The sequence below is a fragment of the Leopardus geoffroyi genome, chromosome B4, assembly GCF_018350155.1.
Source record: "Leopardus geoffroyi isolate Oge1 chromosome B4, O.geoffroyi_Oge1_pat1.0, whole genome shotgun sequence".
Lineage (NCBI taxonomy): Eukaryota > Metazoa > Chordata > Mammalia > Carnivora > Felidae > Leopardus > Leopardus geoffroyi.
In genome coordinates this window covers 79133432-79254034 of record NC_059341.1, presented here as the reverse complement: position 1 = coordinate 79254034, position 120603 = coordinate 79133432, and the positions used below count along the sequence as shown (strand labels likewise).

The 120603-nt window shown below is 53.5% G+C and overlaps 6 protein-coding genes, 2 long non-coding RNA genes and 1 pseudogene across 11 annotated transcripts; 6 read left to right on the top strand and 3 right to left on the bottom strand.

Annotated features, from left to right (window-relative positions):
- The first annotated feature begins 10339 nt into the window (after window positions 1–10339).
- On the top strand, window positions 10340–17208 carry LOC123592122 (keratin, type II microfibrillar, component 7C). Its single transcript, XM_045467076.1, has 9 exons — window positions 10340–10800; window positions 12067–12275; window positions 13344–13404; window positions 13777–13872; window positions 14460–14624; window positions 14905–15030; window positions 15276–15496; window positions 16177–16208; window positions 16689–17208. Exons 1-9 carry the CDS (start codon window positions 10417–10419, stop codon window positions 16874–16876), a joined length of 1482 nt encoding a protein of 493 aa, XP_045323032.1. The 5' UTR covers window positions 10340–10416; the 3' UTR covers window positions 16877–17208.
- Window positions 17209–23876: 6668 nt separating this feature from the next.
- Window positions 23877–31011, bottom strand: LOC123592123 (keratin, type II cuticular Hb6). Its single transcript, XM_045467077.1, has 9 exons — window positions 30574–31011; window positions 29622–29830; window positions 28770–28830; window positions 27920–28015; window positions 27508–27672; window positions 27115–27240; window positions 26641–26861; window positions 24755–24786; window positions 23877–24623 (listed from the first exon to the last, which is right to left on the bottom strand). The coding sequence occupies exons 1-9, from the start codon at window positions 30940–30942 to the stop codon at window positions 24463–24465; spliced, it is 1440 nt and encodes a 479-aa protein (XP_045323033.1). The 5' UTR covers window positions 30943–31011; the 3' UTR covers window positions 23877–24462.
- Window positions 31012–40247: 9236 nt separating this feature from the next.
- LOC123592118 (keratin, type II cuticular Hb1) lies at window positions 40248–46017 on the top strand. Its single transcript, XM_045467073.1, has 9 exons — window positions 40248–40665; window positions 41409–41617; window positions 42409–42469; window positions 43223–43318; window positions 43567–43731; window positions 43999–44124; window positions 44370–44590; window positions 44855–44886; window positions 45416–46017. Exons 1-9 carry the CDS (start codon window positions 40297–40299, stop codon window positions 45658–45660), a joined length of 1524 nt encoding a protein of 507 aa, XP_045323029.1. The 5' UTR covers window positions 40248–40296; the 3' UTR covers window positions 45661–46017.
- Window positions 46018–50987: 4970 nt separating this feature from the next.
- Window positions 50988–56231, bottom strand: LOC123592126 (keratin, type II microfibrillar, component 7C-like). Of its 3 annotated transcripts, none has more exons than XM_045467081.1 (5): window positions 56108–56231; window positions 54784–54909; window positions 52990–53210; window positions 51999–52030; window positions 50988–51481 (listed from the first exon to the last, which is right to left on the bottom strand). In XM_045467081.1, exons 1-5 carry the CDS (start codon window positions 56108–56110, stop codon window positions 51318–51320), a joined length of 546 nt encoding a protein of 181 aa, XP_045323037.1. In that variant the 5' UTR covers window positions 56111–56231; the 3' UTR covers window positions 50988–51317. The 3 variants fall into 3 exon arrangements, with proteins under 3 accessions (XP_045323037.1, XP_045323038.1, XP_045323039.1); XM_045467082.1 differs by having other exon boundaries at window positions 54805–54909; XM_045467083.1 differs by having other exon boundaries at window positions 50988–51134; window positions 56108–56230.
- Window positions 56232–56297: 66 nt separating this feature from the next.
- Window positions 56298–63012, top strand: LOC123592127. Its single transcript, XR_006709596.1, has 3 exons — window positions 56298–56613; window positions 59961–60134; window positions 62806–63012. It is a non-coding gene; the product is annotated as an uncharacterized LOC123592127 (long non-coding RNA).
- Window positions 63013–68266: 5254 nt separating this feature from the next.
- On the top strand, window positions 68267–76004 carry LOC123592117 (keratin, type II cuticular Hb1-like). Its single transcript, XM_045467072.1, has 9 exons — window positions 68267–69000; window positions 71367–71575; window positions 72208–72268; window positions 73222–73317; window positions 73567–73731; window positions 74015–74140; window positions 74386–74606; window positions 74757–74788; window positions 75274–76004. Exons 1-9 carry the CDS (start codon window positions 68440–68442, stop codon window positions 75447–75449), a joined length of 1647 nt encoding a protein of 548 aa, XP_045323028.1. The 5' UTR covers window positions 68267–68439; the 3' UTR covers window positions 75450–76004.
- Window positions 76005–77267: 1263 nt separating this feature from the next.
- On the bottom strand, window positions 77268–91473 carry KRT7 (keratin 7). 2 transcript variants are annotated; one of them, XM_045467079.1, is made up of 9 exons: window positions 91022–91472; window positions 89354–89565; window positions 86976–87036; window positions 85677–85772; window positions 83804–83968; window positions 82704–82829; window positions 80648–80868; window positions 78002–78036; window positions 77268–77610 (listed from the first exon to the last, which is right to left on the bottom strand). In XM_045467079.1, the coding sequence occupies exons 1-9, from the start codon at window positions 91349–91351 to the stop codon at window positions 77444–77446; spliced, it is 1413 nt and encodes a 470-aa protein (XP_045323035.1). In that variant the 5' UTR covers window positions 91352–91472; the 3' UTR covers window positions 77268–77443. The 2 variants fall into 2 exon arrangements, with proteins under 2 accessions (XP_045323035.1, XP_045323036.1); XM_045467080.1 differs by lacking the exons at window positions 77268–77610; window positions 78002–78036 and adding an exon at window positions 79659–79716 and having other exon boundaries at window positions 91022–91473.
- Window positions 91352–94272, top strand: LOC123592128. The gene is made up of 2 exons (XR_006709597.1): window positions 91352–91465; window positions 93311–94272. It is a non-coding gene; the product is annotated as an uncharacterized LOC123592128 (long non-coding RNA).
- Window positions 94273–97020: 2748 nt separating this feature from the next.
- LOC123592125 lies at window positions 97021–98046 on the top strand (annotated as a pseudogene).
- Window positions 98047–120603: the final 22557 nt, after the last annotated feature.

Here is a 120603-nt window from a genome sequence, read left to right as displayed (position 1 = left end):
CCGCGTCGGGCTCTGGGCTGATGGCTCAGAGCCTGGAGCCTGTTTCCAATTCTGTGTCTCCCTCTCTCTCTCTGCCCCTCCCCCGTTCATGCTCTCTCTCTGTCCCAAAAATAAATAAACGTTGAAAAAAAAAATTTTTTTTTAATAAAAAAAATAAATAAATAAACAAACCTAAAAAAGAATTTTTTTAATAAAAAAATAAAAACAAAAGAACTGCTCCTGCTGGGTGATAACAAAAGCTAACTGATTTTTAGTCCATTTTATTGTTGTTTTGAAATTCTCTACCAGAAAAAAAAAAAAAAACGCACCCCTATGGCCTCCAGCCAGGGTGGACCGGTCTCACGGCACCCCCACTCCATCCCATATATCACCGAATGTCTCAAATACGGTAAGAGTTTATTCCTTGTTCACAGAACACTGCTGAGGGCGGAGATTTGTGGGTAGGGTGGCTTCCCCCAACATAGTTATTCAGGGACCAAGTTTCTCATAAACGTTTGTGATTCCCCACCTCGCCCAGCATACGTAGCGCGAGCCTGTGGGTGTAGGATGCGGGGTGAATCGCCAGAGGAACACTGGGGATCTTCTATTATGGGCCCTGAAGGTACTACATACACGGTCTTTCCATTTTGTCTCCAGCTTAAGGACGCTTGGATTTCTTGCCGATATCACCAACATTATGAGAGTGCCCCCCCCGCCCTAAAAAAAATCCAGAAGGGAGGATCTCAACTTGAATCTTCTGCTATGTTCGCTCCTAAAGGAGAGTTGGCGATTCCTGGCCGGATTCTTCAGCTGGAACACCAGCAGGGTTGGGAGTGTGGGAAGCCCCTGAAAACCGAGAACGTGGCCGTGGATTGAGCCCTGTTCACAGCCCGCCCAGGCTGCCCTGCCTGGCATCCGTCTCCAGCAACAAGCCTTTCCCTAGCATCTGAATGTGTCTGGCAAGCGGATGTTCTGTGGTTTGGGGGGTAGGGGAGCAGGGTGGCCCCTGAATACCCATCTACCCCCTCGTCTGCCAGTCCTTGGTCTTAGCACATCCACTGATCCATTCATTCAGCAGTTGCTTATCAAGTGTCTGGTGGTGATGTGTTGGGCTCGATGCTGGTGACCTCAAGCCGGGCAAAAGCCAGTCCTTGCCCAGTCCAGTGGCCCACAGCCTACTGGTCACAGTGGGAAGTCAAGCATCTATAGTACGGTGTGGTAATAGATACTGAGCTCCTTTTAAAGGAAACACCCCTGAACCAAGCCTTGAGTTGCCCAAAGCCAGGGGACAGTGTGTGAGAAAGTATGGAAGGACATTCAGCTGGCTGAGTGTGGCAGGAGGGCAGGGCGTCCCCTGTGGAGTGATGAGGGGGGGCGGCAGGAGGGAGCTCAGGCAGGACCCAGGAGTTGACGCTCACCCTGCCAGCGGCAGAGAATTTCAACTCTCGGTGGCAGGCGGGTTGGGCTGGACAGTGAGGAATGGGTAGGTGGGTGGGAGGAAGGTGACTGCATGTACAATGGGATCAACTAAGAAGGAGGGTGAAGGGCTGCTTGTGGGAACATGATAAGAGGCAGAAAATCCAGCTAGCAAGCTATCATGTGAACAAAATGAGAAATAACACGGCCTGAAAGAAGACCGCGTTGGAGGGAGTGCAGAGGACACGGAAAGGACCACAAGATATCAGAAGAGTGTGGCAGTTTATTGGATGTGGGAGAAGCAAAAAAAAAAAAAAGACGGAATGGCAAAGAGCAAGTGACCTGCCCATCCCTGAGCCGCAGCACCCCCGTCAGCCCTGCAGCAAGACGCCCCGATCACAGCCCTGCCTGAGCGTGTGGAGAAAATCAGATGAGACGGCCTCACAGTGCCCTCAGCACAGCGGTCAGTCGGTGGTCACTTGTGCTGTCCTTTCCCCCTTGGGGACCCAAGCCAGTGTGTACTAGAAAATAGCACAGACAGGGGCGTCTGGGTGGCTCAGTCAGTTAAGAGTCCGACTTAGGCTCAGGTTGTGACCTCATGGTTTGTGGGTTCGAGCCCCGCGTCTGGCTCTGTGCTGACAGCCCAGAGCCTGGAGCCTGCTTCGGATTCTGTGTCTCCCTCTCTCTCTGCCCCTTCCCTACTCATGTTCTGTCTCTCTCTCTCTCAAAAATGAATAAACATTAAAAAAAATTTTTTTTTAAAGAAAATAGCACAGACAGTGGGATGTACCAGCATGAGGACAAACTATCCTGCACGTCACACTAGCTCCCGTGTGCAGGTCACATTAAATGTGGGTGTGAAACGTCACACTCAGTGAAACGCTACCCCAAGGAGCAGGGTCTCTGTTCGGCAGGCGGCTGTGAAAATGAAGCAGGACCTATCAAGGACACAGTGGCAGCCTCACAGCCAGGAGGCAGCCTTCCGCTTCCGTCTCCGCCTTGAGCTGGCGGTGGGGCCTGAGGACAGCCCCTTCCCCTCTCTCCGGGCCATTTCCCAGTAAAAGGAGGGGCTGAGCCATGGTCCCTATAACCCCAAACCGCTGAGTCAGCTTCACATCACGTCCGATGCACTTTACTGCAGCAGGAAAGTCGGTAACAGACTTTAGAAATATTTCCATACACACAGAAGTTTGGGGTCAAACTTCCAGGATTTGAAATTTTACTAAGAGTAACATCTCTTTCCCTCGCAATTCCAGATCAGCAGAAGGTCCTTGCCCGTGGGTTAGATCCCTGCTTCTAAGACGCTTCCAAGCTAAGTGCGAGAAGAGGACAGACAGCCCGGTGCAGAGCAAGAGTGTGGGACAGGACGAGAAGGACAGGGACGCAGTCACATCCCGGGCAGGTGGGAGATAGGAGCTGATGCCTGGGACGTGGGTCATCAGGAAAGCATGTGCATCACCAAGGAAGATGGTGGGGGGCCTGGGGAGAAGAGCTTTAAGTCTCCTACACCTGACGGGGGAGGGAGACACACACAGGCTCTTCTGATTTCCAGGGTGAAGCGGCCGCTAAGAAGCTACGAGGCACATGTCCAGTAAATTAAGATATTCGGAGCCTTATTCTGAGAGGGATGGAGAGCCAGCGGATTTCTCCTGTGGTCCCAGAACGGCAGCCGAGTCCCAACGCTGAGCACAAAAGGACATTAGTCCCCCACATTCTAAGAAGCTACACACGGACCCGGCCACCACCCCTCACGGTCACCAGCTTACCAGGTGGAGAGTGGAGACGGAAGGGTCAGGCCTTGTCAGCGCCCAGTAGCATGGAAGGCAAGGTGTGGCCACAGGTCACAAGGCAGCACAGCGTCGGGGGACCTCACTGAAAGCCACCCTTGAGCAACAGGCATGTGGGGCCACCACCCACATGGCGGCCATGGAGCCTCCCGCCCCCACCAGCTGTCACCGAGGCAGAGCCCTGTGTGACAGTACCTCCTGCGACACAACACATGTTTGGAAATCTCGAAAAAGAAGGAGGCCATGAAAAGACTGTGCCCCATGAACCAAGCCATTAGAGCCATAACAGGCTGGCCGGGTGTTGCGGGGGGGGAGGGGCAGGTGGTTTAGGGGCGGGGAGAGAGAGGAGGTTGGAGCAGAGCTTAAAACTGAAATTGTGGGGGGGCGCCTGGGTGGCTCAGTCGGTTAAGCGTCCGACTTCAGCTCAGGTCATGATCTCGCCGTCCATGAGTTCGAGCCCCGCATCAGGCTCTGGGCTGATGGCTCAGAGCCTGGAGCCTGCTTCTGATTCTGTGTCTCCCTCTCTCTCTGCCCCTCCCCCGTTCATGCTCTGTCTCTCTAGGTCTCAAAAATAAATAAACGTTAAAAAAATTTTGAAAAAAAACTGAAATTGTGCCATGACTTTAAAATGTCTTAAATTCTGGAATAAGATGAGTCTCATCATAGGAAGCGGTTGCAGACTATGAAATCTAGCCAAGACGTCTGTTCCAGGAACCGTAGCTGTGTACTAAACCACCCCAAAACTCAGCAGCTTTAACAACCAACATTTGTTGGGGTGCCTGGGTGGCTCGGTTGGTTAAGCGTCCGACTTTTCCTCAGGTCATGATCTCACAGTTCGTGAGTTCAAGCCTTGCGTCGGGCTCTGTGCCGACAGCTTGGAGCCTGGAGCCTGCTTTGGATTCTGTGTCTCCTTCTCTCTGTCTCTCCCCATTGCACACACACACACTCTCTCTCTCTCAAAATTTAAAAAAGTTTGTTTTACTCACGCATCTGCAGCCTGGGCAGTGCTCGGCAGGGACAGCTCACTTTTCTGTCCCAGAGAGCTCCCGCACCCTCAGGCGGCACCTACAGACGCACAGTGTCCAGGGCAGCGGCCAGCCCTGCCCTCTGCTGCTCAGACCACACAAGAGGGAGAGCGACCGGTCACAGCCCCCTCGCTGCTTCTAGGGGGCCAGTGCTGGCCAAGACACTCCCAGGGGTGTCAGGGCTCCGGGGGCCTGAGACCCAGCCCTGTGAGGAGTGTTGAGGAAGAGGAGGCTGGTTTGGAGTAGGGGGAAGAGCGGAGGGCACACATGAGGCAACTGAACCGACAGGCCCTGAGTGAGGACAGGGCTGATGTCATGGGGTGCCCAAAGAGGACAATCAGTGGGCTGAAGTGACAGGGGGCTCAGCTTTGGGCCCTACTTAAAACCCACTCCCAGGGCTTTCCAACCTGCTCCATGGGACAGGGAAGCAGCTACTTGGCTTGGGGTGGGGGGACGGGGGGTGGAGGGCACAGTGGGACATCGCCCCCTGCAGGGTTCCCCGAGTCCAACAGCTCAGAAGCCTTGCCAAGAAGGAGGACTTTCAGGAGACAAACAGGAAGAAAACTTGGCCCAGAAACACTTATAATTAGCCCTTTCCTGTCTTCTCCCTGGAGCCCATCCAGCTGCATCACACCTGCATGACGTGCGGTCCATTTCACAAACCAAAACCCTGAGCTCTGAGGCTCAGAGAAGCCCACGGGGCTGTGTGAGTCACCCACCCCACTGCTGCAGAAGCACCTTAGAAGAGACGCGTCTGGACTGCCAGGACTGCCACACTGTTCCACTAGAGGGCGCCCTACCCCGGCGGCAGAAGCCACCCAAAGCCCCTTTCCTCCGGGAAGCCTTCCCAGGTTAATGAGCACAAAGTGTGGCTTCCCCAGCTCTTCTTCCCTGCCTGGATTTTTCACGCTTCCAGCAGCTTCCCTGCAAGTACTCAGCACGCCATGGTGCACCCTCCCTGGCGGCCGGCAGCCACCACCCCCGTGTGTTAACTTCCTAACAGATCTGTGTGCCAGGCTTCCCTCCCCCAGTTTATCCTATGCCTTGACAGTCTTAACTCGCTCAAAATCTGCTTCCAAGACACACGTGCCCGGGCACCAAAGGCCGAGCAGAAAGCATCTGACGGTTCCTCAGCCCAGTCCCCAGGCTGGCACAGCAAAGCCATCTCCTAGGCCCTCCCCCACTTTCTTTATCTTATCTTCAGTTGCGCTTTTGGACCTCTTGGGCAGAGGGGTAAGGCTGTGGCATGCTCCTGCTCTCAGCACGGCGTCCTTGCCGGCCCACAGAAGCCCCTCTCGGTTTTGTTCACCTCTTCCCTTCGTTCTGTACCCACCCCACCCCCTCCGTCCCTCTCCACATCATAGGCAATGCGTGTGATGCCCTCACATACACGCTCACGACTGGAAAGGAAGCAGCAGCGCATTCGGATTCGGAGTGTGTCTGTTTGATCTACCGGAGCAGAATGGTTTTGACATGTTCTAACTCAACCCTGTGTGGTCTGTAAGTACGTCCACTTCTAACTGGCTTAATCTGCCTTTACCCGCTGTCCCCTGTCACTGTCCAGTCTATCATCCAGCTTGGCCCAGCTTCCTTCTGCTGCACACAAGGCCACTGCTCCTCTCGTCTTATTATTTCTGTAGTTTATCAGTTGATTTTGTTTGGTTTTCTCTTTTTTTTTTTTTTTTAATTGTTTTAATGTTTATTTATTTTTGAGAGACAGAGAGACAGAGACAGAACGCAAGCAGGGGAGGGGCAGAGAGAGAGGGAGACACAGAATCCGAAGCAGGCTCCAGGCTCCGAGCTGTCAGCACAGAGCCCGGCGCGGGGCTCGAACCCACAAACCGTGAGATCATGACCTGAGCCGAAGTCAGACGCTTAACCCACTGAGCCACCCAGGCGCCCCTTGTTTTCCCTGTAGCTGTGCAAACAATGCCAGTTCTCCTCTCACGCTGACACATATTTACTTTCTTGGCCAGGAACTCCCGTACGTTAAGCACGGCCTTGAGAGGAGGCATTCTTGCCCTGCCCCCAGTCTTACGGGAGTGTGCCTGAAGTTCATCCTTCAGCGTGACACCCTCCAAGCTCTCCCCGTATTCATCCGCTGCCCTGACCTTTCCCATAGCCTCCTTGGTTGCACCAGCTCACGGAGAGCTCCTCCCTGGGCCGCTGAGACAAGACACACTCTGTCAATCGACCATCCTTCGTGCACTGTCCCGAAAAACTACTCTAAGTACTGTCCACCTAACTTGTGCCTGCTTACAAACCTACCTGACCGAGCAGTCAGCTCCTTAGGACAGGGATGTATATTAAACTCCTCTTTCTACCCTCAGGTACGTAGTACGTGTTTAATAAACACCTGTGGAGCACATAAGGGTGCCACGCTTCGTCAGCTCCAGCTCACGGGCCGGTGTGTTGTGAGTTCAAGGCCAGAAGACAAACCTGGAGGCAGCGAGGTCGGAGAACCAAGGCACAGGAGATCCCCCACGCCGGGTAGGAGGCGGGTGCACGCTCCGCCCCAGTGTCCCGTGTGCCGTCACACGCACCACTTCGTTGCGACTTCACAAGGCCCGGGAGGTCCATATTCCTAAAGAAATTGGCGGCTACGTGCATGAAGATATACCTTACACATGTTCATCACAGTGATGTTTATCAAAACTCCATTAAGGGGAGGGGCGCCTGGGTGGCTCAGTCGGTGGAGCGCCCGACTTCGGCTCAGGTCATGATCTCGCAGTCTGTGGGTTCGAGCCCCGCATCAGGCTCACTGCTGCCAGCACGGAGCCTGCTTCAGATCCTCTGTCCCCCTCGCTCTCTGCCCCTCCCCTGCTCATGTTCCCCCACTCTCTCTCTCTCTCTCAAAAATAAATAAAACAGGGGCGCCTGGGTGGCGCAGTCGGTTAAGCGTCCGACTTCAGCCAGGTCACGATCTTGCGGTCCGTGAGTTCGAGCCCCGCATCAGGCTCTGGGCTGATGGCTCAGAGCCTGGAGCCTGTTTCGGATTCTGTGTCTCCCTCTCTCTGCCCCTCCCCCGTTCATGCTCTGTCTCTCTCTGTCCCAAAAATAAATAAACGTTGAAAAAAAAATTTTTTTTAATAAATAAATAAATAAATAAAACATTTTTTTAAAAAATCCATTAAGAAGATACAAAAATGAAAAGGCCCGCTGATATGAAGGCAACAAGAACAGAACCAGTGGGCCAGACAGGCAGGTGACCACCAGAAAACCCCAGTTATAAATAAGGACAAGCGGTTCTTACAATCCCAGGGAGGGAGGGAGGGAGGGAGGGAGGGAGGCCGGAATCAAAGGCCCAGAAGGACAGGGCAAGCAGTCACTCCGGGCAGCAGGGACCAGTCAGCCCCCAGGCCGACCCAGGCCAGCTGTGTGGGGAGCAGGCTCAGGGCACAGGCCTGGGTGACCCAACCAGCCTGGGGCTCGACCAGAGCCTTTATAGCCCACGGTTAGGGCCTGGAGCCCAGGTGGACGGAAGCAACCTGCTGGGCTGCTGTCCCTTTGTCGGCTTCCTGTCTAAGTCTGTTTTCAAGGGCTCACCCAGTTCGCAATTCTCTTTGTTCTCAGCCATTTACAAATAGGTGCTCTGATTAAAGCTTTCTGATGTGGCCGTGACTGCCTTGTAAAGCTGTTGGGCTGTTTTCTGCTTACCAAGAATGGTACTTCACAGCCGGTAGAGACTATGCCTTGCAAGGGCCTGCTTAACCAAGACCAGTCACCTTGTTAGTATGGGGTGAAGGTGCGGGTGGCGCCTCCCACCTCCAGGCACCCATTTAATCCCTCCCAGCCGGGCATGGATCTCCGTTCATATTTTACCAATAAGGAAACTGGGGAACCATTACTTGCCCGGGGTCACAAAGCTAGTCAGCGGTAGAGCCGGGCTTCAAACCATGCCTTTCTATCTCCAGAGTCCACACTGCCATCATCTCCAGTCAGGACAGGGGTGTGGGCTCACTCATGGCTCCCCCAGCCCAAGGAAGTGGGTGTGTCTACACAGAGACCCTCAGTGAAGCGTGCAACTCGACACCAGCCCAGTGGGTTGTAACAGATGGCATGGGTCAGAGCGCAGAGGTGCAATCACCAGCACGGCAACAGAGAGTGCTTCCTGCGAGATTCAGCGCCTTGCATCCCTCAGCGTTTTACCAAGAATTAAATCCCATGTAATCCTTGGGCATGCACTTCCAGTTGAGAAAGAGGAGCGAAAGAGCTGGTCCTTCCTCGGATGTCTGGTAGATGTGTAACCCAGCCAACACTCAGCATGAAAGTACCCACCAGCCACGCCTCCCACAGAAGCACTCCAAAATCCCACCACCGGCCACTCAGCTCCTCCCCAGGCCTTGCCTTCTTGGGTGTCTCACCCCAGAAGCCCCTACCCCACAGCCCATACCCGCAGAGCTCCCACTCCACACGCGAGAGTCTACGAAAACTTTTCCATAGGGCCCAAGAGGAGGGGCTGGAAGTAGGATACATTAAGATGTTACCCTGCCCCTGACGGATTTCCATAGCACCATCACCTGCCTTCCCAGAAAAGACGGGCCTTCCTTTACCCTGGGACATAAGTGACCACCCACCTGCCCTGAGAGGACTAAGGAGGGCAATAGGTGAGGCCCTTTTGCATAGAGGGCTATTTTTAGCCGAGCCTGGGTCAGCATGTGCTTGTGGCTGGTCGGTAAACAGGTCCATCAAAGGAGCCATGCTCAAGTACAAAGGCAGTCAAGAATCTTGCTCTTGGAAGGGTTTATGAGCTCAGATCCACAGGTTTGAGGAACCTCCTGGCTTGGTCCCACTGTCCACCCACCAAAGCCATCAGTGGTCCTAGCCCAAAGCGTTGAGGGGGGAAAATCATGAGAAATTGGCCATTGGGACGGCCACATGAGCCCCTCACTTCCTCTCATGGCGTGAGTCTTCGGAGGAGAGGAAGTGATGCCATTTCAGGACGCTGGTGACCTCCCTCCCCCCATCTCCAGCACCTTTCATCCTTCCTGGTGGGGGCTTACCCACCAGTATTCATCATTCAGCTTCCCTGCTGACAACTTAAAGCATCCCCAGAGCCCCGTATCAGATCCCAACTCAGTCTAAGCATCTCAGGACCTTCTCTCCACCTTTGGCTTCTCCTCCTCCCCCACTGGCCAACTGTTGCCACCCCTGTGCGCATGCCACCCTCTCCCACCTCCAAATACCTCAGGCCTCTGCTGGATTCCCAGGACCTAGCAGGTGCACAGTTGGCACACATAAGAATCTTCTGAATGAATGAGAGAGTGCATGATTACACAGCCTAGCCTCCAAATCCGAGCCAGACTCCTTTCTCATCTCCTCCCAACCCTGCCCCCACCGCACCCCAGTCCTGCTTCAACCCACCTCCGGGTGGTCTTCCCTGATCAATCTCTATAGCTCTGGGTAATTCTACACTCCTACTCCTGCCCCCTAATCCCCCAGCAACAAGACCCAGAACTCCGAAGAACAGCCCCGGTTCTCTCGTGAACTCTCTGACTCAGTTTCTCCCATGTCCCAGCTGGTGTCCGGTGGCCCGTCTTCCTAGGAATACCCAAAGTGCAGAGACCACGCTCCCTCCCAAACCTGTACCCCCACTGCCCTCCCTGACTAGGCTCTGGGTAGGAACAGGTCGGGAGAGACTGATATTGACAGTGGAGAAAGGGACACGCTTTGGAGAGACAGAAGAACGCAAAGGAACCTCCTAGAACAAGAAGTTGTTTGGGACACAGCCCGCTCCTTGGGGCAGGCTAGCCATCCACCCTGAGGCCAGGTCATAGGTCCGAGGCCCATAGCCCAGCGATGACCCTTCCAGAAACGAGAGCAGGCTCCACCCCGGGTCCCTGCACCCATTCCCCGTAGTCAGAGCGTCGAGTCCAACTGATGCTTCCAGGACCCCTTCCCTTTCTCCGCTTCCAGTAGCAATGGGAGGGGGAGAGGCCATGAGGAAGCTTGTTAATAGCTTTGAAGATGAAACAGGCCTGTGGCTGTGGATTGTTGACACAGCTACACTGAAGAGGCAAGCCTGGTTGGCTCTTAAGAGGCCGGGGTGATGCCAAGCCAATAAAACGCAGCTATTGTCTCTTTGCTGCCCCTTTTAATGCCAGCTGCCCCTGGCGCATAAAAGGGCCTGCCACAGCCCAGGGAGCACAAGCCTTTGGCTCTGTCCTCTGCCAGCTTCTCCACTGCTCCCACACCTTCCTATCTCCAACATGACCTGTGGCTTCAGCTCCGTGGGCTGCGGATTCGGTCCCAGGAACTTCAGCTGCATGTCGGCCTGCGGGCCCCGGCCCGGCCGCTGCTGCATCACCGCCGCCCCCTACCGCGGCGTCTCCTGCTACCGCGGCCTCACCGGCGGCTTCGGAAGCCACAGCGTCTGCGGCGGCTTCCGCGCCGGCTCCTGCGGCCGCACCTTCGGCTACCGCTCCGGCGGCGTGTGCGGGCCCAGCCCGCCCTGCATCACCACCGTGTCGGTCAACGAGAGCCTCCTCACGCCCCTCAACCTGGAGATCGACCCCAATGCGCAGTGCGTGAAGCACGAGGAGAAGGAGCAGATCAAGTGTCTCAACAGCAGGTTCGCTGCCTTCATCGACAAGGTGGGTGTCCTGGATCACACCGTCCCTGAACCCGAACCATGGTCAGGACTCCAGCGGGGCACTGAGGAGGGAGTCCGAGGCAGGCCTTTGCCCAGAGAAATCCCCAGCCAAGTCCAAAAGGGGAAGCAGTCACACCCCTAGGACACAGACAGAAAGACTAGATAAACCAGAGTGGTTTATCCAAGCCTTGGGGCTCAGGATCCAGGGGTGAACAACAGTCCCCACTCTGTGGGCCTTATAGGGGGGTAGGCAGTATATGGTCTGGACGCAGTTGAACCCATCAGCAGATGTCAGTGTCCAGCTCAAGTCTGCAGCTATCTTCCCATGAGGGGACGAGGGAGAACTCTCCAACTAGAAAGCAGTTCTGGGGCTGGGGAGGGCTCTCCGGAGCCAGGCTGGAAAGAAGTCACTCTACAGAGATGCTCACCAGGAAGGACCCAAAAAGTCTGGAACTCCCACCAAGGACAGTACCGGAAAGGACTTAGCAGGGTTGTAGCAGCCTCGAGACAAAGGGATCCGAATGAGGAAATGGACCGGCCGGGCCAGCCTCGTGGCAGGGCGATGGAGGTGAAATTTACCCGAGGCCCAATAGTCTGATTATTCTAGCGAGAGAAGAGCCCTCTGTGGGGCGGAGTTTTGAGTCTTTCCTCTGCCATTGTGAGGTCTCAGGCAGTCAGGTAACATCCCTGGGCCTTCAGTTCTGCACCTGTAAGACGGGAGGGTTGGAGTACAGAGCAGGCCTGCCCTCGAATCCTGGGTGACTATCATTCTAATGGCCTTGTTGTTGTAAGGTTTCAATGATTGGCACATACTGTATTTTTCAACTTCTGCAGGCAGCCTTTCTAAAAAGGCCGGCCTGCCCATCTGCACGCCGACAACCACAGCTGCCCTGTGTAGTAGCTGTCCAGCCTGCAGGTGCCCAGGCTCACTAAGCCCTTTAGTGAAGTGAGCATTAGCCTCCCACTCCGCAAAGAGGTTAGCTGCTGCGCCCGAGGACACGTGCAGCAGCAGAGTCGGGGCTCGGCATAGTTTAGCACATTCCGTGGCAGCCCGTAATGGCCCAGGAAAGACGGAAGCGGGCTCTCAGGAAGGACTTCCAGATGAGCCGATGAAGCCCTGGTGTGGTTTTGACATTACACCGGCCGGGGAGGACTCTGGGTCTGAGAGTTGGGGGCCTGCAGGGTCCTGGTGCTGGGATCCCCGCCTCTGGCCCCCCCACCCCCATCCTGTAAGAAGAAATTCTCAGGCTCTGCCTCTGGGCGGCAGGTGCGCTTCCTGGAGCAGCAGAACAAGCTTCTGGAGACCAAGTGGCAGTTCTACCAGAACCGCAAGTGCTGCGAGAGCAACCTGGAGCCCCTGTTCGAGGGCTACATCGAGACGCTGAGGCGGGAGGCCGAGTGCGTGGAGGCCGACAGCGGGAGGCTGGCCTCGGAGCTCAACCACGTGCAGGAGGTGCTGGAGGGCTACAAGAAGAAGTGAGTGCTGGAAGGTGCTGGCTCAGGAAAGGGCTTGAAGGAAGCTCCCAGCGCAGGGAGCAGTGTCTGGGTCTGTGGTTGGGACTCTGCCTGAGGATGGGGAAGAATCTGTACTCTCTGTCCTTCCTGGAGGTACATGGGGCCTGCGGGTGGGTCCTGGCCCGCTGGGAGATGGAGTTCACCTGACCTTCCCATCTGCAGGTCAGGGAAGTGATATTTTCTCCCTTTCTCCATCCACCAGACACTTCTCTTACGACCCCAGAAAAATTAACACCCCCGGTGCCTTTGAATCTAGCCTTCAAGGTCCCGGACGTTGCTTCTCAAGTTTACTCCTTGACTCAACCAGCGTTTTCTGAGTGCCTACCAGGTGCCAGGCAGACACCAAGAAGGGTGCAGGCAATCCAGGGGCAAGGCGTGGACACAGTGCCTGTCCTCGTGGGGCCTGCAGTCTGCCGGGAAGCAGGTCTGATCCGGTCACGGCACAGGCCATCTGTCATAAAGTGTGACACAGGATACGGAGGGTGCACACTGGGTGCTATAGGATGCTGGTTTCCAAGGGTGGCTAGTAGCACTCTCAGCCATGAACTTGCCAGACCGCCACACTCCCTGCCTCTGGCTCGGAGCTGGCCTTGCCCACAGAGCAGGAGGAAGTGGCAGGCTTGACTGGTACTGGCTGAGCCCAGGAGGGGGAATGACTGAGAGGGGTTCCCATTATCTATAGCAAAGCCAGGGGCAGAAGAAAGGAAAATGGAGCCCTGGGTGAAAACAAATACTCCCCCACCCTCTGCACACACACTCATGCCCGTGTGCACACACCAAGCTTCCAGATCCTGCCCTCCCCGCCCCCCCCATCCCCACCGAAAAGATCAGAGGTGATGTGAGCATGGGCACTTCAGTTCTCCAGTGTATCTCAACAGGCCTGGACAGGCAGCCTGACTTCTTCTTGGTCCTGCCCCATGTCTTCTGGAGGCGGAGGGACGAGCAGGGAGAGGGTCTAGGAATCAGACGTGCTTCATGGCCAAGTTGAGAGCTGCTCAGGCAGCGTCCTGTTCTTCCCTCCCACCTCAGGTATGAAGAGGAGGTAGCACTTCGGGCCACAGCGGAGAACGAGTTTGTGGCTCTAAAGAAGGTGAGTGCCAGGGGGCGCCTGGGTGGCGCAGTCGGTTAAGCGTCCGACTTCAGCCAGGTCACGATCTCGCGGTCCGTGAGTTCGAGCCCCGCGTCAGGCTCTGGGCTGATGGCTCAGAGCCTGGAGCCTGTTTCCGATTCTGTGTCTCCCTCTCTCTCTGCCCCTCCCCCGTTCGTGCTCTGTCTCTCTCTGTCCCAAAAATAAATAAACGTTGAAAAAAAAAAATTAAAAAAAAAAAGAAGGTGAGCGCCAGAAGCCCAGCCCCACCCTGAGTCCCTGGCTGCCCCATCCTCACTGCCCCGCCACATTGCCGCCAAGCCCTCAGAGCGCCCTGAGGACAGCTGGCCTCACAGCCCCTTGAACCCCACACAGGAGGTGGACTGCGCTTACCTCCGCAAGTCAGACCTGGAGGCCAACTCGGAGGCCCTGATCCAGGAGATCGACTTCCTGAGACGCCTGTACGAGGAGGTGAGGGAGCTCTCAGCCGTGGTGGGCATGCCCAACCCCCTGCCCAGCCCCCCAGAGGCCTGCTGACTTGGAAACCCAGGCTTGAGGCTGGAAGGTGGCAGGGGAGCAAGGAGAGGGAAGAAGGGAGGCAGAGGAATCGAGAAAAAAAGGGGACGGGATTAGTAAGGGGCAAGAGAGGGCAATCCCCAGGCCAGCCCACACAAAGCATCCCACAGCCTCAAGCTGTTTTCTCTGGCAACCAATAGCCTTCTTTTATAGACTTGGCCCAGCAGAATGTGAATGGGGCCTGACACAGGGTCTGGGCCCTGGGAAGCATCCACAGCATTCTGGCAGAGCGGGAAGCAGCCCAAGCTCACAGCGGCCTAAATGTCCCTGAAGCAAGCATTTGAAAAGTGGTTGCATCCTCCTCTAAAAGGAATTTCTTAACTGTACATATAAAGTCCTACAATTTCATCAGAGGATTATCAGCTCCGCATAGGAGACTTTGGCTCCAAATAGGTCAAAGAGAGTACAGGCATCAGCATCAGCGAGTGACAAAAGGCACAGATAACTTGCTTCTGCTTCTTCCCCCACTGCTCCCCCCGCAGGAGATCCGCGTTCTCCACGCCCACATCTCAGACACCTCGGTCATCGTCAAGATGGACAACAGCCGGGACCTGAACATGGACTGCATTGTGGCCGAGATCAAGGCTCAGTACGACGACATCGCCAGCCGCAGCCGGGCTGAGGCCGAGTCCTGGTACCGCAGCAAGGTGAGGGGCACAGGACACCTGTCTCTTAGACATGGCAGCACGACGGAAGCCAAGTATTTATTAAGAAGGCCTCTTTTGTCTGGAGTTTCTGATCCCGTGGGATAGTAACAGAATGGCTCACAGCTCTCAAGTTATAACCGCTGGGCAGGGCTGCCATGTATAGTTGCACAGGCTGAGCACTGTACAACCTCCCAACCAACTGTGGTGTCTGAATGGGAGGGAAACTGCATCCTGAGCCTCAGGAGCACCTCTGCTTCTCCCCCCCCCCCCCGCCCCCCAGTGCGAGGAGATGAAGGCCACGGTGATCCGGCATGGGGAGACCCTGCGCCGCACCAAGGAGGAGATCAACGAGCTGAACCGCATGATCCAGAGGCTGACCGCCGAGGTCGAGAATGCCAAGTGTCAGGTACGCGTCGCCTGGGGCCTCCCCAGGGCCACACAGGCAGTGTGTGCCCCGACTGGCTCTCACCATTCATGATCCAGCCCATTTGCATGGCTCATGTCCCTGGAGTCAGGGGCACTCCGTTAATGAAGGGGAGAGGCCTGTTCTTGGGGTGTCCCCAGCTGGGGGAGGGGAGAGACTGGACACATGAGGGAAGTGGACCGAGACACCCAGGACCATAACCCACTCTGTTCTCTCCCGGGCCCCAGAACACCAAGCTGGAGACCGCGGTGACCCAGGCTGAGCAGCAGGGCGAGGCGGCCCTGAGCGACGCCCGCTGCAAGCTGGCCGAGCTGGAGGCCGCCCTGCAGAAGGCCAAGCAGGACATGGCCTGCCTGGTCAAGGAGTACCAGGAGGTGATGAACTCCAAGCTGGGCCTGGACATCGAGATCGCCACCTACAGGCGGCTGCTGGAGGGCGAGGAGCAGAGGTGAGGCCCAACCCAGCTGCCCCAGGAATTACGCTTGCCTAGATCTGCCCACCTTTGATTCCTCCATATCCCAGTCTCTGTCCCAAGAACTGACCCCAAGCTAGACTCTGGGGTCTTAGAATCCCAGGTTTCAAAGGACTGGATCTTGGACATAGCATCCAGAGAGAAAAATGAAGGTCAAGTGTCACTGTGAGGTCTAGAGTCCCAGAGAACCCAGGTCCAGAACCAAGATACCCACTCTCTCAGTTTAGAACATCCTCAAATTTTTCCATCCTCAAGTCTTTCAAGATCCACTCACTGCCTGGTTTCTAGGAAGTTACCTTGCCCAAGGGTGGAGTTGCAGGCCAAAGTGTGACACTGGCCTCATGCGACTGCCCAAGAGAACCTTCCCTTTCCTAAAGCTGGACCCATCCAAGTATGCCATGTATGGTTGTACAGGCTATGCACTGCACAAAGGCAGCCACCTGAAGAGCAAATAAGAGCTGAAATCCAGCCCATGCTCTGCTTGCCAAATAGTGTGGCCTGGCATTGCTGAAACTGCCAGAAAGATACTTTTTAAAAGGTATACAAGGGCATAAATATAGACCAAAAATAGACCTGAGATGATCCCTTCCAGCCTAGAGGAAATTTGAGGATCTCATCCTGACTTTTCTTTCCTTTCTTACCTTTTCTCCACTCAGGCTGTGTGAAGGTGTTGGAGCTGTGAATGTCTGTAAGTATCTTGAGCCCTGAAAAGGAAAATTTCCCATTGGCAACAAGAATTCTCTGGCTATGAGCGTGTAGAAACACTGCGGGGAGCGTTTCCATTAATTCCCTCAGTAAATGGTAGTAGGTTGGTCATGCAGCAGGAGCGGCTAAGGTTAGCCTGCAGGAAGAACTGGCCAGCATACATGGGGTAGGGGAATAACAGGTCACTGCAGAACGGAACCTGAGATGTCACTCAATACAACCGCCACCTTGTATAGGTGAGGAAGCCGAGGACCACAAAAAGGAAGGGACTTGCCCAAGGTCGCAAAGCAGAACGGGTCTCAGAACCCAGGGCTCCTGGCTCTCCGACGAAGGTTCCTTCCATGCAGCTGAAGGCCCTTTGTGTCCTTCCCTTGAGGGTTAGGCAGATCAGAGAGGCCGAAGGAAAGTGGCCACATGGGGTGGCCACCGGCAAGACCTCCCGACTGTGCCCTTGTGTCCACAGGCGTCAGCAGCTCCCGGGGCGGGGTCGTCTGCGGGGACCTCTGCGTGTCCGGCTCCCGGCCGGTGACCGGCAGCGCGTGCAACGCCCCCTGCAGCGGGAACCTGGCGGTGAGCACCGGAATGTGCGCGCCCTGCGGCCAGCTCAACACCACCTGTGGAGGGGGTTCCTGCGGGCTGGGGAGGTGTTAGGCGGCCCCAAGAGAGAGCCAGAGAAGCCCCTCCTGCCTGCCAGATGTGCCCCTGCCTCCACCTCCAGCTGAGAACAGCGGTGCCTCGGTAGCTCTTCCCCTCGTGTTCTGAGAATACACCATGCGGCTCTTTCCCATCAGCCACTCCTCTGCTCGTCTTGTCCTACTGGAGGGGGCTGCTGCCTGGGAATGGACCCTTCCCTTCCGCTGTGTTGGCCTCTGGCCCCTCCCAGGGAGAAGGGCTCTCCTTCCCTGGCAGGAGCACTGCTGGAGGCCTCCCCTGCCTCTCTGGTCTCTTGTCTCCTGTTTTTCCCAATAAACTGGAGGACCTGCTTTCTGTGCTGTGGTATCTTGCTTTCTTGGCCTGAGCCCATGTCCACTGACCGGTGAGCGCCCTGGTTCCATGGGTCTGTGAAGACTGGGGCAGATCTGAGCTGTCTCAGGGCCTGGACACCTGCAGGGCCCGTCCCCAGACAGTGGCATCCTCCCCTGGCCAGGTAGTTTGGGACTTCTTCTTCTGACTGGCTCTGAAAGGAACCAAAGGAGGTCATGGTGTCGGCTGGAAGGCAGTTGGGGCAGTTGGTTCTAGCCTCCTTCCCCCTCACATACACCCCACTTTCTTGGTACACCCTCACTCTCTCCCCTCCCCCCCCCCCCCACCACCCACCCACACAGCACAGCAGCAACCACCTCAGGTGGCCGCCCTGTGTCAGTTTGGACCCCACCCCACCCCATTCCCACTGCTGCCCATCAAACAAGGGGAGATAAGACCCCTGACACCCACCTCTTGCCCATCCTTCCCGCCGCCCCCCACCCCCCATACACACACCTCTTCAGCACCTGGGACAGCTTCCTCAAAAGCCCCGTAGCTGGTAAGAGCATACCATCTACTCGTTTCCTCGGCTCCCCTCCACACTACCCTCATCCTCAGATACCTCAGAGCTTCAATGCTAAGGCTGAGAGAGCTCCTCTGCCCCCCCAAAATGGCCTGATCTCTCCTGTTCTCCATTCAGGAAGAGTGGAGGAGTTCTCAGGAGCAAAAGCTTGAGAGGCCTCTAACCTCACTCAGGAAGAGCCAGGCCTGGAATAGCCTTCCTCAGACCCCAGCCCTCCTGTGCAGTCTACTTCCTTCTCACTGACCCTCTTCATTTGTCCCTTTGCCCCAGCTGTCCCCAGCCCCCATGCTGGCCACTCTTCCTCCAGGCCCTGCTCCTTCCCACCCATCTCCTCAAGCTGTCCTACGAGGACCCGCTACCTTCCCTCACTCCCTCCTGGAATCCCTGGGGCCCTCTCGGTTCCTCACCCAAGCCCCCTAGGTTCCCTGTGGCCCTCTGTCCCTCCCCATTCCTGAGCCCTGAGTCTCGGGCCCTCCACTACCTTCTTCTGCCTGTTCTGCCTTGTTTCAGGCCCTCAGCTGCTCCCAGGCCGCATGTCCCTCACCCAGACAACCTTGCCCTTGAACTTTCAGGTGCCTTGGGGCCCTTCTCTCACCTCTCGGCACACACTGCCTGGGCAATGACATCAGTCTCTGGCCTGCAGTTACCACCACAGTTAATGGCCTCCTTGATTAAAATCCCCCACCTGCACTTCCGAGTCCGGATGACTCCCCCGCCACCCGACCTCACTCCCCAGCTTCAGACCCACTTGCCCCAGTTCCTACAAGACATCTCCACCTGGCAGTTCTGGAGACTCTTCTAAGCCAACAGATCTTCGGGCTGAACTCACTATTTGCTCTCTGCCCGCCAGAGCCTCCTCTTGTGTCCCCTGTCAAGATCATTAACACACTTGCCCAGACCTATAATCTCCCCAGGCCTGCCTCCTCACCTTCAAAACCAATCAACCCCCAAGTGCTTTCATTTTCTATCTCCTAAGTGCCCCCTCTAAACCACCCCTTTCTTCTCTCTCTGCTGCCACCACCCACATTCCGGGCGCCCACCATCCTGGCTCGAGTGCCGGTCTTCTCGCCTCCCAGCCCACACCCCACAGCAGCCAGAGGTCTTTATAAAACACAAGTCTGACCTTTCAGCGGGTCCCCATTGCCCTCAGGATGAAGTCCAGACTCCTGAACACAGCTCACCCGTCCTATATGTCTGGCTTTGACTGATCTCAGCACCTCTCCCCACTCCCTGTCGTCCCTGCCTTCCTCCCCGCCTCTGGCTCAGGATGCCTTGAACACATGTCAAGTGAGGGCTGGCCCAGGGGCTGTGCAAGGGCCTTTCCAGTTCTGACCTTCTTGCGCAGTGACTCTGAACTCTGCTCTGGGATCATAACACTCCTTCCCCAGGGACTTAAGGAGGATACTGTAAGGACTGCCAGCCTTGAGATGTCATCGAGGTGCCCCAGAGGATCCCAAGGAGACCCCATCCCTCTGGACGGGATGTGCCTTCCTTCCACCCTGCCAGTTCAAGGCACCAGGCAGGACTGACGCTGCATACTCTCCGTCTATTAGAGCCTCCTTTCCTGGGTCCCTGAGCCCCACCTCCTCCATCACCACTGCCACCTCTCCATCAACGACAGGTGCAGCCACAAAGAGGCCTGGGCCTTGGTACTAGGAGCAAAGGAGAAGCATGGTTGTAGGAGTATTAACCAGGGAAAGCTGGCTACCTCCTGAAGGAAGTAATATTGAAGCCGAGACCTAAAGAAAGAGCCAGAGTTTGTTTATACAATCAGCAAATAACTATAGAACACCTAATATGTACCAAGGACTGTTATACAAGCCAGGGTTCATGGAAGTGATGGAAATAATCACAGATGCCTGTCCTCCAGGAAGCTCACATCTTACGGCAAGAAAGTAAACATAAGTAAGGAGTTAACCAGGAGGAAGAGATGTGCTCCAGACAAGGGGAAGAGCATGGAAAAATCCAGGAACTCTAACAAGTCCTAAGGCTGGTGGGGAGGAGGGGGACCGCTCTCCAGTGCCATCAGAAAGCTTAAGAGGAGCCCTTCCTGTCTCTACTTTTCCTCCACGGCCCACTCCTACCCCCACCCCCAACTCCACCCCAGAAAAGCTTTGCCCGCGATCATTCCTCATTCCTACTTCCTTCCAGGCACTTTTCACATCATCTTGCAGAGGTAGATGGCATGGGCCAATTCCAGGCTTCACAGAGAGCCCTGTGCCTCCTCTCTGGAAAGTCCGCATTGACTGCGAGGAACATGCGCTATCTGGATGTCAGGCCCCTGTGGGCTGACAAGCCTGAGGTGAGGCCAGCTGTGGTGGTGATCATACCCAGAGTCACAGTCCCTCGGTGTCTGCCTGGCCCTGCCCAACAGCTGGAGTGAGTGCTCATTCAGTTATCACCCCAAAACATGGAGAAACTGAGGTTCCAGAAGCTGAAAAGCCTTGACCATGCACTCTTGGTGACTAAACCAGGACGAGAACCCCCAAAATTCCAGACTTTCCACACCCAGGCTTTTTCTTTTTTTTTTTTTTAATGTTTATTTTTTGAGAGTGTGTGTGTGTGTGTGTGTGTGTGTGTGTGTGTATGAGCAGGAGAGGGGCAGAGAGAGAGGGAGACACAGAATCTGAGCTGTCAGCACAGAGCCTGATGCGGGGCTCGAACTCACATACTATGAGATCATGACCTGAGCCCAAGTTGGACGCTTAATCAACTGAGCCACCCAGGTGCCCTGCAATACCCCGGTTTTTCGACAACCCTACCCTGCCTCCTGCTGTTTACAGGCTCGAAATGCTGTGCCGTTATGATACCACGGTAACAGTAATAACAATAATGATGGCAGCTGTCAAGTCTTCAGAAATGGCCCCCATCTATTCCTCCCCACTCTGTACGTGCTACTCACTCCCCATCAATCCTCATTGCCCCTCCCCTGGATCTGGGCGGGGCCTCCGACTGCTTTGACCGATAGAATGTGGTGGAAGGGGCACTCTTGGGCTTCTGCACCTAGACCTTACGAGGACTGGCAGCACGTGGAGGAGGACAGAGGCTCCTGGCCATCGGCCCCAGCTGAGCTCTCGGCCAGTGGCCAGCGCCACCTATCAACCACGTGAGTGAAGCCACTTGGACCCCCCTGAGCCCCAGCCAATAATACGAAGCAGAAGAATCATCCAGGGTTCATCCCAGGGACCATCAGAAATATTGTTGTTTTAAGCCACTAAGTTTGGGGATACTTTGTGAACAGCCATAGATAAGTGAAGAAGAAATCCGTGCCTGGAAGGAGGGTGCTACCACGAGAAAACCTAAGACCTGTAACATTGTCAACCCAGGAGACAGAAACTTCACAGAAAGTCAAAAGCTTGTTTTTCAGAGAACTGTTTCTCCCTAATCAGCTACTGTGTCTTTTCTGTCCCCACTAACAAATACGCTAGCTGTCTCTGCAGAAGCCTAGACTAAAGGTCAACTCATATGGTTCCTGCCCATGAACAGGCAAAGCCCTGCATTCCTTACCAGAGACAATGAACCATCTGGTTTATACCCGCTCTCGGAGCATGCCCACAGTCCCTGCTCCTTGTCCTGAAATAACCTCTTACATTAGGGGCTGAATTTTGCCTCCTTCTGATGCTAAGAGTCCACCCCCAAGTGAACATGGGATGTATGTTACATGCATGTTTGCTCAGGGTGCACGCTCGATCTGTTTTCATGAATAGTCATAAGTTTCCCTGCCTTTCCATTAATATATATATACATATATATATATATATATATATATATATATATATATATATAATCTCAACTCCTATGATTGTAAAAAAACTTGTTCTCTCCCCCTTCACTGAGGTCAGTTGGAGGCTTGCCATCATCCTGTCTCTTCATTTGGCTGCCTCTTGAATAAACCTTGTCCTTTCTGCATACTCAGCGTCTCAATGATCGGCTTTGCTGCACGTCGGACAAACAAACCTGGGTTCGGTCATGACTGGTTCTGGGGCCAGGCGTCAGGCAGAGTCTGAATGTCCTCCAGGAGACCATTAGAGAAAGCTGGACGGACAATGAAGAAGTTATTACTAGATGCTGTAAAAGGTGACCCATATTATGTAGTGGTGACAAGTTTGGCAGTGCTATTGCCTGTGGTGACAAGGAAGGTACAAAGGACATCTATGGAGCTGGGGATCTGGCCAGGGTTTCCAGGTAGAATGACCAAGGTGCCACTGGCTTCTCCTAGCTGCCTCTGATAAAACACAAGAGGACAGAGATGGACTGTGGAGGGAAATGTTCGGCTTTTTAACATAACTCAGAAGGACAGTCTTTAGAGTCAGCAAAAGGTTCTCAAAGTAAGAAATGGCTGCAGAACAAAGATCAAATTCAAAGCCCTGCCAGTAAACCACGCCCTCAAGCAAAAGCCAGATGAACACTGTGGCTGTTAGATCATTTGCTGAGATCTCAAAAAGATGTAATTCATGGCCTCTTAGACTCACTCTGTGGACCAAAAGTTTTCGAAGCATCTGAAAGGCGCCATTGGAGATATTCTGTCTACTAAGCAACAGGGCTTCCAAGAATCTTCGGTATTGTCCTAAAGCATTGTGACTCTCAGTCTAAGGTTGAGAGGAGCCTATCTCAAAGAGATTTATGGGGATAGCTTCTGTCCAGCAAATTCTGACACACCAAAAACAACGTTTTTAAGGTTTTTTTAATGTTTATTTATTTTTGAGACAGAGCATGAGCAGAGGAGGGGCAGAGAGAGAGAGGGAGACACAGAATCCAAAGCCGGCTCCAGGCTCCGAGCTGTCAGCACAGAGCCCGACGTGGGGCTTGGACTCACAGACTGCAGGATCATGACCTAAGCAAAAGTCAGACGCTTAACTGACTGAGCCACCCAGGCACCCCAGAAACATTTTTAAAAGAACGACAGCCGTTCTCACGAAAAGAAATAGAGATCGTTCAAGATGAAAACAGGCCTCTGGTCCCCAACCTCCCATAGACAGGAAGCAGGCTAAGAAAACATGAGCCACTTGTCATGGAAAAGAAAGAGCGATCCAGAAAACGGAGCCAAGATCCCAAAGGATAGAGCCAAGAACAGAGGAGGACCACTTCCAAAGAGCAAAAGTGGGCACTAATGACACTCTACAACGGAAGGAGGTAGCAGGGCCTGGCTGACCATACTTGGAATTGCTAAGAACCAGTGACTTCTCAGTGCCCCCAGTTTTTCCTCCCTCTAAATGGGAGTGCCCACTGTGGCTATCCTACCCCCATCTCACCGTTGCAGGACAGGTGTGTGGTAGACATAAAAACTCTTAATTCACAGGTCTTCAGATAGAGATAAACCATAATTGGTGGGGGGGGGGGGGTGCTGCAACCAAGGAACCATGTCCCAAGAGCCTTGTGCATACCTGGATCTGATCCAAATAGTGAGATCCTGAACTTCAGGCTGATGTCATGACCTGATGAAACTTTGGGGGATCTTGGGAGGGAAAGAAAGGGAAGCTCGGACTGTGGAAGCAGTTTGCCCTAAGTCACACGTCTGGGAAATGGCAGAGGCAGGACGCTGAATTAGAAGCCTAGTCTGACTCCAACCCCAGTGTCCTTTCTCTCCCCCACACTGCTTGTCTCACACTCCTTCCTTCTGTTCTCATCTTCACACCTTTCCTCATGCTCTTTCTTCTCCGGGAATGCCCCTGGGATGGGGGGTGGGGGGCAAAATCACCCTGGTGGAGAACTCCTACGGCATACGTGGCCATTTCTAGAGACATGTTGGGTTGTCACAATGGATGGGGGTGGGGGAGTGCACCCGGCACCTAGCGGGTAGAGACCAGTGATGCTGCTAAGTACCTTGCAATGTTCAAGACAGCCCCCCAACAAAGAGCGCTCCAGCACCACATGTCAATATTGTTGAAGCTGAGAAATCGTGGTCTAGAGAAATCCATGACCACACATGATTCCCTGCATCGCTGGGTCTTCTTCTGCGTCTCCAAGGCTTGCGTCACTCAAGATCAGAGGGGAGTACCCAGTGCCAGGAGTAACTAAATGGCTGGAGGGGTCCTGAGGAAATCTCTGGCAGGGAGCTCCTATCACAGGACAGCCCTGGCACTTTGAAAACTCTGAGGCACCGGGTTTGATACGCTACAGTTAGTTTATTGGAAACACAGAGTGAAACGAAGACAAAGGGGCTGGCAGTTACGTCGCTGGGTTTTCAGAAGCTTCTGCAGGCAGCCCTGCAAGGAGATGCTCTTCCCTCCCACGGCCATGGGCCTCACAGAGTTACAGGAAAACCACCGTCAGTGTTCCCCACCTCCCTTCCACAGGATCCAGCGCACTGGCAGATTCCCAGGAAGTGGAGACAGGGAGAGTCTAGGGCCTGCCCTGTCCCGCAAGCTTAGGTGAGGGAGTCAGGCAGGACGAATGAATCCAGCAAACAACACAGAAGGCAGAAGAAAGGATGAATCCTCAAGATGATAAATCCACTACTAGGAAAGGCTACGGAAAGAGGCCAAGGTGCCGCCCCAGGTGCACAGGGCTCAGGGCGCCCGGGGGGGTGGCGCGCAGAGGGAGCACCCAGGGAGGACGTGCCGAGGGTGCACACCTGGCGACTGGTTGTTGGGGGCGGGCAGCTGGCGGTCGTGGGGCAGCGGCGGGGCGATCGGGGTCGGGCCGGGCGGAGGGGGACGTGGCTGCGCGCTGGCAGGGACGCCGCGGCCTCTTAGCACTTCTTACAGCCCACACTGCAGGCCCCGCACGAGTTGGTGCCCACCACCACGTTACCGCTGCAGGGGGCGCTGCAGACGCGGCTGGTGACAGCAGGGGCAGCACCTGAGGCGCAGAGATCGCCACAGACGACGCCACCGCGGGAGCTGCTGACACCTGCATGGGAGGGGGAGGAGAACGCATCAGGCACGGCCACGGCCAGGCTGCTTGGGGGTCGCGAACACGCCCCTCCCAGAAGGCTTGGGGCCCCCCTGACGGGAGCAGACGGGAAGGGAAGAGCTACTTACAGACATTCACAGCGCCGACGCCCTCGCACAGCCTGTTGGGAAAGGAAAAGAGAGAGGTCGGTGTCATGGGCCAGAGGCGACAGCGAGGTCCGTGCCCTCCTTCTGGGCACTTGTTTTGGGGAAGGGGCTATAAACGCGCCAATCGGAAAGCCGGGGTAGCCCAGCCGCCACGAGGGCTCTGGAGACAGAATGCCCAGTGCGCCTGGCTGGCTAGCAACCTCAGATTTGCCCTGCCCTCCAATCCACCTGCCTCCTGATCGGGAGTATCTACTCCTAGATCCCCTGTGAGGGTGGAATCCAGGGCCCCAGGTAAGGGCTCCGTGCCTGCCACGTGGTGAGCAGTTCAGACCTGTCGGCTGCTATGATTGCTGTTGGTTCCGATTGACTTGTAAACGCATTCGAGGAAGTGCAGATTTAAATTCCTAAATCTGGTCTGACTGCGGTCACTAGAACGTGGGCCTCAAGAGGGCAGAACAGTTTGTCTTGTCTTTTCCCCACTGAAGAATCGACAGTGCCTAACAGTGTTCGGCCAATAAACAACTGTCGCATGAATGAATGGGATTTTAGGGCCCATTTAGAACAGGCTGTCTCCATGAGTTCCTTTATTTGACGGGTGGAGAAAGCGAGGCCCAGGGAGAGGGAATAACCGGTGATAGAGGCAAGGCTATAATTTTGGCCACCTAACTCCACTCAACCCTCATTCCCTTCCCACACAACGCGACTCCTTAAGGAAAGGGAACGGGAGTCCCTCTGGTTGCACCATGGCAAAGGGTTGACAAAGTCAGCTTCAGGTGTGGGGAGAATTTTTGCAGCCCACCGCCTACTCACCCCATGCCCAGGGTTCATAGAGGACCCACACCAAAGCTTCTGAGTTCCCCGCCCCCACGAGCCCTATGTGGTGGAGGGCTGGACTTCTCAGTTTCCAAAGCTAACGTCAGGCCTTCCAAACTCAATCTTAAGATACTCTTCGCTGCGGAATTGTCCGCTAAGGAAACTTCCCTGACCAACCCAGGGGCAACATTCTGGGAGTGTTGTATACATAGGAAATGGCCAGCCGCCCTCCAGCCCTGCCACCTCCAACACTAGCAAAAAGCAAAAATGCCTAGAGCAGGGGGCGCCTGGGTGGCGCAGTCGGTTAAGCGTCCGACTTCAGCCAGGTCACGATCTCGCGGTCCGTGAGTTCGAGCCCCGCGTCGGGCTCTGGGCTGATGGCTCAGAGCCTGGAGCCTGTTTCCGATTCTGTGTCTCCCTCTCTCTCTGCCCCTCCCCCGTTCATGCTCTGTCTCTCTCTGTCCCAAAAATAAATAAACGTTGAAAAAAAAAATTAAAAAAAAAAAAATGCCTAGAGCAGGACACCACTGCCTCAAGGGACAGGCCCCTGCTATCTGTCCACCTTCCGCCCCACCTACTGCAACGGACGACCACTTAGGGCGGCCCACTGTGCTTACAATACATAACTGTGAGTTGATAAAATCCCCCACTGAGTCAGTCATTACAGGATAAATACGAACTCCCGAATGGGGCCAAGGCCAGCCTTGAGACAAAAGCTAGATGCTGGGTTATGTGCAACCAAGGCCAGGAGGGGAAAGACACGTTCAAGAGAGGGTGGCTGAAAGCCCAGACTAGGATTCTCGGGAAAACAATTACTAGGGCCTGACTCCTGGCTCTGAAAGGCAGATTTGCAAAAATACCAATCTCATATGAGCCCACGAGTGGGCATGACTGACTCAAAGGAGGCGAGAAACAAACTGAAAGGACTTTCTCAAATTACCTGTAAAGATGCAGGATGGGGAGATTTGGAAATGGGAGTCCAGTGATGCCAGAGGGCACTTGGCACGCTGGGAACCCAGGCAGGGCTGGGAGAGAAAATAGGCTATTGTACCCACCTCTGCTCCTCGCCCTCCAGCAGCCGCCTGTAGGTGGCGATCTCGATGTCCAGGCCCAGCTTGGAGTTCATCACCTCCTGGTACTCCTTGACCAGGCAGGCCATGTCCTGCTTGGCCTTCTGCAGGGCGGCCTCCAGCTCGGCCAGCTTGCAGCGGGCGTCGCTCAGGGCCGCCTCGCCCTGCTGCTCAGACTGGGTCACCGCGGTCTCCAGCTTGGTGTTCTGGGGCCCGGGAGAGAACAGAGTGGGTTATGGTCCTGGGTGTCTCGGTCCATTTCCCTCATGTGTCCAGTCTCTCCCCTCCCCCAGCTGGGGACACCCCAAGAACAGGCCTCTCCCCTTCATTAACGGAGTCCCCCTGAGGGACCACAACCAGGGACATGAGCCATGCAAATGGGCTGGATCATGAATGGTGAGAGCCAGTCGGGGCACACACTGCCTGTGTGGCCCTGGGAAGGCCCCAGGCGACCCATACCTGACACTTGGCATTCTCGACCTCGGCGGTCAGCCTCTGGATCATGCGGTTCAGCTCGTTGATCTCCTCCTTGGTGCGGCGCAGGGTCTCCCCGTGCCGGATCACCGTGGCCTTCATCTCCTCGCACTGGGGGGGGAGAAGCAGAGGTGCTCCTGAGCTCAGGATGCAGTTTCCCTCCCATTCAGACACCACAGATGGTTGGGAGGTTGTACAGTGCTCAGCCTGTGCAACTATACATGGCAGCCCTGCCCAGCAGTTATAACTTGAGAGCTGTGAGCCATTCTGTTACTATCCCACGGGATCAGAAACTCCAGACAAAAGAGGCCTTCCTAATAAATACTTGGCTTCCGTCGTGCTGCCATGTCTAAGAGACAGGTGTCCTGTGCCCCTCACCTTGCTGCGGTACCAGGACTCGGCCTCAGCCCGGCTGCGGCTGGCGATGTCGTCGTACTGAGCCTTGATCTCAGCCACAATGCAGTCCATGTTCAGGTCCCGGCTGTTGTCCATCTTGACGATGACCGAGGTGTCTGAGATGTGGGCATTGAGAACGCGGATCTCCTGCAGATGGTGGGGAACCTGTTTACACCCCAGCCTCACCCACCACAGTGGGGACCCAGTCATCTCAGCCCTTACCTGGTCTCTACCCCAGCTCCCACTACAGGCTCATGGACTGCAGCCCCCTTGCCCCAGCCCAAATCCCTGGCAACCCCCCCCCCAACTGCCCAGGGATCCCTGGCCACTCCCAGGCCCCAGCCCCCTCTTCTAGGCTGGCTGCTTCTTTTCGACCTGGACCACAGCCCCTCACCTCCTCATACAGGCGCCGCAGGAAGTTGATCTCCTCGATCAGGGCCTCCGCGTTGGCCTCCAGATCTGACTTGCGGAGGTAGGCACAGTCCACATCCTGGAAAAATGGGGTGTCTGTGAGCTCAGAGGACCCCGGTGCTCATTAGCCCAAACACTCCCGTCTCTTCTCTCCCATTCGTGGAGGCCAAGGGAAAGGACTCCCACTGTTCTATTCCCAAGCCGTCGCCATACTTTCTGACCTGCCTGGGGTGGGCTTTGCAACCTCCTGCCCTTCTGAGAACAAACCCCTTTGTGCCTAAGATGGGCCGCCAGCCTTTCTCTCCTCTTATGGTCCCAGCTCTGCCTCTTACCCTCCCTATCCCAACAAGCCTGCCAGACTGACTCCCTGCTCGCCACCTCGACCCCTCCCTGTCCCCTGGCAGTCCTCCAAGACCACCTGGTCACTCCGGGTTCAGCTCCATCCTCCCCAATACCCGGGGACTGGGCCCCTCCTGTTGGTCAGACTTCCCCCCGTGCTAGACGGGACGCTGTGCCTCAACAGAGAGACTGGAGCTGCCCTGCCTCCATGGGGTCCCCGCCAGAGACCACAAGTTCTAAAGCACAGTGGGACATCCGCCGGTCAGCCCAGCCATCCCCCGCCCCAGGGCAGGGTGCTAATGCACAGTCCAAGGTTCTTGCCCTTCATCGGCGACCTGAATGAGCCTTCCATGACCTGACCCCTGGGATTTCCCAGCCCGATTGGGCCAGGTCGTGTACCCCACGTGGAGGTTGAGACCCTCTGCGTCTCCCCAGGAAGAGTCTGTCATTCCGAGATCCCTGGTGTCTGTGCTTCCGGATCCCACGTCACTCACCTTCTTCAGAGCCACAAATTCATTCTCAGCTGTTGCTCTCAGAGAGACTTCCTCCTCATACCTGAGGCAGAAGAGGGCAGAGAGGGAGGTCAGGGAAGGGCGGGTCTCACCAGAGGCCGTCTCCCTTTCACATCAGTGGAGGGGGCAGCATTCGTGAGCTCCCAACAGCTGGAACGCAGCAACTCTGCTGGCTCCGTTCTGTCTGGTTGGATCTGGAACGGGTCTAGGATCCTGTCTCGACTTTAAATTGAGGGATCCAGAGAGCTAAGGTGTGGGACCTCCCAGCCCCGTTCCCACAGCTGCCGTGAGGTCACCTTAGGAGGCACATAAGGACTCAACCCCCGGCCCCATGCTAGGAGAGGACAGTGTCACCTCTGGGGCACGGCAGCCCCAGCCTCCCCTCATCTGGCTGTCCAACCTGGCTCAGGTGTGGGGGCCTATGACACCCACCCCCCATCGGCACTCAGCACCCCAGGCAGTGGCACCCCCGGGGCCCCGGGGCCTGTCAGCCCCGAACACCAGACGCTCAGGTGCTACGGGTGGGAACAACTGAGAGGTCAGTCAGCAGGAGGCAGCCAGGGAGCCTGCAGAAGCCTCCTGCCCACGGGGCCTGGGGGACAGCCTCCGAGAAGGGAAGGCTGAGTAGGGGACAGAGAGGTCTCCTGGGGGCATCCCGGCCCCACCCTGAGGCAGGCATCTGGGCAACAGTGGCGCAGCTGAGACGACCCTGCCGTGCAAGTCCCCGGCCTGCATGGCCCCTCGTCCTTCTGGAAAATTCTTCTCAAGTCTAACCCAACGGGCTCTAAGCCAAGTCCGTTTCCTGTGCCCAGCGTCACTCTGGGCCGCACTCACTTCTTCTTGTAGCCCTCCAGCACCTCCTGCACGTGGTTGAGCTCCGAGGCCAGCCTCCCGCTGTCGGCCTCCACGCACTCGGCCTCCCGCCTCAGCGTCTCGATGTAGCCCTCGAACAGGGGCTCCAGGTTGCTCTCGCAGCACTTGCGGTTCTGGTAGAACTGCCACTTGGTCTCCAGAAGCTTGTTCTGCTGCTCCAGGAAGCGCACCTGCATTCAGGGTGTGGGGAGGGGTCAGACGGCTCTTGGTGTCCCGAAGCCAGTTTGGGGTGGGGCTGGGGTGATTGCTTTAGGGGCAAACTCCCAACCCTGGAGCTCAGCAGACATTGGCAGAGATGGGCAGTGGGAGACAAGGCGACTCCTGGATTTCCCTCCTGTGATCTCTGTCTGGATTTTCTCACTCAGGGATGGGAGCAAGGGGCTGGGCAAGGTCAGCGTCTGCTCTCAGGGAAAGTGAGTTCTCCAGACCTGGTGAGTCCAGGTGGCATGTGTATTCTGGAGGCAGGTAGAGGTCTCCGGTTGGCCTCTGGCTCCCCCTGTCTCAGTGCCCAGCCTGAGTGCTGAGCATGGGTGGGCTACAGGAAGGGTGTGATCAAGGACAGCCACCCACTGGCTCACCCTGCGGGCCTCTTCCTATTTCTTGTGTCCATTTTGGTGTCTGTGTGTGTGCATGTTCTGCCCTCTTCCTCGGACAGGCCAGTTCCAAGCCTGTCCTCGTGTCTCCGTGGGGACCTGCCTGTCTGGACAGAGGTTGCATATAATGGCAACACTATCAAATCAGGAGCCTCTGCTCTGTACCCTGATGTCCTCGGTCCTCGTGTGGCCTGGGTGTGTGTCCATTTCGTCCATCAGAGTGGGAGCTCACCTGGACCTCCTGTCTCCTGCCCCTGACTGTCTTCAGTGCCTAGCCCAGGACCCGAAGGCTCAGGAAGGGTGTGATCCAGGACACCCACCTTGTCGATGAAGGCAGCGAACCTGCTGTTGAGACACTTGATCTGCTCCTTCTCCTCGTGCTTCACGCACTGCGCATTGGGGTCGATCTCCAGGTTGAGGGGCGTGAGGAGGCTCTCGTTGACCGACACGCTGGTGATGCAGGGCGGGCTGGGGCCGCACACGCCGCCGGAGCGGTAGCCGAAGGTGCGGCCGCAGGAGCCGGCGCGGAAGCCGCCGCAGACGCTGTGGCTTCCGAAGCCGCCGGTGAGGCCGCGGTAGCAGGAGACGCCGCGGTAGGGGGCGGCGGTGATGCAGCAGCGGCCGGGCCGGGGCCCGCATGCCGACATGCAGCTGAAGGCGCGGCCAGCACAGTAAGATCCACAAGTCATGGTGATTCTTGGGGCAAGGGAAGCTCTGAGGAGGGAGACGTACTAATGGAGGGTACGATGACTGAAGTGTTCAGGTCTTGGACATCTTTGGGCCCTTTATATATGCGGGGAGCCTAGTGCGTCCACGAGTTAGGAGCAATTAGATGTCTTTATTGGCTTGGGTTGTTTAGCTGCTTTGGCTCCTCCCTTATGTGCTTAATTGAGGGCCAGATGCGGCCAGATGTTTATGGCCTTTTACCCAAAACTGCACAATGTTTATCTTCAAAAGGCCAACTCACCTCTCTCACACCCTCCCCGTACACTACTTTTACGCATTTGGCGGAACTCTTGGATTCGATGATGGGAAGCAGTGACTCAGATTAGAATGGAGGGAGGAGAAAGGCGGGGCTACAGCTCCTGTACCGCCCCATTTCACAAAACCGCCACCGCTGTCCGTGGTGCTGATTGGAACAGCCTTGGGACACTGGGAGAATGTGAGATCTACAGAAGATGATGTGAAATTTGGGGTGCGTTTGGTGGTCTCCCTCACACCGATAGCCCATATCTGCCTGGCCAAAGGCCCAATACCCCCATGCCAGCCCCCAAACCCCTCACCTACACCTATCAACATATTCTGTCTCTATGACTCTCTCTGTCCCTCTCTCTCTCACACACACACACACAACCCACTCACATACTGGCCTTGCCACCCATAATCTCTCTCTCTCACACACACACACACACAACCCACTCACATACTGGCCTTGCCACCCATAATCTCTCTCTCTCTCGCACACACACACACATACACATGGACACACACTCATTTGTTCATGTGTACACTCACCTATCTCAATTTGCACAAAGACCAGTCCCGAGGCCAAAACATGAGACCGTTCTGTCCAGCCTATGCTAAAGAGGAGGCATTCCCTTCCTCAAAATCTTCCATGGGGCCTAAGGGGACACACAGTGGCTCGCTGGCTTCAGGAATGCCCAACTATTTCCAGCAAGGCTCCAAGAAAAGATAAGCATGTCTGGTTTTCATCTCAAACTTCCATTTTCCGCTAGGGCCCAGAAACCATGGGGTAGACACTACTGTCATGAGCCTGTATAGCATTTCGCTCAGAATATAATAGAATCAATCTAGACAGAGCCATCTGTCTAGGGCATCCAGCCCCCTGCCTCCACCTCCCCCCTCCCAGATCTGTGCTGCTTCCTATGCTATACCAACCCTGTAACCCCCTTCCCTTTACAGCAGTTTGTCAGTAATCTTGGCAGATGTCAAAACAGATCCATGTTGGCATGTGCTGCCTGTAGTGTGGATAGTGTGGGCCTTGAACCCAACAGGGTTGGATGGACATCAAGGCTCTTCCATGAACAGCTCTGTGTGATCTGGGGGCAAGGCACTTCATTCCTCTGGGAAATATATTAAGTCTTTCCTTCCAGCACTGCCTGGGAAAATTACAGAGAGGTCCACGTGCTCATTAAACTCCAGAACACAGTACATATGTGTTTTATTATAATCATTAAGAAGCAAGAGGCTCTGGGGCAGCATTTTTTTCAGAGTTCACATTGTGGCCCACTAATAGAAGCAAACAGAATTTTAATGAAGTAGATTAGAACAAAATCAAGCCGAGTGGAATAGAAAATACCAGAGTGCATCCTATGTAGTAAAAAAACATTTTATTTCCTTTTTGTCTCAACTGTATGTGGTATGTATGTATGTGTGTGCTTCATGACTACATAAAATCATTTCTTAATATGATTGAAAATAAAAAGTTTAAATACATCGCATATCAGTTAAGCACACAGACCCAGATTCCAAACTGCCTAGTTTCAAAGTCCAGCCCTGCCACTTTCTAGCTATGTAACCTCAGGTAATTACTTAACCTCTCTGTACCTCATTTCATGATTTATAAAATGGGGATAATAATATCCACCTCATAAAGCTGTTGTAAGGATTAAAAGAATTAATCCATGTAAAGCGTTTAGAACAGAGCCTGACACTCTAATTATGTAATCATATTTGTAGTTGTTATTGCTGCTAATGCTGCTGCTGTAGATATATCAGCAGGTTTGGTAGAATGTACCTACCCACATTCTTAAACCACCAATGTAAAATCCCCACTAATGGTGTCTATCTTAAAGGACTAGTAAAAGGATTAAATTGTACATGAACAATGCTTAACACAGCACCTGGCACATAGCAAGTGCTCAGTAAATGTTATCTACTATTATTATTCTACTATGATTTCAGTCCAAGGAACAGGGAGGACTTGAGACCTTTAGCCATGGTTACTTCTTTTATCCTGGAAGAGAACCCAAAATCAAATGCCCCTCCTTCAATCCCCACTCTAGACCAACAGCCCCCAGGGAAGTCCCAGGAAAGATCTCTCCTCTTCGGCAAAGGGACAATGTCAGCAATCCTTAGGCAACTATACTACTGGATGAAAAGAGGCTTGGACAGTCCCAGAAGTCTGTTATCTATTAATAATTCATAAATTTGTATTTCTAACTTGGCCTTAACAGACCACCAAAAATCCTCAGCCATAAATCAATGACATACTCACTCATCTTGCTTCTTTCCTGATCCTGAAGCCCCCTGATTGGTTAGTAGCCTGCATGAAGTTGAGGGTGGGGGGTATGCCATCCATCCAGGTACAATGGAACTCCAAAGAGAGCAAGAGAAGTCAGATTTTCACTGCAGCTGGACAGATGGAAATTGGAGTTGAGGGAAACGCCCCAGAAGGAGAGCAGGTAGTCGTGGTATCCTAAAAAGGTGCTTGCGTTATATCTCCCATTTAGGGAAGTTTTATATAAAAGAGAAAAACCCTTTATTCTGGAGTAGCCACGGTGTTTACAGAAACAGGGTGAACAAAAAACCTTCATATCATGAGATTAGAGGCTCTTCTTTTAGCCTAAGTGGAGCTTGTTTCAAGGGATACCTGGAAAAAAAGGGGCAAATCTGGTGGTTTTAACATTAGGAAGTTCTTGTTCAAGCTTCCCTTCAGTACATCCTTCTCCTGTGAAGAATGTTGTAAGGCAGATTCCCCCACATGGATGATGGGTAAGATGAGATAATGTCTTGCTGGGGAATTCAGGGTTTCTGTGATGGCTACATCTCTGCCATATGCTGAAGTCTGTCTTAATTTTGGAAAAAGGGAGGAAGGCACTAAGAGAAAAATGGAGACATGGATTCTGAAGTTTCCAATCTGACTGGGAAGACAGACCCACATTTGTGAGAAAGGCTGGAAGTCTGAAGAGGGCTCCTTTTCAGCTGTATCATCAGATGCTCAGAAATGCAATGTCTACTGAGACTGCCTATTCTTTTTTTTTTTTTATGTTTTAATGTTTATTTTTGAGAGAGAGACAGAGCATGAGCATGAGCATGAGTGGAGGAAGGGCAGAGAGAGAGACACAGAATCCAAAGCACCTCCAAGCTCTGAGCTGTCAGCACAGAGCCCGAGGCAGGGCTCGAACCCATGAACCATGAGATCATGACCTGAGCCAAAGTCGGGTGCTTAACCAACTGAGCCACCCAGGTGCCGCTGACCGTGCCCATTCTGGGGCAATGTAGAATACAGCTAGTCTGATGCAAAAGGTAAGAAAGGCCCCCTGGAAAGGGTGACAACAGATGCCAGTAAAGAGGCAGTTGGGGCAGTATTGGTGTAAAAAGTGTGCGTGGAGGTTTTCAGAGAGTGGACAGTAGGGAAACTTGGAGGACCTTGTGGGAGAGGCAGAGATAGTGAGATGCTGTGACAGAGCCCACTGAGGCAGAGCCCTCAGAAGCAGGGCTAGTCACATCTCCGGGATTCTGCTTCAAAACTACAAGGTGGGAGGCAGCCTGTAGGTTCCACATCTGGAGGCTACCAAAACATCTGCATACCAGGCTTGCAGGTATCTAAGGGGCTGTGCCCTTTCTCACCTTGCAGCTCATACTTTCTGTTCACAGAAAGCAGGTGCAGACCAAGTTTCAGTGAGGGGAGTTGAGGGGTGAAGCAATGGCTGTTTACATAACACTCAGGCTGTATACGAGGGAGTTGACCCTAGGCCAGCCAGCAGGCAGGATGACTGGATTAATGAGTTGAGAGGCCCCAGTCAGAGTCCTGCCTTCTCAGCCAAGTCAGCCTGGGACAGTGGCCAATTATCCATTAGCATTCACCAGAGGAAGGCGGGGCCAAAGGCTCTTATGGACTGCCTGCGGGAATGGGGAAATGAAGACTGACTCAGGAACTCTGCCCTTGATGAAATCCATCCCACTAAGCAGGCTGAACCCCTGCATCTCCTCAAGCCCTTCCCTCATCTCTCCCAGTCTCCCCTCCTTCCCATACTCTTCACCCCCCAGATGGTCTATGTGCTTCCAAGTAGCCCTAGAGAGTAATGGTCTAAGATCTTCCCTTCTCTAAGGGAGAAGGATCTTCTCCCTTCTTTTCCCTAGAAATCCACCTCCCATCCACTTCTCTCTTTCCTTCCCCAATCCTACCCTTCAGTCTCTACTTTGCCCCATGGCTTTCAAGATTCTTGCCCTTGTTGGCTGGCTTTCCCGACCACTCTCATCATTGTTCAGTTCAAGGACTTCACTTTGGTCAAGGACACATCTACTCACTTCATTCCTCCTTCAGGCCCCAGCCAGGAATGTCTCCCTACCCATCCCCCACTCCCAGGAATGGCTGCCCTCTGGTCTGCTACATCTGATCCCCACCCCACCCTACCAGAAAGCTTTGCACAATTAACGACCAAGCTTTGATGGTTCCATTACTCAGCATTTAATAGGCAGCTGGCATTCGTTTCATTCATTCCACAAATATTTATTGAGCACCTACTATGTGCCAAGCCCTTGGAATAGATCCACGAACCAAACATTTGTGCTCATTGGTGTGTTGCAAGGTTTGCATTTTTGTTCACAATCTGCATATGTGTCCAGCTTTTCTCTTAGAAATGGAAGCTCACCACAAACAAGGGTGAGCTCTTCTCTATCCTCTGGCCCTGAACCCTAAGAGCACTGTAAGGGGCCCTGAAGAGGGTCCTGGGGGAAGGGATCAGTGAGAGTGTGTGTTAATGTGCTATATACCAGCACCATCTATTGTGTAATACTTGTAACGATGGTAGAGGGGCAATGAGATAAGCTCATCCCTTCCACTGGGATCAAACATACCAGCAGACTCTGAGGGCCGGCTTTGCCACTAACAACACAAACTGAGCAAGACTCTTAACCTTCTAGGCCTCAGTGTCCTCACCTGACACCTGCCTCAGAGGGTAATTGTAAAAATTAAATGCATTAGTGCATGTTGGGCAATCAGCATAGCATCTAGTAGGAGGTAAGATGAACATCAAGAGATGTTAAGATTTTTTAAATTTGGAAGAAGACTCATGAAATGTCTTTCGACACTAAGCATATACCTACTTGCGTATTTTTTTTAAATAACCACATACCCTAGCAAAACTCTTCCACAGATATGCCAGAAGACACGGAAAGAATGTTCATGGCCACTCTGTTCATAATACAGACCCTAGAAACAACCATGAGGCCATCAGGGTGGAGAGATAAATAAATTGTGGCATATTCATACAATGAGTATGAACACAATACAGCGACAGGAAGCAACGCTGAAAAAAAGGAAGCCAGACACAAAAGAATGCACACAATACAATTCCATTTACATGAACTTCAAAAACTGGAAAATTATGGGGCGTCTGGGGGGCTCAGTTAGTTACGCGTCTGACTCTTGATTTTGGCTCAGGTCACAGTTTGTGAGACTGAGCCCCGCATTGGGCTCTGCACTGACAGCATGGAGCCTGCTTGGGATTCTCTCTCTTCCTCGATCTCTGCCCCTCCCCCACTCACACTGTCTCTGATCTCTCAAAATAAATAAATATTTTTAAAAACCGGAAAACTAAATAATTTATGGTTTAGAGATGCATACATTGGTTCTAAAACTGCTAAGAAAAGCAAGGGAATGAGTGAACACAAAATCCCAGAGGGATGTTGTCCCTAGGCCAAAAAGAAATGGGGTACAACCAGAATGAGGCTTATAGGAAGCCCCTAAGTCACACGTATATTTCATTTCTTCCTATAGGGGGTAGGTACACCGCCTATACGTTCTTTTGCGTGGGTAACATAGTTCTCAACAAAAACAATTTTACCCTTGATAAGACCCATATTGCCAGAGCCAAGACTATGGTGGTGATTCAGCCAACCCTCCCCCTCTCTTCTCTTCCCCTCCCCCACCACAAGCTTTTTTACTCCAAGAAAACATACAGAACGAATGTCCTTTCGGGTCTCCAAAAATTAGCTGCAATTAATAATGCCTGAAATTCAATGAAATGGTAAAAATCTGATTTTCTTATATCTCGTTTCTTTAAATTGCTTCTGGTGTCTTTAAAATTGCTTAGGAAGGGCCAGCTATTAGTAATCAGCTCATGTTTATGCATGTCGTTTTTATAAGGAGTTACACTGGTGGAGAAGGTAAAGCATGTGTGAGATGTACCTTGACTCACAGCGCTTCTCCTCAGGACACCAGCCAACCGGTTTGCTGGGAGCACTGCCATGGCTCAACTGTGGGCAGTGTCCAGAATGGCAATGAGGGTATAAAGGGTCTCGGAAGTGCTGGCCCAGCTCCCCAAACACATAAAGTGACAGCAGGTGCCACACCCTCCTGGACAGCCAGGTGGCCGACACAGTCCACGAGCCCGTGTTTGTCCTGTCACAAGGCCTCAGCCCTGAATGTTTCACGCAAACACACAGAGCCCTACCTCCAGCCCTGGTCCGTTCCCCTCTTTCCTTCTCCTTTCCCGCCAGCCCCACCCCTCTTCCTCCTTCCCCGAAGCTGCCCTGCCTGCCTTTACCTCTAAGACACGGCAGCTACAGGGGGCTGCCGGCCACATCGCTTCTCTTCTCTTTCATTTAATAATGCAAATCTCAGGGCGCCTGGGTGGCGCAGTCGGTTAAGCGTCCGACTTCAGCCAGGTCACGATCTCGCGGTCCGTGAGTTCGAGCCCCACGTCGGGCTCTGGGCTGATGGCTCAGAGCCTGGAGCCTGTTTCCGATTCTGTGTCTCCCTCTCTCTCTGCCCCTCCCCCGTTCATGCTCTGTCTCTCTCTGTCCCAAAAATAAATAAACGTTAAATAAATAAATAAATAAATAAATAAATAAATAATGCAAATCTCTGTACTTTATGAGAGAATTCTTCTAGACCTGTTCCCCTGCAGTAGGAGGCTTTGTGGGTAAGTAGAAACGGTACCCTCTGTCAAGATACTCACAGGGCACCAGAGGTATACAAATAACTAAAACTGCTCAGTTCTCAGCCACAGGACCCTATAGATCTCCAGCCCCAGCCTCACGTTGCCCCTGTGCCACATTCCCACACCACTGGCCCCTCCTGGCTCTAACCATCCCAACCCCCCGTGACACTGCCCATCTGCCCGAGACTGATTCTTCCCAGCCATAAATTCCACAGATATCCCCTCCTAAACAACTTTCCTTACCCCTCTTGAAAATTTCCAGAGAGTTAGGAAATCTGGGGGTTGTCACAGCGTGTAGGTGAGAAGGCATTGCCTCTCCTGGGCTCCATGACTTAACTAGCTGGGAGATACTGGGCAAGTTATTTAACCTCCCCGAGCCTCGGTTTCTTTATCTGTAAAATGGGGATAATGATACATACTTCGTATGGTTGATGGGAGAATTAGAGATTGCTTACGACATAAAATATCAGATAGTAGGTGGCCAAAAGAAAAAAAAGACAAGAAAATATCCTCTTATCAAAATAGGATATGTGTTTTCCTACATTGTTCTTTCTAATTACAAAGGGGAAATGTATGCAGGTGATCCGATTTAGCATCACAGATACTGGAACAGCCTGATCTTTTTGTGCTTCTTGGGGTGACATAATAAGAATCATATAGCATTGCTCATGAGGTACTCTGCCCAAAAACATGTCAGTTGAACCCAGACAAGCCTCTAGACCAACACTATCCAGTGGACAAGCTGCAATGGTGGAAATGTTCTGTCCCTGCGCCATCCAGTAAGGTAGTCAGTGGTCCTGTGGTCATGTGGCTCCTGCAACTGGGGAACTCCATTGTCAATTTATTTAGCTTTAACCAATTTAAATTTAAACAGCCGCATACACCTACAGGATGCCACACTGAACAGGTCAACTCTAGAGTTAACTTCCAGTATCTTTAAAATATAAAGAAAGGATGGAGGGGCGCCGAGGTGGCTCCGTCCGTTAAGCACCAACTTCTGCTCAGGTCATGATCTCAGGGTTTGTGCGTTCAAGCCCTGCATTGGGCTCTGCGCTGACAGCCCAGAGCCTGGAGCCTGCTTCAGATTCTGTGTCTCCCTCTCTCTGCCCCTCCCCTGCTCGTGCTCTGTCTCTCAAGAATAAATAAACATTAAAAAAAATTAAATATAAGGGACGGAGCCACAAGACAAGTCACATAAAACCGATTTCTTAAAACTTTTGAGACAACTAGGAAGGCTGAAAATGGAACGGCTAGTAAATGATTCTTTGCAACTGTTGTTAATTTTCTTGCACGCGCAGTGGTACGGTCCTGCTTTCTACATGTGCCATACTTTCTGTAACTGTGAAATATGTGGGCAGGGCTGGCACAGTGTTAACCACTCTTGAATCTACATAACTCAGTGAACATCTCAGGGTGTTTTTATGCTATGCTTTCAACGTTTCCAGATGTTCAGAAACTCTCATGATAAAAGTTGAAAAAGACAAAAACACACACACACACACATATTTAATAAACTGCTGGCTGCTGTCTTGACAGGAAAAATGGGATGTATCTCAGCAGCCCGCTAGACAGTCCGGGGATGAGGGGAATGCACATTTGTGGTAGAGTAGCACGATGGCCACTACTGGAATGGAAACTTCTGGATGTTACTTGTTAACACCTCGGTCTTTCCTGAGTCCCCTCCTGACCGCCCCACTACACACACACACACACACACACACACACAGGTGCCCTGAACCTCCCAGCCTCTGGCCTTGCTTCTCCTCTCCTCTCCTGGCCCCCTTCCTCCCTCTCCTGCCCTGCCCTTCTCTCCCCAATCTCCTCAGATGAGTGCATAGACTGCTGGCAGGGCACTTTGAAGATGAAACATACTGAGTCCCCCTACGGCCCAGCGGTTGGCATCCTGTACACTGAGGAGGGTGCGGGCCACTCCACCATGAAAGCATGTGCTAAAGACGGGTTGGACTCAACTAACCGCCCAAGCCCATAAAGCACAAATTGACCGAAATGCACAGCCAAGCCCTTCAGATCTGAGCATAAATAGGACTGAGGTGCCTCACGGAGCACATTGGAGTTTGCACAAGACTCCAGACCTCGGTCCTGTTCTCTGCCACCCCAGCCTCCAGGAGCACCATGACTTGCGGATCTGGATTCTGCGGCCGCACCTTCAGCTGCGCCTCGGCCTGCGGGCCCCGGCCCGGCCGCTGCTGCATCACCGCCGCCCCCTACCGCGGCGTCTCCTGCTACCGCGGCCTCACCGGCGGCTTCGGAAGCCACAGCGTCTGCGGCGGCTTCCGCGCCGGCTCCTGCGGCCGCACCTTCGGCTACCGCTCCGGCGGCGTGTGCGGCCCCAGCCCGCCCTGCATCACCAGCGTGTCGGTCAACGAGAGCCTCCTCACGCCCCTCAACCTGGAGATCGACCCCAATGCGCAGTGCGTGAAGCACGAGGAGAAGGAGCAGATCAAGTGTCTCAACAGCAGGTTCGCTGCCTTCATCGACAAGGTGGGTGTCCTGGATCACACCCTTCCTGAGCCTTCGGGTCCTGGGCTAGGCACTGAAGACAGTCAGGGGCAGGAGACAGGAGGTCCAGGTGAGCTCCCGCTCTGATGGACGAAATGGACACACACCCAGGCCACACGAGGACCGAGGACATCAGGGTACAGAGCAGAGGCTCCTGATTTGATAGTGTTGCCATTATATGCAACCTCTGTCCAGACAGGCAGGTCCCCACGGAGACACGAGGACAGGCTTGGAACTGGCCTGTCCGAGGAAGAGGGCAGAACATGCACACACACAGACACCAAAATGGACACAAGAAATAGGAAGAGGCCCGCAGGGTGAGCCAGTGGGTGGCTGTCCTTGATCACACCCTTCCTGTAGCCCACCCATGCTCAGCACTCAGGCTGGGCACTGAGACAGGGGGAGCCAGAGGCCAACCGGAGACCTCTACCTGCCTCCAGAATACACATGCCACCTGGACTCACCAGGTCTGGAGAACTCACTTTCCCTGAGAGCAGACGCTGACCTTGCCCAGCCCCTTGCTCCCATCCCTGAGTGAGAAAATCCAGACAGAGATCACAGGAGGGAAATCCAGGAGTCGCCTTGTCTCCCACTGCCCATCTCCGCCAATGTCTGCTGAGCTCCAGGGTTGGGAGTTTGCCCCTAAAGCAATCACCCCAGCCCCACCCCAAACTGGCTTCGGGACACCAAGAGCCGTCTGACCCCTCCCCACACCCTGAATGCAGGTGCGCTTCCTGGAGCAGCAGAACAAGCTTCTGGAGACCAAGTGGCAGTTCTACCAGAACCGCAAGTGCTGCGAGAGCAACCTGGAGCCCCTGTTCGAGGGCTACATCGAGACGCTGAGGCGGGAGGCCGAGTGCGTGGAGGCCGACAGCGGGAGGCTGGCCTCGGAGCTCAACCACGTGCAGGAGGTGCTGGAGGGCTACAAGAAGAAGTGAGTGCGGCCCGGAGTGACGCTGGGCACAGGAAACGGACTTGGCTTAGAGCCCGTTGGGTTAGACTTGAGAAGAATTTTCCAGAAGGACGAGGGGCCATGCAGGCCGGGGACTTGCGCGGCAGGGTCGTCTCAGCTGCGCCACTGTTGCCCAGATGCCTGCCTCAGGGTGGGGCTGGGATGCCCCCAGGAGACCTCTCTGTCCCCTACTCAGCCTTCCCTTCTCGGAGGCTGTCCCCCAGGCCCCGTGGGCAGGAGGCTTCTGCAGGCTCCCTGGCTGCCTCCTGCTGACTGACCTCTCAGTTGTTCCCACCCGTAGCACCTGAGCGTCTGGTGTTCGGGGCTGACGGGCCCCGGGGCCCCGGGGGTGCCACTGCCTGGGGTGCTGAGTGCCGATGGGGGGTGGGTGTCATAGGCCCCCACACCTGAGCCAGGTTGGACAGCCAGATGAGGGGAGGCTGGGGCTGCCGTGCCCCAGAGGTGACACTGTCCTCTCCTAGCATGGGGCCGGGGGTTGAGTCCTTATGTGCCTCCTAAGGTGACCTCACGGCAGCTGTGGGAACGGGGCTGGGAGGTCCCACACCTTAGCTCTCTGGATCCCTCAATTTAAAGTCGAGACAGGATCCTAGACCCGTTCCAGATCCAACCAGACAGAACGGAGCCAGCAGAGTTGCTGCGTTCCAGCTGTTGGGAGCTCACGAATACTGCCCCCTCCACTGATGTGAAAGGGAGACGGCCTCTGGTGAGACCCGCCCTTCCCTGACCTCCCTCTCTGCCCTCTTCTGCCTCAGGTATGAGGAGGAAGTCTCTCTGAGAGCAACAGCTGAGAATGAATTTGTGGCTCTGAAGAAGGTGAGTGACGTGGGATCCGGAAGCACAGACACCAGGGATCTCGGAATGACAGACTCTTCCTGGGGAGACGCAGAGGGTCTCAACCTCCACGTGGGGTACACGACCTGGCCCAATCGGGCTGGGAAATCCCAGGGGTCAGGTCATGGAAGGCTCATTCAGGTCGCCGATGAAGGGCAAGAACCTTGGACTGTGCATTAGCACCCTGCCCTGGGGCGGGGGATGGCTGGGCTGACCGGCGGATGTCCCACTGTGCTTTAGAACTTGTGGTCTCTGGCGGGGACCCATGGAGGCAGGGCAGCTCCAGTCTCTCTGTTGAGGGACAGCGTCCTGTCTAGCACTGGGGGAAGTCTGACCAACAGGAGGGGCCCAGTCCCCGGGTATTGGGGAGGATGGAGCTGAACCCGGAGTGGCCAGGTGGTCTTGGAGGACTGCCAGGGGACAGGGAGGGGTCGAGGTGGCGAGCAGGGAGTCAGTCTGGCAGGCTTGTTGGGATAGGGAGGGTAAGAGGCAGAGCTGGGACCATAAGAGGAGAGAAAGGCTGGCGGCCCATCTCAGGCACAAAGGGGTTTGTTCTCAGAAGGGCAGGAGGTTGCAAAGCCCACCCCAGGCAGGTCAGAAAGTATGGCGACGGCTTGGGAATAGAACAGTGGGAGTCCTTTCCCTTGGCCTCCACGAATGGGAGAGAAGAGACGGGAGTGTTTGGGCTAATGAGCACCGGGGTCCTCTGAGCTCACAGACACCCCATTTTTCCAGGATGTGGACTGTGCCTACCTCCGCAAGTCAGATCTGGAGGCCAACGCGGAGGCCCTGATCGAGGAGATCAACTTCCTGCGGCGCCTGTATGAGGAGGTGAGGGGCTGTGGTCCAGGTCGAAAAGAAGCAGCCAGCCTAGAAGAGGGGGCTGGGGCCTGGGAGTGGCCAGGGATCCCTGGGCAGTTGGGGGGGGGGGTTGCCAGGGATTTGGGCTGGGGCAAGGGGGCTGCAGTCCATGAGGCTGTAGTGGGAGCTGGGGTAGAGACCAGGTAAGGGCTGAGATGACTGGGTCCCCACTGTGGTGGGTGAGGCTGGGGTGTAAACAGGTTCCCCACCATCTGCAGGAGATCCGCGTTCTCCACGCCCACATCTCAGACACCTCGGTCATCGTCAAGATGGACAACAGCCGGGACCTGAACATGGACTGCATTGTGGCCGAGATCAAGGCTCAGTACGACGACATCGCCAGCCGCAGCCGGGCTGAGGCCGAGTCCTGGTACCGCAGCAAGGTGAGGGGCACAGGACACCTGTCTCTTAGACATGGCAGCACGACGGAAGCCAAGTATTTATTAGGAAGGCCTCTTTTGTCTGGAGTTTCTGATCCCGTGGGATAGTAACAGAATGGCTCACAGCTCTCAAGTTATAACTGCTGGGCAGGGCTGCCATGTATAGTTGCACAGGCTGAGCACTGTACAACCTCCCAACCATCTGTGGTGTCTGAATGGGAGGGAAACTGCATCCTGAGCTCAGGAGCACCTCTGCTTCTCCCCCCTCAGTGCGAGGAGATGAAGGCCACGGTGATCCGGCACGGGGAGACCCTGCGCCGCACCAAGGAGGAGATCAACGAGCTGAACCGCATGATCCAGAGGCTGACCGCCGAGGTCGAGAATGCCAAGTGTCAGGTAGGGGTCGCCTGGGGCCTCCCCAGGGCCACACAGGCAGTGTGTGCCCCGACTGGCTCTCACCATTCATGATCCAGCCCATTTGCATGGCTCATGTCCCTGGAGTCAGGGGGACTCCGTTAATGAAGGGGAGAAGCCTGTTCTTGGGGTGTCCCCAGCTGGGGGAGGGGAGAGACTGGACACATGAGGGAAGTGGACCGAGACACCCAGGACCATAACCCACTCTGTTCTCTCCTGGGCCCCAGAACACCAAGCTGGAGACCGCGGTGACCCAGTCTGAGCAGCAGGGCGAGGCGGCCCTGAGCGACGCCCGCTGCAAGCTGGCCGAGCTGGAGGCCGCCCTGCAGAAGGCCAAGCAGGACATGGCCTGCCTGGTCAAGGAGTACCAGGAGGTGATGAACTCCAAGCTGGGCCTGGACATCGAGATCGCCACCTACAGGCGGCTGCTGGAGGGCGAGGAGCAGAGGTGAGGCCCGACCCAGCCTGGCTCTGAGTTGCCCATTCCTGCCCCTTGAATACACTCCATCCTTTGTTCTGTCTCAGCAATGACCAGCGGTCTAGGAAAACCTCTTATTCATCACTTTGGGGATGGGGGTGGTTTGCGAGGGCTGTTCCCTCAGACCCTCTGCTTCCACGCTGACCACTTGTGAACCCTGCCCCAAGGTGTCGGGGAGCTCTATCCGAAAGTCTGGATGAGTCACTCATGTTGCCTTTTTCTTCTTCCCTCTAGACTATGTGAAGGCGTTGGGGCCGTGAATGTCTGTGAGTAACACAGCCCCTGTGTGGATGGATTTATTCCCTTCCTATAAGGGGTATTAGAGTCTGGAGGGTGGGGTTCCACTGAAAGCTAAATATCATAAAGTGGGCCGGCATCACAGCAGGAGGGATTGGGGGTCAGAGAGCAGGAAAGACCACAGCTTTGGGCCTAGCGGTGTAAGTAAAGATTCTCCTGACTTTAATTTTTTTTTTTTCAACGTTTATTTATTTTTGGGACAGAGAGAGACAGAGCGTGAACGGGGGAGGGGCAGAGAGAGAGAGAGACACAGAATCGGAAACAGGCTCCAGGCTCTGAGCCATCAGCCCAGAGCCTGACGCGGGACTCGAACTCACGGACCGCGAGATCGTGACCTGGCTGAAGTCGGACGCTTAACCGACTGCGCCACCCAGGCGCCCCAAGATTCTCCTGACTTTAATACACAGTGCTCAGGGCCCGGGGATCTGCATCATCTGGGAGGCTGATGGCTCGCCTCCCCCCCACCCCAGAATTCTGATGAGCCTTTGGGTTTTGCAGGTGTCAGCAGCTCCCGAGGCGGGGTCGTCTGCGGGGACCTCTGCGTGTCCGGCTCGCGGCCGGTGACCGGCAGCGCGTGCAGCGCCCCCTGCAGCGGGAACCTGGCGGTGAGCACTGGAATGTGCGCGCCCTGCGGCCCCTGCAACTCCATCACGTCTTGCGGCCTGGGCACCGGCGGTGTGGGCTCCTGCGGCATCAGCTCCTGCGGCGTGGGCTCCTGCGCCAGCAGCTGCCGCAAATGTTAGGCGGCCGAACTCACGCCTCGGGCCTGGGGTCTCTCCCACCCAGCCTCCCCATGGAGCAAGCTCTCAATTACCTCTCTGGCACTTTGAAAGGTCTGTCCCACTCCAGGCCTCTCATGTCTATGTGTGATCCCCTCTTCCTCGGCTCTGCTGCCCCGTGCTGGGAGAGGCTACCCCTAAAAAGTCCCCTTGACGCCCATACGAAGGGGGTTGAGGGGCCCAGAGGACCAGGACAAGGTCCTACCCTAGGCTGTCATGGGGCTGATGGCCATATCCCACCCCCAACCACTCCCCTTCCACCTCTGTCATGTTCATCTGTCTTGATCTGTGTTTCCAATAAATCAATGTAGCCACCTCTGAGCCTTGTCTGCCCCTCTGTTATCCTCAAGGGTCAGGGTTTGGGAGAGTCCCCAAAGTCACGTGGAACAGAAAAAGGTCTAGTCTGGGGTCAGTAACCGGGGCAGGGCCCCACAAGCTTCCATGGCCCAGCCGGTGTTTGAACCCTGCGTGCACCTTTAGTGGTCATTTCACTAACACACTGTTGCCTCCCAGAAAACATCCCTGTGCATATCTGTCAACTGATGGATAACGAAAATTAGATTCATCAGTCACTCAAAACTTAAGGAAACATCACTCACTGCTTTGCTGGGGAAGACTCACGCCTGAGCAATTTATTAGAATTCCTTACAGGGTAACTATATGAACATGACTTAAACTTTCAAAAAGCCTTTGATGTGGCTACTTTTTGCTTTTTGAATGGAGTCCTTTTGGGGTCTGGAGACCTGCCAGAGCTGATAAATTACCTCCAGGATAGAAAACAGCACGTAGCAAGACAATGAGGTGGCACAGAGCTAAGGACATAGACTCTGGAGCCAGATGACTTGGGTCCAAAATGGGGCTCTGCTCCTTCCTGGCTGAGTGACCTTGGTTAATTTCCTCACCCTCTCTGTGCCTCAGTTGCCACATCTCTAGAGTGAGAAAGATAAAAGCATGCCTACCTCATGGGTAGATGGGAGGACTAGGCATTTCATACGTAACGTGTGCAGACGGTGCCTGCTCCAAAAGAATCATGACATGCGCTTGTCATGAGCCCTATTCTCTTGCAGAATATAAAATGGAAATCCCTCCAAGGACCAGGGCTATGGCCAGCCTCCTGTGCCCATCTGTAAATGATTACAGGGGCACCTGGGGGGCTCAGTTGATCAAGTGTCCAACTTGGGCTCAGGTCACGATCTCACACTCCGTGAGTTCGAGCCCCGCGTCAGGCTCGGTGTTGACAGCTCGGACCCTGGAACCCACTTCAGATTCTGTATCTCCTTCTCTCTCTGCCCCTCCCCTCCTCATGCTCAGTCTCTCTATCTCAAAAATAAAGAAACATTTAAAAAAAGTTTTTTTCATTAAAAAAGTGAATAAATACCTTTAAAAATTTTTAACAATAAATAAATAAATAAACAGATTACATTTCCCTCATATTACACTTAGCTGTGTGATCAGAGACAGCAAACAGAGAGAGAAATCTCCACATATTCCAGGGCCATTAAGCTCCTACGTGCAGAGAACTGTTTCCCCCGTGACACTATGAGGATCTTACAAGTAGCAAAGAAAGTAAGGAGATGGCCCCTCCATCTTGCTATGGCGAAGGCAAGTCCCTGAATACATATCTGTACAGCAGGGCAAATCTCTAAACTTCCAGGCCCGGAAAACTGTAGCAGAAATCTAAACCCACCCCATCCTTCAGGGCAATAGAAATAAATAATATTGAGAGCCCAGAAGCAAGTGGTCTGAAAAGACCAGGCTCTTTTAAGGTAGAGGATCAATCCAAGGCCCCCCACCCACTAGTATGTCCCCTCTCCCCTCCTGATGGAATTCTGAGCAGGCCAGGACCCTGGGAGAGTTCCAGACCATGCAGTTGTTCTAACCAGCTCTCTGTGCTGTGACACCACACAGCTCAGAAGCAGGCCATCAGGAGTCCAGACCTGAGGCCCAAACCCCAGCCCCATCACTCCATCCCTCCCCAGTTCAGAAACTACCCAATGAACTTCTCATCTCTGCCAACTGACCCCTCCCTTCCCATCGCGCTGGTCTCATTAGCCCAGCCGGGCCCTGATGGCCTCACTTACTCTCAGCCTCCTTCCAGTTCCCACTCCTGGAAAGGCTCAGGAAGCGGAGCAAGAGTGAATGAATCAAGTACATAATACTCCTGATGCAGAACGGTGACAAAAACGGAACACCTCGCTGTGTGACCTGTGGCAAGTTACCTCCCTTCTCTGGGCCTCAGTGTATTCACTAGTGACATAAAATGTTTGGACCAGATGACTGCTGAGGCCTCTTACCGATGTAAAAGCTCCATTGGTCCTCAGGAGAGGTGGGACAGGACTAGGACCTAGAGGCAGGGGGAGGTGGGGACCCCAGATGCCATGTAGCCGTGCGGTGTGCATGCTGTCTATACCTTCCTTCCGCAGAGCTCACTGTCTGTAGGCAGCTGTCTGTGAGTAGAACAATATGATCGCATCCAGGTACGTGCACATCTCCGGGCATCTGTGTGGAAGCACCTGTGTGTGTGCGAGAGAGACTGTCAGCATTTCTACATGTGTGATTGTGTGTGTGAATGTGCACATGCCTGTGTGTCCGTGCTGAAGGGGGGAGCTCTGTGGGTACCGCAGTGTGAGTGACAGGTGGACTCATGTGCTGATGGGGGAGGAGGCGGAGAACCGGGCTAAGGCAGGAGTGGTGAGGGTAGGTGCCGCTGGGTGTCATCCTGGGGAGGTGCCCTCTGGCCAGGGAGCCCCAGCTCTAACCCGTGGGGTTCCCTATTTCCCCTCCTGCCCTGTAGACACTCTAGCTCCAGCTGGGGCAGCAGGAGACCAGCTGGCCTTAGACTTGTAGAGCCTTCTGTTAAAGGTGCTCAAAGCCTTTCCCAAGACTCCAGTACCTGAGATATTCATTGCATTTATGTAACTCTTACTATGTTTTAAGGCCTTTGCATATAGTAATATATTTTTCACACAATCCTGTGACAGGGACTATTCTTGTTTTACCGGTCAACTATGGTGCAGAGAGGTTCAGTAAGGAGGAAAATGAAAAGGGACAGATGAATCTTCACCAGTTAGATCTGGGAAGGGCAGGACTGAGACTCAGAAACAGGCAGTGTTTGGGCCAGGGTAACAGCAAGATTGGGAACAGAATCCAGACCCTTCCTTCCTTGCTCCAGGCTGGCCTGGCTGATACATTGCAGCTGGAATTTCATCAGGAAGGATTGTGTGTAGACTCATCCAGAGACTCCTGAGGGGTTTCCATGGGGTGAGACAGGTTAATGGTGGAAGAATGACCCAATGCGTCCAAGGACAGAGCTGACCACACAGGACCACAGAGCCTCACTCTACCCATTCACCTGTTCATCCGTTCATATCCACTGCATGGCAGGCCCTAGAGATGGGTTGACAAGACAGTCACTGGCTCTGAGGGGCTTATATAGAGATGCCAACATCTAAGTCACATCTGTCACGTCTAAGTGCTATCAAGTATGAGGCAGGCCGGAGCAGAAGAAGGCTGACCCCCTAGTGGTCCCGTTCTGCTGAGAAGTGATGTCTTACTGGTGACACCCACCTCCCTTCAGAAGTCACCTTGACTAACAAAGCTTGTAAATAGGCTGGTAAGACTCTCTATAAATGCACCACACAGTTTTCTCCCACCCCAGGCTGGAATGTGGCCCATGGCCAGGGAAGCCACTCAGAGAATCGGTCCCCAAACCACAAACATGGCTGGTGGCCCACGCAAGACACGCAAGCCTGACCCAGCAGCCCATGGGATCTGGACTGACGTCAGGCTTGGGATTCGAAACGGGAAAACGTGAACAGCCAGCCCTCCGTGGTGTGGGCCGCAGAATGCTCACCATAAACCCAGCCAACGACTGCAGGTGAGAGTTCCCTTAGCACCTCCCTCCAAGTCCTTTCCTTGACACTATCAGCACAGCAGGAGCTGGCAAAACCTGACCTTGAAGATCACAGAACGTCATTACCTTCTTAGCAAAATGCAGGGAAACTGGAGCCCAACCGCAAAATCTCGCAAAGGGGCAGCTCGGCTCTCAGCTGCTTTGCACTGAGAGTGTCGGTAAGAACGTTTGTTTATAGAGTTGGTGTCGGTCAGAAGTGGCCAAATGGGGCTGATGTGTGCGTCCATTGGGTCCGTGTCCCCTGCCCCCCTGCTGCGTGGCAGCCCTTATGCCAAGTTTCGGTCTCATTCCTCTTGCATGATACAGTTCTGTTTACCCAGGAAGGGGGCCTTTTTGGATACCTGTTTTCTGGGCAGGGACCCAGGAGAACACAGCAGACATAGTGTACCTTAAAAGGTAAAGCCAAGGCCTCTGGCCAATGACGCACCTTAACCCCACCCAGGGACATAGAAAGCAGGAACCATTGTTCCCCGCATGTGCTGATGACGTAAGCCTTTGTGCAATAGAAAAGACTGTGAGTTCACCGAGTGGAAGCTTCTCTCGGGCCTGTGTGGCAAAGAGAGAGCCCAGAGACCCAGCCCTTCTCTGGCCACCCACCACCCCCGCAAACTGGCCTATCTTCTGCCCCTCAAAGTCCAGTTGCCTTGTAAAAACCCACAGCAAACAACACCATAGACCTGGAAATAGAGGCAGAGCCAGAAGCTCCATCTGCTTCCAAAGACATGCTCTCCCAGCCCACCATCGGGTCATTTGTTAAACTAGAACCCAGGCCTGAGCCACCCAGCTGTGTTCATATCCCCCCCGCCAGAATCTTCGAGGGCCGTCTTCCCCGGAGCCTGTCCTCAAGTGCCCCTGCCAGGCCGGCAGAGGGTGATTTGCCCTCATCCCCACCTCCTCCATTCTCTTTGGGGCTGGTTTGGGCCTGCCTCCCCACCAGAACGTCCTGTGCAGGGCCAGAACCAGAGTGCCTGGCTCACTCAATACTGCACCTGACCCTCAGAAGCCATTCGGTAAGTGTCTGTAGGGCGAGTGACTGGATGAATGAAGGCAGCGCTCAGCAACCAGACATGGTGGAATGTGGGCCCCAGGCTGGGGAATAAGCAGGTCTGAGGAGGAATGAACCCCTTCTTTCACTTTCCCCAAGGGTCCTCTGTCAACCCACCACCACCACCAACCTCAGGATCCTGGTTCAGTGACATCACCATAAACTGAAGTCATGTGGACCCACACTCCGCAAGGGGAGGGCTGCTTCCTGGTAGTGTTCGCTCCTTTTCTCCCCTACCCCCAAATCCAGCCAGCTTCCCTACCCCCAAATCCAGCCAGCTTCGTCTTGACTCTGTACCTAGCTTGAGGAATCCAGGCACAAACAGCCCAGGGGCTCAGTCCACTGAAGAACTTTTATTGCAAAGGAGGAGTCCTAGGAAAATAAGAGTGAAGGGGTGGGGGCAGGTCAGAGGGACAGGGTGCTGGGTCCAGGTAAGCCACACGGCCTCCTCAGTGGCTCAGCATCCGGGCTATCTTCACCCTGGAAACCGGGCAGTCACCGTCCGGTAAACTAGATTCCAAGACTTTACGCTCCGGGGTGGGGGCAGGCAAGAGGGACAGATGAGGTGACGGCTAGCTCCGTGGGAGGGGGCGTCTGAGACAGAGGGTCAAGTCCTTGGGGCAGAAGCTAGGGTTCTTTTTCTCCAGAGCATGGCAGGAAGGTTCAACATCTGCGGGCACCGCCGCAGCCAAAGCCCCCGAAGCATCCGGGGGAGCCGCAGAGCGCGCAGCCGCCGCCAGGGGCGCTCGTGTCCAGGGCGCCGGAGCCCGCTCGGGGAGGCAGCAGGTTCGCCGGGCCAGAGGCTGAGCCCAGCCCGCTGCCCAGGGCTGAGCAAAGCATGGCTGTCAGAGGAGAAGCCGTCTTCTCCCGCTCCGCCCCCAGAAGACAGACATACAGACTCCTCTCCCAGAGAGTAGCCTCAAAGACCCTCCTCCTCTCCAGGAGTCAGAGGTGCAAACTCCCCAAAGACCAAGGGGTCTTGGTGCAGACCCCTTCCTCCAAGAAACAGACTCCAGAAGGCCTCCCTCCCTGAACTCGGACACTCAGGTTCTCCCCATGTGAGAATCAAACAGTCTCTTCCACAAGGACAGACCCACAAGAACACCCTCCCACACCCCAGGGCAAACCAACAGAACCTGCCCCCAAAGAACAGACCACAAGACCTCCCCCTTCAACACACACAAAGAATCACCCCCGAGAGAATAAACAGCCCCCCACAAAAGGGAGACACACAGAGGAAGCAGATCCCAAATCCCAAATCCCTTCCCAAGAGAATGCACACAAAGGGGTGTGGGGGATAAGATTGAACTCCTCTAACCCAAGCTATGTCTATTATTTACTTACTGAAGCTTCCTGCCCCAAATCCCAGACCAAGCCTGCGGAGAGAAGGAGGAAGCAGGTGAGTGAACATCCCTCCTGGGTATAATAATCCCCATTCTCCAAAACAAAACTTTCCTGGCCCTCCCCGGACGGGCAGAGAGATGTACATGCCCCTGGTTCTCTCAGATCCCCACAGCCCTTTTGCATCAGACTCCTCTGGAGCTTAAACTCGATCTTTCCTCCTTAAATTCAGATAGTCCGATTTTATCGATGACCTCTTGGAGGAGGGAGAAGGCTAACGACGCTTTCTTTGGCCTAAACTTAGCCTAAAAGGGGAGACCATGAAGGGAACATTTTAAAGGACACTATAGAGGAGATAGCTCAATCATCTGAAGACTATTGGTCAAGCCACACCCAGTCGCTTTCTACCTGTGTGTCCTTGAGGTGGTCCTTTACCCTGAGACTCAGTTTCCCCATCTGTAAAACGGGGATGACAGCACCTCCCTCCCAGGGGTTTTGTGGGGTTGAAAGATAATAAATGCTGCATGCCTGTTGCATGGCGGGTTCCCTGTCCCTCCCCTCAGCCTGGGGTACCCAGCTGGAGCTAGCAGCCCTTGGGTCTCTACTGCAGTCTGAGGTGAAAAGCCAGGCCCTGCCTGTTCCCATAAACCCTGCCTTCGGGGCAAGAAGGGCAGAACTGAGAAGGCACTCCAAACTGGAGACATTATTCCCCCTGGCTAGGCCTTGGTCCTTGCAGCTGCCTCACTGGACAGACTGGCCCCTGCTCTCTGCCCTTGGGGGTGTATGACCATGTGTCGTCCCATCCCAGGTGCCCATCCCTAAAGGGCCTTAAGCTGGTGGGGAGAAATTGGCTCCAGGAGAACAAGGCCCTGGATCCCCAGGTCTTCTCTCCCCACCACCCCACCTCCCCAGCTAGTGAGGACCCAGATGGTGACCTCCCTGGGCCCCTGCACTCCTCGCCGTGGCCACACCCAAAGCACCGCCCAGCCCCCACCTGCTCTCCTCGTCCTCCAGCAGCTTGCGGTAGGTGGCGATCTCGAAGTCCAGGCCCAGCTTCACGATCATGAGCTCCTGGTACTCCCGCAGCTGCCGGGCCATGTCCTGCTTGGCTCGCTGCAGGGCGGCCTCCAGCCAGGCCAGCTTGCCCTGGGCACTATCTGAGGCACCCTCCTCCTGCAGAGCTCGTGGCTCCCTGGCTCTGTCTAGTTCACAGGGCTGGGGGCGAAGGGAAGAGCACGGACAGGACATCCTTGGCCCCCACCCCCTCCCCCATCAAAGCTCCAGACCCTTCTTGGAGGCCAGAGGGCCAATGAGCGATTAGAGATCACTGTATGGAATGGGCCTTCCTGTTCCAAAAAATGTGTCTGTGTCTGCCCAGCTCCCAGTGTGGAGATTTGGGACCAGCCATCCGAGATGGCTGAGACAGAGCCTTTCACGTCTAATATGGTAACTCTTCTCAAAGGAGCTAGGATCCAGGAAGCATCAAAAGCTCCTGCGCACATAATGCTAGGTTTATTATTTCATCAGGGAAACTAACAGGAAGGATATCCTTTCCTCGCCAGAAACTAGCCTCCGTAGTCTCTGCAGAAATAGAACAATAATAAATGCTGGCCTTGATGAGCTTTGCTTGCTGCTTAGGAAACTGGGAGGTGGGGGATGGGGGGACTGTGATCAGAACAGCAGAGGCCGGTGGCAGACTGAACCATGACAGGCCCATCCATTCACTGTGCCACCCCCTTGAACCTGAACAGCTTGTCCCTCCTCACAGTCATCAGTTCCTGAAGAAGGGAGGACCCCTCAGAGCCTCAGACACTTGTATCCACAGAAAGCAGGGGAAACAGGGAGCAGAACCCCTTCCCTCTGCAGGTAAAGTATGAGCCCAGGGGGCTTGACAGGGCAGCTGGGAGGAGAGAGGGGAGATTGAGAGGCAGAGAAGTTGGAAGAAAGAAAACATCCATGTGGGAACCTCTCTTTCCTAAGCCTAGAGCCTGAGCTGCAAACCCGAATGCCTCCAGAGGCCTGGCTGGAGGCATCCCAAGGTGAAGGCCAAATGTTAACCCTCTAGCAATGGTATCCAGTTCCAGAAAGAAATCCGCACATTGTCAGTCTCCCACAATCACCAGGACCTCTTTCACGGTTTCAGCCTCTCACATCTCTAATTTAGAGACGCGGGTGTTGGTACCTTTTGCCTTCCACAAGGATAATAACAGCACCAGCCAAGATGATGAGAAAATGGCAAGAGCCCTCTGCCGCTGCATCAAAGGACGCAGCTCAGGGTGGTGGGGTCGATGCACACAAAAGGAGCACAGCCTTGTGTGAAGGCGACAGAGAAGACAGAAGCCTCCCTTCCCTAGCAGAATGTTGCCAACTCCGTGCATTATTTAAAGAGAACCCAGAAAACCGGATTTCTACAGAACGTCTTGCGATTCCCAAAGAAGGGCTGAAGTTTAATGCTATGTAGGACAAACAAAGCATGCAGATACAAAATCGCACGTGCGCATGAAAACTGATAGGCAAACAAGCGTACAGATTTATACGTATTTTACCTACGGGTCAGTTACGTGCCCACATGAACTACTACAGAGTCCCAGGCGAAGGCAGCGTGATGTACACGTGTAAAGCCACACTCTCGTTTGTTCGGACACTCACAAAGAGAAACTCTACCCATCTACTCCAGAGGAGGGGGACGACTAGTCGAGCTGTCATAGATAATGGACACCCTCCCACCGTTCATCACTCCGGTGCGCCACCCGCCCCCCCCCCCGCCCCCACCACCCCCACCCCTGACCTGACTCTTAGCACTGTTCACCTCCGCAGTCAGCCGCTGGATGGCCTGGTTAAGCCTGTTCAGCTCCTCCTTGCTGTGTCGCAGGCCCTGCGTGTGTTTCTGCACGGTCGCCTGTACCTCCTCGCACTGTGGGGCGGAGGCAGCACAGAACGGGGGAGGGTCAGGGCGAGGAGGACAGCCAACAAGGGCACTCAACCGAAGCCCGCAAGACAGCTCCAGGACCAACGCCTCCACCTTCCCTCATGAGCAGGTCATCTGACTACTCTGGGCCTCTGTTTCTCTGTCTGGAAAATGGGGATGATCGTCTTTCCTATTGCCGAGGGTTGGCGGGCACACTGGCGGATGCTCTATCGGGTCTAGAGATGCCAAAGGTAATGTCGAAGGGATGGCACAAAGAACAACGCAGGCCGATAATCTGTCGAGTCATTGGACTAAGATCACATAGGGTTTATCCCAGGCAATAGGGGTAGTTAGACTCTAGCAAATCAGTTATGGTCATTCACATAGGATCATGGCAATTAATACAAACACCAGTTTTAAAGATCCAGCAGTGATTCCTAATTTAAAAGTACTTTCGAAAATCTCTGAATATAAAGAAACTCCTTTAACTTGATGAATGCTACTAATCAGCGACAGGGATCCAGATTCCAGCTCCTTCGCTAAACCCAAGGCCACTATGGGGAGAGCTATCTAGAAGGGAGAAAATCAGGGCGCCTTTTCCCTTTCCTGCACCTGTCCTCACATACCAGCTCATGAACCTCTGAACTTCTGAACCATGAACCTCTGAACCATGAACTTCTACTGACGCCTGAGCTCGGTAACTGACGCACAGTGCCTTATTCTCTTCAAGGTCTTCTGTCTCCACCATCTCACCTGGGCTCAAGACCACCGTGAAGTAGGCCAGGTGGGTGTTACTGTCTCCCTTATCCTTCCTTGGGCAAGCTGAAGCTCATTACATCTAACTGTCCGAGGAAGTAGGGACCCAGTGGGACATGAGTGACCCTGCCAGTCGAGCTGAGCTAGACTGCGTCTTAAGTGCATGTTCTTTGCTCTACACCCTGAGGAACATTAAAGTCACACACACTCTTCAACCCAGACAACAGGAACTGTTCACGCCAAACCCAGTGCACATTGCTTTCCAGGGCAGAGGGGGTATGGGAAATGGATATGAACAGACTCCCACAGGCCACCCTTTCCGGGTCCCATTCCCAAAAGCTGTAGACACAGCAGACAAGCTTGTGCCTGGCTAGGTCCAACAGATCTGGGCAGAGTCCAAGACCCCCTCATCCCATGTGACCCAATGTGCCACACAGACAAGTCTCACCATGATGAAAAGAGCTGTCGTCTCTCCAAGCCTCCGGGGCGCACCTAAGCCCAGCTCCAGCCCAGGGAGCTCCCAGAATCCTCGCCTCTGGGGACAAAGCTGCTCCCTCCCAGGGGGCTTTGTGACCTCACCTTGCAGAGTTCTGACAGGGGCCGGAAGGGGCTGTTCTGTCAGCCCAGGTGGGAGAGTGGAGGTCCCTGGCCTGGAATGGGCCTTGAAGGAAAGAGGAGGAGAGGGAAGGAAGGATCCTTCAGGTGGGGGAAATGTGCAGAGCCAAGGAGTTTGGGCTTAAGGGGTGAGAAATGGGGAGCCACAGAAGGTGCTTGAGCAGACCACCACCCTGGTGTGCGATGCAGTTTAGGAAGGCCTGTCTGGAAGCAGAGGGAAGGCAGACAGGAGGGAAAGAGACTGGGGCTGGGGTGCCAGTGCCAAGACTAGGTAGGCATCCGGGACAGGATTGAGCCTCTAAACTGCAGGAAGAACCAGGGACCAGACAGCACACGCTGGTCAGCATTTTCTTTCTGTTTTATAAACTTCTCATACGTGCAAAAGAATGTGTGCATATAACCTACATTTAATGATTTAAATGGCAACAGTAATAAAAACAGATCCTTGTGTACCCACCAGTACCTTCGAAGCCCCACGTGGGACCCTTCCTGATCATAGCATCCTCGGTCCCTGACCCTATCCCATCTCCAAAGTAACCACTCTCCTGGGGTTTGTAGTGAGCGTTCCTTTGCTTTTCTTTAGCCTCCGGTGTGCATGAGTCCCTCAGCATTTGTTCAGTTTTGCCTAACATTGAGCTTTACAAAAATAGGATTACGTTGTTTTTATGACTTGCTTTTCCCTCCCCGACATTCTGTATGGGAGCTTTTGATGCGTACAGCTTGGTTCATTCGTCCCTGCTGCGTAGTATCCCAGTGTGTGATTCTCTCTCCAGTCCCCTGCGGGTATACATCTGTGCACCTTTGTTTTTGTGCTAACAAACAATGCCGGTGTGAACCTGTAGGTACGTTTCCGCTGTCGTACTTTGGCAAGAGGATGTTTGGGCTACTGGCAGTCAAACTACTGTTTAACCACAGCTCAAAATAAGAAACGGATTTTATATCGTGAATCCGTACCTACGTACATGCTCACGCACCTAAACGGAAATAAGTTTCATGAAGAATTGCTCACTCCTACTACGCGCGATGCGTTCTGACTCTCGAACCACTCACCTGCACACGTTCTTTCACTTTGTATGGCTTTATGTTTTATCTTTAGGTTTTCAACAGGACCTTATGTTGAGACTTCATTTCTTATAAATAGGATGTTGATTTTATTATGTATTTAATATAATGAAAATGAAATACCCATGAAGCCACTTATAGGCACAAGAACCAAACGTCCCTAATAATTTACACATGCCTACACACTGCCTCCCCAGCCTGTTTCTGCTTCTTGATCTGGGGGGGGGGGGCCTTCCTTGAATTTCTCATCATTCCCTTGTTTTCTTCTAGTTTGATTACATGCATGCATGTACCTGTAAACATTATTATTATTATTATTATTATTATTTAGTTTTTCTTGTTTGGTTGGGTTTGGGGTTTTGGGTTTTTTAAATATATCACTTACAAAAGGACTTGCTTTTTTTTTTTTTCTAATATTGTAGAACTAAGGGTCCTTCACTAGGATTCATAGTATTCTATTACGTGAATACACGACACTTTATATAACTCTATTATTGTTTTGTTCTGTTTTCTCTTACAAAGTTGGCGCTACGAACATTTTTCTAAATGTCCCCGATGGATGTGTGTGAGGATTTTTCTGTGATACACATCTAGGACTGGTATTTCTGAATCAACTAGTGAATATTACAACACAAAAGTTATTTGCCAAAGTCATATAATAAAGACTTATACTTTGATCAGCAATACATAAAAGATTCGTATCTTCTCTGACGCATCTAATTTTCAATAATGAAATGATATAATCAGTCTTATTTTTGATCTTACTTTGCATTTTCGTGATTCCTATTGAGGCTGAATATCTCTTTAAGTGTTTATTACCTGTATGGATTTCCTTTTGCCCATTTTTTTGTTGTTGGGTTGTTTGCTTTATTCTTACTAGATGCTAAGTGTTTTTTATATTTCTATATAAATTTATACTTCTAGATATTATACTTTGTCACTTATATGTATCACAAATATCACCTTCAAATTTATGGCTTGTCTTTTCACTTTGTGAATATTTTGATAAATAAAAGTTCTTAATTTTAGTGTCTAATTTACCCATCTCTTCTTTCAGATTAAGCATTCATCCTGCCTTGCATAAAAATCCTTATTTATACCAACATCAGAAAGAGAGGGACGCCTGGGTGGCTCAGTCATTTGAGCATCCAACTCTTGATTTCGGCTCAGGTCATGATCCCAGGGTCGTGGGATCAAGCTCTGCATCAGGCCCTACACTCAAGCACAGAGCCTGCTTGGGATTCTCTCTCTTTCTCCCTCCACCCCTCTCCCCTGCTAGAGCTTGCCCACACACTCTCTCTGCCTCTCTAAAAAAAAAAAAAAAAAAAAAAAAAGACATTCACTAATGTTTTTTTCTAAAGATTTTAAAGTTTTGCATTTGACATTTATAATTATAGTTTGCTTGGAATTGATTTTGTGTATAATAGAAGGCAAGAATCCAGTTTCATTTTTTTTCCATGTGGATAACCAATGCCATAGTCCCTTCTTTACTACTGATCTGCAATATCACTACTGTGGCATATCAAAGATACAGATCTAGCTATATATATAACTTTATATATTACATATAACTTTAGTTATATATTTATATATAGTTACTATATTTGTATAATGTTTACATACAAGAATAGACAAACTGATCAATGAAACAAACTAGAGAAGCCCTAAATTGACATATATTATGTACATTACACATAACACATATATATGTTGTTAATATATTCATGTTTTATATAAAGTATATTGTATTACATATTATAATAAAAATATTATGCATAAAACACATCTAATGTGTATATAATATATATGTATAATATATATGTTATTATATATATTGTTACTATATATATATATATATATATATAAAATATACGTCAATTTAGGGGCTCTCTAGTTTGTTTCATTGGTCAATTTGTCTCTTCTTAAGTGGATATTACACTGAATTAATAGCTTTATAACTACCTCTGAAAGGGCAAATACCCATTCAGATGCTCTTTTTTATCCCACGTATTATTTTTTTTTAATTTTTATTTATTTTTGAGAGAGAGAGAGAGAGAGACAGCATGAGTGGAGGAGGGGCAGAGAGAGAGGGGGAGACACAGAATCTGAAGCAGGCTCCAGGCTCCGAGCTGTCAGCAGAGAGCCCAATACGGGGCTCAAACCCACAAACAATGAGATCATGACCTGAGCCAAAGTCCGAGGCTCAACCCACTGAGCCACCTACACTCCCCCCACCCCCCGCCGTGTATTCTTATATAGCGCCTTGACTATTCTTGATTGTTATTCTTCACCATAAATTTTAGAATCAACTTGCTAAGACTTATGTAAATCCTTATTTGGAATTTGATCATAGTTGCATTGACTCTGTATATCAGTTTAAGGAGAATTAATATCGTTATGATAATAAAACTTCCCATCTATGAATCTGGCATAGCTCTTCATTTAGTTAGAGCTGCTTTGTTATCTTGCATTTCACATAATGTTTATATTTCTGTAGGTATAGGTTTCTCCCATATGTATTAGACTGGGTTTTTAAGTCATTATTTTATTAATTTTATTAAGATAAAATATACCTACGATAAAATGCACACATGTGAAGCATGCAGTTCAACAGGTTTTGGCAGATGCATCAGATGGGTGCCCCACTTAACCACCACTGAATGAAGATACGGAACATTTGCATCATCTCAGAAAGTTCCCTCATGCTCCTCTGCAGTCCAACTCCCAGACCAGCACTGATCTAATTTCTGTAGATTAGTATTGCCACTTTTGGAATTTCGTATGAATAGAAGCATTCGGTATGTGCTCTTTTGTATCTGATTTTTTCACTCAGCATGGTTTTTTAAATCTTTTCAAATGTATTTATTTATTTTGAGCAAGAGAGCAATGTCAGGGGGAGGGGGCGTGCAGAGAGAGAGGGGAAAGAGAATCCCAAGCAGGCTCTGCACTGTCAGTGCAGTGCAGAGCCTGATGCGGGGCTCGAACGTGCGGGGCAAGATCATGACCTGAGCTGAAATCAAGAGTCAGACGCTTAACCAACTGTGCCCCCCAGGGGCCCCTTCACTCAGCATGTTTTTAAGGCTCATCCATGTCATTTTATGAATCAGGAGTTCATTCCTTTGTGTTGTTAGGTGATATTCTGTTGTACAATTATATCTCAGTTTGTCCATGCACCTGTTGAAAACATTTGGGCTGTTTCCAGTTGGGGGCTTTAATAAATAAAGGTCATATGAAAGTCATGTACCAGTCTCTATTTCAACCTGCTTTTCATTTCTTTTGAATAAATATCCAAAAGTGCATTTGCTTTGTCATTTGGTAGCGTATGTTCAGCTTGATAAGAAATTGCCAAACTGTTTTCCAAGGTGACTAGACCATTTTACGCTCCATGAAAGCTCCAGCCGCCCCCCACTTGGAATCGTCAGTCTCTTGAATGTTAACCTTCCAGTGGGTGTTGAGTTTTTCCCAGAGTAGGTTTCCCTGATGACTAATAATGATCAGCAAGTTCCCACGTGCTTCTTGGCCCTTCATACATCTTCTTTTGTAAAGGGCCGATTGAAGTCTTTCACCCATTTTAACTGAATTGTTTGTCTTCTTGTTATTGAAGGATTAGCTCTTTCCAGGAACAATTAATGTAATTATATATGATTGGATTTGAGTCAGCCATCTTGTTCTTTGTTTCTCATTTGTCTCACGTGGGGTTTTTGTTGTTGTTGTTGTTCCTCTGTTGTTCCTTTCTGCTTTCTTTGGAGTTCATCAAATAACTTTTAAGTATTTGATATCATTTATCCTGTCGAAATCTTTTGGTTTACTTTATCATAATAAATGTTTGTTTTTAGTGATTGTTCTAGAGCTAATGCTATACATACTCCCTTAGTTATCAAAGTCTATTTGGAGTGAATACTGTGTTGCTCCCCACTTGGCAACCGACAAGTGCACACACGACAAACAATGCAATTCGGTGACCCGCCTCCCCATCGTCTGTGTCACTTGCCAGATCTTTTGCTTCTGCAGACGTTACAAGCAATATCGCTATTTTTGCTTTAAGCAGCCAGTATTCTTGGGCACCACAAGCATTCTTGGCTCCGTAAACTGATGTTTTTCGCCAAATATGGGAGGGTACTCCTTCAAACACTTTTCCACATCACTCTCACTCTTCTCCTTCTGGAACCCCAAGCGTACATATGCTAGATGATTCTAGGTCTCTGAGGCTCTGTTACTTTTTCTTCAATATTTTCTCACTGTTGTTTGGATTGGAAAACTTCGACTCCTGTCTTCAAGACACCAACCCTACCCTCTGACATCGTCAGTCTTTGGCCAAGCCCCTTCGTTGAATTTTTCACTTCCATTCCCACGCTTTTAGATCCAAGAATTTCTCGTTTTGTTCTTCTTGACAATTTTCCATACCGCCTTGCTAGCTCAATGATGCATTGAAATGTAGTTTTAAGTATATTTGCCACAATTTTAGGTGACTAATGGCAGAGGGATGTTTCAGAGTTCCTAGTCTGACATTTTGCAAGAAAAGAAGGTCCTGGTCGCATTTTTCAACGGAAAAAAATAGGCAGGATTCTGTGACTCGTTGGGTGGGGAAATTAGGTATGAAAGAGTTTTAAGCTGGAGATATTAGGAGGAGCTGGCAGAAAGAGGGAAAGCTGATGGAGGGGCATCAGTTCAGGGGGAACTGACAAACTGATTTTAAGGCATTTTGAATTCCAAATATCAGGGCAATATTCAAGTGAAGATGCCCTGTGGGAAACTGGAAACCTTAGAGATGAATTCATTTATCCTCTTGACATGGCTGAGTGTCTGCTACGAGCCAACACTGGGCCAGAAGCTTCCTGGCACTGAAGCACTCCCTCAGGGAGCCCAGAGCCAACAGAACACCCCTCCTCGATGTCCCCAGCCTTGACACTCAATCAAATAAATAGCTGGCCTGGCCTTGGCAGCCCCCACCACATTGAATGCCTTCCCCCCACCCAGAGATCCCACCCACCCTTCCTAGGACTGAAATAATGGACAGAAAGATCGAAAGCATCACAGGAACTATGTGACTTTATCTTAAGCACCGACAGCAAGGAGGGAAGGAAGATTCAGGAAAGGAAGGGAAGAGCAAGAGTTCAGGGAAGGGCAAGGTTAAGGGGTGGGGGCTGAGAGACGGTCCCCTTCATGGGTCAGACAGCCCAGAATCGTCCAACAGAATATATTCCTGTGCCTCTCCTCCCGATACCCTTTCTCAGCCTCAGGGAGGCAGGCGACAAGGAGGGAGAGTCCCACACAACAAGAAATGAGAAGTGGACAGCAGGGAAGATGGGCCAGAGTGAGATCAAGGGGTTACACCCCACCACCAGGGCCAGGCTGGAGAGACAGCCAGCTGGGAACCTCGGGAGGACAAGAGTGCCAGAGGCTCGGTGTTTCATCAAACCCTGCCAGCTTCACACTTCTTAACCTGCTGCCACAACTTCCATCCTACAGGACCTGATGCCACAGAAATGGGTGACTGAGACATCCCCCACATACAACTCCGCCTGAGAGCGGCTGACGCCTGCACAGGGGCGATAACAAGTCAGAACCTTCGGCAGCGTGGGGACCGGAACTCCCGCCCTACCAGCCAAGAGCACCCAGATGGCTGAGACGGTTCTTGCTTATTCACATCTCCAAGGATAAAGAAAGCCTACCTGAGCCTCCCTGTGGCCTGTCCCAGCCTTTACTGAAAGGGAGTCCATCTGGTGGTTTAATCTCAATCCCTTCTTAATCTAGTCTTCCGTCACTGACTTCAGGAAGACCTCCCTGGGGACAACCAAGCTGATGAAACACCTGTTTTAGTCCAGAGAGGTATTTGACATTTTGAACGTGGACACATGTGCTTGGACAAGGAGAAAATGAGAGCCTCCCAACAATGGGAAAGTAAGACTTCCACTCCGATGGGCGTGGCATGAGGAGTTATCCCCCTCGTGACCCAAGATCAGTGTTAGGACTGGGCACTAGCTCCCGACAGTGGTCCCAGAAGTAACGTGGTCACCAGCTCTGAACCCAGTCACCAAAGGAATCACTCAAGTTTTCCCAGGTCAGAAAAGAAGATCTGGGGTGCAGACCCCCCAAAGGCTCAGCATCTCCCCAGCACGGTTCCAAAAGAACATAAGAGTCAGGCTCTCCCAGACTCCTCTGGGAAGTGGGACCCGCCAAATGCAGCAGGACACAGAGATCCCTCCACCTGCCCAGGAGTCCAGCTCCGGGCTGCCTCCCCACCCATACTGACGGGCTACATGATCACGAACAATCCAGTCTCCCCGAATCTTTCTATTTGCCCTCTCAGTGTGAGGCCTCTTTTTACCCTGCCTTCTAACCAACAGTGTTCTGGAACCAGTTCACAGAGCCTGTTTGACACATTTCTAGCCAACCCTAAATGCAGTCACAGCCGGCCATGCCGGAAGATTTTACACCACCGAAACTGGCAAACACTGTAAATGGGACTTTTGTTTCCTTCCGAGAGCTGGTTGTTAAACATTTACCCGCAAGCAATTGCCCCTAACTAAATTATACAAGAGGCGTATTGGAAATCAAGCAGTAGACCTCAGCTAAAAGTATTCTCCTTGGCCTCCCCTCAGGGCAGGGAGGGTCCCTCCAGCTTGGTGTTCTGGGGGCCAGGAGAGAACAAAGTGGGTTATGGTCCTGGGTGTCTCAGTCCATTTCCTGGATGTACCAGTCTCTCCCCTCCCCCCGCTGAGAACACCCCAAGAACAGGCCTCTCCCTTTCATTAACAGAGTCCCCCTGAGGGACTACAACCAGGGACATTTGTCATGCAAACGAGCTGGATCCTGAATGGTGAGATCCATTTGGGGCACTCACTGCCCCAAACGTGATAGGGGGCGGGAAGGGGGGGCAGATGACCCACCTGAAACTGGGCATTTCCACCTCATTAGTCCGCCTCTGGATCACGCAAGTCTGCGCAGTAATCTCCTCCGTGGCAGGGTCTCCCCACGCCACATCACCATGACTTTCATCTCCCCATATTAAAGAGAAGCAGAGATTCTCCCGAGGCTCAGGACAGGGTGTCCCAGCAATTCAGACACCACAGATGGTTGGAGGTTGTCCAGGGCTCAGCCTGTGCAACCATACATGTTAGCCCTGCCCAGCCACTAAAACCTCAGAGCTGTGTGCCCTTCTGTTACCATCTCTAGGGATCAGAATCCCCAGACAAAAGAGGCTTTGTTAATATATGCCTGGCCTCCTTCCCACTGCCATGTCTAGGAGGCAGGTGTCCTGTGCCCCTCACCTTGCTGCAGCCACAGGACTCAGCCCCAGCCCGGCTGTATCTAGCAATGTCATCAGAGTTAGCCTAGATCTCAGTCACAGAGCAGCCCATGTTCAGGTCCCGGCTGTTATCCAGTTTGGTGATGACTGAGGTGTCTGAGACGCGGGCTTCGGTGACTCTCATTTCCTGTGGGGCCGACAGCCATTCATATCACCTGTACCATCGAGAACCAGGTAGAACAGAGCTCACATTCCCCCTTCACACACACACACACACACACACACACACACACACACACAGAGCCACCATTGCAAAGCCTTCATGCCTGCAGACCCCTCTGTCCGCTTCTTCTGTTCAAAGTCTGGCCTGGGACAGAGTGAAGACGGATGACTAACGTCCTCCCTGCCAGTGCTCACCTCCCCCCCCTACGGTGTTCTGGAAGCCGATCTCCTCCACCAGGCCGTCAGCATCGGCCTCCTGGTCTCCCTTGCGCACGTAGGCACAATTAAGCTCCTGGAAACAACGCACAGGCAGTTCCTAGTTGTTGCAGAGATTTTTCCAGGGGACTCTACCTCCCCCAGGCCAACCCTGGGAAATTTCCAATCCCATTTTCAACCCTACAGAGCCAGTCATGGGCATAGATCCAGAAGTCAAGGGCTGGGGAACTAAGCTCTCCCTCTCACTCTAGCAAAACATAGTATGTGACTTCGGGGAATTCTTTTATCTCGCTGGGCCTCTCTGTAAAGGAAGATCCAGAGAATCTCTGCCCTGTGGGTCTCCCAGGGTATAAGGAAGAAAATGCCTTTCCATGGGTAGAAATAAAATATGAGCTTATTAACTGACGGATGGAGTACTGGATGCCCCTGAGGGCTGCTGCACGCAAACCCACTCACCGGCTTGATTCTGACAAGCTCATTCTCTGCAGTGGTCCCCAAAGTGACCTCCTCTTCCTACCTCCCCAGGGAAAGGGGTTTGGATCAAGAGAAATTATCAGAGATTTGGCTAGTAGTGGAAGGAAGCAGAGAGGACCCCAACATGACCTATCACCTCCCCGCCCCCAGGATGTCTGAAATATCCCTCTGACCCACATCTCTGATAGTACTTAACTTAAATGAGCATGACTCATTCTAAAGAGCTTGGTTTTGTTATTACTCTAATAGAATAAACTGACTGCCCGAGCTTCGATCCAGGACGGTGGGTGGAATTAGCAACATGCACCAATGAGTGTGAACGGTGGAGAAGAGGTGACGTCATTTCTTTGCACCCCTAGTAGTTAGCATAATTTTGGAATAGAGTTAAGCGCTCAGAACAGGTCCACAGGGTGGGTGGACGAGTAGGGATAGGGCCCCTAACTTACGTTCATAAGGCAATGGGGAGAGGCTCTTAGCTGATATTTCAGCTTCTCTCCCCTTCCTGTGTCTGCCTGTCACTGCCTCTAATGCTGATAAAAGCACAAAGTGGGTTCACAAAGGAAGAAGTTTCCAAGGCCAGACCTTCCCCCCCACCGACTCGATTCTTGTAGCCCCAGCACCTCCTGCGCGTGGTTAGGGCAGGGGACAGCTGTGATGCAGCAGGGTCACAGGCCAAGGTACAGGTGAAGGTGTAGCCAGAACTGTCTCTTCAAGTGATCAGGTGGGAGCTGGATTTGAGGACCTCATTAGGGGAGCTAAAGCAAGATGATCCACAGGTTATGGTGAGCTAGGCTAGAAGAGTTAAGGCCAGAGGGAGGGGAGAAGGAATCTGACCCCTCCTTCACTGCCCCTCCCTTTTAGAAACGCGGCCCGACCACGTGGAGTGGCCATTTTGTCACCTGAACGGGCTTGGGAGACTTTGCAGCCATTTCTCCTCTTTCCCGGGGTCACGATATCGAGCTCCACACTGGGCTCCGCGCTGAACATGGAGGCGGCTAAAAATTCTATCACCCCCTCTGCCCCTCCACTTTCTCCCCCCTCCCCCGCCGTCTCCCTCCCTACCTCAAAATAAATAAGGGGCACCTGGGGGGCTCAGTGAGTCAAGGTCCAACTTCAGCTCAGGTCCCGATCTCCTGGTTCGTGGGTTCGAGCCCCTCATCGGGCTCTGTGCTGACAGCTCAGAGCCTGGAGCCCGCTTCCGATTCTGTGGTCTCCCTCTGTCTCTCTGCCCCTCCCCCGCTCGCACTCTGTCTCTCTCTCTCTCTCTATCTATCTCTCTAAAATAAATAAGCATTGAAAAAAAACTTTTTTAATAAATAAATTAAATAAATCCTCCATGCTTCAGGGTAACTCCGTTTCTTCTTGTGAGGGAGACACCAAGGGAAGACATGTCCAATACTACCATTCCCGGGAGAAAATTGGAGGAGAACTACCTGTACCGAAGCCGTCAGTAACACTACTGGCAACCCTAGCTAAAGCTGGGAGTGGAAGCATAAGACCCTGGAATGGGACCCTCACCCCCACCCCACCCCACCCCCCACCCAGAGGACAGCTCTAAGGTTAGGCAGAAGCCCTGCAAAGTCAAGGCTAGACCAAAGGGATTCAGACCCACGAGAGTGTTGGGAAAGACAGCAGAGAGGGCAGAGGGGCACTCTCTAAAAATGGGTTGCCAGACAGCCCAACACCAGTCAGAGCTGGCCAGGAACACCTCTTGGGTTCCAGGATTTAATTACCCTTTGCATAATAACAACTTATATTTAAAAGCAAAGGAAGCTAAGGATGATTTGCATGCTTTTCTTTAATGCTGCCTGCTGAGTTCACATTCTAGTTTCCCCTGCCCATAATTGGACGTATAATTAACTTCCATTATAATGGGCTATGGCTTTCTAGAATTGGTGGCCATGACCAAGTCCCAGTTGAGGGGAAGACTTTGGTTTGGGCCTATTTTTCTAAGAGCCCAAAGCCTAGAAGCCTGGGCTCCCTCCTAGGAGAAGAATTCAACCCTCGCTGAGCCCCCAAAGACTCAGACCTCCGAGGGGCTGGCATGGAGGAGGGCTGGAAGCCTCCTTGCAGATTCTGAATCCCCTCCTCCATAGAGCTTTCTGCGCTTGACCTTAAGCCACTGGACCACTCTGAGCTCACCTTCCCAATCAGGTAAATGGGCACAATAATACTGACCTTGGAAGGATGCCCGAGGGTAAAGATAAGAAAATGCATCATAAAGCCCTCACACACTGGAGGCACTCCTTTAATGCAACTGCCTGAACCGACCCCCAGGAGAGTGGAGAGGGGTACAGGAAGCAATGTGGGGGACTAGAGAGTGGGGGCCCCACACTTACTAGGAAAGGAGCCATGCGCTGAGTTCTGAGCAACAGAGAAGGGAAAGTTTTTGCCCAAAGGGACATAGGATGAATCGCAACATAACAATGGTAGAATAAACAGAACAAGCAAATAAACAAACGTTTATGGAGCTCTTATTAAGTGCTAGGTAGGGCCCTAAACGCTTTCCTGTCCATTACCTCCTTAGGTCCTCCGGAGAGCTTGCAGATGGGTACTATTTATTACTCCTAACTCGCACAAGAGGAAACTGAGGCTCCGAAAGGTTATTCACTTGTCCAAAGTCATGACAAGAATCTGTCAGACCGGCTCCAGAGACCCCTCCCCTTCGACGCACACACTCGCTCCCCGACTCCGTGGTGCACACGAGACCAAGGCTAGCCGGCCCCCGCAGGGCGGTGGCGCCCGGCTGGGACCCCAGCCGCGCGGGGTGTGCCCAGCTGGCCAGCCCCGGAATGGAGCCGGTGACGATCCAGCGCCTCCGGGGCCCAGTCCCGGCCCGAGGGGCGCAGAGGGGGGCGTCCCGAGGCCGCGGCGCACGGCCCGCAAAGGTGACCAGGCGTTTCCCGGCCCCATAAAGCTCGGGCGGGAGGTGAAGCCGTTTTATGGAGGCGGCCGGCGGCCCGGCCCGCTTTGATTCCCGCCTCGACGAGGCGCGCGGGCCAACCTCCAAGCTCGTAAACGCGTTGGCCGCGCGCTCCCGCCGGCCCGGTGGGCCGCGATATAAGGCGCAGCGCGGGCCCCGGGCTCCAGCCGCCCGCCGCCGCCGCCACCGCCGCACCATGTCCTGCCTCTCCAACGGCCTCGCCGCCCCCTGCGGGGTCCGCGCCTTCAGCTGCGCCTCGGCCTGCGGGCCCCGGCCCGGCCGCTGCTGCATCACCGCCGCCCCCTACCGCGGCGTCTCCTGCTACCGCGGCCTCACCGGCGGCTTCGGAAGCCACAGCGTCTGCGGCGGCTTCCGCGCCGGCTCCTGCGGCCGCACCTTCGGCTACCGCTCCGGCGGCGTGTGCGGCCCCAGCCCGCCCTGCATCACCAGCGTGTCGGTCAACGAGAGCCTCCTCACGCCCCTCAACCTGGAGATCGACCCCAATGCGCAGTGCGTGAAGCACGAGGAGAAGGAGCAGATCAAGTGTCTCAACAGCAGGTTCGCAGCCTTCATCGACAAGGTGGGTGTCCTTGATCACACCGTTCCTGAACCCCATCCATGCTCAAACTCAGGCTGGGCGCTGAGGGTGGAGTCAGAAGCAGGAGGGATGTGGCCCAGGTGAGCTCCCAATCTGATAGAGGAGATGAACAAACGTCCCGGGCACAGGCAGACACAGAGAAATGAGTATAGAGCAGCAGCCCCTCATCTGATAACACCATTATTATATACAATCCCTATCCAGACAGGCAGAGTCTCCACAGACAAGGGGGAATGTCCTTGATCACACTCTTCCTGAGCCTGGAAATCCTGGGAGAACCTTGGAATTCCCAGGCCAGTCTCTGGAAATGGGGAATGGGGGGGGGGGGGGCTGGTGATATTTTATGTGATCATATTAGGTGGTGCATTAAAGCACTAAATAACATGGAAACATCTGATGGGAAAATTCATCTTTTCTCATGTGTGTTTCAGTCCTTAAGATTAAATCTCATTAGGCACTAACATGTCTTCAGTATCCCTCAAATACTTACTGTTCCCTTACCCTTTTTCTTTAATTTTTAATGTTTATTTATTTTTGAGACAGAGAGAGACAGAGCATGAACAGGGGAGGGGCAGAGAGAGAGGGAGACACAGCATCCGAAGCAGCTCCAGGCTCTGAGCTGTCAGCACAGCTGTGGGCTCGAACTCACAGACTGTGAGATCATGACCTGAGCTGAAGTCGGACGCTTAACCGACTGAGCCACCCAGGCGCCCCTCTCTTACTTGTAATAAAGAGAGCAAGCCTCAGGTTCGGGGTTGTCTGGGACAACGGTTTCAGCTAGAATTTAATGTTTTATGATGTGCTTTTATGTATGCCTACTGATTTTGGATTTACGATACGGTGGTAATATCCAGTGACCCCTGAAGCCCCACTGGAGTGTAAATGCTAAGCAAATCCACTTAGAGATAAATCATGAGTCACACAGTACGAGGGGATGGCAAATCCCGAAGTCGGCCTGTGAAGGCTTCACATTTGAGAATCACTGCCACCAGTCCAGCCCTTTGAACATACACAGTAGACAAGAGACACAGTGGCAGCCCAGGACTCCAAACCTAGGCTCTCTCCGGCTCTCCAGGCTCCTGGGGCCTAGAGGATCCAACCCATGGAGGCCGCTACCGCACTCCCCTTCCAGTGGGAGCCGGCCCACCACAGCAAGCACTGCCAACATCCACACCCGGGAAAGGCAGCAGGGGAGTGGAACACGGAAAATGTCCTGGCCCGCCAACAGGCAGCCTGGGCTCCACCTCCAGTTTCTCCCCCCGCCACCCCCGATCTGCCGGGCGACACTGGGCAGCGGCTCCCCGTCTTGGCCCCAGAGCTGTCCACACCAGAGCTATGTGTGGTGCAGGGTGTGACTTTGAAAGGAAAGATGGGGGCCAAGGCAGCCATCAGCCTCCTTACCATAGCTGGTGCCCTGTCAGCTAAGACCCCCTGAAGTGAGCCCATATAACATCAGCAGTTCCCATTCCCCTTTTCTGGAAGTTCCAAGTAGGGAAATTCCCAGCTGCCCTGGTTAAGTTGGGTGGGAGGACACCAGGGCTAAAAAGCGAGGTAATGTCTCAACCGCAGCTCAAATGTACGAGCTATGGAACCCTGGAGGCCGGGGGGCCTCGCCTTGTTTGCTGACCGCCTCTCCTGCACAGTGTGTCGTCGCCATCACAGGTCTTCAGTGCGAATGACCTCCAGGAAAGGCTTGCGTGCTTCCCTTCCCCGCAAGTCTTCACCCTCCCCATTTGCCAGAATCTCCCCCCATTCACACCATCTGCCTGGCCTCCAGGGACCCAAGAGCGTCCAACACAGGAGTTCAGGCCGCCTAAGACCACACACATCCCCCTTCCTCCAGCCGCAACCATCCTGCTGGCTGCCCGAGAGCCAGCCCTCTCTAACCTCCCCAGTCGGGTAGCCCTTCCCACCTTGACCATCCTTTCAGACAACTGCTGGGCAACCTCCTGCTGAGCATTGAGGACAGAGACCGATGAACCCTGGTCCCTGCCCTGAGGGGAGCTCCTCACGAAAGGTTTTCATCTTGCGCTACATTCCTTTCCTCCAGGAAGCCTTCCTTGATTATCATTACCCGCCCCCTCCCCCGCCCCACTGTAACCCCAGCGCAACCCCCATGCCCCTCAGTTTCTCACTCACCCCATCCAAGCCCACCCTAACAGACCCTCGCTCAAGCCTGAACAAGCAGTCGTGAGACAAGAATGCTCCCGGTGCCTCCTCGGGCCAGGAGGGCCCAGAGAGGCCATGCTGTCCGTCCCTTACCGCCGCACACTTCCCGTTAGTTCCGTGTTGACTCTGCATACTGGCTTCCCCCACTGACATCCCCCCCCCCCCCACTTGCTCACCAGGTGCGCTTCCTGGAGCAGCAGAACAAGCTTCTGGAGACCAAGTGGCAGTTCTACCAGAACCGCAAGTGCTGCGAGAGCAACCTGGAGCCCCTGTTCGAGGGTTACATCGAGACGCTGAGGCGGGAGGCCGAGTGCGTGGAGGCCGACAGCGGGAGGCTGGCCTCGGAGCTCAACCACGTGCAGGAGGTGCTGGAGGGCTACAAGAAGAAGTGAGTGCGGCCCGGAGGATAGTCTCAAGAGACGAAATGGGATGAAGTCAGATCAGGATAGATTTGGGCTACAGCACCAGAGGAACTTTCCAGTAGGAAGAAGACAGTGACCGGGAGCCTGATGAGGGAGACTTTTCTTTTCTGGGTTGGGAGTTTAAACTCCGGAGAGACTGGGAGGGGCTCCAGCTACCTCATCAGCGTGGGTTTATTTCCTTAATTCAGCAAACGTTCATTGACATCTACTCCATGTTGCAGGTGCTGTGTTAGGCCCTGAGCGGGGAGGCAAGGGGGGGAACCAGAACTTGTGTGGGGTTCCTGCCCCCACCCCCGCCGGGAGTTACAGCCCAGAAACGGAGAGGAAGTCTACAAAACTGCGCGCGCGCGCCCACTTCGGGAATGAGAGTCCCTAAAACAGGAAGAGCATTGGGTGACGGAGTGGATTGAGAGCCCCAAAGAATGGGATGGACAGATCCCTTCTAGTCCAACACTCTGTGATTCTGTGACTACCTCCAAAAGATCCAGTTCCTGGAATATGTTTGTCTGGGCCTTCATTCTCTCTTTTTTTTTCCCCCCTCTTCAAAGCCCAGACTATTGAAGTTCTGGCCACTGAAACTTGTGCCCTTTGTCTCCAGGTATGAAGAGGAGGTGGCACTAAGGGCCACCGCCGAGAATGAATTTGTGGCCCTGAAGAAGGCGAGTGACCCCAGAATACTTGTCCCACAACTCAGAAAGCAGGGCAGAGGCAGGAGGGAGCACTCAGGAATTCAGAGAGGCTGAGCGACTCCCCCAGAATCGCCTAGCACAACCCCTCCCCTATTTCCTTCCCCCCCCCCAGCACCCCAGCACTCCCCAGGTGGCCCCGGGCATTGGAGTACATACACTGCCTGCTTCAAGCAGGGCACCCTATTCCTCCATCGGAGGTAACCCCCATCTGGCCGATGGCTTCCCGCGTCTTGCTGCCCTGTGCCTGCCAGAGAGCGGGCATTCCTAAATACTGTGGATGAAAAAGCACACCAATGCTAGGGGATGGCCACATCCTGAGGCCGCCAACAGCTGTGAAGTGCTGGCGTGAACGCTGCATCGTCCCTCACCTCTTAGACTTGATTCGCCACAAATGCCATCATGTGGACTCCCACCAGGTCCTTGCAACCACCTCCATAGGAGGAAGGCAAGGGTTGCTGTGAGGAAAGTGAGGCACAGAGGTCAAGGGTCTTACCCTGAGTTGCCCTGGCTTGGAAGAGGCAGAATTGATCCCTAAGACCTCTTCTTCTGACCACAGATCTAGATTTCTTTCCATGAGGTGTCAGGGCAGAAAGGGCCGGGGCATCATTAGAGCCGACCCATTTTGCTGCAGAGCCTAAGTTTCAGTGATAATGCAAGGTGTGGATTCTGGAGTTTTCTTTTGGGTAGGTAGCAGAGAAAGTGCCTGGAAACCTCATAATCCCACTCCCTTCCCCAAACCTGCTTCTGAGCCCTCTGACTGTAGAAAGGACTTCAACAAGGCCATGATACGAGGCACTAGAATGAGCAGCTACGGAAGGTCTCCGGGGAGTTTGTCCAGCCTGATGGGGTGCCCTCCTGGGAGCGGGGGGGAAGCCCTGTGTTTCCTTTCCAGTGAGACTCTTTTGCCACCCTCTCCCCTTCAGGACGTGGACTGTGCCTACCTCCGCAAGTCAGACCTAGAGGCCAACGCGGAGGCCCTGACTGAGGAGATCAACTTCCTGCGGCGCCTGTATGAGGAGGTGAGGGGCTGTGGTCCAGGTCGAAAAGAAGCAGCCAGCCTAGAAGAGGGGGCTGGGGCTTGGGACTGGCCAGGGATCCCTGGGCAGTTGGGGGGGTGGGGTGGCCAGGGATTTGGGCTGGGGCAAGGGGGCTGCAGTCCATGAGCCTGTAGTGGGAGCTGGGGTGGAGAGCAGATAAGTGCTGAGAAGACTGGGTCCACACTGTGGTGGGTGAGGCTGGGGTGTAAACAGGTTCCCCACCATCTGCAGGAGATCCGCGTTCTCCACGCCCACATCTCAGACACCTCGGTCATCGTCAAGATGGACAACAGCCGGGACCTGAACATGGACTGCGTTGTGGCCGAGATCAAGGCTCAGTACGACGACATCGCCAGCCGCAGCCGGGCTGAGGCCGAGTCCTGGTACCGCAGCAAGGTGAGGGGCACAGGACACCTGTCTCTTAGACATGGCAGCACGAGGCAAGCCAAGTATTTATTAGGAAGGCCTCTTTTGTCTGGAGTTTCTGATCCCGTGGGATAGTAACAGAATGGCTCACAGCTCTCAAGTTATAACCGCTGGGCAGGGCTGCCATGTATAGTTGCACAGGCTGAGCACTGTACAACCTCCCAACCATCTGTGGTGTCTGAATGGGAGGGAAACTGCATCCTGAGCTCAGGAGCACCTCTGCTTCTCGCCCCCCCCCCGCCCCGCCCCCCAGTGCGAGGAGATGAAGGCCACGGTGATCCGGCACGGGGAGACCCTGCGCCGCACCAAGGAGGAGATCAACGAGCTGAACCGCATGATCCAGAGGCTGACCGCCGAGGTCGAGAATGCCAAGTGTCAGGTACGCGTCGCCTGGGACCTCCCCAGGGCCATACAGGCAGTGTGTGCCCCGACTGGCTCTCACCATTCATGAGCCAGCCCATTTGCATGGCTCATGTCCCTGGAGTCAGGGGCACTCCGTTAATGAAGGGGAGAGGCCTGTTCTTGGGGTGTCCCCAGCTGGGGGAGGGGAGAGACTGGACACATGAGGGAAATGGACCGAGACACCCAGGACCATAACCCACTCTGTTCTCTCCCGGGCCCCAGAACACCAAGCTGGAGACCGCGGTGACCCAGGCTGAGCAGCAGGGCGAGGCGGCCCTGAGCGACGCCCGCTGCAAGCTGGCCGAGCTGGAGGCCGCCCTGCAGAAGGCCAAGCAGGACATGGCCTGCCTGGTCAAGGAGTACCAGGAGGTGATGAACTCCAAGCTGGGCCTGGACATCGAGATCGCCACCTACAGGCGGCTGCTGGAGGGCGAGGAGCAGAGGTGAGAACCACACCCGTGGGGAGAATATGTCTTCAGTCTCCCCCACACTATGCTTTGAGCCAGGAACATGTTTGCATATCATTTGCATTTAATTTGCATCCAGATTATGTCGGGGTCAGAACTAATTTTTGTCTCTGCTCTCCCCACAAGGTTGTGTGAAGGCGTTGGTGCTATAAATGTCTGTAAGTAATCTATGCTGTGGGTTCTGAACTGAGGGCTTGGGGTTCTTCTGGGCAAACTTTTTCTTCAAGGGCCAGATATTAAGGCTTGTGAGCCATCCAGACTCTGTCTCAACTCCTGGACTCCGTCACTGCAATGTGAAAGCGGCTACAGCCATAAGCAATACCTAAGGAGTACATATGGCTTGCTTCCAATAAAACTTTATTTACAAATATAGGAGGCCAACACAGGCCATAGTTTGAAACCCTGAAAGGAAGGAGGGAGTGTGGCAGTGAATGATTATGAGTTAAAAAGCTATTTCTGCCCACAGGGAGGGCCTGGGAGCACGGTTTATCAAGGACACTTGCGGCCTGAGTGCAGGAAAGAGTGCCCAGGGGTGAAGGTGTTGAGGGGAAGGGGGGAAGAGAGGAATAGAAATGAAGGGGGGCGCTCTGAGCAAGAGCCAGTAGACCTCGCACAGGGACTAAGCCCTGCTCTCCTCCCGCAGGCGTCAGCAGCTCCCGGGGCGGGGTCGTCTGCGGGGACCTCTGCGTGTCCGGCTCGCGGCCAGTGACCGGCAGCGCGTGCAGCGCCCCCTGCAGCGGGAACCTGGCGGTGAGCACCGGAATGTGCGCGCCCTGCGGCCAGAAGTGCAGCGGCAGCTCCTTGGTGCGGTTCGCGTAGCGGCTCCCGCCGTGTAAATACTCGGCTCTCACCCCTACCTCCAGCGGCTCTCACCCCTACCTCCAGCGGTGGGTCCGGGAGCAGCCCTAGCCCTGGGGCTTGAAGCGGAAGGGCTTGGAGAACCTGGTGGCCTGACCCGTCCACACTGCAGCCTTATCTTCTTGCAACTTCTCCGCCTTCTCCCCCTCCTTCCCTCTTGCTCTTGGGGAGGGGGGCGGATTCCTTCCGGAGAGGGCCGGGCTCCCTGCCCAGCTGGCCCCAGGAGTCTAAATGCCTGCCTTCCAAGCAGCCTTGGGCAGGGAGCCAATCCTGACCTGCTCGGGCTGCTCTAGGAGCTGGCCTGGCACAAAAACCTGTGGCTTCTAAGGCACAGATTGGCCCCACGTCCCCTGGGCTGTGGACGTGCCTCTATTCCACTGGGCCTCCCCTGCCTTCCAAACCCTGGCGGTGACTGAGGCCTCGGCTTCACGAGGACATCTCTTGGCGGCCGCCTGGGCTCCCTCCCCCTCGTGCTTAGTGTCCACGTTGCCAATAAAGCTCATGGATCATACATAATGCGCTCAGAAAAGCTCCCGTCTGTGCCTACACGTGGGGACGTCCAGCCCGGTTTGGGCCCCTCAGAGGCTGACAGAGAAGCTGTTCACAGCCAAAGGGGAAAGAGGGCTATCTCGGAGGCACCCTGCCACATTCACACTTCCTAAAGGCTGCAGGGGGCTGGCCGGCAGCCCCAAATACCCAGACAGCGTGAGAAAGAGCTGGAAACAAAGGGAGAGAAAGGCAACCAGGAGGAGACTTAGCCAGGAGGGGCAGGGCCTGGCTCTCCTGACACCTGTAGGGGGGCACCTTATCACTCACGGCTGGCGGGACACCGACGGTCCACTTCCCCCACTCCCCATCCCACCCCCACCTCAATATATGAAAATTCCTGACCATAGGATCGAATATAGACTCCTCCTCCCCCAGAAACCAACAATCTCTTGATAGCCCCCCCTATATACACCGCCATCACCCCCCCAGGTGTCCTAAACACAAGAGACCTCCCCACTACCTCCTCCCCACCATCCATCATATGTGCTGTTGCAGGAACAGATACCCCCATAGACCCTAAAAACACCCCCACACGCGTACAGACACACAGACCCCCGACCCCAGACACAGAGATGCTCTTATGGAGCAGCCGACACACAAATACCCCTCCCCCCACCAGGGAGCCGGATACACACACAAGCCACCGCCCAGGCACAGAGCCTCCTGCCAGGGGGTCCAGATTCTGGGACTCCTCACCCCTCCCCCTCCCAAACACACACAGGCCTCCTCCCACTGCCATCATCACCCGCACAGAATCCCAGACCCAGAGAGCCCCGTCCAGGACCTGAGGGCCGGGCAGACCCAGCACCAGCAAGGGCCAAGGGCGCGAGCTGGCTGGTGCATCCGAAACCCAGGCCTGCGGCAGCTGAATGTCTGGGCCTTCTCACAGCAAGGAATGAACTCTGGCAGCACAGGGCATGGGGGTGGGGGTGTGCAAACAGCCCTCCGCTCCCTCAGCAGGAGAAGGCTTCACCGCCCACTTCCTGGCAGAGCCAGACTTCCTGGGATGTTTCTGGGCTTCAGGAGAGGAGCTGGACTCAGTCCCAGCCCTGGGAGGAGGCCAAGGCCTCACACCGGCTAAGAGCCACGCCCCTCAGAGCACCACCACCAGGTCACCAGTGTACTTTCCCAGTCACCTGCACAAGTGGCTTCTCCGTGTTCACAGCAGACGCCATCCTCTCTGGGGCCCCTTCCTCCCCATGGCTCCCCAACCAGCTGATGAAGCCAGGATCCCAGGGGCCAGGATGGGGCTCACCCTGGCTTCAGAAAGGCTGCTTTATTGGAAGCTATTCTGACATCACTTTTCAGGCTGCCTGGCCCTCTTGGGACCCGTGATGGGAGTCCTCCTGTGACGTGGGGGGGGGGGGGGGGGGGGGGCAGGGCTGTGGGTCTCCACACAGCAGAGCTCATTTTCGGACGCTCCTGTGGGTGGTGGCTGAGGTCCTGGTGGAATAGGACTTGATGGCCCCGGGCCCTCCGCCGCTTGAAAAGCTCAGGGCATTGCTGCCCATGGTTCCCCTGAAGGCCAGCCCGGCCAGCCCGCTGCCACCTCCACCGGTGGAGTTCACCACGGCTGCGAGAAACGGGAGGAGGGCTCATCAGCACGGGCCCCCCACCTGAGGCCCCACCCCTCACTCCACCCTCCCCTCCTGCAGTACCTGCCCCTCCCCCTCCCCACTGCCTGACCCCACCCCCCACCACCCTCTTCGAGCAGGCCCAGAAGGAGCCTGGGACAATGCAAGGGATAATGCACCACGGGTTTCCCCCGCCCCACTCTGCCCTCTTGCACGCCTTCCCTGGGCCATTGAGCCCGACTGGCTGGGAGCCTCAGGGCACCTGCTAAAAGCTGGTAAGGGAAAGAAGCTCCTGTCCCAGACAAGGGCAGGCCCTCAAGGCGATGTGCCATCCTGTAAGACCCAGTCTAGCCCGGACAGCGCAGGAAATGGCCACAGCCAAGGACTTACAGATGTTCACAGCTCCTACTCCATCTCCGGCCAACCTGGGGGCAGAGGAGAGAGACCTGTGAGAGCGACTCTTTCCTCAGAGCTGGAGGAAGCAGTCCCAGGCCCCTCCATCCAGGCACCAGGCAGGACCAGTATTCCTTCCTCTGTCCCCACTGCGGGAAGGCTACATGACCTTGGGCAATGTCTCAGAGCCTCCATTTTCTCACTTCTAAACTGGGGCCAACTTAGTCCCAACCTCAGACTTGTTTGTGAGGGCTGAATAATATCATTTACCTAGAGCCCTGGGCACACAGGACTCGGTGGATGGGAACTGTTATTATTGATGAAGACAGCTGCCTCCCCTCACCAAATCATAAAATCCTCAAAGCGGGTTGTGGCTTATTGATTCTTGGATCTCTGGCCCCTTGCGTGAAGTCTGACATGTAGTAATTGCTCCGTCTGTATTGAAATAATTAGTGAATTGGAGATTTCACGAGGGTCGCGCTGAGGCAGGGACGGAGGACGGAGCAGAAGGTGGTCGGGATGGCTTTAAGCAGCCTATACTGGAAATAGAAAAGCCAAGGGAGACAGCTGGACGTGTTTGTTTTGTGACTCACTCCATTGTCACCAAGCCCTTGGCCTTAGGGTTGAGTTTACTCTGCAGTGGGGAGGGGAGACCTCACTTTGGTAGAAGGAGTGAGGAGAGCCCAGCTGGCCTCATCACCCCCAAGTCCAGGAAGGGGGCGGAGCAAAGGCCAAGTTCAAGAAAAGGATAGGCCAGGAAGCTTCCAGGCCCCTTGCTCAACTGGGCCCTTCAAGCGCTGGGAGTTGCTAACAGTTGTGGGTGGGGAGGGAAGCCAGGTTGCAATTAGGCAGTGATTTCATGCAACAGTTTCTGGTGCCATGCCTGAAGAACTCAGAAGGAAGAGACCTGAATGTCTAAGACTCTAGTGATTCGTGTGATTTTTCTTTTCTCATCCTAACTAAATATTTGTTTTTGTGCAATTGTGTATTTGTAACTCTGTATTCTTAAAAGAAGGCACCCCAAAGTGCATGAGTTCCTAAGACCACAAATCCTAGACCTGCCCCTGGGAAGAGTCGAGGGGTTAAGGGATAAACAAAAACAAAAAAAACAAGGAGTCCCTCTCCATGTCTCCTAAGAGTGGAGAGAGGACCGTTTCCTCTCAGAGAACCAGGATCTAAGCCCCGATGGTAGCAACCGACGCTGAGATTAGGCTTTCAAGGGGGAATGTTTCCACTCTCCATGTAACCTTGGCCATGCCACTCGCCATCCCTGACCTTCAGCCTGCTCGTCTGCCCACGGGAGGAAAAGGATCAGGCCCCATTCTAAGGGTCCCCACCTCTGGCTCTATGAGGAAAAGAAACCCACGGTATGTGTTCCCAAGAGAGTGCTGTCCCTGCTCCTGTGGTGGAGAAGGGTGCAGAGACAGGCATCATAACTGGGAGAGTTGGGCTCTGGAGGTGCCCTGTGCCCCAGATCAGCTGCTCTCTCTTCCCAGAGGCCTTTGGTGTTCAATTCCTCTTCCCACAAAGCCTGGGTGCCAACCCAGGTAGGTTACGGGTCAACTGTAATGGCAGAGACCCTTCCTCCTCTCCTTCCCCGACTCATATCCTTAACCATGCTTCTTTTCTTCCTCTTCCCTGCCTCCAGGCACTCTACCCTAGCACTCTCTCATTCCCCAATTCCTTCCTCTCCACGCCATTCATCCTCCAGCCTCCCTCTCCAGCCCCTCCGGAATAATGCTCCCAAAAGAAAAAGTTTGTGTAAATTCAGCATTTTACCAATGCAAGTGAGTGGTCTCTAGGTACTTCCTCTGCAAATGTTTGGTCCTCTCGGCCCATGTACAAGCTCCCCAAGGGCAGAAGCGCGTCTTACATATTACTTATCTCCGTGCTGGCTTCCAATAAGGCTGATGAGTCCTACTTCCAAGCCTTGGCCCACGCTGTTCCCTCTCACCCTCTCCAAACCCTAGCCTTCGCCCAAGGCACAGCTCTAAAGCCTTGCAAATTGACTGAAAGAATCGACCAACCCATCAAGGTGAGAACGAAGGCCCAACTTCACGGACATAGGTTCCAAGTCTTTCGCGAAGAATTCCTGCAACACTAACCCAGCCCGGCCTGCTCTCTGGCAGCAGGTATGCAAATATCTCGGGGACCCCACGACATTCAGCCAATATCCTGTGACTTGGCACTCAATTATGCAGTGAGAAGCAACCTGGCATCATGGACGAGGCTTGGACCAGGAATCAGCAGAGCGTGACTGCACACCTGACTTGCCCCCTCGAGTCATAAAACCGAACCGCAGTTTCCCCTCCGTAAACTAGAAACAGTACCTGCCCTGCTTACCCGAATGTGTTGTGAGGGTCAAATAAGATGACCCTGGCCACCCATATGAAGTGGCTGTTATTATTCCAACTTTCTCATTGAGCGTTACACCATGTGGTCTTTCCTACTGCCAGGTCATCTCATCAGGGGCAAAGAAGCAAGCACCAGCTATACGCTCCCTGCACTTCCCGCGCCCCCCCCCCCCCCGCCCCGTGCCTCGCAGAAAAGAGTACACAGGAAATGTCTGTGGACGAATGAATGGCAAGCCCCAGTCCCCACTGAGCCCCAGAAGGACCCCCTTCCTGGCCTCTGTGACCTCACCGGCTCTCCTCGCCCTCCAGCAGCTTGCGGTAGGTGGCGATCTCGATGTCCAGAGCTATCTTGACGTTCATGAGCTCCTGGTACTCCCGCAGCTGCCGGGCCATGTCCTGCTTGGCCCGCTGCAGGGCGGCCTCCAGCTCCTCCTTCTTGGCACGCGCATCCTTGAGGGCCAGCTCCCCATGTTCTTCGGCTTCTGCAATGGCAGCCTCCAGCTTGGCACACTTTAAGCGATAGTGCAGCTGTGAGCTGGGGGGCAGGCCAGTCACTGCCTCCCTGCCTCCCCGGCCAGCGCCAGGGCAACTCACTCACAGTGGCTTTCCTGGCACCAGCCTACTCCCCCAGCACCCGGGAATCCCAAGGATTAAATACATGGGCTCTGTCAGGGCGCCTGGGTGACTCAGTCTTGTTGGGCGTCCGACTTCGGCTCAGGTCATGACCTCACAGTTCGTGAGTTCGAGCCCCACATCGGGCTCTCTGCGGACAGCTCAGGGCCTGGAGCCTGCTTCAGATTCTGTGTCTCCCTCTCTCACTCTGCCCCACCCCTGCTCATGCTCTGTCTCTCTGTCTCTCTCTCTGAAATAAGTAAACATTAAAAAAATTTTTAGAAAATAATAAATGCTATTAGGATTTACACGTGCCCATCCCCCCAGCCCCCAGCTGGAGGAGATCCAAAGCCACAGGATCTTCGTTGAGTCCCCAAATTTCAGGCAGCTGGCAAGAACAAAAACCATCTTCAAAACAGGCCCAGAAACAGGGGGACTTGGAGCAGAGAGACACTGCTTGGAACCCCCAGACCCAAAATGTCTGATCAACAGCCCCCCTGGTTTGGGCCAGGTTGGTCGGATTCACGATGGATCCGAGCACCAGACGCCACTTCCGGCCCAGCATGAATGAGCATTCCTTCTGTTTGCAGCTAGTCCTTGCCCCAGGAGCCTATCTAGTCCTGGGCCTCCCCTCGTGCAGCTCAGAGAGCTGCCACTCCCTCCCCTGCCCAGCAGCCCAGCACTCCCCCTGCCTCTTACCGGCCACTCCCTGCCTCAGACCCTCCCTTGTCTCCAGTGATCTCTGCCTCCCTGCCAGCCTTCCCCATCCTCCGATCCTCCCGGGAGACCCTCTCGTGTCCACCTGTCGGTGCCCTTCCCTATCACACCGGTGCCCCCTTGGCCAGGGACTGGACCCCACCCCCCTCCACCGGCTCCTCAACACCCGCCCCCTGCCGGCTACACATCCTCCCTTTAGCCCGTCTTCATGGGAAGCCTCTGCCCCAGCCCGTGCTGAGAAGGAGCAGGGTCCTGCTCTTCAGGCATTATTTATATTTCAGTGAGGGTAGGGGACAGCCAACTACTTCATTAATAAGACAGAAAACTTCAGATAGTGATAGATGCTTCAGGAAGCTTCAGACACACTGCTGACAGAGTGGCTGGTGGTTGAGGAAGCCACCTCTGAAAAGGGGACTTGTGTCCAAAACCCCAGGGATGACGAAGGGGTGGCCATGTGCTGAGCTAGGAGAGCCACGTTCCACGCGGAGGGAACACCAGGTGCAAAGGCCCTGAAGCCTGAACGTGTCTGGCAAACGCAAGATACAAGAAGCAGGCTAGTGTAGCCGGAGCACAGTGAGAGGCAGTGGTAGGAAGTGAGAGACAGGACCTTGTGAGCCACACTAAGGGTATCTGCTGGCCTGGGTCCCACGAATCCCTGCAGATTGCAAGCTCCCAGGTACAGCACGTTGCACCCGGAGAGAGGTGCAAGGAGAGTACCAATTTGGTAACGAATTTGGTAACGAATGATGGTTTTTCTCGGGCTGGGAAGTCTGAGGCTCCCTCCCCAGGCTCTGTGCCCAGCTAGGACTCTTCTTCTCCCTTTGGCCTGAGCCAGGACCTGGCCATGAACATTCTCTCCTGGAGATCTCACAAGGACCCTCGAGATCTCACAGGCCCATGAGACTTGAACTGCACCAGCCTTAGGCCGGGAGAGCCTCCTGCTCCCCATTCTCGGATGGCTGCCCTTCATGTACCCCAAGAAACAGGGAGGAGCAGGGAGGAGGGCTTGTTCCCACCTGGTTCTTAATGCTGTCGATCTCAGCCTGCAGCCTCTGGATGGCACGGCTCATCTCTGCAATCTCATTCCGGGTATTCCGGAGGTCGTCCCTGTGCTTCCCAGCCTGGGCCTGGAGGGTCTCAAACTGGAGGGCCACACAGAGATGTACGGTGAGGGGATGGTCAGTGATTACAGGGAACTCATCCTTTGTCCCATCCACCGAAGGCCCAAGGTTCTGAGTGATGAAACCTCCTAGCTTATCTTCCCAGGAAGCCACGGTCTGACCCCCAGCAATCTTCACGCCCTGCCAGCAAGCAGGGGGGTATAGCAGAGGTTTGCTTTCCTCCCAGTCAGGACAGGAAGGGCGAGGATGGCTCCCTGGGGCCCACCGCCATTGGTCCTGGGCCTCCGCCCATCCCCATCATGTCCCAAGTGCCGGAGAATCACTAGAAGTCTGAGATCCTCGCCCGTTAAACAAACCCCTATTAAAAACACGCTTATTAAAAACATCAGCACCACCCATTTTACAGATGGGAAGAATGAGTCCTGGAGAGTGGGAGCCACTGCCCAAGGATCACACGGCAAGTCTGAACCCAGGTCACCTTGTTGGCATGCCTGTGCTCTCACCTATGTCCCACGGATGATTCCCTATCTCAGCAGAGACATCCCTCTGCTGCTCTTACATGCTGCCTCAGGCTCCCTCTTCTAGAACACTGGTTTACCCCAGCACACTCCCTCAGCACCTGCACAGTCAGCCGCCCTGCCTCCACACGGCATGTGCAATGATCAAACCTCCCCGGTCTGGAGGCCTAGGGCCCAGGATCTAGTCCCTACTCTTGCACCTACTAGCTGTGTGGAGCTAGGCAAATTGCTTAACCTCTCTGTGCTTCGGGTTCCTCTGCCCTGTCCCCCCATCAGGCTGGGATCTCTCCCTGGGGAGGGACTTGGCCTTCACATCTTCTTCTTCCCAGGGCGCTGGAGAGTACCTTAGACTTAACGCTGGTGCCTGCCAGGACAGTGGGACCCAGGCCCTAGAGGCTTGGAGACAGGTGAGGAGTAAGGGAAGCTGACACCGAGGACCTTGCCAGGAAGAAAAGAGTACCCTCAGCAGCCTCACACCTTGGTCTGGTACCAGGCCTCGGCCTCAGCCCGGCTGCGGCTGGTGATTTCCTCGTACTGGGCCTTGACCTCGGCGATGATGCCATCCAGGTCCAGGGAGCGGCTGTTGTCCATGGACAGGACCACGGACGTGTCCGAGATCTGGGACTGCAACTCTGCCAACTCCTGCCGGGACCAGACGGAATGTTAGGACTCGGGGCATGACCCCACCCTGTTCCCACAACCCATCCTGGGACCCCCCCACTGCCACACTAGAGGAAGGCAAAGGGAGAAGAGGGAGAGGAAGGCAAAGTGGGTGTGGGTCACCAGGCGGCGAGGGGACACAGACCCAGCACCTGCTAAATAGTCCGCCCACCCCCGGCAACCCAGAGAGCCCATTAGTAACTTCTCAACAAAAGAGGCTGGTGGGATCACAGCCGATAGAGAAGTGACAGAATGTGGTGAACGGTAAAGTCTCCTTCTGGGAGCTCTGCTGTGGCAGGAGCTCGGTCGTGAAGTGGATCACTAGGGGGTGTGGGTAAAATAAAATATCCCACCCAATAACGGAACTCTCTCCAGCCTTCAAAACGGATGATATGGCTGTACTTATAGCCATGGTACACCATTACATGGAAAAAAAAATACACTCCTGTTTTAATTTAAAATACATATTTCTAGGGGCGCCTGGGTGGCTCAGTCGGTTGGGCGTCTGACTTCAGCTCAGGTCATGATCTCCCAGTTCGTGAGTTCGAGCCCCGCGTCGGGCTCCATGCTGACAGCTCAGAGCCCGGAGCCTGCTTCGGATTCTGTGTTTCCCTGTCTTTCTGCCCTTCCCCTGCTCGTGCTCTGTCTCTCTCTGTCTCAAAAATAAATAAAAACATGAAAAAATAAAAATAAAATAAACTATATATTTCTGTATCTCTCTGTGTGTATAGGCACAGTTCGCAAAGTCTGAGAAGGTAGGTACCAAGATGATAAGAGCACAGATAAATGACCTGTTTTGTGCTTTACTCAATTTTCTGGATTTTTGGCCATAAGCGTGTACTTCTTTCGTGATGAGAGGAAAATAATTAAATACACATATACGTATACGTAGGCACGCATACATACATAGACGTGCATATACATAACATGCAACAGACGTATGAAGGGCTGCAGAGAGATCAGAATGCCCGAAGGAAACCCCAAGGAGCCAGCCCCTGCATTAACACATGTGGAAATTTCACTGAGGGGCTAATGGAGGCTGGACGTTCACAAAAGCTAGACTGAAAGGAGTTGAGAAGTGGTCTATAATTAACCTCATATATAATAAAGTCGCAGACCAGCCCTGCCAGATGACTGGCCATCCTATCTTCCGCTGAAGGCCAGAGATTCCCACTGATAGGAGTGGAGAGGTTCTAAATCCCCAAGTGGAAAAAGAATTGAAGAAGAAGGGGCAGGGGAAGAAGGAGAGCATGAGACCACAGGGATAGACAGTGGCCTGTACTTGGGGGCCACCCATCCAGTCCCTCCGGGTGTAAACTCCTAGGCACCACAGTCTCTCCTGACTCAGGACCCCCTGCCCACCCCACCCAGCCCACCTCTGAACTCCATCACAGCCCAGGATTCCCTAGACATTCTCCTGGTTCCTTCCAACCCCTCCCAACACCCCTCCTAACAAATGATCATCCCATGTTTCTAGAAGGCCAATCCTAACTGACCCCACCCTGCTCTGCTACCCTCAGCCCCTCCTAAGCTCCCTGCCCACCATGGATTCCTGAATCCAGAAAAGTTAAAGAAGAGGATAAGGCCTACACACACACTCAACACACACCAAGACGGCCCAAAGGCAGGGGTAAACCCCTTGATTAAGACACAGAAGACATGGCACGTCTCCCATATCCAAGGTCCTTACCGTCTCATAGAGGGTCTTGAAGAAGTTGATCTCGTCATTCAGGGCATCCAACTTGGCCTCCAACTCCACCTTATTCATGTAGGCAGTGTCCACATCCTGGGGGCGGGGCGGGGGGGGTGGCAAGAAGAGGTAGAGAGACACCATGGCTTCATACACGGACCATTTAGCCGGGATGGGAGCAAGCCAGCTCTGTCCAACCCACAGGGTCAAACACCGGGGCGCTACCAAGAAACATAGCAGTTCTCCAGGCCGTGTGACCTGGCCACAGGACGTCTCCTCTACTGGGTCCTCCCAGGCTGTGTAGGAACATCATTTCCATGCATCATTCCAGGAACCATACCGGTGTCTGCCTTCCCAGCACCGGAAGCCCGAAGCAGCCCGCAGCCCCAAACCTAGCACTCTCCCAGCTCCTGACTGGTGGTTTGGACACAGCCCTGGCTCTACCACCTACTAGCCATGTGACCTTGCACAAATCACTTCAACTCTGTGAGCCTCAACTTCTTATGAAATAGAAGAGCACAAAATCATCCAGACTCCAAGATAAGGCTCATAGATGTGGAGGACCTCGAGCCTAAACGCAGCTTAGGAGACTGTGATACAGGTAAGCCACAGATAACAGGGCAAGCCCAGGTGTCACTGGGGAGCCACACATTCCTGTGCCCAAACTCCCCTGGGTAAGGCTCGCTTTTATTCATCCCCAAAGCTCCTAAATCTTGAAAGGCTCAGCACCCTGGGGTAGGTTGTCTTCACGTGGGTGGGCCGGGAACACAGTTGCCCAGAGAGTGGACTGAATCGGGATCTGAAATCAAGCCCTTGTAAGATATTCCTAAGGCCTTCTAACCTTGGCTTGCACTTCTCCAGGGACAGGAAGATCGCTCTGCCTCAGGCAGCCCGTCACATTCCTTCAGCAAATATTTCAGCCATGCCATTTGCCAACCTTTGTCTGTCATGAAAAGTTCTGACTGTGATAGAGCACTTCCCTATTTGGGCTTGAAATCTCCCCTTCTAACCTCCATCTTTTGGTCTTAGCTCTAACCCCTTGAGGCCAAAAACAAGTCTAGTGACTCACCAGACGTGCACACAAACACACACACACACGTACACAGGACGGGCTGTGCTACGAGGGCCTGGCTTCCAGATCTGTCCTTTTCCAGGCTCATCACTCCCTTCTTCTAGTACTCGGGCCAGACTTTGGCCACAGGTCCCTACTGGCTGGCTGCTCAGGTGAGAGGGCCACATGGTCCCCTGGCCCATGTGTTTTCGGACAATTCCCCTACACCGGCCTGTCTTCCCCCTCACCTTTTTCAGCACCACGAACTCATTCTCAGCAGCTGTGCGACGGTTAATTTCATCTTCGTACCTGCAGGAGAAGGAGGGTGCGTGGTATGGGTGCAGCTTTGCCTCTGCCCCCCCTCCTCTCCATGTGTGGAACTCTGCCCTGCATTGGCTTCACCCCTCCTTGATGACACACCTGAGAAATTGGGTGTCAGCTGTGAAACCAAATGTCCCTGACTTTCCCTTATAGCTATTCCTAAGGCTAGGAATCTCGGCGCAGGATGAAAGGGGGGAGAGGAGGAAATGTATATAAAGGACAAAAACTGCACAATCTAGGAACAAAAAAGCAATAGTCATAGCCATGCTTAGGGATCCTTTAAATGGGGCCTGCAGTGTTAGGTGCTTCCCACGGATTAGCTCACTTAACCCTCACGACAACCCTGTAACAATGGTACCACGATCAGCAGGAGGCACAGAGCAGAACATAATCTGTCCGGTCACTAAGCTGCTAAGTGGCAAAGCCCAGACTTAAACCCAGGCAGTCTGACTCCAGGCCCATGCCCTAACCACTGCCTAATCCCACCCTCAGGAGGCAAAGAAGGAGCCTGAAGCGGAGGCAATTTATGAAATCAGGAAGAGGGTGCAGCCAAGTTCTGGGGAAGAACCAGGCCCCAGCTAGGTGGTCGGGCGCCAACCCTACTCCCACAGGGCAACCCCCCAATCCCTCCTTGTTCCAAGAGGCCAGCTTCACCCATAGGAGGACACTGGCAATTCAGGACACAGAGCAAGAGAGCACTGGAGCCTGACCCAGCATTTATTTGGAAACTTTTTTTTTTTTTTAATTTTTTTTTCAACGTTTATTTATTTTTGGGACAGAGAGAGACAGAGCATGAACGGGGGAGGGGCAGAGAGAGAGGGAGACACAGAATCGGAAACAGGCTCCAGGCTCTGAGCCATCAGCCCAGAGCCCGACGCGGGGCTCGAACTCACGGACCGCGAGATCGTGACCTGGCTGAAGTCGGACGCTTAACCGACTGCGCCACCCAGGCGCCCCTGGAAACTTTTTAAAAAAAGGTGTCAGAAACAGGAACTCAGCAGTGCCCGAGGGCTACAGGAGGGCAGCAGGGCAGCTATGATGGGGAGCAAGCAGGCCCCTCCAGGAGCCCAGACCCCCAGCTCCCCGCTCCCTGAGGTTCTATAGAATAGTTGTGGAAATATCCTGAAGGCCATCTGTTCACTCTTGACTCAGCACCATGCCACTGAGAGCAGAGGGCACACAAATCGGAGCTCACTGGGCCCTTCCATGCGCCCTTTCCAGGCCTCCCTGGGCCCCAGTCCTGAGCTCAGCCTGGCATGTAGGCTCTGGAGTGAGGGTATATGTGAGCGCGTGCACACACACACACACACACACACACACACACACCCATGACAACAGAGGCTCGCTGGTTGCCCTGCACCTGTCTGCCTCCACCTGCTGTGGGATTATTGCTGTTGACTGTCGCTCTAGGGAAGTAGGGGAGTGGGCACCCTCCACAGAGGCCTTTTTGTTTGTTCTACCTCCGGTCACAGCCAGTGTCCCTGCTCGGCTTAGTCATGCACCTCCAGGGCAGAGCACAGAACTCACTCACTGCTCCCAGTACCACTGGGCAAGTATGCTAGGGTGGGGCCCAGCCCAAGCCTCTGGCTTCGGTTTCCGTTCGGTGACAAAAGAGAATTCAGTGGGCACCTCAAAGGCTTGTCCTTAAACCCCCAGTCTTCCAGGCCCCTGCAAGCCCTGCCCACCGCCGACCCCCCCACCCCCGCCCCACCACAGCCTCCTCTCTGGTTCCTGCGCTGACCAGAGCCACCCCTCAGCCTCTGCAACCCTCCCATGGCTCACAACGATCCCTCCCTCTCCTTGCTTCTTTCAGCCCCAAGTCGGCTCTGTGTCTCCTCCTGGGAGTCAGGGGCCCGACATTCAAGTCCCAGCTCTCCCAGTGACCTGCCACATGATCTCCATCGGGACCCTGAATCTCTCTGGTGTCTAACTCCTCACCGAAACAGGGGGGCTCTTCTAGAACATTCTGTGAGGGTCGCACACGTTCTGAAGCACACCGGTCACAGGACTCCTTCTGTCCTACCCTCTCCTGGAGCCTTGGTCAGGCACCCAGAGAGAACAGCGCGGGTCAGGGCTGAGTGGGGATATTTCCCTGGGAGTAAGTCGGAAACAGCCCCCGGGAACAAAGAGAGGAACGGAGAGACAGGGAATGTGTCGGTCAAGGCCTTCCCTTCAGGGGTTGCTGTACTGAGTGGCTACACACTTGACCCCTAAGCCCAGAGAGGGCCTGCTGAGGATCAGCTGATGAAGGGTACACACCCCCGCCCCCCACCCCCGCCAGGGCGCACCACACTGGGGTCAGTACTTGTTCTTGAAGTCTTCTACCGCGTCCTGCACGTTCCGCAGCTCCACCTCCAGGCGGCCTCCTTCGAGCTGCAGCCCCTCAAGCTGCCTCCGCAGGCCAGCAATGTGCGCCTCAAAGATGCTGGGGAGGCCGCTGCTCTTGGCAGACCTCTGTTCCTGCAGCAGGGTCCACTTGGTCTCTAGCAGCTTATTCTGCTGCTCCAGAAACCGCACCTGAGAGTAAAAGAGAGGAGGAAACTCACGAGGGGCAGGCCGTGCCGCCCACACTGGGCTTGGGAGGGTCTCCGCCCACCCCGCACAGCCCAGGCTCCCGGGGACCGCAGCCCTTGGTCCCCTCCTTCCAGGGCTCTCTGTCTTACATGTCTTAAAGCCTGACCCAGGGGTCAGGGCTACCCGGTCACCAATGTGTCCCCTCCCACTTATGTTCCCTGCCATACTGCAGATGATCCTTCCCGCCACCATCCCTGAAGGGCTGCCCCCTCCCAGTCTGTCCTGGGCCACCTCCCTCTGTATCCTCTCTCTGCCTCCCCTTTCCTCCAAGATCTCAGGACAGGGTGCTACAAAATGAACACCTGCTAGATGCTCAGCTTGGGGTCCAAAAGTCCCCTTGGATGCTTCCAGTGTGCCTGGGAGTGGGAAGCAACCTCCCCAAAACTAGCAACTCGGAGCAGCAGGACCTGGGGGCTACAGACAGTGAGGTAGAACCGCTCAACAGCAGGGGAGGAGCCTGGGCCTGGGGAGGCTTCAGGAGAAACTTAAAGATGTATACGGTGTGAATGATGAAGGAGAGGGCATGGGGGCGGGGGAAGGAGAGAACTACAGCCAAACAGGGGAGGGAAGGTCTGGTCTATACCCAGGAGGCAGGAGGCCCTGGCCAGAGGGGTCCAGCTAGGCTAGCCCTTAGTTCCTGATCCAGCCCTACAGCGCTCCCTTCCTAGACCCTCCAGTCAAGTCTGCTCCTCTCCTTGCCAACTCCCACTCTCTCTCCCCCACTCCCTCCCCCAACCCTGTGGGACCCAAACAGCCAGGAAAAAAACGCTTCCAAATGGCCCTTCCCCAGGGCCTCTCAGTGTGCTCCCCACCCCCACGGGGGGGGGGGGGGGGGCAAATGGGCTCTCTCCAACGGCCTCCCTTCCACCACCAAAGGGAGTCTGGAGGACCAGGTAGGTGGGCAGGTACGTCAGGGAGCCTCCCTCCCTCCCTCCCTCCAGCCCTTGATTTTCAGCATCTGCCCCAGCAGAAGCAGTAGGAGGAGGGAGGACCTCCTCAGCTGGGAACAGTGTATCACCCCTACCCCATCTCTGACGCCACACAGCCCCCTCTCAGAGAAACTCCTGGCCCTGGCCTCTGGAGCTCCCCACCTGAATCAGCCCAAGAAGAAAGCAGCCCACTCACAGACGCGCCAGCCGCCGCCAGCCGCGGCTGCCTGACAGACTCAAGCACACATCCTGGGAAGAAAAAGCAGGGCGATTTGGGCAGCTCTCTGGAAGACGAGGCTTGGAGACTGAAGGGGAAAAACAGCCACAGGCTTCACGAGAAAGAGAAAGGTTTCTGATAGTGGCGGAAAGAGAACACGCCAGGCCTCCGGGCGCCTGGTCCGCGCGCGGGCTGGGCTGGGGTGGCTGCTGTGGCCCGGAGCGTGGCTTGGGGCCGGGTGCCGGCGGCTCACCTTGTCGATGAAGGAGGCGAACTTGTTGTTGAGGGTCTTGATCTGCTCGCGCTCCTCCTGGCGCACCTGCTGAATGGTGGGGTCGATGTCCATCCGCAGCGGGACCAGCAGGCTCTGATTGATGGTGACCTCGCGGATGCCGGCGCCCACTGGGCCCCCGTGGGTGGAGCGCACGGGCACACGCGCCCGCGTGGCGCCCAGGCCGTAGAGGCTGCTGCTGCTGAAGGCACCGCCGCCGGGGCGCACGGAGCTCAGGCGCACCTGGGCGCCGCGACCCGGGAAGGCGGCGGAGCGCGAGCTGAAGACCTGGGAGCTTAAGTGGATGGACATGTTGGCTGGACCGGGCTGGACCTAGCGGCGGGAGCGAGGGAGCCGAACTCTCTGACCTCCCGCGGCCCGGTCGCTTTTATCCGCTAGGCTCCGGTGGCGGATCGGCTTACACAGGTAGGGGCGGGGCTGGCCGCCGGCCACCCTTCGCTGCCCGCCGGGCCCCTCCCCGGGCCACGCTTCCGCTCTCCGCCCTGGCCGGGCTTTGGGGCCCAAGCCGGAAGCTCCCAAGTGGGGCGCAGGGCCATAGACCCCCAGAGCCCCGGATGCGGGCTGACCTACAGAGTGGCGGGAGGGAGACCGCCGTCTGAGCAGATCTGAAACAAGTTCAGTGTTCCGGGAGGAGGCTTGGGCAAGATTCCTGAGGCCAGAGCAGAGAGATCAAGCCGTAAAAGACTGGGGGAAGGGGTGGGCAAAAAGTTCTAGTCCGGGAGTCAGCCCCCAGCTCCCTTCCCCAGGCATTCCAGAAAGGCATTCCCTGACAGCCTCCAACCCTCAAGTTCAGTTCCTCCTTGAGAGATCAGCTCAGTTCTTGAGTAACCTGACCCCAAGGTGCCCTGGCCTGGCTGGTTTCCCCGGCAAGTCCACCATATAGAAAGTAGGCCAAGTGGGGCACGACCCCTCTTCTGATCCCTCTCCTCACTCCAGTGGGCACCTGAAGCCCAGAGACACTGTGAGAATGGTCGCCTTGGGGCCGGGCTGCCCCCTACCCCTAAGTCACTTTCCTATCCACTTATTTTGTCCCTGGAGAGGAAGGGGACACCTGCATGTAGTTGGGACACTTTGTGGATGTCTACACTTCTGTGTGTACAGACCTGCAGGCCACTGGGCTTCTCTGTGTGCTCACCTGAGACGTGTGTGTGTGTGTGTGTGTGTGTGTGTGTGTGTGTGTGTGTGTCTGAACGTTCCTGTACAGGTGGAAGTCTGTCTTCAGCGTGTGGCAGGGTGTCTGTGGACACACAATTGCACACTTCTGTAGGCAGGTCTGTGAGCGTGCTTGTTTGTGTCTGCACGCAAACACTCCTCTCCATCTTCCGCTGCTGCCATTTTCCTGTTTAAAGGTCCCCCGCTCTCATCGTGTCGCCCACCAAACAAGTCCCAGCAGTGTCAGACCCAGCCCAAGTTGGGGAGAAACACGGCGCTGGAACAGGGGGCACTGGACAGAGACGGCTCCAGAGGCTTCGTTTCTCGGAGCCTCCAGCCACACTTGCCACGCACCCTCTGTATGGCCCCGCCCTCATTCTCCCCAGACCCGGTTCAGCTAGAGGGACCACCTAAGGAGCCTTTGGAAGAGACAGCTGACAGGCCTCCAGCCCCTCCCCAGTGAGCCCACCAGCTTGTCACCTCAGACCAAGCCCTCGGGGCCATCTTGGGTGGAGGAGGGTGGGAATGGAATGTCCTTCCTGGTTTTCACTTCAGTTAGATAAGGATTTCCAGTGAAGCTGACCTTGCAGCAGCCCCTACTCAGGGTTCTCAGTAGAGGCTCACGCCCCCAGCCCTCCCTCTCCTCTGTGTTGGTGTTGGGACAGCTCAGGCCAGAGGCAGAGGGATGCCCAGGGAGACCGCCGGTGGACTCTGCTATGGGATGTGTGTATGTGTATGTCTGGGAGAGAGAGTCGTAACCTGGAAGCTGTAGTTTGAAGAACACACAGAATTCCTGGCCTTGTGATATTTGCCGTCGTGGGGAGCCCACTCGCCCCCAGCCCCCATCCCCAAGCAGGCTAAAGAGACCAACTGTTTCCTTTCCACATGCTCACGCACATACCCTGTCATTCATACACACACAGATACACACACACACACACCCCTCAAGGTTCATTCTCAACTCTTTTTCCCCCCGCTACCTCCCACCCCGGGCTCCTACCCCTCGGCCCCCACCTATGGTCTGCAACCCTTCCTGCCCCCTCCCACCTGCAGCCCCCACGGGACCTGCTCCCAGCCACCCTTGCACTTCTCCTGTAGAGCCTGGCCTGAGAGATCTTTGCAAACCAGAACACTGCCGGTGACCTCCCTCGTGACCCTGGATAAGTCACTGCCCCTCCCTGAGCATGGTTTCTACACCAGAGAAGAAACCCCAGCGTTCCATGGCAAGAGGGAGCTGGGAGGACATTCAAAGACGGCTTGGCGGATCCACCCCTCAGCCTCCCCATCCCCTCCCTGAAGTATTCCCAGCAGCTCCAGCCCTGCCCACCTGTCTCCCCCCACCTCTGCATCTCCAGGCCGGCACCACAAGCGCACTCCGTGCCAGGCCGCACACATAAGCACCCTCTGGACGGCTTCCTGAGGAGCCGTCCACACTGAGAGGCTGCCGAGCGCATTCCGGCCTGCACGAGTGCACAGCACAGCGGCCCATCTGAACGGAGTCTTCCACCGCAGCCCATGGCTCTGCCGGCTTCACAGACCTTCCTTAGGACGTTTGGGGCAGAATCTTAAGACAAGATAATCCCCGAAGCCTTTTCTAGTCGGCCCTTCCCTGCGCAGCACACCAAGCACACCCACCAAGCACACGCTCAGTGGCCCCCTCCCTCCCGGCCTGGCTTCCCACTGAGCCTCTGGAGAGCTAGGAACCAGCAAGTGGTTTGGCTGCACTAAACCCGCGGAGGGTGGGGGATGCTGTGGTGCTGCAGCTCCCCCCCTCTGCCCCGCAGGAGGAATGAGCTGCTCTTCTCCACGGAGGCGGAGGCGGAGGCGGTGGAGACGTTCTTTTGGCTCCTGGTTGCACTTTCAGAGCCATTGCGCGCCTTCCATCCCCTGGAAACACAGCCTCTGATTCCTAAAGAAGAAAAAAAGGCATGATCGGTTTTCATTAGCTTGGAATGCAAATGTTTGCGATCGTAACAATAAAAAAGAAAAACATTTATCATGTCTGCACGGAATGTAATACTTTTAAATCAAATACTGAAAGGCAAGAAAGCAACATAAATGACAGCCAACAGGCTACTTTCCTGACTATGTGAACCTGTAAAAAAAAAAAGCCAACGCAGCAGGAAAGTGGGTAACAGAGGCACATAATATGAGGTGGCAGTGTGCACAGGGTACTTAATCTACAGGTGCCTGGTGCTGTCCTAAGCACACAGCATCTGTTCACCCTTGAAGTTCTCACAACAGCTCCTCAGCCCAATGTCATCGTCCCCATTTTAAGAGAGGGGACAGAAGCACAACAAGTTTAAGAAAATGGGTCAAGGTCACACAGCTAAGATGTCGAAAAGCCAGGATCTGAACTCTGGCGGTTGAACCACTAGATTACTTACAAAGAAAAGAAAGAAAGAAAGGGAGAAAGAAAGAAAGAAAGAAAGAAAGAAAGAAAGAAAGAGGAAGGAAGGAAGGAAGGAAGGAAGGAAGGAAGGGGAAGGGAGGGGAGGGGAGGGGAAGGGAAGGGAAGGGAAGGGAAGGGAAGGGAAGGGAAGGGAAGGGAAGGGAAGGAAAGGAAAGGAAAGGAAAGGAAAGGAAGAAAATAGCAAATATGAAAAACAAAATGCTCCACCTCACTCAGATTAAAGAAATACAATAAGAATAACATACGGAAAGTCACATGCCCCTGTCACATTGTCAGGCTGCAAAACGGTGATGGCGAGCATGTGGCCTTGTCCCTCGTTCATGGGATCACCCACTGGTGCATCCTCTTTGGAGGGCAAGTTGGCATAGTTCTCAAAGTTAAAGCCATTTGCGCTTACCTCAGTCAACAAAACAAATAAAATGAGTACACTTGTCCTTGACCAAGTACACCCACCGCCAAGAATTTATCTTACAGATGCTCTCACCAAAAGTGCACACACGTGGTCTCTGCTGCCCTGGGTTTCCATCAGCGAAAAACAGGCAACAACACAAATGCCCATTAGTGGGAAGAGATTCGGTGGGTTAAGCTGTGTACATTCAAAGGGTGCTATTTACTGGGAAAAAAAATCCTTTCTATGCTGATTGAGCTTTTGCCTTTCTATATTGGTGGCACAGATCACTGCAGTTTTTTAAAACCCAAGAGGCTCATGCTGTCCAGCTACACCACGTCTACCCCCTCCCCTGTGGCTGGCCCCTGCTGTCCCCAGTCACCTCCTGACCTCCTGGCCACTCCCTCACACTCACCAGGGACTCTGACACCTGGCTCCCGGGGCTCCTCTCCAGCCTGGCACCCCCACTCTCCAGGTAATAACCTGCCCGGCATCTCACCCTGACCGTTCCTTAAATCCTCAATTCCAGTGATGTTCCCATCCAAACTTTTCCTCTTGTCTCTGCCCGTGGCCACGCTCTAGACCCTAAACTGCTCTATCTCTTGGAGAGTCTGCCTTCACGCTACGGGACTGATCATAATTATCTCACTCAGCAGCTGGGTTCTTCAGCCTCTCCAGCATCCCCAGGCCTGAACCCCATTATTGTTTTCTCCCCACCCACTACCCTCCTGGAGACTTTCTGTCCAGGTTGGACCTCTCAGACCCCTCAGTCTCTGAGGCCTGACTCTGTTCAGCCTCCTCCACCTGAACCCCCAGCCCGGCTCAGCCCCGCTCACCCTAAACGCTGAATCCTGCTTGAGTTCCAAACTGTAGAGCATCTGTGAAGACCATACCATCAAGATGTGGTGTCACCACCAACTCACAGTCCCCAGGCTCAGCCACATCCTCTCTGCTACTGGGCCCCTCTCTCTGCTTTGGGTCAACAAGCTTTTCCAGTCCTCCTAGTTGCTATGGCAAAGCTTCTCCACTCTCTTCGTGTCCTCCCCCCTCCCCCCTTATCTTCAACAAAGTAACGTAGCATTCTTCTTCACTGAGAAAATCAGGCCATCTGGTAAAAACCTCTTACCTTCACTCCTCTGCCCAAACTTACCTCCCCACCCACCTTTTTCTTCCTCCCTCCAGGCTCTGAGGACAGAGAGTCTCTCCACCAGGACACCAGCCTCTCTCACCTCCTCAGATAGAGCATTCTATTCTTTGGTCACCACTTCTTAATACTGTCACCCCCTCTCATTCTCCTCTCCCTCTGCCTGCCTTTCCATCTGTCTGCATGCACTTCAGTGGGGTTGTGGGGGCAGAAGACAGGTGTCAGCAGGCTGCAGTTTGAATGGGGCGAGGGAGTGGGAACAGTAAGTACCCACTACAATGTCTCACGCAGTTTGACAGTAAGAGAAAGTAAAGGGGTGGGGGGTTGGCTTGCATGGAAAGTAAGGTTAAGGAAAGGATTCCCATGGGATGGAAAGACTTGATGATGCAGGTGGTGGGGGGAAAGGAGAGAGACCATAAGGAGAGATGTTAAAGATGGGGAGGGGGGGGGCGGTAGCTAATTAATTAGGGTTTTGGCTTTAATGGATGGGGCCAGCCTGGCTCAGAGGAGAAACACCTCTGTATGGCAGGAAGGAGCTAAGGATGGGCAAGGATACGGATAGATACTCAGAGGTGGGCAGAGGAGGCTAGTCCAGAGGAGTTTCTACAGACGATGAGAATGGCTATTTCTGCCTCCAGGGGTGACAAAAACAACATTTTGTGAGGTCGTTCTGTCCCAATCCTCTCCACGTGATCACCCTACGCATGTACTCTCTCTGGTCTCCGTCAGAAGTTACTCCCCTAAAAGAGATCAGCGGTCTTAGTGGAAACCACGCAACACCAGTGTGGCCCTCTGGCTTCACTTGGACTGTCGTTTCCCAGCTGCACAGCCTTGTAGTTCACTTCTGTGGGGCCCAGTTGCTTCTTCTATAAGATGGGAAGTGAATAGTGCCTGTCTCGTGGGTTCTTTTAAGTAGTGAAGAAAAGAGTGTTAGAAAACGTACTTAAAGACTCGGTGTATGCGAGTTGTTGCCGATGTTGAAGTTATTGTGACAGATGGCCATTGCCATGCTCTTGGAGATTCCTATCCTCTCTTTTCTGGTAGGAGCCCCAGAACATTAGGACTTGAGACACCCCCTCTCTGGGTTTATCCCTCATTTGCTAACTCTGTGCTACTGGGGGTGTCTGCAGGGTCTTACATTACCCATGGTGGTGCCACTGCCCCCACCCTGCTCTCCTCCTCCATCCCCAGGGTTTGTGCTCTCTTTCCTGCACACCAGGAGTCCTCAGCCACCTTCTCTCTCAGGCTGTTGCATCCTGGTACATCTATTTCCCATGCTCCTGCTGAACCTTCTGGGCTTGTGGAACCAGATATGCAAAAAATGGTTCCCCTACTTCTCGCGAAGTTCACCGTGATGTACAATGAACAGATGACAAGCAAGAAGCGCGAGCTCTTCAGCAACCTGCCCAAGTTTGCGGGCCCCTCCGGGAAGCTCTCTCTGCTGGAAGTGGGCCAACTTCAAGTTCTACCCGGCTGGATACAGGATGACTTGTATCGACCCCAACCCCAACTTTGAGAAGTTCTTGATCAAGAGCGTCGCCGAGAACCGACACCTGCAGTTCGAGCGCTTCGTGGTGGCTGCAGGGGAGAACATGCAGCAGGTGGCCGATGGCTCCATGGATGTGGTGGTCTGCACCCTGGTCCTGTGCTCCGTGCAGAACCAGGAGCAGATCGTCCAGGAGGTGTGCCGAGTGCTGAGGCCGGTGAGTGAGGAGGAGGTGGAGGAGAGCCATCTTCACTGTGAGCAAGGCTGGATAGCTATGGGCTTCAGGCACAGCTCCCACTGAGGGTGACCTTAGGCAAGTCCCTTCACTCATTCATTTATTCACCTACTTTTTTTTTTTAACGTTTATTTATTTTTGAGACACAGAGAGAGACACAGAGAGAGCAGCAGAAGGGCAGAGAGAAAGGGAGACAAGAATCTGAAGCAGACTCCAGGCTCTGAGCCATCAGCACAGAGCCCAATGCAGGGCTGGAACCCACGAACCGCAAGCTCATGACCCAAGCCGAAGTAGGATGCTTAACCAAGTGAGCCACGCATTTATTCACTTATTTACTCAACAAACATTTGGAGAATGTTGACTATGTGCAGCAACCCGGTATTTCTGGAGTGATCGATTCATCTCAGAGAGGTCAAACGACTTGCACAAAGGCACATAGCTCACAGAAATGGCAGAGACACAACTAAACTTCAGGCACGTTAACCTCTAGGTTAAGAACTAGGCCAGAGAGCTTCTCCCCGTGCCACTACTCTGGTGTCTTGCAAGTCCTATCACAGAGTTCGGTCTTCTAAAGATGAGAACAATGAACCCCCCACAGGGCATGCCCGAACATAGCCCTTCTCCAACAAAGGAGAACTTGCAAGGACGCAGATAGCTATCTTTATTTATGGAGCATGTTCAGTTTCTACTTTGGGGCCTCGGGGGTTCTCTGCATACCATGGCCTAGCCTTTTTTCTGGTCAGTCATTTTTTGTTTGTGAAAAAACTACCCTGGGAAAGAAAGGAGGAATTGGGGAAAGCAGTTTCTCTAGAGACATGGCCTCACCTTACACCTTTGAACACTGTTAACTTTTCAGTGTTTCTTACTCCATGGTCTTTAATTGTGAAGGCAATTAATCAGTGCATCCCAACTGTTCAAGAGAATTCAAAAAATCAAAGAAGAACATGGGGAGGGGGGAGGAACGCAAGTTCTCCTTTATTTGCCTAAATCCCTCTCCCTGATCCCGGACCCCTAACTCTTTAATTCCCTACCCTCCTCCCCTCTTTGCTGTTGACCCCATCAGTGTCTCCATCCCATAGCTGAGGCTTGGTTGAAATAATCTGTAACTTTACATTCGGGGGCACCTGGGTGGCTCAGTCGGTTGAGCATCTGATTTGGCTCAGGTCAGGATCTCATGGTTTGTGAGTTCGAGCCCCAGCGTCGGGCTCTGTACTGACAGCTCAGAGCCTGGAACCTGCTTCGGATTCTGTGTCTCCCTCAGTCTCTGCCCCTCCCCTGCTCGTTCTCTCTCTCTCTCTCTCTCCCTCTCTCCCCCTCTCTCTCTCAAAAATAAATAAACATTAAAAATTTTTGAAATAATCTGCAACTTCAGGTTCAACCTATTACTAAAAGTTTTCCCCCTTGTGTCCTGTTTCAAAGATCTTTGCTAATATAGAACATAGCTTAGAATCCGTTTATCTCGTCCATTTATTTGCTACAGATTTTAGTCGATTTACTGCTCTCCACTGTTTCCCATTCTCTTTGCCTTTCTCTACCTTGAGGTTATTTTGTGTTTTTTCAAATTTAATTTTCATTTGTCTTAACTACCTTCGTGAGTCGTTTCTTGAGAAATGGTTCACGGAGACATCCTTGCAAGGTCTGAAAAATGTCTCCTCCCTCATGCTTACATAATATTTTGGCCAAGATTTGTGAATCTGAGTCCTTTCCCCCAGAAGTGGTGAGGGAGCATTGTCCCATGAGCCTGGGGCTTTTCAAGTTGCAGGCGATAGTCTGATTCTCTTTCTCTTTCCATTTCAGGTCACCTGTGTTTATTGTTTGTTGTTTTTATGCAGGGAGGCTTTGAGGATTCTCATTTTGGTTTTCTCTTTCTCTTTTTCTTTCTTTCTTTTTTTTTTTTTTTAAGTCCTGAAAATTCACCAGGAAATGATTAGGTATATATCTTGTTTGTATTAATCTTGCTAGGCATTCAAAGAACAGTTTTTACGTTAGTACTCAAGTCTTTCTTTTAGCTCAGAGAAGTTTTTCTTCTCCTGTTTCTGTCTTTATTAGTTCTTTTCTATCTGTTCTTTTCTCTTCTTCTGGAACAGCTGTCATTCAGATAGAAGATCCGCCTAGCTTTGGCATCCTCGCGTTTATCTTTACGCTCATAATTTCCATTTCTTCATGCTTGTATTCCATATTGTGAGATAGCTCCCCCATTTGATCTCCCAGAAGACTTCGCCTGTCACTCAGCAATATTTGTTCTACTTTTCATTTTCTCTATTGAATTTTAAACTCAAGATTTTTTCTTAATTGCCAAAACCTCTTTCTTAGTCCCAGACCATTCTTAGCAATATGCGGTTGAATCCTCATAAAAGTATTTCTGTTGAGGGGCCCCTGTGTGACTCAGTCGGTTAAGCACCTGACTCTTGGTTTACGCTCAGGTCATGATCTCATGGTTGATGAGTTTGAGCCCCACGCTGTCAGTGCGGAGCCTGCTTGGGATTTTCTCTCTCCCTCTCTCTCTGCCTCTCCCCTGCTTATGTTTTCTCCCTTGCTCTCTCAAAACTAAATAAATAAATTTTTTTAATTTTTTTTAAAAAGAAGTATTTCTAATTTTTTTTTTTTTAATTTTTTTTTTCAATATTTATTTATTTTTGGGACAGAGAGAGACAGAGCATGAACGGGGGAGGGGCAGAGAGAGAGGGAGACACAGAATCGGAAACAGGCTCCAGGCTCTGAGCCATCAGCCCAGAGCCCGACGCGGGGCTCGAACTCGCGGACCGCGAGATCGTGACCTGGCTGAAGTCGGACGCTTAACCGACTGCGCCACCCAGGCGCCCCAAAAAGAAGTATTTCTAGAGTGCCTGAGTGGCTCAGTCAGCTAAGCATCCTACTTCGGCTCAGGTCATGATCTTGTGATCTGTGAGTTCGAGCCCCACGATGGGCTCTGTACTGACAGCTCAGAGCCTGGACCCTGCTTCGGATTGTGTCTCCCTCTCTCTCTCCCCTTCCCCCACTCACATTCTGCCTCTCTCTCCCAAAAATAAACATTAAAAAAAAGAAGAAGAGGGGCGCCTGGGTGGCGCAGTCGGTTAAGCGTCCGACTTCAGCCAGGTCACGATCTCGCGGTCCGTGAGTTCGAGCCCCGCGTCGGGCTCTGGGCTGATGGCTCAGAGCCTGGAGCCTGCTTCCGATTCTGTGTCTCCCTCTCTCTCTGCCCCTCCCCCGTTCATGCTCTGTCTCTCTCTGTCCCAAAAATAAATAAACGTTGGAAAAAAAAAAAATTAAAAAAAAAAAAAAAAAAAAAGAAGAAGAAGCATTTCCGTTGGGGGGCGGGCACCTGGCTGGCTCAGTCAGAGGAAAATGCAACTCCTTTTTTTTTTTTTTTAATTTTTAAGAAGAAATTTGTCAACGTTTATTTATTTTTGAGAGACAGAGAGAGACAGAGAATGAACAGGGGAGGGACAGAGAGAGAGGGAGACACAGAATCGGAAGCAGGCTCCAAGCTCTAAGATGTCAGCACAGAGCCGGACGCAAGGCTCTAACTCACGAACCATGAGATCACGACCTGAGCCGAAGTCAGTTGCGTAACTGACTGAGCCACCCAGGCGCCCCAGAGGAGAGTGCAACTCTTGACTTTGGGGTCGTGAGTTCAAGCCCCACATGTAGAGATTACTATAATAAATAAATAAATAAACTTAAAAAAAAAAAAAGAAGTATTTCTGTGGGGGCACATGGTTTTCAAGTTCTATTTGTTCCCTTCCCATTTTCCCCAGTAGGAGGCACTGACTCTGATTGTGCACATCGGTGTTGTCTCTTCAGGCTGGCAGCGAGGGGGCAGGTAGACATTTCTCCTTGCCTGAAAACTGGAGAGAGCTTCTAGGTTCTTCGGGGGCTCCGGGTATGAACAGATAAGGGCAGTTTTGTCCCAGCTCAGGCAGAGTGGGTCCTCGCTAGGGCGACCACTGTCAGTAGGTTTAGGGGGCCTCTCCCCAGATCTTTTGCACAGTGGCCAGGGCTGAGTCCTTTCCTCGCCCTGAAGGAGCGGATCTACTCACTGAGATGCCTCGGGGGTGGAGGGGGTCTTGGCCCTGCTGGGCAAATAAGCTTCTACCCGGCCTCTGGTTCCTCCTTTGCTTCCTGTGTAGCCCTCTTCTTTCCCGCCATTGGCTCAACATTCAACTTGTTTGCCTTAATTAGTGTGTTTAAAAAAACCCACAGTTTTCCTCCTGCGTGTCCCCTTTACTACTCACACAGAGCACTTCACTTCTGACACTTCCAGTCACAGGGAGTGGGAGTCTTTCCCATACAATGCAATTCTGTGACACCAGCTAGGTGTCCTGTGACCTAACTCCATTCTGACCCTATCTAGACTTGAGATGGTGTCAGCTCCCATAGGCTAAGGGCTCGGTCCTACCAGGCTGTCCCTCTTCAGAGATCTGAGGCTTCCACGGCCCCCTCCCTGGATTCAATTTGCCAGAATGGCTCACAGAACTAAAGGAAACACTTATGTTTACCAGGTTATTAAAGGATGTGATAGGGGCGCCTGGGTGGCTCAGTCAGTTAAACGTCCGACTTCGGCTCAGGTCATGATCTCACGGTTCGTGGGTTCAAGCCCCGCATTGGGCTCTGTGCTGACGGCTCGGAGCCTGGAGCCTTGCTTTGGATTCTGTGTCTCCCTCTCTCTCTGCCCCTCCCCCACTCACGCTCTGTCTCCCTCTGTCTCAAAAATAAATAAAAACATTAAAAGGAAAAAAGGATGTGATAAAAGATACGTATGAACAACCAGATAGGGCAAAGGGCAAAGTCTGGGAGGGTCCTGAGTCCAGGAGCTTCTGTCCCTATAGGGTTGGGGTATGTCACCCTCCCAGTACGTGAATATGTCCACCAACCTGGGAGTCCCCCCAAAACCCCGACTATTAGGATTTTATGGAGGCTTCCTCACATAAACATGATCAATTATTAACTCCATTTCCAGCCCCTCTCCCCTCTCTGGAGGACAGGGGTGAGGCTGAAAATTGCAAGTTTCTAATCATGCTCGGTTTTGTGGTCGGCCCCCATCCAGCAGCCATCCGGGAGCCCATCCAGAGTCGCCTCAGTAGAATAAAAGATGCTCCCTAGTGCTCTTATCACTTAAGAATTTGGGGCGCCTGGGTGGCTCGGTCAGTTGAGTGTCCAACTTCGGCTCAGGTCATGATCTCACGGTTCATGGGTTCAAGCCCTGCTTCGGGCTCTGTGCTGACAGCTTGGAGCCTGGAGCCTGCTTTGGGTTCTGTGTCTCCCTCTCTCTCTGTCCCTCCCCCACTCGTGCTCTGTCTCTCTCTCTCTCTCTAAAAAATAAACATTTAAAAAAATTTTAAAAAAAGAATTTACAAGGGCTTAGGAGCTGTCCTAATGTTCTTGCCCCTTAGGAATTTACAAAGGTTTTAGGAGTTCTGTGCTGGAAACTGGGATCAGAGAGCAATACACATTTTTTTTTTTTTTTTTGTATTATCTCACAGTCAATTACGATTTGTTCTACTCTCTAGCTTCCAGAAGCATTCTACAATCATCTCCTTTGCTGTTTTCTCGGTCTTATGTGTAATCGGTTCTGCTATAACACGACATAAGCATTCCTAAAAAACACCCCACCGTGCAAAACCCTGCAACACGACCACAGGGCTTATGAGGGAAAAAATAGGGTTCGGAGCACAATACTTAAAAACTTCATCAGTGACACGTTAAAAAAAGATAAGAACCTAATGAAAATGGTAGCCCGGTTTTACACATACGAAATGGTTACGAAACACATAAAGACAACAATAAATTAGGCATTTTACCTGGAAAGAGACTCAGTTGGCTTGTGGGCGTGGCATGGGAAGGGTTGCAGCTTGTTAGCTATGGTGAGGTTACTGCAAGTTACCCGCGAGAGGAAGGTTATCTGAAGTCCAGTGAAGGGTGGTCCCGCCTGGTGTGGGTGGGCGGCACTGGATAGATGTTACAGTTGTACGCATTTTGTTATTCCTACACGACCCAGTTAGACTGGGTGCAGTTTTCTGTGTTCATCCACGTTCCTCACAGACAAAATTGTGCATGAGGAAACCTGAAATGCATACTACGCACGAATCGATCCATAATATATCGTGTCAAAACCAATGCTCATTTTCAAAACAACAACATCTAAATTTTTATTTGTTTTAATAATTTATGTTTATTTATTTACTTTGAGAGAGAAAGAGTGAGCACAAGTGGGGGAGGGGCAGAGAAGAGAGACAGAATCCCAAGCAGGCTTCACGCCATCAGTGCAGAGCTCGATGCGGGGCTCGAACTCACGAAGTGTGAGATCATGACCTGAGCTGAGATGAAAAGTCAAATGCTTACCAACTGAGCCACCCAGGTGCCCCTCAGTTTTTAAAATAAACAAACCTCACCTCAGTGTCGTGGGTTTCAGAAGGGAGCAGAGTTAAATATGTGTGTTCAATCTGCCAGATTTAACTGGAAGCTGTCGTTTTTTTTACCCGAATGTCACCCACCCACAAGTAGACAGCGGGATCTTAGGGCCTAAGGACTGGTGACTCTATCTGCACATCCCCATTGTCTGGCACAGCATCTGACCTTCATTTGGTGCTCACTAATGTTTATTAAAAACAATTGACAGGAGGAGAGCCTGGGTGGCTCAGTTGGTTAAGTGTCCAGCTCTTGGTTTCAGCTCAGGTCATGATCTCATGGTTCATGGATGGAGTCCTACTCGAGATTCTCTCCCTCTCCCTCTCCCTGCCCCTCCCCCACTCGTGTTCTCCCTCTCTCCCTCTCTATCTCTGTCAAACATAAACGTTTTATTTAAAATCTGTAAAAAAAAAAAAAAAAAAGTTGACATGAAAGTTGTTGTGTAACCATTGAATGCATGAAACACAAAATATTTGTGTAAATTTATGAAGACTCTTTTCAATAGATTCCTGTCTCCAGGAGATGCCCTTGACTTCAAGGAACATACAGCCGCCAAACGTTCCAGCTGGAATTTCTCCAGTCAACAGTCCTTCAGCCCAGCTAGACACTTCCTGTTTGAAACCTAACAAGAGAGACCCAGAATGCTCTGGAAGGGGCTGCCTTCTCTCGGCCAACATTGCAGCTCCCACCGGCCCACTGGCGGGGAGCTATCTCTTCCCGGTATCTCCACATACACTGACATGGGGAGAAAGTACGTAGGCACCCCATGAGCCTCTGCGCATCAGGGCTCAAGGCCCACCTCTGTCAGTCAGGCTCCAATAAGGAGACAGCAGTCACACTATTTGAACAGAGAGAACTCAATGTAAAGAATTGTTAACCCGGTGTAGAGTGTTGACCGGGCACTTGAAAGGGTAAAAAGAGATATGATGGGACGGGCCCAAGGGGAAGCAGCTCCCATAACTAGGTCTGAGGGAACAAAGAAAAGAGATTAGGGTTGTGTTCCCAGCAGGAGCAGGCAGGGGCACTGCTGGTGCAGTAGCCAGGGGAACCAGGAGAGGGCTTCCTTTCTTCCTGCCTAATCCAATTCCAAAGCTACTAGGTGGGAAAGCAGGCATCCAGGCCAAGGTTCCTTGGGGGAGTTTCTTGTCCCAACACAGAAGACATCTGTGCTGAGGACAGTGGCTGCAAGGGGAGATTGGTTGTACACAAAGGAATGCTGGAAGAGGGAAACTAGAATGAACCATGTGGTACTGAGATTCAGATTGAAGGTATAAGCGTGCTCATGACCTTCAAGATAGACAAATACATGAAAATACATAGATTTTGGGGTGCCTAGGTGGCTCAGTTGGTTACGCATCCAACATCATCAGATCAGGTCAGGATCTCACAATTGGTGGGTTCGAGCCCCACATTGGGATCTGCACTGACAGTGCAGAGCCTGCTTGGGATTCTCTCTCTCTGTCTTACTCTCTCTCTCTCTCTCTGCCCCTCCCCTGCTCTTCTTCTCTCTCAAAATAAATAAATACACTTAAAAAATTTTTTTAAATCACAATAGACTTAAAAAAAAAAAGAAACTACATAGATTTAAACTGTATATGTGTGTATACATATACACATATGCATATATATACATATAGTCCCTTACTTTCTCCATTGATGATGTTTTAGATTTTATAAAATATTATGTTTACTCAATATATCATATATTTCCATTAAGTCTCTTTATCAGTTGATGGGGGTGGGGGGAGGGGAAAGTGGGTGATGGGCAACGAGGAGAGCACCTGTTGGGATGAGCACTGGGTGTTGTATGGAAACCAATTTGACAATAAATTTCATTTTTTTAAAAAGTCTCTTTGTCTCCACATTGTCCACAACCTGAACAAGTTTAGAATCACTGATCTAGAATGTTGGAGCTTGAAGGCACACTCATTCCTGTCTTAAGGGTCAAAAACTCATGCACAAGATTTCAAAAGCCATCAGCCCAGATCATGATTTCTAAATAGCATTCCCCCCACAAAAGAAACCAATGTTCCTTGGAGAAATGGCTAATTCCAGTGCTGGCAGCAAATGCATCACAAAATGATTCGGGATCATCTTCATCCAGAAAGTTAGGAAGTGTTTCAAGAATGGAGGGGATTAAAAAAAAAATTTTTTTTAGGGGCACCTGGGTGGTTCAGTCAGTTGAGCGTCTGACTTCAGCTCCAGTCATGATCTCATGGTCAGTGAGTTTGAGGCCCGCATCAGGCTCTGTGCTGACAGCTCAAAGCCTAGAGCCTGCTTTGGATTCTCTCTCTCTCTCTCTCTCTCTCTGCCCCTCCTCCACTCACTCTCTCTCTCTCTCTCTCTCAAAAATGAAATAAAAACATAAAAAAAATTTTATATTTATTTTTGAGACAGAGACAGAGTGCGAGCAGGGAAAGGGCAGAGAGAGAGGGAGACACAGAAAGAGGGAGACACAGAGTCTGAAACAGACTCCAGGCTCTGAACTGTCAGCACAGAGCCTGACGCAGAGCTCAAACTCTGGAACAGTGAGATCATGACCTAGGCCGAAGTCAGACGCTCAACCAACTGAACCACCCAGGTGCCCCTTCACAAAGTGCATTTTAAATACAAAGAGGAAAAAAATAACTTACAGTGGTGGAACCTGGAAGACAGTCATCAAAGTTAACATCACCAGGGAGGCCTCGGGTGGCTCAGTCAGTTAAGCATCCAACTTCGGCTCAGGTCATAATCTTGCAGTTTGTGGGTTTGAGCCCCGCATCGGGCTCTATAGCTGTCAGCATAGACAGCTGTCAGCTGTCAGCTGACAGCTCCGAGCCTGGAGCCTGCTTCGGATTCTGTGTCTCCTTCTCTCTCTGCCCCTCCCCTGCTCATGCTCTGTCTCTGTCTCTTAAAAATAAAAAATAAAAAAAAACATTTTTTTATTAAATTTAATATTAAATTTAATATTAAAAGTTTTTTTAATATTAAAAAAAAAGTCAACATCACCAGAAATGGAATAAATTGAAATCGTGCACGGCGTGATAGAATTCAGCACCTATCACTTCTGCGATACTCCTGCCAAAAAGGCATAACACAAGTCTAATCACGACAAGACATCAGACAAACCCAAACCAAGGGACCTTCTACAAAATAGCTGGCTTATCATCCTCAGAAGTGTCAAGGTCATGAAAATCAAGACTCAGGAACTATTCCAGACTGAAGAGGACCAAGAAGACTGACAACCAAATACACTAAGGCCTGATTTTGAATGGCATCCTTTTGGTAAAAAAGGACGTTATTGGGACAACTGGTAAACCTCGAATAGGGTCTCAGGATCAGATGGCAGTAATGTATCCATGTTAATGTCCTGATTTTGATGGCTGTAATGTGGCTAAGTGAGAGAGAGAGAGAGAGAGAGAGAGAATGTCCTTGTTTGTAGAAGATACACATTAAAGTAGTTGGGAGTAAGGAGACATCAGGTCAGCAACTAACTCTCAAATGACCAAAAAATTTTTTTCTTTGTACTATTCTTGTCACTTTTCCATACATTAAAAATGATTCCAGGGGCGCCTGGGTGGCGCAGTCGGTTAAGAGTCCGACTTCAGCCAGGTCACGATCTTGCGGTCCGGGAGTTCGAGCCCCGCGTCAGGCTCTGGGCTGATGGCTCAGAGCCTGGAGCCTGTTTCCGATTCTGTGTCTCCCTCTCTCTCTGCCCCTCCCCCGTTCATGCTCTGTCTCTCTCTGTCCCAAAAATAAATAAACGTTGAAAAAAAAAATTTAATAAAAAAAAAAAAATGATTCCAAAGAAAATAAATGCAAAAGTTTATTTCAGCTGTGGCCAAAACTCTGACGCTTTATCTCTCGAAAAACAAAGACTGTAGCCAGTTTGATCGGCCAAACCTGTTCATCTTGACGGTCTGGGTCAGGCTGCCAGGCGTGGGCTGGGCAAACAGTTCTCTGTCCAGAGGATCAGACTTGAGGTAGGGCTGGGGAGGGCTGGAATGGCAGCTTGAGCCATGGTTTATGCAAGGAAACTCAGTACTGAGCATTCAGGAGGACGTCAGAAGCTATGGTCTCTAGGGTTTGGAATAAGAGAGGAAGCAAGCCAGGATTCTTTCCACACCCCACTAGGACTAAGCTCATCCTATAAAGCCCCAAAGGCTCAGAGAATGAGGAGCCCAAGGAAGAGAAGGGGAGATAGTGAGGGAGAGTGGAGAGAGAATATAACCTTTGATTTCTGGTATCGTCACACTGTTGACACATCAGTATGTATTTAATCCATAAAGTCATCAAATTCTGTTGTCCTTGGACCTCTGTGCCATTTCCCTGGGTTGTGTCCCCAGCAGGAGCAGGCAGGGGCCCTGCTGGTATAGCAGCCAGGGGAACCAGGAGAGGGCTTCCCTGAAAACAGGCATTCCAGACGCTAGTCACGCAGGATTTAGGAGGGTTTTTTTTCTTTCCACCCAGCAAAGCTGCCACTTCATTTTTTCATGTCTTTAACAGGTTTGATAATTTCCCAGAAATAGTTCTGTAAATTTCATAAATGGGAAAGAAATACGTGTTTGTTGATGCGTACGTCTTCGGTGCAACTGTGAGCCACCGTAAGGCCAGAAGAATGCAAGGACAACCTCATGTTGCACTCTTCCCGCTCCCTCCCAGTCCCTCACAAGGGCTGGTCCACAGCAGGTGCTCAAGGAATGATTTTTTTTTTTCCTGCCTGTATGTGTTTTAACTGACTTCCTTCATGTTGGGGTGGCAGAGATCAATCAAATCACTACACCACTTCCACCATTTTTCTGCCTGCGAAGGCTCTCTAGGGCACCTCATGCTAATCCCACCGTGTATGTGAATGGCTAGAATGGTGTGTTTAATTACTGAGAGACGCAGCCGCACCAATGTCTTACTTGACACAGCCCCAAAGGCAAGGGAATTAAAAGCAAAGATGAACTATTGGAACCTCATGAAGATAAAAAGCTTCTGCACAGCAAAGGAAACAATCAACAAAACTGAAAGGCAACCAATGGAATGGGAAAAGGTATTTGCAAATGACATATCGGACAAAGGGCTAGTATCCAAAATCTATAAAGAGCTCACCAAACTCCACAGCCGAAAAACAAATAATCCAGTGAAGAAATGGGCAGAAAACATGAATAGACACTTCTCTAAAGAAGACATCCAGATGGCCAACAGGCACATGAAAAGATGCTCAACGTCGCTCCTCATCAGGGAAATACAAATCAAAACCACACTCAGACATCACCTCGTGCCAGTCAGAGTGGCCAAAATGAACAAATCAGGAGACTATAGATGCTGAAGAGGATGTGGAGAAACGGGAACCCTCTTGCACTGCTGGTGGGAATGCAAACTGGGTCAGCCGCTCTGGAAAACAGTGTGGAGGTTCCTCAAAAAATTAAAAATAGATCTACCCTATGACCTAGCAATAGCACTGCTAGGAATCTACCCAAGGGATACAGGAGTACTGAGGCATAGGGGCACTTGTGCCCCAATGTTTATAGAAGCATTCTCAACAATAGCCAAATTATGGGAAGAGCCTAAATGTCCATCAACTGATGAATGGATAAAGAAATTGTGGTTTATATACACAATGGAGTACTACGTGGCAATGAGAAAATGAAATATGGTCCTTTGTAGCAACGTGGACGGAACTGGAGAGTGTGATGCTACGTGAAATAAGCCATACAGAGAAAGACAGATACCATATGTTTTCACTCTTATATGGATCCTGAGAAACTTAACAGAAACCCATGGGGGAGGGGAAGGAAAAAGAAAAAAAGAGGTTAGAGTGGGAGAGAGCCAAAGCATAAGAGACTCTTAAAAACTGAGAACAAACTGAGGGTTGATGGGAGGTGGGAGGGAGGGGAGGGTGGGTGATGGGTATTGAAGAGGGCATCTTTTGGGATGAGCACTGGGTGTTGTATGGAAACCAATTTGACAATAAATTTCATATATTAAAAATAATAATAATAATAATTACTGAGAGATGGATAGTTAGCTGCCCTAAGAAACCAGTACGTTCTGGCTCTTGGAGATAAGAAGCTGACACTGGGGATAGAATAGCATGGCTAAAATATTGACTACTGCTAGGCTCACAGACCCTCCTCCCCACCATGGCCCACCCACGTGGGTCCCTGTCCGTTGTGCTGAGTGGTCAGTTTGCTGCAACAAGGAAGGACAGATCCCCTGCCCAGAATCAGGAGTATAGGAGGGAGTTGAAAGTAGGCTTTCCCCATCATAGATATTCCCGAAAGCCTGAAGAAAGCTCAATGGGCCCTGATTGGAAACTGCTGGAATCTAGATATAGGAGAGAGGTTCTCAGGGAACCAAGATGGAGCTTCAGATCTGGCGAGCTGCATTTGGGGGCTCTGAGGGCAGTGAGGGAGTCCTCAGGCTGGGCCCATCCCCAGGGCTAGGGGTTCTGCCCCCCGGAGCAGCAACAGCAACAATGAACACAATGCCTTCTAGGACTGGGCTGGGCCCTTTTCAGGCAGTTGTATCTGAAAAGCATCTGCATATCACAGAGCCCGAGTCAACAACACCATCAGCCCACAGGGGTAGGGGTGCTCAGTTCAGCCCCAGGACCTTACCCTCCCAGCCCTTGGGATCCAGTTACTGGCAACGGACATCACATATATCCCATCCCATCGTGATAAGGTGGCAGCCAGGCGCGTGTCTGCTCCTGCCTGGGTCCAGCATCTGACCCCAGTGTGACCTTTCTCCTCCCCAACCTGGGCCTGACTCATGCCTCCAGAATGGGAACCTGGGGATTCCTGCTGCCCAGCAGTAGCTGACTCATAGCTAGTCCAGGGGTAGCTGTGGAAGGGACTCAGGGCGGCTATCGGCAATCAGGGAGGAGATCCCTGTCATGTCCTGAGTACGTACCATGTACCATGTACTGCCACATTTCATTGGTATCCTGGAGGGGGGGGGGGATGGATTTCTGCCCGTTTTCTGCATGAATGAATGACATGATATGCCCTGTGATCCGCACACGATTCCCACACTCATGTGCACCCTGGACACACACGTGTGGACCTTGGGATGCCTGGGTTGCGAACAGGAGGAGGGAAGGAGCTGAAGCTGGCAGGAAGCCGCGATCCCCAACCTCGCCTGCAGAGGCCGCTGCCGCAGACGGGAGCTCCAAAGGGGGAGAGCTGGCCTAGGGCACAGTCCTCCCGCTGGCCTGAGGCAGCAGGTGGCACCGTGGGGCTGCAGGCGGCCTGCTAGTCTTCAGGAGAAGGGGGACATTCTGGAAAGAAGACAGCCTGATTCCCTGCATTATCTGGGATGACCTCCTGCCAAGATGGGCAGGGGGCTCCAAGAGAAAGGAATAGACAGCTTGAACTCGGGAAGGGGAGAGTGGGGGGGAGGGGGGGCAAGTGAGTGGAATTGAGCCCGGGGGAACAAGGAGGAGGTGAGAAAAGGAAGAGGAGGAGGTGTGGAGGGGACGGAGGAGCCAGGGGAAGGATAAGGGGAAGAAGAGCGAAATAGAGGGAGCTAGAAAGGAAACCAGAGAGAGAGGAGTAAGGAGGGCTGCGGGAGAGAAGAGGAAGAAGAAAAGTGGAAAGACGATTCGCAGAGATGGCACGAGGAGCCTGAGAGAGTGCCTTTTCCAGAACCAGGAGCCGTCCTGGCAGGCCTCCCTTTCCCCTCTCCCGGGCTAGTCAGACAAGACCACCGTCCACCTCGCCCCGCCAGCAGCATCCCCCGGGGGCTGCACTCTGCCCCAGGCCCATGTGAGGACAACCTCCAAGGAAACACGGTGGCAGGTGCCCCAGGAGGGCAGAGGCGGGGGCACTGGTTCAGGGCATCTCTCGACCTCGCTCACTCAGCGGCTCCCCCGGGGTGGGGAGAAAGCAGGGACCCCTGAGATGGAGCTGGAAGTTCTTCTTATCGTCCGAACACCATTGGTCTGCTCTGGGTGGGTCCCTTCCCTCCGGTTTCTGCTTCTGCGGAGTCAGAAGACGAGCAGTAAATTGCAGAGATTTGGAGACTTTCGGAGCTAGGCGAGTCCAGGTTTCTCACCCCTTTGTGCCTAAACTGTCACCCCATCTTCCCCATCCTCCCAGCCCTGGGGGCCTGGGTAATGAGAGAGCAGTTGAGGCCACAAAGGAGAGAAGGAGGCCTCAGCCAGGACCGCATCCACTGCTTTTCACTTTGGACGTGCCCCCGGCCCCTCCCAGGGCACTCCGAGAGCTTAGTGAGCATGCCCAGAGCCCACCCCCAGCCATTGTGTGGCTAGTGGAGGCCTGTATGTCCATGGGCTCTTCCCCTTCCGGTTTCTGTGCCCTGGAACCAGGCCCAGGTAGAGAAAGCGTGTTCTTAATCGGCTACTCCAAGTGGCAGGAAGAAAGTTGCCCCACTCTCCGCGTCTCAGATGAGAACACTGAGGTTTTGAGAAGCGACCTGTCTTATCTAAGGGCCTGTGGAACAAACCAGCCTTTGAGGCTTGCAGGGGAGAGGTGATAGAGCCAAGGCCATGGTGGGGACCCTGGCCTGCTCTTCCTCCAGCTCTGGCCCCCTGCCTCAGGGTCAGAGCCTGGCTCAGCCCCCGCCCCCAGATCCATACCTGCTCCTCAATCCTCCCTCCCTGAAACCTGAAGTCGGATCGCCCCATCCTTCCCCATTCCCAAAGCACTGCAGACCCTGCATCTGACCATAGCTCTCCCCGGCCTAAAAAGCCTTCAGTGGCTCCCACCTACCCTTGAGACACAGTACACACTCCTCAATGTGGTCGCCAAGACTGCTGGGTCACTTTCTGGCCTCATCTCTACCCACTCCCGGCCCAACTCCCCCCAGGGCCCTCCAGCCACACAAATGTTTTCAGGTCCCCCAGCTCAGTCTGCAGGGCTCCGCTAAGCCTTACTCCACACGGCCTCACATCACCATTCTGGGGGGTTCGAGGGCAGCCTTCACAGCTCCTGTAGCCCGCCGTGCTCCCACTCTGAATGCCTTTCTGAGTCCCGCTCTATGCAGGCAGGACCCACCCAATCTTTGCCAAACGATTGTCCTCAGCCCCTGGCACACTGCTCAGCACTTAGTAGGTGTTTTATAAGTTTTGTGTAATAATGGTTAGACTCTGTTTCAATGATGGTGTGTGTGGCGCCCCTTTCCACCAGCGCAGGCCAAGGAGATGCTCAGGGGGGTGGGGTAACCGGCAGCCACTTTCCTCTTGCCCTCCCCCCTCCCATGCTCCCTCTCTGGGCGCTAAGCCTGCCCCTCCTCACAGGCCCACTGCAGTGCCAGAGGCCCTGAGGTCTATGACCCGGGACAGTTGGCTGGACAGTGAGAAAGTTGGGTGCACACCTCATCAACGCAAAGCTCCCTGCACGCCTCGATCCTCTGGGACACTATGGTGGGTGGCCGAGACCGCCTGAGACTCCCCTCCCACCACCTGCCAGCAGGTCTCTGGGCCTCTGCAGAGCCCCCCCTAGGGGCTCCGAAGGTCAACATCACCTTGTTCTCAAGAGCTCTCCCCCGCTTCACTCCCTGGAGCCGCCAGAGCAGGGAGATGATGCACGCAGGCCCCACCCTTGGGAAGCTTCCTGGCTGGCAAATGAGGAATGAGCCCGTCACCCTGGGCCCAGACAGACCCAGCGACAAAGCCAGGCCAAGATGCGGGCAGACGGGTGCTGTTGGATGACGACAGCCCACAGTTCTAATGGCTACTTCTCATTAAGCACTTACTAAGTACAAGACTCCACGCTAAGCGATTTATAGATGTTTTTGCACCTCCTCTTTCCCACAAGTCTATGGTGTAGGCATCCTCCTTATTTTTGCAGATTGGAAAAGGAAGCTGAGAGAGCTCTAGCAATCACCCTGGTTAGGCATCACACAGCTAACCAGTGGGAGGGCCGAAATGGAAATCTAGGTCTGCCAAGTCCAAAGCCTCTGTGCTTCCATCCCCCCCAATTCATGGCCACCCCAAACTCTAGGTGGGGGGGGGGGAGTCCAGAAAAGCCTCAAGGACTCCTCACTGCCAATAGCATAACCTATCCCAGCCGAGGTGCCCCACAACCTGGCCCCTGCCTGCCTTTCCGCCGTCACCCCGCCCACACCCACCACACCTCAGATTTCTATCTGGACCTTTTCCAAGTCGAGCCCCCCAAGCTTGCTTCTGCTATTCACGCAAGCTCAAATGCCTGCCCCATTTTACAGATGAGAAAACAGAGGATTAAGAAGGCTAAGTAACTAGCCCAAGGTCACACGGTTGCTTAGAACCCAGGTCATTAGAGCATCAAGTAATAAAGCATTAATTTGTGTTACAGACAATTAGGGAATGGGAATTAGCAGGACGTGCTGCTAATGGGGCAGAAGAAAGTAGAGGAGAGAGATCAGGTGAATTCCAGAGTGGAGGGGACCAGGCCAGGCCTTGAGGAATGGCAGGAGACAGATGGGCTAACTTTAGAGAGAACAGTGTAAGAAAAGTATAAGGGCAAGAGAAAAAAAGAGAGGGAGAGAGAGCGTCTGGGAGGCCCAGTCCGTTAAGCATCTGACTCTTGATTTCTGCTCAGGTCATGATCTCACAGTTCATGAGATCGAGCCCCACATAGGGCTCCGTGCTGACAGTGCAGAGCCTGCTGGGGATTCTTCTCCCTCTTTCTCTCTCTCTCTCTCTCTCTCTCTGCCTCTCCCCTGCTGGCATGCACATACACATGCACTCACGCTCTCTCTCTCTCTTCCTCTTTTTCAAAATAAATAAATAGACTTTTTTAAAAAGCTTTAAAAGAGAGAGAGAGGTAGAGTAAGGGGTGTCAAAATTAAGAAGGCAATGTGACATGGTGGCAAGAGTAGTGGCATGGGGGCCAGGACACCCAGTGTGTCCCACAAACGACTCTGTGATGTTGGACAAGGCCCTTCCCTCTCTGGGAGATGCCTTCTCTGTAAATGAAAGACTGATGAGCCTTGGTGGTCTCCAGAGTCCCACCAGGCCCAGTCATCCTAGGATTCGGACTGTGTGTGTTGCCACTGGGCCTCAAAACACAGGATCTAACCCCAGACTCACTGACGTGGGGCACAGGCTTGGACACCAAGTTCAGGCAGGAGCCAGCAGCCAACATGGCACCTGAAAGGACACACCGGAGGGCTGGTCCCAGCTACACACCGGGAGCTGTCCCTGTATCCCCCTTCTCCATGAATGAATCTGTGCTCTAAGCATGTCTGGGCTCCCCACAGCGAGTCCAGTCCTGGAACAGAGGGGTGAATGAGTCAAGGCGGAATTGGGTGCTCTTCCCACCAGTAGCTAAAAGCCTGGACCCCAGTTTATCCTTAGGAAAGGGGAAGAAAATGGGGATCGTTGACGAAGGGACAGAGAAAACTTCCTGGGAGTAAGGGAGGGGGTATCAGGACTAGAATAAGCTGGAGGACATTTGGGGAACAAGAATGGTCCCCAGTCAAGACAGCGCTGCACCCAAGTACAGACTACGTTCCAGAACGCTCTTCCTTGAGTGTCTGCAGTAGAAGAGATGCCACTGGAGGGCTCCGAGTCAGCAGGGGCAGCAGGTGTACACACACACACACACACACACACACACACACACAAGCATCTGCACTAAGACCCCCATGTCAGGTCGCCCATCTCCCCACCTCCAAACTGAGCCCTTCCGACTTCTCCCACTGTCCAGAGAACATGTCCCCCGTGTGCCGATGACAGGGAGCTCTGGAAGCCGAAGATCTCGCTGCCTCGCCCTGCTCCCTAGAGCTGCAATTCTGATGCATTTGCTTCCTTTCTGACTCAAGAGGCACCAAACAGAAACAGGCCCACCCACCTCTGCGTGGCTGACTTCCACCCTCTGGAATGTGCACTCACCTCTTATCTTTCCTGCCTGTTTGACCTCCCAGTCTTGCCCTCGAGAACCCCGTCTCACTCACCCCTGAACGCTCAGTGAAGCATGAATGAGCCCTCAGGAGCCCCGCTCCCTGGATGCTTGGTGATTTATCAGAAGGTCGGAGATTTGAGTGCAAGTACCAGCTCCTTCACTGACTGGTGGTGAAAGCTGTGGCCTGAGTTTCCAGGTCCTACGGTGTCATGGTGAAGGCCACAGTGCTGCCCACAAAGCACGTAGCGCAGAGCCCCCAAACAAGCGCAGAATGAGCCCCGAATGAAGAGTGCTACACTTATTGCTGACACGCGTCCTGAATTTGAACTCCTTCCCTTGTCCCACTTGCCCGGCTCTTGAATAGGAAGTCCTTCTCGAAGTCTAACCTCAAGCCTTCATGACAAGGCACAAGCCGGTGTTCCACCTCTGTTGGAGTCTGAGGACAGAGGCGGACGAGACTACACTGGCTGTTGGGAGAAGCCGCCTCCCTGCAAGGGGATGGGGCCAGGAGGGAGATTACGGAGGCGCCGGGCCCAGGGCTCCGCCATGCACCTGCCACGGCTCCAGTGAAGATCAGGAACCTGCCAGCTTACCCCACCCCATGATCTCATGGCTGTGCCTGCCAGGCGCTGGCTCAGGGAGCAGGTGCTGATGGCAGGGCCTGGGCACAGAGCCCAAGGACAAGAAGGCGGGAAGGCTGCGAGGGCCAACAACAGGGCTGTCCCCGAAGGGCTCCAATGCCAGGTCCCTCTGGCCTCCGTGTGCGGCAGTTGGCTAGTGACCCACCGTCCAGGCTCCTCCTCCCAGGCCCCCTCCCACTGCGCAATCCCCTAGACCAAGGGATACAGGGAGGAGAGGCTCCCTCTTCTTCCCCAAGCGTCAGTCTCTCCCTTAGCATCTCTTCAGCATCTCCCTGCCTCCAACTGCTGGCCCCCGGGGCGGGATGCCACTGTTTTAAAGCATGGAGTTTGTTGGGCGGGAGATGAATGGCCAAATCCTATCATTCCTGAGGCTAAGTGCCAGTTTATAAAGTGACTATGAAGCCCCAAGTAGATGCCTCTGTCCCAGTTTCGGGGCGTCCTTAGAGGTGAGGACTGGGCAGGAGTCAACCTCGGTCCCGTGTTCTCCCGTGTCTTGATCCTCAGTCACTCCTTGCCCAAAGCTCCCCTCCACCCACCGCAAAATCCACAAAATCCATGACTGAGGTTGAAACGCCCTCCACACAGCCTCAGCTGGATAGGCGGCAGCCCGTGGAAGGCAGCAGGGGGACACCTGGTGGTAAGCCCAGGCCTTGGCCTTCCTGATTCCATCCCAGGGGTGAAGGGTCACCAGGGGCTCTGGACCACCAGAGGCTCCATTTGCCTCTTGATTCCAAGGTGAAGCCCTCAACCTGGGCCCAGAGCTCTGTCCCTCAGGGTACTCGTTCTGCTCCCCACCTCACTGTCATCTCAGCCCGGCCCCTTGCCCATGCCTCCCCCCCCCCCCGCCCCGACCAGGGAGCTCCTACCCAGCCCCCCCCCCCCCCCCCCCCGCTTCCAGCAGCTCCGCCCTTCTTCTCTGCCCCATCTCCTCCAGGGTTTGCCCCTCTCCCTCCTCAAACACCACACCAGCGCCAGTGCCAGCTGTACCGCGGCCCCCACCTTGGACTGTGGCCTGAGATGTGCCAGCCACCTTCCAGGGAATCCCCGAAAACCATGACAGCACCCTCCCTCCAATCCTGGCTGTGTCCTCATCCCCCCTCCCCCACACACACACACACACCAGTCCATCCTCCCCTCCCCACCTCTGCCCTCCAGTCCCTCTCTGTAAAGGAAGGGGCTGGACTGAGGGCCTCTCCTGCTCAGGAGCTCTGTGAACTTGGTACTTCTCTACACTGCCCCAGGCCCAGGCCCAGGCCCAGCCCCAAAGCAGCCGAGCATGGAGACAGGTTGACTGTGGGCCTGCTATCTCCCCATTAGCACCCTGGCTCCCCTGAGAAGGAGGCAGCAGGCCTGATTAAGCACCCCCTGCACTTCTCAGAATCCCCCTCCTCCTCCCCAGGGGCTCCATGCTTCCCCCTCATCTCTCTCCCCAGACATCCCAAGGGAAGACAGCAGACCTGGGCCACACTCCCGGAGAGAGAACCTGGCTCAAGGCCGCACCATATTTCCATGTCATTTCCAAGTGGCCCCAGGTGGGCTGGGCAGGCGTGAGGCCGGACAATCCCCACCCAGGAGGCAGGGCAAATTCTCAGGGTAGCAGGTCACTGAGCCAAGGCTCTGGGGCACAGCTCCTAGGGACTGGCAGGTTCCAGAATAATGATGCTGCTGGGATGCGAGGTGCTTGCTACTCCCCCCCCCCTGCCTGCCCGCACCCCAAGGAAAGCCTTGTCCCTCCCCAGCCTGGTCCACACACACCCCTCACTCCACTCTGGGAAGCTTTCCCCAGCCAACCCCACCCAGCTCTTACCACCGCTTATTCCGCGTCCCCTTGGCAATTAGACCAGAGTTTTCCCTGTGTTCAGTTGTCCTCGGTTTATGTGTTGCTTTGCAAACATTCTCAGAAAGCTTCATATTCCACAGTCATCACTAGCTGTGAGTCCCTCTCTCTGTTAATTAAGCCCGTTGTGCCGGGATATGAGCCCCTGCCCTACAGAAGTGCCAAGAAAATCTCTGGAATCGAAGTCACATCTCTCTTCCTGCAACTTGTTTCTCTTGAGAAGCAACCCATCTCAACAATGAAATTCTCAAAAATCAGCAGCTTCTCCCCAAGTCCAAGTTCCTGCCTTGATTGCCAGAGAGGCCCCAGATAAGGTTGCATCAGAGCAGGAGTCTCCGGGGAGAACCCGGCAGGGGTCCCCTCTTCCTCAAGGGAAGCTTCTCCCTCCGGAGCACTGCAAACCTTCAAAGACCAGGTTCCCCCTTCCTGGATGCTGGAGCCAAGCTGAGTGCTCATGCTGTGTCCCCACCACCACCACCCCTAGGTGTGCAGTAAGATGTAAGGACAGCCTGGCCTGGTATTGAATCTGCACCCTAGCACTTGCTAGTTGTGTGGACTTGAGTGCTCTGGACCTCGGCTCCCTCCTCTATAAAATGGGCACAATAATAAGAACCCTTGGAGAAGGTGGTCAAGACCAGAGTTGACATGCGTAAACCAGCCCGAAGCAGGCACCGTCGCGTCCCCATTTTGCAGAGGAGGATGCTGCGGGTCACTTCAAGGTGACACGGCCGGTTCAGGGGGTGCATTCATTAACCCGGAAAACCGTCAGTGGGGCCCCACTGACCCCGGCAGAGTGCGAAGCTCATCTGCTTCTGCACAGAAACTTACGGCGGGAGGAGCCAGACCCGTAAGTTAGAACCCTCCGTAGGACGGAGCAGGTGCAAAGCTGGAGGAGAGTATGAACGAATTGTGGCGGGTTCGCAGAAAGCCACCAGCGGCCCCTCCCCGGCTGCCTCATCCAGTCCAGAAGGCTATTTGAATTTCATTTCAACCATAGCAGATGGATCTGTGGGGTCAGCAAAGGAGGCTTCAGCCACCAGGGTGGCTTGCCCTGGACCCTGTGAACTCCTGGGCCGCCCAGCTCCCCTCACTCTCCAGGGGCGGCTCCGAACCGGAGCCTCTTGGGCACAGCCGAGCCCGCTCAGAGACACCATTCGCATTTGGGGAAGCGAGGAGGGCGTGGGGGTTGTGTGGGGGGAGGCAGGCTCCCGTCTGTGGGAGCTGATGCAGGTCAGGCTGCCAGAGTTCCAGGGCACCCGGCGGGTGGGAGAGGGGCCGCGGGGAGCCGCCCAGCCCCGCCAGCGACAGAGGGCGGGGCCCAGACCTGGAGCTTCCCGCCCGCCCGGGAATGCCATCCGCCAGCCACAGGTCCCAGCCCACACTGGGCACCCGGAGGGCTGCGGGGGAGGGTGGGATGTGAGCTCCTCCCCACCCCCCGTGGACACCGGTGGGGAATGTGTTGAGCTCGTCAACATCTCTCTGGCCACAGGCTGAGGGCTCCTGTGGCTCCTAAATGGTGGGGCAGAAGCCAGGTCATTAGACAGGGGAGACTGTCATTAGTGCGGGCGATGCCACCACCACACAGACAATGGCAAACAGTCATTAGTGGCTGTGTCACAGGGGTGAGGCAACGTTGGCGGGGTGCAGGGAGCTGGGCTGGGGGAGCACACACTCGCACACTCACATGCTCATGCACACCCACGTGCGCTCACCCACACACCCATGTTCACTCACAAACGGAAGTGGGAGTAGATCCACTCACGCCCTCACGTGGGCGTGTGAGTAGACACACGTCCACACACTCACACTCATAGAGAGACACGCTTGCATGATTGCACACTCACCCATTTACAAGGGACGTGAGCGGGTATGCGCTCGCACACGTACACGTCCACACGGGGACAGCTGGGTGCCGTCGCACACTTACGCGTTCACTTGCTCGTGCGCGGGTGCGAGCAGACGCGCTCACACTCTCACAAGTCCACGCTCACGTGCGGAACGCGAGTGGGCACGCTCACAC

Bases quoted from the DNA above. Each gene is read 5' to 3' on its own strand.
- LOC123592122 (XM_045467076.1), top strand. From the start codon at position 10,417: ATGACCTGTGGCTTCAGCTCCGTGGGCTGCGGATTCGGTCCCAGGAAC. The intron at 15,497-16,176 runs GTGAGGCCCAAC...TTCTCCACTCAG, and splicing joins CTGGAGGGCGAGGAGCAGAG to GCTGTGTGAAGGTGTTGGAG. The intron at 16,209-16,688 runs GTAAGTATCTTG...TTGTGTCCACAG, and splicing joins TGTTGGAGCTGTGAATGTCT to GCGTCAGCAGCTCCCGGGGC.
- LOC123592126 (XM_045467081.1), bottom strand. The intron at 53,211-54,783 runs GTCAGGGGTGGG...CTTCGCCCCCAG, and splicing joins TGAACAGTGCTAAGAGTCAG to CCCTGTGAACTAGACAGAGC. The intron at 52,031-52,989 runs GTGGGGGCTGGG...TTCTCTCCGCAG, and splicing joins CTGGAGGACGAGGAGAGCAG to GCTTGGTCTGGGATTTGGGG.
- LOC123592123 (XM_045467077.1), bottom strand. From the start codon at position 30,942: ATGACTTGTGGATCTTACTGTGCTGGCCGCGCCTTCAGCTGCATGTCG. The intron at 24,787-26,640 runs GTGGGTACAATA...CTTTCCCAACAG, and splicing joins CTGGAGGGCGAGGAGCAGAG to GCTGTGCGAGGGCGTCGGCG. The intron at 24,624-24,754 runs GTAAGTAGCTCT...CCTCCCATGCAG, and splicing joins CGTCGGCGCTGTGAATGTCT to GTGTCAGCAGCTCCCGCGGT.
- LOC123592117 (XM_045467072.1), top strand. From the start codon at position 68,440: ATGGAGGCGGCCGGCGGCCCGGCCCGCTTTGATTCCCGCCTCGACGAG. The intron at 72,269-73,221 runs GCGAGTGACCCC...TCTCCCCTTCAG, and splicing joins AATTTGTGGCCCTGAAGAAG to GACGTGGACTGTGCCTACCT. The intron at 74,789-75,273 runs GTAAGTAATCTA...CTCCTCCCGCAG, and splicing joins CGTTGGTGCTATAAATGTCT to GCGTCAGCAGCTCCCGGGGC.
- KRT7 (XM_045467079.1), bottom strand. From the start codon at position 91,351: ATGTCCATCCACTTAAGCTCCCAGGTCTTCAGCTCGCGCTCCGCCGCC. The intron at 89,566-91,021 runs GTGAGCCGCCGG...TTTTACTCTCAG, and splicing joins TCGCCTCCTTCATCGACAAG to GTGCGGTTTCTGGAGCAGCA. The intron at 78,037-80,647 runs GTGAGGTCACAG...CTCTGCCCCCAG, and splicing joins CTGGAGGGCGAGGAGAGCCG to GTTGGCCGGAGATGGAGTAG.
- LOC123592118 (XM_045467073.1), top strand. From the start codon at position 40,297: ATGACTTGCGGATCTGGATTCTGCGGCCGCACCTTCAGCTGCGCCTCG. The intron at 40,666-41,408 runs GTGGGTGTCCTG...CCCTGAATGCAG, and splicing joins TCGCTGCCTTCATCGACAAG to GTGCGCTTCCTGGAGCAGCA. The intron at 44,591-44,854 runs GTGAGGCCCGAC...TCTTCCCTCTAG, and splicing joins CTGGAGGGCGAGGAGCAGAG to ACTATGTGAAGGCGTTGGGG.